The sequence below is a fragment of the Dendronephthya gigantea genome, unplaced genomic scaffold, assembly GCF_004324835.1.
Source record: "Dendronephthya gigantea isolate DGI-Jeju-01 unplaced genomic scaffold, DenGig_1.0 000000F, whole genome shotgun sequence".
In the NCBI taxonomy this organism is placed as follows: domain Eukaryota; kingdom Metazoa; phylum Cnidaria; class Anthozoa; order Malacalcyonacea; family Nephtheidae; genus Dendronephthya; species Dendronephthya gigantea.
This window is the reverse complement of record NW_021163010.1, coordinates 7,195,155-7,311,918: the sequence shown is the minus strand read 5'-3', so window position 1 is coordinate 7,311,918 and position 116,764 is coordinate 7,195,155. Positions and strand designations below refer to the sequence as shown.

Below are 116,764 nucleotides of genomic sequence, written 5' to 3'. Positions count from 1 at the left end.
CACTCAGAAGTGTGGTATTTACCACTCGATTTACCAATTTATCGATTTACCACTCGGAAGTGTTGTGCTGAATAGCCATGGTTATTTCGTTTACTTTATCCTTCACACGAAATTCAGTCACGATGAAAACATTTTTTCCATGCAAGACTCGAACCATCAAGTTGCGAGACCACTGTGGTCTCCCCAAGACTAATTGTTCTTGGGGTAACTGACGGTGTTTTTATTTTACTTAAACCTCTTTTCAAAAGGTCATTATGAAACACATTTGACCAGTGAAATCAGAGCTTATTAAGACGGGGGCGAAGACAAAATTCACAGCGCCGCGTTTAAAGTTGCAAGATAGACATGGAGCCCAAAGACGCAGGGAGTACAACGCCGACAGCGGAAGTCTTCGTATATATGATATTGCTCAATGTAGTGATTGTGGGATTACTACGTACTCGTTCACTGCGACTGCGCAGAGTTTCTTAATACTTAATTAAATATAGTACACGTACATGCACCTCGCATGTCTGTAAATTTCTAGTTAGCATAATAAAATAAAATTTTCCGCGGATTTGAACCATAATCTCTTTAGTTGCGAGACCATACGTTGAATTTTCTTCACCAATACGCCATCAGCGATTGATGTTAAGAACTACATTTATTTATTTTAAGTAAACCCTTTTTAAATGTTATAATGAAAGAATGTCGTTTTCCTGACCTCATTCGATCAAGCGGGAAATTATTTTAATTCTTTGCTCAGTGAACATGATATCTCGTTCAATGAAAATTGCTTTCCTAACTCCACAAGTGGCTCATTTTTCAACTATAGTAAGATTTACCACGATGTACCAATATTCGTATGAGGAAAGCCAAAGCTTTTTTGGAATAACTTTCTATGTCATAAAAAATTCACGGAAATAAGCATTCAAAAAAATTGCAGCCACAAGAGGAATTTGCGGGTTTTTCAATGTGCTCTTCGAACGCTTCAGTGAACAAATGTAACATGCATGAAATGAGATCATGACAGTAATCGTACTCTAGAAGAGCAAGCATATTGGAACCGATATTTTAGGGACATAGTCGATTTTCCGGCTGTCATTGAAGAACGAAAGAATTAATTAAAAGTTCTTTAAAAAATGAAATTCGTTGGAATAATGTTCTTTGGTGTCATACTACATTACTTTTTGGCAACTGTTGTTGGCGAATTTCATTCCATCGAAGCAGGGGATCCTGAAATAAGGGATGCGGCAAGGCCACGTGGGATTCTTGCTCCACAACAGGCAGCCGAAGTAATTTACCGAAATATCCTAAGCGGTATAACCGACCGTCCAGAGATTGGTCAGATAGCTTTCCTCTATCTCCATGGCGTTGACCCAAATATCATTTACGGAAACGGTAACGTGAAAAACGCAATCAAGGAGAAAAAACTGGGTGCTAAACTTATTCCCGCAAGGCCGAATGAACGACCCGGCTTTTGGCCAATTAACCCTAAGAAGTCTAACATTTTGAATGCTGTGCCGAATCGAAGTGATCAAAGAGGAGAACGCAATTTTGGTCACGCTGAGCACAAAATTCTTGCCCAGCTAGAAAGTCTGCGAGAAGGATTTGCGCAGAACTCGAATAACCGAGCCGTTTGTCCGGAGTATGTAATTCTCGCAACTCACTATCGTCCCTGTTATGAATGCGCTAACGACTATGTTCTAGCCAAGGAAAACTTCGCCCAAGGGAAATGCCCGACTACAGCTTTCTATCTTTATATTACAGGGACATATGCTCCCGGTACCGATTTCAGTTGGGCATGGCCGAATATTGAGAATTTAATAACGTCAAATCGTATCCATTTATTGCCCTATCCCACGGTCCCCCCACAACCGGTATAGAGGCAAAACCACTTGCTATTTAGTTTGACAATTAGAAGTTTTATGCGGTTTTTCATTATATCAGTTATAGACATTGACTTAAATTGGTTGCCTACCAGGGACGATCCATGTCGCTGACGCTCGATAGTTTGATACCCCTAACTTTATACCACCTAAAATTGGCGGGACATTTACTAAGACTTTCTTTGTGTATATAGCCAGAAAATATAGGTATAAAAATTAACCGGCAATCAGAAGCCGGATCATCGACAAAACTTCCAGTTATCACTTTCTTCATTTCCAATGACTTTGGCACTGAAAAGCTTATGTAAAACATAACTGTTTTTTATTATATCTATGAAAAGTAATTCTTTTTTTTCCGCAGACACACGTTTTTCCATCAACTGTTTAAATTACAATTTAAATTTTTTCGCTTTTTTATACCATTATTTTTGGAAGAGAAGGAACAAATGATTCGAGACGCATGATAACTTCGTTTTGTCCATGCGCCTCATAACGTCTCAGATGAGCTGAAGGCGTGTGAGGTGGTGTAAAATCCCAGCATTCAATAGTGACTCGATTCGATTCGAATATGATTCGATTCAGGCAGCTTTAAACTCTTCTCCAGACCTCTTTTCAGATGTGTGCGGATTAGCGAAAGGAAACTTGGATTATTTGTCGGATCTGTGGTCGGATGACGTATACATTTTTATGACGTATTTCCGTATTTTTATTCAACAACAGGAACTATTATTCTAGGAGCAACAACAATCTCACCAACCTCGAATGCTAATTAACCCGCCTTATAGATTTATTGCACAGATTAGAACAGATTAATCTTGGATTAACTAAATGAGAACTGGCTTAATGAGGAGTAATAATAAGGAAATATATATGTATATATAATATGATTAATGGAAGAGCAACAAGGATGCAATAGCTACTTCTGGGATGCATAATTTATTTCTCATCTTTTGGGCATTGACTCTTGCTGTAAAATAACTCATTTGATATACCCATTGGTGCAATAGAAGTGGAATTAAAGTAGGTTTATCACTTTTTACTTTTTATTAATGTTTGTAAGTATATGTAAATTCTGATTCATCTATTTTTGAAAGCCTTGCAAAATATTTCCAGATGAGTTATACGTATGTGTATTGAAATTTATTGTATTTAAAGGTAATATAATTAAACAATTTCTATTAGGGAAGTCATATAATAATCTTTCAATTGTTGCTGACATAATTTTGCCCGTAAAATTACCTCCAATTTGCCCTCCCTTTGAGGCAGCACTTCACTGCGATAGAAACTTCTAGTAAGCCAACAGTCAATATTATAGAACCATATTATAGAACCATGTAAGCAAACAGTCAATATTATCGAACCATGTAAGCAAACAGTCAATATTATCGAACCATGTAAGCAAACAGTCAATATTATAGAACCATGTAAGCAAACAGTCAATATTATAGAACCATGTAAGCAAACAGTCAATATTATAGAATCATGTAAGCAAACAGTCAATATTATCGAACCATGTAAGCAAACAGTCAATATTATAGAACCATGTAAGCAAACAATCAATATTATAGAACCATGTAAACAAACAATCAATATTATAGAACCATGTAAGCCAACAGTCAATATTATAGAACCATGTAAGCAAACAGTCAATATTATAGAATCATGTAAGCAAACAGTCAATATTATAGAACCATGTAAGCAAACAGTCAATATTATAGAACCATGTAAGCAAACAATCAATATTATAGAATCATGTAAGCAAACAGTCAATACTATAGAATCATGTAAGCAAACAGTCAATATTATAGAATCATGTAAGCAAACAATCAATATTATAGAATCATGTAAGCAAACAGTCAATACTATAGAATCATGTAAGCAAACAGTCAATATTATAGAATCATGTAAGCAAACAATCAATATTATAGAATCATGTAAGCAAACAATCAATATTATAGAATCATATAAGCAAACAGTCAATATTATAGAACCATGTAAGCAAACAGTCAATATTATAGAACCATGTCAGCAAACAATCAAAATTATAGAACCATGTAAGCAAACAGTCAATACTATAGAATCATGTAAGCAAACAGTCAATATTATAGAAGCATGTAGGCAAACAGTCAATATAAGATAGAACCATGTAAGCAAACAGTCAGTATTATAAAATCATGTGTCAATATTATGAAATCATGCAAACAAACAGTCATTATTATAGAATCATGTAAGCAAACAGTCAATATTATAGAACCATGTAAGCAAACAGTCAATATTATAGAAACATGTGTCAATATTATGAAATCATGCAAACAAACGGTCATTATTATAGAGTCATGTAAGCCGTATGAAGTTCATTTAAAACATCAAGCGATTCGGTCAAAAGATCCTTTATAGCTGGCAGACTATGAGAATTGTCCACCAATTCCCTTTCGGCCAGTTTCGGCCTATGTTTGCCTTTCTCCCATTGTTTAACGTAAGCAGTGCTTCCCAAACAAATTTTTAGTTTCCTTTGGAAAAGGGCAAAATTCCTTGCATTTTAATAAAATTCCTTACACTTGTGAACTACAATTATGAATTATTACTGTCGGATTTTTTTCAAGAAAATAAAACTGTTTGAAAAAAATTGATTACAAGAGTTACAAATTGTAACTTTCCAGGGCTAATTAACGGGAGACGTTTTCCAGGGCTAATTAACGGGAGAAGATTGAAAAGATCCTAAAAACTCTTCAGAATTCCTATTTCTTAGGAATTATCCTCAAAAATGTGTTGGCCATGTAGCTCAGTTGGCAGAGCATCGGACTAGTATACCGAGGGCCGCTGGTTCGAATCCTGCCGTGGTCAAGTAGAATTTACTGTTTGCCATGGCAGGCCGCATATATATATATATATATATATATATATATATATATATATATATATATATACACCCATTTGAAAAAACGTTGGGCGCAGATAGATAGATAGACACTCTAAGTCTAATTAGAATTGCATGGGATTTCAATCATATTACACAAAATATGCAATTCGATAATTAGATTTCGAATATATATCTATCTGCGGCCAACGTTTTTGCAAATGGGTGTATATATATATATATATATATATATATATATATATATATATATATATATATAAATATAAGCACCCTGTAAATAACTAACTTTATTTTACAAGACTATGTCTAAAAAAAGGTCATATATATATAACAATTTCAACCGCCCATTGAAATAATCCTCGTATATTATCATTATGATATATTACAATTAGTTGCGCGCATCACTGACCGCGATATGAAACTGGACGCAAATCTAAGACAATACAAAAATATGGGAGATTTTTCTTTCTATTGTTGCCGTTTTCAGTTGACAAACTCTCTGATATTAAACCAAAGTCTTTGATTTGACTATTCATTAATAATACGTATTTTGTCATTCGCACCTGTCATATCAACATTCAGTCTCCAGGTGTTGTTCTTCGGAATATGGATGTGAAATTCATGACCACTGGGCAAATGTAGCGACATTTTATCTGCGTCAAAATCTAGGATTAACTTAACCTCGTCACCTTGTTTGGTCAGATTTACTAAAGTATTGTAATAAGTACGTGAACCTTCTTCCCATGCTCCTTGATAACCATCAGACCCGAGTGCCCAGCCATATGAACCACGCCATATATATGAACTTCTATCAGGTGGTACGAAATCTCCTTTAACTATTCCAATGAACATCCAATCATTATCTTTAAACGACTCCAACTTCAACTTGAGATTCACAATTCCTTGTTGGTAAATATTTTCACCAAGAACATATTTGTGTTCCCGTGCTCCACAATGAACTGCGACTTTCCCGTCTTCCTGAAGAGTCAATCCTGGGCAGTGCAAGTTGAATTTCTCGTCAGACACAATCTCAGTTGGAAAGATTTCATCACTCAACCCAAGATAATCGACCAAACTGGAAAACCACTTCATTTGACTTTCTGGGAAGTCAGGTAACGATGCGGGTTTTTTGCCGCTTGTAATTTTCTTTTCCCTTAAATAATCCAAAATATAAGCAAAATGTTGTGGATTAAAATCAAAGAATACAGCGCCATCTTGATCACGCTCGACACCATCTTCCCAGCGACCGCTAAACATTGCAGCGAGCAAGGAACCTTCAATCTGACAGAGAGTTGATCTTTTTGTTTTAAACTTTTGTCCACCAACGTTCAGATGAATGATATCATCGTCTCTGACTACGAAGGCTTGCATTCGTTTCTTCTCTTCGTTAAACGCTTCGACTTCCGCGTTCATCTTGACTCTCTCAGCTTCGATAATTTCGTCAAATTCATTCTTAAATCGCTTCACTAACCCGTCAAATTTCGTCAATAAATCTTCGTTGCTCATTTTGACACGTTGTCAGCGGAATAGAAATGACTTTCAGTTTAGTTTAAACACAGTATTTGTAAAGAATAATCGTACTATGTGAACTAGTATTTACTAGTAAGACTACCAGGCCTTCTTCTTTACCTTCAGGGTGTTTCCACTTCAAAACGTCAAAAACCTACTAGGGAACAGGCCCCCAACAGGCCTTTTACTGTTTTACAGTGCACTCCACCCGAAGCCCGATGTCCAATGGTGTGCTTGTTATAAACTCCCAAGGGCAATGTCGGTTGTAAACTCGATATTTCGTGCTAATCTTTTTAAAGGCAAAGTGGCAATTGTGACTGGAGGTGGTACTGGAATTGGGAAAGCAATCACACAAGAGCTTCTTCATTTAGGAGCGAAAGTTATCATTGCATCTAGAAATGAAGAAGTACTTTGTGCTTCTGCTAAAACGATGACAATTGATATACCAGATAGTGTGGTAAAGGCAGTACGATGTAATATTAGAGAGGAATCACAGGTTAATGTTGTATTATATTAATATGCTTCTATACGTTATGATGAGTTATTACTATGCTTCAGGCAACAATTTAAGAATGATAACATACTGTAAGGATAAGGGTGTTTGATCTTTCATTAATTAACATATTAGCTCTACCGCCACCCCCCCCCCCAGGGATGATCTAGAAGCTTAATTGGGGGGGGGTGCATATTCATATATTCGTCCTATGCCCGATTGATTTCTTTTGATAGCGATTGTTTTTAGTTTTTACCCTCTTTTAAACTTGAATATTTGAATATGCACCCCCCCAATTAAGCTTCTAGGTCCGTGCCTGCCCCCCTTGCCCTACCTTGTTTCTAGGTCTGGTTGGAAAGTTTACAATAGACTGAATAGAGCTAAAATTGATTTCATTCATCACCTGCTAACATGCATGCCCAAGAATGAATACTATCAAACCACTGCTCTCTCATGCAACTTAATTGCTATGCATTGCAATAATAATGCACATGTATTGATGCGGAAGCCTGCTTTTTACTTAATGAACAAGCTCACTAAGAGGCTGCAAAAATCTGCAAAGGACACTTGTCTGAGAGAATTCTATACATCCTCTCCTGAGAAAATTATTAAAAAGTGAATCATTGTTATGTAGCTTTATACAAATTTTTTCTTCACTCAGACCAACCACCTAGCCCAAAGGTTTTCTTTGCATGGCCCCCTTTCCCCAAAATCCTGTCATTATCAATATCATCAGCACTTTTACTGTTAATGCCTTCTCTAGTGGTGGCCAAGATAGCTAGGTAATTTGGTTTATAAGACTATAAATTTAACATTTTAAGCAATACCTTATCATATGTACATAACAATATGAGGCATGAATAATGACATTGACACATTATATTATCCGCCATACATGCAACCTTTCTTTTATATGAAAATCACGTCCCAGCAAGTTGGTGCCTCTGTTTGCTAATAAACACTTCAAAATATGCAAAAACCACTAAGTATCCTCAGTATCAATTCTTGTATAATTTGTGTTTGATTAATTTCAAACTGTATCTCCAGCTTAATTGAACACACAATCGGCCAAGTCTACAACCCACTTAACAATTTTGACCTGACATAGTAGGCACAACAGATGCAGCATAACCTTTTGGTAATTAAATTGCTTACTAACTTGTCAGAGGTACATTCCATACTGTTTAAGACTAGATAATTGCTTTGTTGATAGATTTTGTTTTGTCCCAACCAAGAGAACTGTACATAGTAATTCAACAACACTAAAGAATTCACTCACCTGATTAATAATTATTACAAACAAATAAATTTACCATGTTTGTATGCAGAGCTCTCCTAGCTAGGTCTTGCTTTACATGATCATTAAAGCGTCTGATCAACTCGAGTTTTATTTTCTTCTATATATCACTGTACAATTACGTCAATCTTGCGCAAGTACATGAACACCAGCATACATGTTTTTTCATTCAGCTATTGCAATTTTATTTGCATCAGCTCGAATTTGTGTTAATGCATTAATACCAGATATTTAACAATATGGCCGTGTCACGTGTATACTATTTGCATTTCACCATACAAATTGGCTTCAACGTTTAACCATAAAACACGCGGGAAAAATATGAAACTTGGCACCGTTTGCCGACCTTTAGATGATTACATCCATCACAGTTAATAGAATTTTAACCGTGCATCCATAGAGCAACTGTTCTAGCTTAACTGCCTAACATCTCCGCTGTAAATCGATTTATTTGCATTGGGTCTTCCTCAAAAAGGCAAATGAATCGATTACCAAACTCTGTCAGAAAACTGTACCCAATGCCTTTTCTCAACGTATTTTAGGGTAAAAATCCCAGGGAATTAGGTATAGCAATAATGCCAATATGCGTGGCTGGAAGGCAAATTAGTATACTTGCGACAGTGATCTTGTCACTAATTTCTGGTAATGAATGGTTAGGTCGAAAATTTAATGAAGATAGCATTGAAAGAATTTGGGAGAATAGACTATCTTGTGAACAATGGTGGTGGTCAGTTTGTTTGTGATGTTGCAGACATGAAGTCTAAAGGTTGGAAAGCAGTTATTGACACGAACCTAAATGGGACATTTAACTGTTGCCAGCAAGGTTAGTTAACTTATAAGTCTCAAACGACTACTTTCGTGCAGTGGCGGATCCATGCAGGATAAGTCATAATAAATTAGCAAAGCTATAACACGCAATCGCATTGGTAGATTTTTATGTAAATATATTTTTAAAAAATGAGTAACCAATAGACTTTTTCGATAATTAGCTACGTCACAACATTATCATTTTAAATTTAGAACCACCTTAAATAAAATGGATTTCATTATCAAAGCGTAATTATCGAAAAGGTCTATGCGTTGGTATTAAAGTATTCTGAATTGGAAATGACGACTTGCATAATAGACCAACTTTTGATTTAGGCGACAAAAAGGAAATTTCTGAAAAGAGCATACCATACTAGCCAAGCGAAGATAGCGAATTTTGTATACTTTTATATTATGGTCGGAGATTGTAACTAAATTAGTTACACATTTTCGCCTGTAATACAAAAGTATACAAAAATTGCCAACATCGCATTGCTATATTTTCCGTACTACTTCAGACTTTGCAGCTAAACTTGGCAATTATATTAATTTCAGTATGCTCTTTTTAGCTGTGGTGATTTATTTCCTTTTTGTTAACTAAATCATAAGTTGGTCTATTATGCAAGTGGTCCATTACAGGGTAGTTGCCAGATTACTGAATAAATTAACCAAATACTATCACCATAATCGTTGATTTCTTTGTTTCAAACAAAGCAATCCGGTAAAGAGCCGACTATAACAATGTTTGGCTTCTTTTTTCAGTAATCTGGCAACACTGACCATTAGGGCGTGTAATTTATTCTGACTTACCCTGAATCCGCCACTGCTTTCGTGAATGAGCTAAATATAATATGATGAATGATATAACGTATTGTACATGCTAAAGTATATAGATATATAAATAACTAAAGCCATAAAATAAATGTATGTTAACCTGTAGTGTACCAACAATGGATGAAAGATCATGGTGGAAGTATTGTCAATATTATTGCTACCGTTAGGAATGGTTTTCCCAGATTTGCGTATGTATATGATATATTAATTATATTGAATTATTTACATTTAAGTAACTTAGCTAAGTTAGCTTGTAGGTACACCACGTAAGTATTTAATACTGCAAAGCTTTCGGTCCATTAACCCGGGCCTTCATCAGTCCAATAAAGTCGATTGTCACCATGCAAGAATATTATTTACATTTAAATGCTATTATTATATGGCAAGCGTCACTTCCCGTGAAATGGAGCTCAGTGATTGGGTGAAAAGAATTAACTAAAAATGAAAACATAGTTAATGAAAACATTACTTTCCCGTAATGGATCGGCACTTTCTCGTAATGGACCGGCGTTACCGGCGATCCATTACGAGATGAAAAAGAGAGAAATTCTGAATGAAAAAGGCACAAATAAATGGTCAAGAGAAGATTTAATTGCTTTTGAAATTAATAAGACGTCTCCAGACAGTTTAGGTAAAGTAAATAATTCAATATTTTGTTTTTGTTTTTATCAAATGCTTAGCAGGCTACTAATATGAATTCATGCATTTCTTGTTTGTTTCAAGTGCCTTACATGCCTTATGCCATAAAATAAACATTTTATTAACCTCGCTTGCTCGGTCTTTACCGAAAAATATCGGACCTCGATCTTTTTGCACAAACCTCGCTCTACGAGCTCGGTCTGTTCAAAAAGACCTCGGTCCGATATTTCTCGGTAAAGACCTCGCGCTCGGTTAATAAGAAGTTATTAAAGGACGCATATAATATCCGTTAACTTTGCAAATTTAGGGAAAAACTAAAAAAAACTTGACCAAAGTTGAATTTTCGCGCGATTTTACGTTCCAAAGAGAATTCCACGAGAATCACGGAGGAGATTCTATGAAACGGGGGAATTCGAAAATGTTGCAATTATCCGACAAACCAACCATCCGACATGACCAGCTCCCTGACTTGACCACAGATAGACAACCATGCACTGCATGATAGAAATGCACTATATGATAAAAATAGTTTCCGCGCATCGGCTCTGCTTCTAACAATGGGGCCCCATTATAACATAAAAAGCCTAAGTTTCTCAAACATATAAAAACCTCATAAACCACAAAAAGCTCATATTCGTAAAGAAGTAAAGTGTTGTGAGACAGACAAACTAGAAGTAGAACGGAAGTGAGACAGCGCATTTTCATTTTATCAGGATCTCATAATTATGTATACAAGACAAGATAATACAATTATATACTCACGACGATTACATGTGTTTTTTAAACCACAACGGCTTTTACAAGCGCGCATTTTTTTGTGCTAGCGTCTTTAACACCCAAGCCTCACTTTGGTGTAAAGAGAGTATAATTATTGCTTTGAAGTGAGGGGTCTTGGTGATAAAGCAACAACATAAGGAAAACCCCCATAAGTGCTATTACTGCATTGATCCTAAATATGGTTAAGAGTTTTATACTAAGTCCTAACTATCCCTAGTTGCCAAGGAGTGATATATAAGTAACTGAATATATATATAAAGCAACTGAATTGGCTCCCCGTCGAGGATGTCTTGTATCTACGGGACTGCGTTATGACGTACAAATGTATGAACAAGTTAGCACCTGATTATTTATGTCAAAAGTTTGTTACTCGTTCTGAGATTAGCAATCGTGTAACACGGCAGAGTAAACAATTACATAAACCTCTTTGTAGAACTTCTAAAGCTCAAAGGTCCTTCTTATATAGGGCTTCATCAATTTGGAATAGCCTTGAGGACTCACTAAAATCTAGAATGACAGTCCAAAGTTTTAAACTTAATATGAAGAAAAACCTTCTCACGAATTTCTTAAATAAGTAATTCCTGTTAATGTAAATTTCAACCAATGTTTTAAATTGGAGTTTTTAAAATATTACCATGACATATTTGTAAATTAATTCAAACCCTTGTAAATATATCGATATATAGTATATTACTAAGAAGTGTAAATTAGAGCTGAAAAGCCTTTCGAGGAGCTTCTAATAAATGATGTATGTATGTAAGTGTTGGAATCAGAGAACATTACTGACCAAGCTTTTACTTAACTCCCACAATTGTTTGTCCAAATCTATATCTTGCGTTTCAACTTGAGTAACAATTTCCTGGCATCCAATAAAACATCGACCGCTTACACGACTCAGCTCACCATCCGTCGCGAGAAAAACAACAGCATTCGCTGCATTAGCAACCTTCGTCTGAGAACACAAACAAAAACAGGGGAAAATGTGCTTTCTGAAACAATTCTGACTAGAAGAAAGACTTGTCGGTGGGGCGTATCTTCCAGGATTGACAACATTGCAGGTTACTCCTGTACCTTCCAAACGTCGGTGTAATTCTTGGCAGAATAGAACTCTGGCCATTTGGGAATTATTGTATGCAGTACGGCCCGTATACGAGCCAGATTTTACTAGCTGAATATCGTCCACGTCAAGTGTGTGGAATTTACGGACTTGTTTTGTAATTGCCGAAGACGGCACCACAATTCTCGCTTCCAGATCGAACTTTGCTGTCGACTTGAGGACGTCTAAAAGCAAAAACGTCAGCAGGAAATGGCCTAAATAGTTCAAAGCAAACGTCTTTTCAAATCCGTCTTCCGTATAGATAGGTACTCTACTGCTTTCCCTATCCTTCCATTCCGCAGTATTAATTAACACGTTCAACTTTTTGCCTGAATCGTGAAAATTCTTCGAGAATTTTTCGATGGAACTTAAACTCGATAGGTCTAAAGGCATGTGAATAAGCTTAGCGTCGGGCGAATCCTGTTCAATCCTTGTGATAGCCAGTTTCGTATTTGTTTTATCTGGACTCGCCAACACAACTTCATATCCGAGAGCTGCCATTTTCCTGCTCGTCTCAAAGCCAAGTCCAGAGCTAGCCCCTGTGATGATACATACTTTGTGTATTCTTGCCATTTTTTAATTTTTTGTCACACGAAATCACTGCTTCTGTAATAACGCAATATATTTTGATTCTACAATAACAAAATATATCGGTGTATAGTTCGCTTGCTTGCCTTTTGTCAGTCTTGATATTGTGGTTTATGCGTGTTTACAGGTACTTTACATTTAATACGGAAGTGTTTGTTTTTTGAGAGAAGTGTCTTTGATATGACTTGCACGTTTTCACATGCATGCCAATAGGGATTTAGGACGGCGACACGATGACAACAGCTAAAATAAACTCCTTCAAATAAATAGTTGAAAAGAGAACTTGCCGTATATTTGAGACCTATGGATTCAGTACAATCAATCAGCGATTATTATCCGTCCTTTGATATCTAAAAAATACGACTCGAAATTTTAAATTTTCAAAACAGCTACAGTGTCGGTTTGGCCGCACTAGTTTTTTCTTTTTACTTTATGCACCATCTTCGAGAACCAGAATGCTTTTGAATTATATAATAGAATTAGATATCGTATTTTTTTACATGTGTCAATTTATTACGACATAATCAATTCAGTCTTACAATATATACCTCATTATACCTTACCGTATATATCAGAATTTAATATGAATAGACCATAATATCATTCCTGTACCATATATGGGTGGCCTGCCAAATATAGCATATCACACGCGGATACACATAAACCACGTCACCATGTACAAAAAGGAGCTTATTTACCGCATCACGAAAACCACATCATAATACCATATTCGGCCAGCACACTACACCGCATTCTGCCTTTTTTTAGGTATCTTTATGTAAATTTAGGTTATGTTCATCCGGAATCTGTCCGGTTCAGGTGTTCACACGGTAAAAATCACACAGCCCTCCTCCCCGAAAAAAAATGTAGCTAGAAAATCGTACACATCCAAACACGCGGTATGAAATTAGTCTGGCCCTGTGTGAATCAATGTAGCCTTTTGCATAATTTTAGACACACGGGAGCAGCAAGAGCTGGTGTTAACAATTTAACAAAGACTTTGGCACTTGAATGGGCAAAGGACGGTATAAGAATAAATTGTGTAGCCCCAGTAAGTACCCGGTCAATGTTTTGTTCCCTTGTATTTTCGAAGTATCAAGTGCGGGTCTTTTGTCCTGAAATGCCTAGCTTAAAGTATATTCGTATTTTAAAGACAGTCCCGGTGAATAATACTATACCAGCTTATGGTTATTTAAGCGGTAGTGATTAATTAACGTGCAAGGAAATCAGGGAATTGCCTCCGGAAATGTTACACGCTAGTGATACGTGCTCTCTTACTGTATAGGGCCCGATTTATTCTCAACAGCAGCTGCGAACTATGAAAGATATAATTTGAAGGTATTTGAAGAAGCAAAGAAATATATCCCCGCAAAACGCTGTGGTACTCCCGAAGAGGTTAGTGGGAAAGGATGATTACTCTAGGTTAGGAATTAGCGTTAATGGTATATGTAAAATATATCCTGACGATTTGAAATCCTTATTTTTTTGAAATTTCAGGTATCTTCTGCTGTGTGTTTTCTACTCTCCCCAGCAGCGGCATTTATAAACGGTAGTACGATGATATTGGACGGCGCTTTACGGTTTTACGGTGTTATGTTTGAGATACCAGGTAAGTGGAATCGTGATTAACCTCTCCAACTAACAGGTTCGAAAGGATCCTAGAGGACGTGCCGCTGACATGCATATACTTTTTGACGTTATCCAACACTGACGCAAGTACATGCAAGCCAGTTGGTCTAATTATGCATCTTTCCGATTTCTTTCTTTACAAAAGTTACAGTTTCTGCCTACACCAGTTATTATGAATTAGTGTTAAGGAACAAAGACCGGGGCATGTACTATCGAAATGATCCAAAAAAGTTTCAGACAGCGAAACTTTCTTTAGCTCTAAATTTTTGTTATCCATTTTTGGCTTTAAATTTTAAGGAAGATAAATAAAAGTAACCCACTCTGAATGCGCTTTCCTCCTCCAATCACCCCGAAGAGCGAAAAGGAACGGTCATCAATGATTACTAACATGTTACTAAAAAGCAACGTTGGTAATCTGCTTCCCGCTCAGAAGAAGGCACTACGACTCATCATCGTGGCTGCGAATGTTGTCTATGTTAGAGAACAAAGACGGGACACGTACTATAGAAATGATCCTAAAAAGTACGGTCTTAATGCCCCAGTTGCTAATTAGATATTAAATACTCGTAACCTCTATACAGCGCATGTGGTGCATAATAAACGTAACAACGCAACGGCGCGTGCCTTAACATAAAAATATGAAAGATTGCAGGATACATTTCCATCAAGCCAGAATATTGACTGCCGGACAAAAAATTAAATTTATTTAAAATGTCCCAGTACCTTCAAGCATGGCTATTTATGGATATTTTTATAAGAGAAATATTTTTATTTTCATTCATGTGCACGGCTGCACTATACGACACACGAAAGTCAAGTTTTTATTACTTCAAATTTTTTAAAATGAACATTAAAGGGGGGTTACAGTCGCTTCGATTCTGCGCATCGGTTCTGCTCGCAACAATGAGTAGTCTACTTGTTTCTAAATTGCTCAAATTTGGCATGATTCATATAAGCTTATAGCTCTGAAAATAAAATCTCTCTCTGTCATATTCATTTAAAAGTATAGCGAACTAAAAGCGTGTCAAATATTTTGAAAATGCTTGATATTTTAGAAAACATACGGATTCAAAATGTAAAGAAAGCGTTTGTGTACATATACCACCTTCGAAGGTAAACTCCCTAATATGAAGGGGAAGTTAATGTTAGTTTGGAGCGATTCGGACAATGAACTCATATGCCCTTATTCAGCCCAGAAATAGTTTTTTATTTTTTAATGAAGTAAATGGACCACTCTGAATGCGCTTTCCTCCTCCTATCACTCCAAGGAGCGAAAAGGAACGGTCATCAATGATCACTAACATGTTACTAAAAAGCAACGTTAGTAATCTGCTTCCCGCTCAGAAGAAGGCACTACGACTCATCATCGTGGTTGCGAATGTTGTCTATGTTAGAGAACAAAGACGGGACACGTACTATAGAAATGATCCTAAAAAGTACGGTCTTAAATTGTCAAGTAACAAATTAGATGTTAAATCCCCGCAGCCACTACATAGCGCATGTGGTGCATGATAAGCCTAACAACGCAACGTCGTGCCCTAACCAGAGTACGAAGTTTACGATTACGGCATACATTTTCTATCAAGCGAGAATATTCACTGCCGAACAAAGAATATAATTTTTTAAAATTTACAATGTAATGCTTCGAATTGCGTCTCAAGGTAATGCGCATGCGCAGTATATATCTGGACTAGTTCGGAGCCAGTTCGAATGACGGGGGGGGGGGGGGTGAGTGCCCGGCCAATCGAAATGATTTAAAGACACTAAAAGAAGTAAAACAATCTACTCAGATCACGAAACTGAGGGCATAATTAATGATCATTTATTTTTATGCTTGCTTGTATAGTTAACATTCCCAACGGCAACGGATATTCGTGTCCGGGATGCTGCTTAGAGGTTCTTGTGAGAGTTTTTCGTGTACTCCATTGCCAAGTACTGTTAGGCTATTTCTACTGAAAATGACGAGTCACAGTTTAAAATAAGATTCTGCAGCTTTATTCCACTCAGTTTTGAGTCGAAGTGGCTCATATGAACAACTCTGAGTAGGCTAAGCGTTATGTGAATAGGTCCAAAGTGTCGACGTTTCAAGCGAAACCCATTCGTCCAGAAGAAAGGCCCTAGCATGCTCGAAACGTTTTCGGGTAATCTAATCACTAACTCTTTTATTCCGCAGCAGAATCTTCCTAATCAGACATTCCTATACTTAACGCTGCTTTCCACTTACGCGTTTTTTATACGCACGTACACGTACGGAAAATTTTAAATGCTTTTAACTTTTTATTATTTAACATCTAGGTCAACTAATGCATACTAAAATATGCAGAAAACTAAGTTCCTTCGATTTATTCACTTAGTTTTTTCAAAGGTAACTTGTATAAGGATTTCGACTTTTACGTGCGTGTACGTGCGTATGAAAAGCGCGTAAGTGGAAAACAGCCTTTATACATATTAGGAGCTAGTGCATTGAACTTGTGTGTGGGCGTGTGGAATTAATACTAAGAATTCACGCCAACAGGAAGGACCGTGCTTAGCTAAACGGTGACACAAACTTAATAGCGTGCTTACGATGTTTAAGTCAACTTTGACCGAATGTTAAGTAAAATGCTTCTGTGTCCTTGCCCTTGATTATTTGATCGCCTTTTAAACTTAAAGCTTCGCGTGCCGTCTGGCGTAAAAACTTCGACAGCCTATGTTTTTATAAATAGGTAACCACTGCACTGGGCGACTAGGTTCCCCAAAACTCATCATTTTCAATTGCTGGTGCATGAGCATTTGATTTTATACTATTTCTTCCATTCACTTTATTGACAACTGTTCTGGTCAAAGCTATACGCCATTTACAGATTGCATGCCATTTTGTCGCGGGACAATGTTATTGTTAGTGTTTGTTATATGTCATAAAGGAATCGTAAAATATAGTTTCCATTTTGAAACTGTAGTGTAGAAGTACTGGATTTTCATCGGCAATGCCCATGCATACTAGCTATAGCAATACAATAGCAAACATTCTAGCTGATATAAATCTCTCACTGCATGTCTCTCTTTTCTAGAGCATAAGAACAGTGAACCGTTTACATGGTCGAAATCGCATTTATAAAGTCGCGTGATGATCTTGGCACAATCAAAGAAATTCATTGGCATTGGCATTGCACGAGACTTCCCAATTCTGTTTTGACGGATTTATTCAATATCAGACAGCGGTTGAGTCAAATCAGTGAGATATTGTGTGTGGACTACTCTTGTCTTGATCTCTGGCCCTGCACTTATGTTTTAACATAACTACAAGTTAGAAAATGATGTTTGATTTTCTCCAGTTTGAAATTTAAAAAAAATCGAATCAAGAAAACATCATCGATATGGGATAAAAATAGCAATAAATATATTCAAAACTGACAAAAAAGCTTTTTCCATCAAGCTTTTATAACTTTATTTTATTAGTATTACTATTAGGCTAACAGTCGAATTTGTGCTGTATGGCAGGCAACCACTTGATTCTGCGTTTTGTTTGGTTTAAAAGTATCTGCTTTAAAGAGATCTTCATGCAGCTCATAGCTATTCATGCACTATAGTATAGGTCAGGCTGTCCTAACTTTTAGTAATATCTCGGCTGGCCTGCATACGGTTGTTGCACGTTCGATTATATTCTTCTTTCTCCTGGTACCTGCATGAAGCATGAAACAATCGTGGGACGCCTTTCAAATAACAATAATAAAGTGTCCGTTGTAATGTTATGGAGACGTCTTCAAACTCGTGCGGGTTCTTGTCAGGAAAAATGAAATTGTAAGGAGTTCAACGTTTCATAGCCTGACTCCATTATCACGTTTTTATTATTGCCTGCTGTAGCGGAACGGTGAATTAGAAGTTTGAGTCGTTCCCGATGTAATGATGAATCGCCGACGTAGCCCTTTCGTTATTGACAATTATGATCTTTCGTTTTCGTCGTGTCTATCACACGATTGTGCTCTGCACTGCGATATGGTTTATGTGCAGCGTTCTGATTCTGATTTATGACGGACTCGCATTTTATATCTCGGCGGACCACGTCGAAGTCATGAAAGAAAATCATGTGAATGACTTACGAAGGAGGACGTGGTCGGCGAACTACGAAGATTTGCCAAAATCGCATAACCGCAACGGTCTCGGCGAGTACGGTGTTCCGGTGAATCTCAACAGCACATTTTCAGAGGCGATTCGGGCAGGTTACAAAAAACATGAAATAAATATTGTGGTCAGCGATATGATCTCCTTACATAGAAAGATTCCAGAGTTGAGAAGCAAAGCGTAAGTCCGATTATATTGCATGGCAATATTGATTATCTATTAGTGTGTCTCATTCCCTTGTGCAAACAAGGAGCTCGTGCATGTGTATATATTATAGTTGCTTTGTAGTACAAGTCCATTTCGACCGAAAAATTACACGTGTGGGTGATAAAACGGGATAGACATGAACGCGGAGCTTTAGTCGGCTGCCATACTAGTTCTGTGTGAAGCCGTGGAGACTGAGAACGACTTAAACTGTGGATGCAAATACTGAAATGCCAGTCTTCTTTCCTTCACTCATTTTTGTTAACTCAGCTTTGTGTTCAGTTTCCCACGTTTTGTTTGACTTGATGACATTTTTTAACAATTTGCCTATGAAAGCTGTCGCCAAGCTTTTGCAAAATTAATGGTAAAAAACAAATGCTGAAATGTGTTTGTTGTGTTGCTCTCGCGTAGAGGCTTAAGTTGCATTAAGCTTAAGCCCGCTATAAATGTGGTTCAGCAACTGATAAAAATATAAAACGTCAGTAAACATCTTGACGTTCGACCTAATGGCCCTCTTCAGGAGAATTAGTATACTTAGGCTTCTGTGTCAAGGCCCTTATAAATCAAAATGTCGAGAAGTTCGGTTCTTTGATATATTTTAGGCAGTTGTTCACTGTTACAAGCGCAATTGATTGAAAATTATTTGAAGAAGCTGCAGTAACTGGTTTAAATTTTTTATAAGAGGAAACGAAATGGCAAAAAAAATTTGACTGCGAGGCACAAGCATCATACTTAGCTAGCAGATGGAGGTCTAAATATTGGTATGTCTTAAGTAAAATATGTTACTGATAACTGATAGCATATCTATAAGATGTTAATATGGACTATAGAGTCCATTAAAAATGGTCAATAAACCAGGTCGCGTTTGCATTGTCAGGCTCACTGACGAGATATGCTTGCAAATATGCAAACAATTCGGGTTTATAATACCCTGAAGGCTATAAAATAGGAAGGCTATATGAAATGACATATATATATAAAACGGCAAAGTGCGAAGCCGAAATGACTGAAACATATCACACTATTACTCGCTACTAGGTTCAGCGTAAACGGGGACACAATCCAGTGATCGCTAAATGCACTGAATTAGATGCGGAATCATGCACTGAATTTTGGCTCAAAATCATTTTTTTGAAATATTTGTCAAAGGCGGTCTCCTTCAAAAGGTGTTTCAACCTAGCAACAACGTAAAAACGACAGAGCTTTTTGTATTTCGTTATATTGATTGTTGAAATTTTAATCTTGTTTCGATGGAGATGTCTGTGACTGATTAGCATTAAAAGGCCGTGTCACGCTTTGACACGTGTCCTAAGACTCGTCACTATACAAACAGCTTAGTTTAGCAGCAAAATTGCAGCAAATCTGAAGATAGTATTAAATCAGTGTTTTTTTAAATTTAAATTTCATCTTCAAAACATAGCTTGATAAAGTTTATAGGTTGTGTGCATATAATTTACCCTGTAGTTTTCGGCAAAAATATTATAGCTTTATGTGATATTAATTATTAGATGGATAGTTTATGTTGCTATAATATATCGGTACTTATATCCCAATTGCAAACTTTCGAAATATGTTTGACTTTGTCGATAGGATCGATGACAGTCAAGATTCATCTTACAGTACAGGCGTGCATTAATGACTTTGCTTTATAGTTTCAGCTGTATGCCGGCTTGTAAGGTGTATTTATCTGATGTAACTAACGAGACCGCCGCATATCGTCGACTCGCAAAACAGTACCTGCGAATTGCCACAGCATTGTCACATATAAAAATGATAATTACAGCCCAAGTCAATAAAAATTTGCTAATGCGGTGAAATCAGCCAATCACGGTTCACTTTGGCCAGTTCTCAAATGTTGCAAAAGTAAAAAGCCGCTGACGGTGTGCAGCGTGGGCTTCGAAATTGTAGAATATGGTGGCCAGAGAACGCTTGTATTTTGTTTATTGTTAATTTTTTCTTCTCTTGTGGATTTTTAATATGTACTTACATGGCTTATTAGAAGCTGATTTATAACTGTCCCAAGCGGAAGCATTTGTCGCCGTGTTTAAAGTGCCTTTCGTCTCAAAACAGGCGAACTATCGCGTAATAACATTTGTTCGGCATGGCCTTAGTATCAAGACGGCGTACCATATTTTACGGCATTATTTTTGCCACTGCACTGTGGTTTTTGTTCACAGTGGCGTTTTTCGTGAACGAACGTAATAGCAAGTCGTACTACGACAATATAGACTTCAATTCAGTGGAACTTGATAGAAAATTACGAGATAAGCGCGGACTCGCGAAGCACCCAGGCAACACAGCTCATTATGTGTATGCGGACTATGACAAGACACCTCATCGCAATCCTAACCAACCTGGCGAGCTCGGCGTAGCTGTGTACGCTGAATCTTGGGAAAAGGAGAAGGAGAACGAGGGCTATACGCAGCATTCTTTTAACCGTTTTGTTAGTGACAAGATTTCGTTGGAACGAAATTTACGAGATTTCAGGAATTCAAAGTAGGTTGAAATAATCCATAATTATGACGACTACTTAGCTTTCGTTCTATTATGTTCTATGAAAGATTAGTGTGTAGTTTGACAACGAACGATATCTATGCCATATCATATGATATTTATGCAATATCATGTGATCTGTTGTAATGACTAGTCAGTGTTTGATCAATTTGGCATTAGAAATTCCATTTTAGTATTGGATTTTGCAATTTTAGATATGTTTAACATTCTCACCCAAAATATTAGGTCTCTAGTGTCCTAAAATAGAGAGCATTACACCCAAATACCCATTTAGGTATTTTATTCTGTCTTTGCCTATATAACCTAATGCATTGTACCCAGCTCATCAGTTAATTGTCTACTCTATCCCATTTTATGCCTGAAGAGTGAAGAATTTGGGTATCCCATAATCAGTATTCTAATATCAAAGTGCATAAAAAAACATTTCTTTCAAATAACTTTTTTTTCATCATGTGGTTTAAGAGGTCACTACAAACAGTTTACACTCCTTTTCACCTAACCTTGCCAACTTTCTACACTAAAGGGATGCTTTAAGCGGCCAAATAGTCAAACTGGTCATATTTCAGATTGAAATAAAGTATTCCATTAAAAAAATGAAATGGTGAAACTGCATTTCCTGTGCTAGGCAGATATAAATAAGGATATATTTGAATGCAGAGTTCTTGAGACACTGTAAAAATAGTACCAATACTCTGTCTATATTGAAATTCATCAGGAATGGTTTTTATCTATTTATTTACAAATATTTATACACGGTAGCATCTCAACCATCAGATAAAAGCCTAATTATACATTAACTATAGTGAAATTTAGAAATGCATGGTCTGACCGTTTTTACCATATAAAGGAAAGTGCCCTAGTATTCATCTAGCAGGTCTTATTTCTAGACAGCATTAGGATCTCTCATTGTTTTAAACCTAAACTAATTTGAAGTTTGGCTTTGACATGGTTTCCTATTTTTCAAATTGGGTCTGCAGAGTGCAGACTACACACTAGCCTGAATATGTGTACAACTTAAAACTGAAATCCAGCATTTACGTATCTTGTTGTTTCTTTTCATTAAATTGTTAAAGGTATTATGGAATAGGCCAATAGGGTAAGGTTTGCTATCTGGATTTTGAATCTTGTTTCCTTAATAGGCAACTAACATTAGGAGGTCACATGACCTTTTTTTTCAAATCTGATTAACCTGATAAAAATGATATGACTGCACTTTTTATATTGGCCAGAGGGTCAATACAATGAATTCTTCTGCCTGTATTGTAAATGCCCCAATATAATATACACTTAATGTATGCTCCTGAGGGAGATAGTGAGTTTTGTTTTCCCAGGAGTCTGAAACTCACTATTTCCCTCGGGAGCATACATTAAGTGTTTTGTTATGAAAACGAAAACATACATGTTACATGTTACACAACAATTTCATTACAAAAATCACTTTGTTATAACAATATGCAGGCAACAATTTTTCCCTTGTGTCCTTGGCGGGAAACATTGCATTTATTTAAAGTCATGTGACTACGAAGGAGCCAATCACATTTAAAATACACAGCACCTATATAACAACACTTGCTATTCAACATGGGGCTATCATACCACTGAAATGCTCTGTTTTCACTGCTGACTTTAATTATTAATACCGAACGGTATAACTTTGCTACAGTTTAGAAAAGCAAAAAGTAATCAAAATGTTGTAGTATTCAACAATTATTAATGGTTTCCTTGTTTGGATGGACTGATCCAAACATGCAGGAGTGTTGCACACTTTTCTTAACTCAAGCAACATTCCCTAACTCTTGTCTCCACTGATTCAGCTGGTCCTTATAGTTTCTCAGAAATTTAATTCTTTACCGCAAATCGTTGTCTTCTTCGCGATAAAATTCCATTTCTGGTATATGGTTGGATCTTTGGAATAGGAAACTCGACGAGGTTATCAGCGGTAACTCTACGTCATCTTCAACATAGCTCAAAGGACGTCGGTTTATTTGAGTTTCTATGTCAAGTAAAACCTGGGCAAGCTCGTTCTAGTACAATTTCGAGTTTAACGCCGCTTCCGTTTGACTGAGACAACGCAATTCGTTCCATCCTCGAGGATGCAATCCTCTCCATCTCTCTCTGCGTCGTAAACAGTGTTTCCCTCGATATCTTCGCTTCGGCCTTTGATCCTGTCGATGGTTGAATGAACGGACTTTCAGGTCAATCCCCTCCCTTTTTCTCAACCATTTTGGACCGTTGCACTAAAACTTTGTCAACTGACCACCTCTACTTCCTTGATCCGCTGGATTTTGGCACGTTTGAACGTAATGCCACTTGACTGAATTATGAGAACGGATCATTGCAACACGATTTGACGATATTCTCCAGCTCTTTCAATCATGCAAATACTGGGCGGCGGTACTGTTCAACCAGCAATGTTGTTCGCTAATCCTATTTCTCCAAATAGCCCTCGCAACATTTGTTATCAAATTCACCGGTCGTATATGACCAACGATAAGTTCTAATCTAGAAATAACGAAGCCCCTCTTGGCTAGGCGTGATTTGATTGCGATACGAATATGCGTCTCACCCGACTCGTGTTTGGCTAGGCCATAAACAGCGGCTGAAACGCCTTTCCTAGTCGCGTCTGCGAGGGATATAATGGAGGTGAACTTCCTTGATGGTTTATTCCTTCCTTGAGGGGTTGATGGTTTAAAATCTTTCCGCGAAACCCATCGTTTTCGCAGTTTACTGCCGAGTTCTGAATCCCACATTGATGTAGCGTCGCATATCTCTCGGTGGACACTCCTTCCTTCGACGGTAATTGGAGACGCCAGTCCCAATGGGTCGTAGATCTTAGCGGGGTTACTCAGCCTGTCTCGTTTCGTCCGTATATTTACTTAGTTCTATGGCAATCGAAGAATCTTACTCTTGTAACTTCACCCATCACCATCACCCCCCTCCCTTGTCGACCGTTTGATCTTCAGTGGTTTTGGAACCATGGCTGTTTGTCTTCAAGCAAACTCACGTTTGATGTCCACTTGTGGGGTTTGGAGAGGGTGTCTTCGAAATTGATAATCACTGCCTCTTTTGTGTTGTTTCGCTTGCTCCACGGTCTCTTCGCCACTGATGGGATGATATCGTCCACAAACAGGGATTTTTCTAGCTCCTCCAAATCATCTTGTTTCCATTGTTCTAGATGTGAGGCGATGACTCCCTCAAGACGAAATAGCGACGAAACAAGGCCAAACAGCTCTGTTGTAAACAAAAAAAACGATGTGTTATCCTGATATGTGGATAGGTTCACTTTCCATGATAGTGCCGTCTCGTACCAACCTTCTGGTGACCTTGTCAGTTGCTCTTTAAACTCCTCGTAAACGCTAGCTTGATCATGTTCCGTCGTGTTTTTAGATCCGAGGACATCCAGACGGCAAAGGGCTTCATAATTTGCGAGGTTCAATCAATCAAATTTATTTAAAACATGGTAAAATCTTCAGTATAACATTTTACGAGAACAATAACGAGTAACTAATTACATATAATTACAATGTCACTAATTTACAAGATTTTCCAGTTAACATCAGATGGAACTCGCTTCCGGGGCTCATTATCAACCAACCCAACTTTGTCAACTGTGCTATTGTTTCTCTCCTAATTCTCGGTCTCTCTTCACTTTTGCATATTCCCTATATCCCCAGAACGATGTGGATCGGTAGGGATTCGACTCCGCATCGTCCAGCTTGACATCCGTTGACAGATCCTCGTACCAGAAGATCCTTGTTCACTTTTGCCCAGTTTTGTCTCACGTTTTACTTTGTAGATTTTGAGATGAACAACTTGCGACGTCATCAGCATGTCGATTAGGGTGGTTTTGGTCTCGGTAGATTTTATCACCAGGGTGTTTAGCGTAAGCATATAGAAAATACCCGCGCTACATTTTATACATGGTGGCTACATTTTATGCCGTTAATATTCACAACGACAACCGTTATCTGTTTTGCTGCTCATTCCCAACAAGCAATATTTTGAATAGATGCGTGGTGGCGTTTTCCGCCGAGTAAACATGGGCGCTTGCTCGAACAGTCCGCGCATTCGAGGGCATTTGTGTTAAGATTTCTCTACGATCGCTGACCTTAGTTATATCTTAATTGTCGCACGAACCAGGCTTGTCAGCTCCCCCTTCGCAGTCTACCCACATCTGCTCAGGACGGTTAGATAATAGCAGCCTTTGCGATTATTTGCTTTCTTCCTTTTCATTGTTATCGATAATCGGCTTTCGTCGCGTCCAAAATCGGAGAGCTTCGGATAGTTTCAAAAAGTACCATTCCTCCCAGTCTGGGTCTGTGCCCACCAAATTCTCCCTTATGGCTTGGAGTTTATTCAAGGTCATTGGCACCTGCCCATTTACCATCTCTAGTTTCTTCAAAGTGCGAAGAGCTTGGACAGCATGCGTCAACTGGTCATTAAACTGACGGATTATAGATATTCCATAATCAATTTTACGCAGGCTTTCATTATCTATGCATTCTTGCCATACTCAAGACCAGATTCCGACAATTTGCACTTCTTCGACTGCTCGTTTGAATTGGTCAGCTGTCCCTGTGATGGGGAGTACAATTCGGGATTAATGGTTCTTGCCCCAGTGGCTGGTCCAATTTTGGTAAAATTTTGAAACATCACGAGCTGTACGAGCAACACATGAATTAATTTTAGCACGAAAGATTAAAAGGAAATCATTCCGCAGCCAAACAAAAAATCAATGTTGATTTGCTAATGTTGATTTGCCAACATTTTTGTATTTTTATGTTCTCACAATGAACGCACGTTTGCCAATTTAGATTTAGTTATTTAAAAATTGCTCCAAATTTACACTTCGATATTACGTTAATCATGTGGTATTCTTTTAGATGTCGATGGAAGAAATATCCTTTACACTTACCCAAAACAAGCGTGATAATATGTTTTCATAACGAAGCTTGGTCAACGTTACTTCGAACCGTACACAGCGTAATAAATAGATCCCCACCTCATTTACTCAAAGAAATTATTTTAGTTGATGATGCAAGCACAAGAGGTATGAACTGTTATGTATACATCTAAATTGATCTTTATCTATCACCACGCATCTTGAATTTTAAGTTCCACAAATGCATTATATTCTCTTAAACTGGAATTTATGATCACTTTTTTCATTAACAAAAACTAAAGAAATACGTGCAAATGCATGCCTAACATTTATTGTGAGAAGATTATTGTATACTTCATTTATAGTGAGAAGATATATAGGTGTACCACATTTCGTCGTCAGGGGCTACTTTTTTAACCACCGGCTGTATAGTTAAAAATCTAATTGTAGTTAAATCCTTCAAAGATCCAGTCATTTGTTGTGCCATAACATCATCTACACTTTACTTTAAAAAGAGAAAGCGTTTCACGAGCTGCGAAAAATTCCCCTAAAATACGCGCACGCTATATCGAGCTCTACGGGTGCATGCCACAAAACAGCAATGACCATATCATGCAAATAATCCGATATTCCACTATAGAATACAATTAACCAACGACTAAAACGAAATATCAATAAGATACCCTAGCTTATAGTAAAAAAAATGTGTTTACCCCTTTTCCCCTTAATGGTGCATTAATGACAAAACAATAAAAAGTTCCAAAATAGGCACAATAAGATATCGAGCACGGTGGACACTTTAAAATAATCCCTTGTACTTTAGATGAAGTAAAAGATAAATTAGACGAATACGTGAAAACCCTCGCTACGCCGGTGAAAATTATAAGATTGCAAAAACGGGAAGGACTTATTAGAGCAAGGTTAACAGGAGCTGCCGCAGCGAAGGCAGAGGTACTTACGTTCCTTGATGCACATTGCGAGTGCACTATTGGCTGGTTAGAACCGTTACTGACTCGCATTGCCGAGAACAAGTCTAATGTGGTAATGCCAGTCATTGATGCTATTGGCGATAAGGATTTTAAGTATAATAGTGTGAGTGAGCCATTTCAACGCGGAATATTTCGGTGGAGGCTAGAATTTGGTTGGAAACCAATACCTGCTTATGAAATGAAAAGGAGGAAAGATGAAACCGATGGAATAAGGTACATGGTTTTAGTTGTCTATTTGTGATATATGTTACCAGTATACCATGTATTAAAGGTTTTAAAGACTTTATATGGGAAAATTTCAAACGGTTTGAATTAAAATTTCTTGCAACATTGAATTTTATTGCAAAAAAGGTTTATATATTATCACATGCTTGCTTAAATAGGCTGCCATTGAAAAGTTATCAGCAAAAAGTACTACGAATCTTCAATATTTTTTGCCCTATTGCATTGGCGAAGTAATTCTCTGCGAGAGTACACGAGGTAAAAGAGGTGTAGTGAGCTTCCTAAAACACGTCGCTCAATTTTCTCCGTTTATAGGACCCCTGTTATGGCAGGCGGCTTATTCTCTATCAGCAAGGAGTATTTCGAAGAAATGGGAACATATGATACAGGAATGGATGTCTGGGGCGGAGAAAATTTAGAGATATCTTTTAGGGTGAGATACCGATAAATTTTTCATACTGTATATAATTGCCACGAGCTTTACGCATGCTGTGTATTTTGAGAAATTTAGAATATATAGGTATAGAATCTAACATCGTTGATGAAACAAGGCATTGTGCATGTACGAACATACCTTATTTTCTGTTTGTACAATTACTTCATGTATTGGAGTAAAAAGTCTTGGTTTATGAATAATGGCGACATGCAGTAGCTGTGAATTTCTTTATTACTCCGGCGTGAGCGACGAAGTTGAATATTCATCTTGGTTTGGTTTTGTTTCTGTTTTTTCGCCGTTTAATGATGTGGTCGTGTATGCATGGCGCGTTGACACGTCGCACACGATTGACGAATACGGATCAAACACAACACGAACCATTTTCATCAATTCGTGAACATATTACACGCTAATATAAACTCTAAGGTTATCATATGTATGCTTATTAATATAAGCGGGAGTCCCAAAGACAAAGTGAAAGTCGTGTCCCTATATATAAACATATCTTGTAGACATGCATTTTTGAACTTCTACACTTTTTAAAGTACGACGTGCTTCTGAATGTCGAACAACATTTAGGTTCACAACCTAAATAGTCTTCCAACTATACTTTTAAAGCACGATGTGCTGTCTGAATACCGAACAACATTCAGGTTCGTAAGGCTTCTAAATCAATGAGTATGAACTGTAGTGTTTATGTTCAGAAGCTTTATGTAGGAGACTGACACGTGCGCGGCATGCCGGAGTTAACGCCAGAGCCGGCGTCTTTACTTTGTGCTGGTTTGTTTATATGTAATTGGTTTGCCGCTATATAGTGAGAATGATTAGCTTGATTTCTTTTGTTTTCAAACGAGAGAGAAAGATTTGAGGAGATAGAAAAATCGGTCTTTTTATCCGTCTGCATGACGACGTCAAATTTGTTAGTGCTTTTGAAAACATAAAAAACTAAGTACCAGTCTTAAATATAATGACGTAAACTTAGGATAAACCCTCACCTGGGAATTTCGAAGTAACTGACATCCAAACATCTGTTTCTTATTGCGCCTTTTTAGATCTGGATGTGTGGTGGTGTTATTGAAATGTTACCCTGCTCACGTGTTGGACACGTGTTCCGTCCCAAGTTCCCCTACTCGTTTCCAGCTCGCCCCGGGTCAAACATTGATCCTGTGAGCAAGAACTTGATGCGCGTTGCCGACGTATGGATGGACGAGTACAGCAAACATTTCTATAATATAAGATATGACCTTAATTCGAAACAACACGACGATGTCAGTGAAAGAGTGAATTTACGCAAGAGACTTAAATGTAAAAGCTTTAAATGGTATCTAGATAACGTTTTTAAAGAATTGTCAGTACCGGATTCAAATTTCCTTTTCTCTGGGGAGGTAAGCAATCTGCACCGCCTAATACTGTTGCCTGCAAGTTTAACTTTATAGCGCCTGTTTTCGAAGTTGAAAAAACTAAATTAGTTCAAATGTTTCCATGCAGCACTATATAATTTATAATAATAATTTGAAAACACTTTTGTCTGTATTCTAAAAGCTCACTCACTCAGTGGGAGATCTTAATAATCTTCTCATAACGTTTCCATGGCGGTTCCAGTCGTTCCAAGTCTATTTAGAAAGAACTTTCTCATTGACCAGTGACCAGCATTAATAATTGACCAAATTTATGTCACATTCATTGCGAGTGTGAGTGAGCTTTTGGAATACGGGCGTTTGTCTTTGTTTTTCGATGACTAATGCCTCACTTTCTGAGGAAAACCTCCAAAGCTTATTTTCACATAGAATTGGAGCTACAAAGAATTTGTAATAAATTATATCATTTTCAAAGGCACTATAATGGCACTATTATTAGAACAAAATACTTTTTTAATCAAATGCCTTTTACGGCTTTTACCAATCAAATATATATTTGCAGGGCACGCGCTGTACGTGTGCATAAACCATGTGAGAAATGGAGGAAACGGGAATTTTTGCAAATTATATGTCGTTTCGTTTGTCGTTTCGTATTACATATGTCTCTATATACATTATGAAAACGATTAATTTCTTTATCAATCAACTGTTTATTTTTTACGTGACCCAAGCAAAAGGAAAGCGTGACTCGAGTTTAATTTTAAACATAATTTTAGTTCATTTCCATGTCGTCCATACGTGCAGCATGGTCTTATGAATGAATTATTCCTTCCACTTTATTAGGTGCGTAATCCACAAAGCGGTATGTGTTTTGATACCCTCGGTAAGCGCGACGATCATCCTTTAGGCCTTTACCAATGTCATGGCCAGGGAGGAAATCAGGTAACATATTTTTGTGAGTTTAGTTCGAATACATGCATGTTGGTCTTGTCTTCAAAATACTAGAACCGTGCATGGCCTTTATGAAACGTTTATGCATGGGTCATGCACAGTTAAAGCAGTATAGTAAATACAGAGAGACCAACCTCGACATGCAATAATGTATCGACGAATATTTTACCTCCCAGTAATGGATTAAAATTTTTTTTGTTAATTTTTAGCGTTATTTCATGCTGAATCCATCGTTGGTTTTTCTTTTCTCTTTCAGTACTTCACTTTAAACAGCAAAGGAGAACTCAAGTCTGAGGACAATTGCCTGGATTTCAATGGCTACGATTTATATCTTAGAGAATGTGATGACTTAGGACAAAATCAAAAATGGGAATACAAAGTAAACAAACTTTCTTTTTACCGTTTAAAAATGATTTTATGGAAGAATTTGTCCACGTTCGTGGTATGGTCAAATGACTTATGGTCAAGCGATAAGAAAATTATTAATATTTTCGTCCACTAGTTTTTACATTGCCACTTGCCACTCAAAAAACGGCGAGCTTGTGTCTGAATGCTCAACTTAATAATAATACTTATAAGAAGTAGGACAACGTTCACTGAACCGCCCTTGAAGTTGCACCTTCCATGACTTTGACATAAGATGCGGAAATTTTGCCGCCTCATAACAGCGAGGGCGCCTTCCGAAATCCAGTGATTTTACTGATCGCTTGGGCGAGCAATACTTTAGAATAATTTGCATTATGATGCCATAAGCAGGCGAATTTTGTTCAAATTATTTTGATCGAAATATCCCCTTTACGAAATTTCTTTTACGGCGTATATAATCGACTTTTTTTCCTCTTTTACAGGATTCTAAAGTCCACAATATACGTCGCAATGTATGTCTTGATCGTGGAGATAGTAATAGTGAGTATGTGAAAGCTGTCGCATGCAGTGGACAAGAATCCCAGGTGTGGATGTTTGGAAAATCAAAGTGAATGATGATGTATCCGTCTATATATAATTCGTTACTGTTGGCTAATGTTTCCTGGTTACTATTAGCTTTCACTATATCGTAAGAATAATTTCTATAAAAGGTTAAATGTAAATGGTCATGGTTAACTGCTTGCCACCTTGACATGTTCACAGTGAAATTGAAACTAGGCTTGACCGAGAATACGATCTCTGATGCGACCTCATGCAGTTTTATAGTAGCCCAACAGCCAGGCGCTTTAATTTCTATTATTTTACTTTTTATTACTTATTATTTTTTATTACAATAATTGATATTTGCATGTATTTTGTTGAAGAGATGTTTATATTTTGGTCATATTTAAACTATGAATGTTTAAAATATAGGCTTTTCTTGCCAACCTTACATAATTATATACTATATGATGACATCATACCACAGTAGAGCGCCTATCTATTGGGCTACCTATGATATGGCGCGAAATGACTCTGAACGTTGGCTAGCGAATTTTAAATTAATATCGATTAATACCCATTGAATGAACTGAAATAGGAGGATAAATTGATAAACAGGATTTAAACTTGAGACTGTTGTTGTGATGATCTCAATCGCGCATTGATTATGTATATATATATATATATATATATATATATATATATATATATATATATATATATATATATATATATATATATATATATATACACCCATTTGCAAAAACGTTGGCCGCAGATAGATAGATAGATAGATACTCGAAGTCTAATTAGAATTGCATATGAATACATTTGCATGGGATTTCAATCATATTACACAACATATGCAATTCTAATTAGATTTCGGGTATCTATCTATATATCTATCTGCGGCCAACGTTTTTGCAAACGGGTGTATATATATATATATATATATATATATATATATATATATATATATATATATATATATATATATATATATATATATATATATATACAACAAAGAGTAGGAATCGAGACCATTAAGAAAATTAGCATGTTTTCATTTTTGGTTACCCAATCAGAATACCGCGGTCACACTACCATTTTACAAGAGGCATAAAAAATTTAGGCATTCTGAATTGGCTTTGCCTGTAAAATTTTAACAAATTTGCGGATTAGTTTAAAACGAAATTCCTCCTTGTTATTTGTTAAAAACCACCGTAATCATGCATCGCCTGAAAGATAGTCTTCTGTTAACCCGCTTTTACAAGAGTTTACTGCTCGAAACAACATCTCGTCTTGTTAACGCGTAATTTGCAAATGTTGTACCTTTTCTCGGTCGAAGTGAAATTCTTGCCGACGCCAGGACCATTTCGCGCCTTTTTTCATTCCGCTGAGAACATGCATGGAGGCTGTATTCAGCTCGACAGAATACATCGTGCAAAAGAAATCCGGAATTTTTTACGGATTCTCGGTCGACGGTAGAATATCTGGTTTCGACATGGGGGCTGCTGTGTAACATACAGTCTGTATATTAGCGAGCTTAAGATTTAAGACGGTGACGTGACAACGACGGCTAAAAAATTCTTATATAATACAATAATAGATGCGCGAAAATAAAAATTTAAGACATTGCTTAGGAAGTTGGAAGACGTTCACCTTCCAAGGCTTAAAATGCTGGTTTCTACATAAGACGCGGGAATCTGTGATTTGCGCCTCGTAAACAGCAAGGGCGCCTTCTAAAATTCCCAAGAGACTTTAATATTCGATTTGGTCATTAGCCGGCGGCGTTACGTCGTGGCTCTTAAACTCGCTAGGAACCCCGAAACATTCGTATGATATTTCTTTGAAAGTGGTTGGTATCGTCAGTGTATCGTGATAAAGGAGCATCCAGGTTCCGCAGATGAATTCTGCATATCGGCGTGGTACTGATCCTTAACATACAAGTTCCTGCTAACCTTCTCAATCTTCTATTCTTGTAAATATATACATTGAATCTTTTTTGCTCGTTTTTGACCTGGACACTTTTTGTAGCCAATTATTTCTGGGGAGAAACTCTCCAATTCAAAACAATAAAAAGTAGTTAACATCATTTTTGAACAGACAAAGGAACCAACATCAACAAGAAATCTTTTATTTTTTATACTGTTATACTTCATTTACTACTATGTATTCTTGGAATCTCATTTTCTGGGTCATGTTAACTCAGAATTAATTCAAGATTCCTTTTAGTTTCCAAATCTGTGGTGTGAAAACTGGAAATGGAAATGTGAAGCGCCATCTCGATTCCTTGCGAACTGCTAAGAAATTAATGTTTTCCTTTATGGAAACACCAATTTCCTTTGTGTTGTTTCCATGTTGACTGTAAAAATGTACGTTTATTGAGTTCGTTTGTGATTTTGAACTGTTTTCAAGGCAATTTTATGTTTTGTCATATATTATGGCCGTCATATAATGTAAGAATGTGTTAAGCAATTTAGATTGTTTGAAATATGGGCGATACTTTGTGGGAAGACCGCGATGTACGCTTTGACATCACTTTGCAGTAAGTCTTGTTGTGTTGTGTTGTGTACCGTAATTTTGTGTAGGATTTTTAACTCACTTTCAACGATGCAACTCACTTTCAACGATGCAAGTGTGTAAATTCGATAGTTATTAGCCTGAATTTATTTTCTTTACACTCATCAAATCATTCAAATGGGGCGCCGGGGGGGTGGGGGCATGCAAATGTAGGTAACAATCCCAACTCCCAAGGCATTCCTGGCTGACCTGGCAGCATATTTTCCCGAGCAATTTGGAAAAACAAGTGTTGGGAATGTAATGCAAATGCTGGGAATTGATAAGTATAACACATATATTATATTGCACATAATGGCCCTCCCTCTACTGCTGTGGTTTTGATTATAAATAGTTATATAAACAACAAATGTTAATCATGCAAGCTAGGGGTGTGAGGTTAAATCATATTTCATATGTATTTGTCAAATGCATTTAATTGTCAATATCAATTTGTCAAATGCATCAATTGTTTTTACTAATCTAATTTTTCCCCTTAATAGTAAACATTTTCTGTGTTTCTGTATAGTTATGGAAACATTAGGGGAGTTTGGGCGAATTATCATTTCCAGTTCTCCAAAACTCCCACAAGTGCTTCTATTTAACAATTAAACAATGAGTCTGAGTTGTCTATGAGTGAATAGTCATGCAGCGAAGGCGAAGCCTGAGTTGACAATTCTCTCATAGACAACGAAGGCGAGTACACCCTGTACCTAGATATATTAATTTCGAGAAAATAATCGATACACCGCAATTACACCGAAAAATAATTTAATTAATTCAATCTTATACGGTCGCGCAAGAGAATTTTCCCCAAATGTTCACCATCACGAATAGACAATGGTTGAGTAGCCAATCAGAATGTATGATTTGTGATAGATAGTAGTCGGATGTATACTAAAACTGTATAGAAACACAGGAAAAAACATGTTTTATTTTTTTTTATAACTCAGTAAAGAGATTTTGTACAAATATTTAATTCAATTCAATTACAAATTCTCATTACATTACTTCGCTTGTCAGTTTCGGCGACAATATCCCTGTGTTTCTATACAGTTATAGAAATACACTTCTCGACCAATCAACATGTGCATAGTATGCATAAATTTTATATTATAATATGTAATGTAATAAGGGTGATTCTCTGGTTACCAATGTGACATGTTTGGTACTCCATTTTCTTACACCATAGACAATTGTGAAAACATGTCTTCTGGATTGTCTATGGTTACATACAATATATGAATCCAGAAGAAACGCTCAGTGTAATGTGTGCGACCATAGGTAGCCCAGAAATGTTTTCGTTCTTGTGGCGCTCACATGTGTACGCTAGTCTACTTTGTCTATTAATTATCATAACATATGATTATCATAATAATAGATCAGACTGTGACCCGAGTAGACTTGCATACATGCGCGAGCGCCACAAGAACGAAAACATTTCTGGTCTGTTTTTGGTGCAACTGGGAAGCGCCTATAAAACTGCTTTTTTTTTTTCAGACAAATGAAAATGAGAAATGGAGAGGTATGGTTTTGAAATTTTGGACATAATTTCAGCTCTGTTTGGTGACTCGAGTGTTTACCTATTGCCTATTGCCTATAACTATGTTATTTCATTTTTCATTTGCTCATACATTTTTGTAGCTAAAATTTTTAGACAGTTTTATTGGGAGCCCCCTTTACTTGAAACCTGGAATCATGATGCCCACCAGGTGTCTCATTGACTATGTACTTTGCTACTGTGGAGTAATTTGCCTTACCTTTTAAAGGGAAGAACAAGCATAAAATAAAGATCACGGAAAGGCATGCATCTGCACTGAGAAAAAGTTAAATATTTTATAATTGTAACAATAAATACACATATTTTCACTGTTATTTAATTGCTTTTCATATTGTATTGATATGGGGACACAGCCTATTGGAAGATTTCAATGAACTCTCATGTATACATACCTTAGACAATGCACCACTAATATAGGTTTGAACAGCTAGAAGGATGCAACAAGGGCATATTTAGATTTTTAGAAAGTGTCCCAGAAAACATCTTCAAATTTTTCATTATAATGTAGAATGTTTAATTCCAGGTGCAAATTGACAAGCTAGATTCAGTAGAGGACACAAAGGGAAATAATGGTGACAGAGGTATTGTCTATACTATATATGATCATTCCAGAATAAACACTTCACATCATATTTCAAATAGTATTTGCAAATTGGAATTGCGACAAGTAAATATGGCAAATTGTAACCAAAATTTTAGACTAATTTTAGACTAACGGAAAACGTTTTATAAATCCATGTCTTGGCTTAATACCGTTTAATAACATTCTATTTATTACATGGACTTGCTTTTAGCGACAAAAATACAATATTTTAATAAAATATTTTAATAAAAGAAAAGAGTACAGCGTCTGACACTCAGACTAAATCCTTACCGTTGTTTGTTGGAGAAATATCCTTTAGTTTATAAATCGGCATTTTGTTAGGTTTTCGCATTCGGTTTCCCGCGACAGAGTTATCTGATATTTGTTGAAGAAATATCCCTTATAAATCGACATTTAGTTGTGTTTTCGCCTTGTTTTCCGCGACAGAGTTATTAACATCGTGCAAATCTTATTTCGAAAATAATATCAACTCATTTAAGTTAGTTTCCCGCCATTTTTCGTTATGTCACTCTACGCGTGGCATGGCATAGGTAGCCCAATGGCGAATGGTTTATTAGAAATAAAAATGCACTAAAGCCACTGTGACTAAAACATTAAAAATTTGAATAAAGCCATCGTAACTTTCATGAAAATTGTGAAATTGACAGATGTCTTTATTAACTTGGCAATGATAGTTGTTGCCTACAACGAGCGACGTGTGTTTCCGACAACTACAAACAATTAACAATGTAGTTAATAATACTTGCAAAAGCCGACTCCAATAATTCTTTTATTGTACATTTAAAAACATTAAAAAATAAACATGTCCAGGCACTCATTAGTCATTAGTCCTGCATATGGTTACAGTAACTGGAAATAGCTTCGTAATTTTTGACCTAGACATGCATCAAGCAAGCACTGTAGTAAACTACTTGCAATTTGCAAATCGTTTCTGTACTTTTTGTATTTTAATGTGTTTAGGACGGTTGATTGTTACAAACCTACGAATTATATGGCACTCTCAAACAATGCAACGTGTCAATCTTTGTGAGTATAAAGAAGCAGAAGCTACCAACTGCTACCAACTGCTCGTCATTATTCTTCATTGTCTTCAGACTTCACCATCATGTATCCGTGTTTTTCTTGATATGCTATCTTGTATCCGTGTTTTTCTGAATATGCTATATACATTGATTATATTTTACCTGTGATGAATATAATACCTGTGATGTATGTTTTACCATTTCTGTTGATATGAGAATTAACCCAGAGACACTGCAAAAAAATACGTCTGATAATTCCGTACAGTTATCAGATGTTTAAAAGAGAGCACTTTTTCAGTTGTATTATACAGTAAACCCGTTCCAATTTCCCATGTACGGTAACAAAACTCATTTGAATTTATAATCTAATATGCTGAAGGAAAATGTCGTTTATATATTTGAAATATGCTGTGCTTTGCACTTTATTTTGTAGCTGTTGGATTTGGATGTATCGTTAATCTCTCAACAAGAGTTGCAACATCAGTAAGTTTATTTGAACTATCAGAAACTAATGATACTATAATGTTTCTTGTATAATTTAAGCTTGGAAATAATGAAACATTTTGTGATTTACTCTATTCAAGTTGTCGCACGGTATGAAAAGCCTTGTTTATCTTTCCCTTCCAATTTTTCTTTTAAATAATGCTCAACCTTATATATATTCCAAAGTTATTTAAGTCCATTTTGGGCGAATGTCATCCACAAGTCGCTCAAATTTCTGCAGATACTGCATGTGGGTAATTTTGAATGGATAATGAAGATACTCAAGTTTATTATATTTGTCCAGAATTGGAGAAGAATGCTCCAGTGGGTCGAAAACGTTTTAAAGTCTGTCTTTAGCAAACGTCAGTTCAAATTATTGTCTAGCCTATATCGTTTATAAACTATGTTGCACATAACCCCGCCTGCCTTTTGGAATATAAAAGCTGTTTCACACGTTTTCGAAGGCTCGTAATGGCAGTGAAATGGAGCGACTTCGTTAATTGTATGTGCGTTCAAACAGGAAGCTCAAGAAGTTACATACTATACAAGAACCTGAGCTATATAAAAATATGTACCAGTTAACAAATGTATCTCAAATCCTGGTTCATCAAGTAGCCAATTCCATATGCTTTAAATACTCAACGATTGTTTTGTCTGCCAACTTTGTATATTTTTGGGTCTGTTTTAATTTATGTATTTACTCAAATAATGTGGTGACAGTACGTTGTTGCATGTAGAGAGCCAATTAAACCGATAGGTATAACATTAAGGGTTTGTATATAAACCTTAAAGGGGTTTTCCACTATGCGAAATTTTTCGATCGAACGAAATTTTTCGCTCGATTTTCTTTTCAATTGTGACCGGTGAAGGGAATCCGCTACGGTCGAATTCTGGGAATTAAAAAGAATATCAGGCGAAAAATTTAGGGATATTCTTAAATTGCTTATACATTTATTTAGAAACTTCGCGGCCAAACGGAATCTCTGTACCTTTTGACGAGGTGTAATCACACAAGATTTGAATTTATTTTTACTAACCTGGTGAGAATTGCTTCTATGTCATGTGTAGACGACTAGACCTATCCAGGCGTGGGTTAGTGCGGAGTTTGCTAAATAGAATTCTGAACTGTAAGATGCATACATGCACAGTATTCTAAAATTGATATGATCCAAACGTCATCCCAACTATAACTGTATTTGTGCATTTATTTCAGTTCAGTTTATAAAACAGTACAATGCAATTAAGCTCTTTGAATTAAAAAAAATTCTAGCCACAGTGAAAGGTCTATTCTCTTTTGATTCTGTTTCCTCTTCCTATTTTTTACGCATAGTAGGATTGCACGCCTTGGATGTTGCAGGAATAATCATTACGAAATGGTTCACAGCTAATTTGAACATGGTTTTCGTAGCGCTTATATAGTTCTCCTATTTATGTATACGTTGGTTACCGAAAACTGTCCAACGAATCGGATTTAGGCGTTTACGAGGAAGTCTATACTGTTCATATAATATAGCTATACTATATTGCTGTAACAGATTGTCTTTTATTAGGTGTCAGGAAGCCCAAGATTATTTTCGACTGTGATGTCAGTTTTTAGGTTAGTATTATATACGTTGTTCCAATAGTTATATTTATCATCACATTTTTATGGACATGCAGCTTTTTAATGGCCCGCAGTTTAGAAATTTTAGAAAATGCAAGTATAAATTAAATCATTTTGTAAACGCATGCACAAAGCGTGTTAGTATAAAATCGCTATATTATTAGCGTACTATATAGCATACTCATTATATACAATGCGTATCCATTTTGATTGGACTACATAGGGACTTCTAAAATATTATTCGGCATTTAGCTCAAGATGATAAGTAATGAAAAATGAAGTTTAAAAAAGAATCTGTATATGCATGGAAATGAAGATTTGCTGTTATATCTATGATAATATTCGATAAATTTAGTAAGAGGATGCATTTTTTCCTACCATTTTTCACAATTATTTTCCAGTGACAACAACGTAAGTAAACATGCATGGAATGCCACTGTTTGATATAATGTGGAATAAAATCGATAAACGAAAAACGAGACACAAATATTAACTTGGAGTCAAACTATTTAAGGAGCGCCGGGCTTTATAAATATTCAATATAGCCTATATTTTCCACTCTTCAGAGCTTATGAATCATCGAAACTATATCGTGACTTAAAGCTGCGGGGTGCTTTGATTGAAAACAAACAACTTCGTATTCTTCCTCTGGAACAAGTCTATGACAAGGTAAACTGAAGAAAAATAGCTCAATATATAGTAACTCGGACGTGCGGGGCTATATCATTGTAAGCAACGTTTATTCGCCATTTTTTACGCCACGTTCATACGCCGTCTCTAGCTGCATGACCTCGTTCTCAAGCTAAATCCGTCTATCATGCATGCGCACCAAAGAGTTGGAAGTAGTTCGAAATAGCTACTAACCACTTACAGAGATAGGCACCACGCATGATAAACAGACTTTTAAATAGACTAGGGGGTTTCAAGGTTGGCAGGATGTGTGTTTGAGCAAATTTTCTCGTCCACATCTCTTTGTTATACGCTTATCTATATATTGATGCATCCGTCTCATGCATGCATATATATATTTCCTGTTCTTTCCTCCGTCGTTTAAATTGAAAACAACAAAGATTGATTTTAATATTTTCTTAGATCAATGGTGTATGGAATTTATCAAGTGACCAGGTTTGTGACATCGCTCGTAATCATGTTCTATAAGCCTGTTGAGAAAGTTTGCACTTCAATTATTTCACTATGTAAAAGTGGAACATTAAGGTGCATGCGACAGTCTTTTCAAAAGAACTATTTGAGTCCGGCAGTTAAGGTTTGCTTTCTAAAAAACACCCTTTTGACTCGTACCAGATGAAACGCATCTAATTAACAGTTATTCTGCGAACTGGAGTCGTATATGAGCTGATAGCCGACGAGAGTGAGCAGAATAACTGTTTTATTATACACACAAACTTTAATTGTCGCCCTTTCGGTGCATTTTGGTGTGCTATTATCAACTAGGCTTGGATTTCTATTTCACTCAACTCCCCAAATCTTTCCGCCATTTTGTTTACTTTCTCTATACTAGACAGATATGAGCTAATATCTGTCTAGTAGCCAACCAATGAAATTGCAGCATACCTCATATCTGGCGCTTGTGTATATAATAATATGTACACTGTTATTTGTACTGGTGCATGTGGTTGTACATTTTGTTATGAATACTATACGGCATGGTTACGCGAATTTTTTTTCAGGGAATCTTGTGTTATTTTTATTTCAGGGTAATCTTGGCACATTTTACATAACTAACGTACGCTTGGTCTGGCATGCAAACATGAATGACAGTTTCAATGTCAGCATTCCTTATTTGCAAATGGTAAGTGCATGATATTTCTATTTACGAACAAAACCTTTCGATGGCGAATTTTCAATAATGTGAGAGTAATTTGAAATCTGAAAGATACACATATTATTATACGCAGTCGTTTAAAGAATATTTCATGTACGCAAAGAGAAACCCCAATCGCGATTTGGATTCTCGTTCCACAAATTATTAACATGCATGTGCCATTATGTTTTAGTGAGCAATAACTTCTGCACCTTTCTTACTTGTTATAATTATACTGTATTTGGAAATCTAACTTTAAGCAAAGGAAACAATTTTATCGCTAGTGATAACTTTTTCTTCCCGTAATAATATCGATATTGGAAGGTATAAATTAGTATATAATTCTTTTAGAAATCTGTTCGTATTCGGGATTCAAAATTTGGGCTGGCGTTGGTCCTGGAGACATCGCAACAGGTATTAAAATGGTTGATAAAGACAATATGCCTTAATTAAGATTTTGCAGTCAAACCTATTGCAATTTTATAGCTACCTGATTTTTCTAGTACTGCAAACACTATTTGTCTATAAATGACGTGAATACTTCATTGTAACTATTCTAAACCTAGGCTATAGTGCATTTGGAATAGATGGAACTCTTTTCGATTCTTATATAATGCATATACCTTGATATTTGCCTCTAACGAGGCGATATTTCCGTAAAAATCCCTTGATTGGAAGAGATATATCTAGGGTAGACAAATTAGGTATTCTTCAAACATTTTCCTGACTTTCTTATGCACATGAGGGCTGAGGCATTCTTATGGATGTAAGGTCCTAAATTTATGATGGAAGAAATAAAAAAGGCAGTTTAAAAGTAAGCACCTGGGTGTGAGGCTGCGTGCATGGCTTTTTGTTCATTATATATTCGATGTACTGTGGCTCCTTTGTTTAAGGATTCGCTTTAGCTTATCCCTAATCCTGCGGTCAACAGATTGACATTAAACTTGAGATTAAGGTTATCCATCTTCAAACCATGCATATCTAGAGCGGCGGGTACGTCCTTGGTTTCCGTATTGATCCTGCAGAAAAGTTACAAGATGCTGTCAAAGAAATTCAGAGTCTTCAACGGGTATGTATGCATGCTATAATAAATAGTATGTATGCAAGATTAATATATTAATCTGATCTGAAATCAATCACCTCGTTTATCTTAAGGTTTATAGCGCTAGTCCTATATTTGGAGTGGAATTCGAGGCAGAAGAGAGGGTAATTATGTCATACGTTTCTTGTCAAATAGTTGGAATTAGATCGCGATTTTACACATGCGTGATAGCCGTAAATAATAAGGCTTTTGTAAGTAATCGCAGTACATGACGGACCTTTCAGAGCGAGAAACAAATTTTGGCAGTTTTTAACTTTAACAGTTTTCAAACTTTAAAGTTTGGCGGTATAACATATTACTAGCGACCTTTTGAAGAGTTCTGCATGCATATGATTCCTGCATGTGATGTGGCTAACTGTAGGATATGACTAAGTAACATTTTTATAATTTAAATTTTTTGCCATATCTCTTGTCTCTCCATATGACCCTGGATTCACAAATAAACATCTGTTTTAACATGTCAAATTACATATTTTCAAGTACTATAAATATTTGATGAATTAGTCATGTTTTATAGCATTTCAAAAATTCTCATTCCTGGTAGAGACACTGTGTGAAAACCCTAAACACGATATTGTAGACTATTTTTTAGAATTTATAAAATTTTGCAGGGTATATAACCAATATTTCTTCTTACACCCATTTGTTTGTAGCCACATACTCTACAAGAAGCAACAGTTGACCCAGTACTCGATGATATTGAGATAACCAGTGAAGGCGAAGGAACTGATGCATTTGCAGTAAGTCTTATATATGAATGAATAATATAACTCTTAAAACTTAACTGAAGTTACTCGCGTTGAAAGGGCATAACCTACTTTTTTATTTTTTTTCCAGGCGTATTTTGCAGACGGAGACAAGGTGAGTTCCATGCATGTTGTGTGGTGATATTTTCTGAATGTACTTGAATTTCGCTACACGTGGATTTGAACAGGGAAGTATGCACAATAATTTGCTAATTGTGATGCCGATTTTCTCCGAACGAAAAGCTCTATAAACATACGATAATTACGATTTTTCATCAATTCCGAGATATCCTTTAACCATAATGTCAATGGTTTTCTAGTCTAAAGACCGCGAGCCTGAATATAATGCCGAACTTGGGTTGGCAATAGAGAAATTGAAAGATGGATTTACATTACAGGGCCTTTGGGAGGTTGTGCCAAGTTGATTTTCATGTTTTTCTGCCAAAAAATGTAAATTGTCCCATGATGTAAATATGGATGTTTTCCTATTAATATATTAAATAATTTAATTATAAGTGCATGGACAGTGCATGTTTACATAAAACAACAAAACATGTAGTAGCATCTTCGCTATAAGTTGGTTTAGCTGCAACTGTGCATCTACAGGGGCGTTCTAAAGATATATAAAAGCACATGCATGTTTTGTATATGCAAGCAAAACATGCGATAAGGAATGGGAAGTAAAACATAATAACAAAACACCTGCTTTCGTTGCCAAAACAATCAAGAGGAACTTAGGCATGGGAATTTCTGAATAAATGAAGATGTTAACATTAAAATAGAAATTTAAATTTCAAATATTAACCAAGTTAACGGATGCATGCATTGGTAACTATATAATAAGGAATTGGGATGTTAAATGTCATTGACATTTAATTATGTCATATATAAGAAGAGGAGAAAACGGCGCGCCTCAGAAAAGAACAGACGGCTCAAATTTCCTGATGAGTACCAAGGGTGAAATATTTCGTAACAGCCTCTGTGTTGTGGTTAACCACTGCCCACAAAGTAAAATTATCTGTTCTTCTTCTTTGGTGAATTTCCGTCTTTTCTATCGTTTTTTTATTGGTATTCGTATACGTAACACACAAAATACAGTACTGTGCATAGGCCCCCAGTCAAATTGTCACTTGTTAGTAAAATTCATTGTATTGCAAGACATGCTAGGTAGAAAGACTTGTAGTGGTCTTGCACTTGGTACAGCCACCATGAGAGCTAGACCATTATTGCGGCACAATGTCCAGTCATTGACCTAACAAGCTTGTTTGTTACATCTGGATCAACAGCCTCCAGAAAATGGGCTCTTTGATTCTTCCACATGTCGAGATGGTCTTCTATCTGACCTCTTGCTCACTTATTCCCAAAAATGTTCAATGAGGTTTACGTCAGCGATATCTTATAGCCCTGGGCTGGTCAAGTTCTTTCAGGCTCTTTTCTGTATGACATGGTGCCCCATCTTACTGGAAGATATAATCTCCACCACAAAGCCATCTCATCTATTAAGAAAGTTCTAGATACAAGCCAAACATGCCATTTTCTGTACCTAGTCGAAAATTTACGATCTTGGGACTTTCTAAAAGGTGGAGAGAGCTTTGCGGTTGAGACTTTATCTTTGAACAAGATAGGGTACCATGTGACAGAGAAAAAAGCCCCAGAGAAAGAAATATCAATCAGTACAGTGCAATGAAAGAATTCTGACCTTAATCTGTTTGAATATCTCTGGGAATAAGTGAGGGAGAGGTTAGATAGAAGACCATCTCGACATCTGGAAGAATCAAAGAGACCATTTTCGCATCACGCGAGTCTGTTGATCCAGATGTACTTATTAAACAAGCTTGTTGGGTCAATGACTGGGCATTTTGCCGCAATAATGGTCTCTCATGGTGGCTGTACCAAGTGCAAGACCACTACAAGTCTTTCTACCTATAGCATGTCTTGCAATACAATGAATTTTACTAACAAGTGACAATTGAACTGGGGGCCTAGAACTTTTGCACAGTACTGTATATAATCAAATTTTCGCACAATACTATATATGTATTTATAGGTGTAAGCTCTAACAGCATAAAAAACAAACAGGGATCCCAATTTTGGTATAAGGCTTGAAGAAAACGGTTAAGCACAATTGAGGCGAAGAAACTCACGAAAACGGGTGAATACACCTTTGCCAATGCAACGAAAGTAGTAGCTCATAAAATCTCATAATCCGTATATATTTAAATCGAATGGAGGACATAAAACGCGAAATGTGAAACATGATTCGAATATAGGTAGAGCAAATACATAAACCTTAATATAGCGTACCAAACCAAACTCTACAATACTAAATACAAGGGGATGACTAGTAGAGATGTCTCCTTAGTATCTCAACGTTACTTTATAAAACACCTTATTCTTCACTCGTACATCTTTTAGCTCTTTACCATGTTGATACCTCTAGAGTGTACCAAACTCTACAATACTAAATACAAGGGGATGACTAGTAGAGATGTCTCCTTAGTATCACAACGTTACTTTATAAAACACCTTATTCTTCACTCGTACATCTTTTAGCTCTTTACCATGTTGATACCTCTAGAGTGTACCAAACTCTACAATAACTAAATACAAGGGGATGACTAGTAGAGATGTCTCCTTAGTATCTCAACGTTACTTTATAAAACACCTTATTCTTCACTCGTAGATCTTTTAGCTCTTTACCATGTTAATACCTCAACCATACTTCCCAGTTCTGGCGGCTACAGCATGCCTTACACATGCATAATCTAATAAACTAAAGTTCCTGTGGTACTTATAAAATAAGGGTTATAAAACGTAAGTTTCCTGTGATAAGCACAGTTATCAATAACATAATAACCAGACTAGCAGTTCCAAACCTTCAAAAGGGCTCCTGCTATATTTCGTAGAGTAATCGTGGACACTACATCACTGTTTCACCATTAGATATGCCTAATTCGTCGTTCTTGTCATTCTGTTCTTCTTTGTCATCGGAGGTTTCTTCAGGATTATATACGTGCCACGAAAGCACGAAAAGCATTGATGACACACCTATACAATGAGTAAAAGAATACAAATTTACATAGATAGAATTTCTGAAAATAATAAGCTCGTTTTCGTATGGTAAAAACGAACAAAGCTAAAGTCTTAGGAAAGGATTAACAAAAAGTTATAATCATGTTAATCTATTAGTTTAAATTCATTCATGCATGACAGCATTTCACTTGAACGACTATCAAAAGCCATGCATTATTGATGATTAGGTTGCGATTGTTGGAGACATAATGAAAGGATGTGAACTTGTCATGTTAGAACAGGCCAACATGGAAGCAAAGGCATCATCGTGTTCCACACTACGATTTCGGGTACTGCCTTTTTGAAACAGTATAACTGTACACACTAAAAAAAGGTGTGTTAAATTTACACACCTTTTTTGTCCAAATTTTAACACACCTAAAGGTGGGTTTTGAAACACACCTAAAGGTGTGTTTAACACACCATAAGGTGTGCAAAAAGCATCTTCAAAGGTGTGTTAACACATAGCAAGGTGTGTTTTTGTGCACACCAAAAGATGTGTAGAACACACTAAAAGGTGTGTCAAAAAACACACCAAAAGATGTGTTTTTGGCTTGTCCAAATTTTAACACGTTCTAAGGTGTGTTTTCAAAGAAGGTGTGTTTTCATACACACCATGGTGTGTTTCATTACACAGCTAAAGCTGTGCTGAAAAACACACAAATTGTTTAAGTAAAAAGTTGCACATCTTTCTTAAAAGTAACATATAAACAGGGCTAGAAAACACACAAACACAATATTAATTTATAAATATATTTTAAGTTCCAATACTATTAAGAATTAACATGAAGTCACAGTAATGAATTATATAAATATCTTGAAGCATGCAGTTTAGTTTAAAATAATGTCTTACTCTATAAACAGTTTATTGACTTGATGTCGTCTCGACTTGACACTTGGTGGTGTTTTCTTGTCTTGTTGGTCACCCTTGTTCTTGTTTGTTGGAGTGTATGGTGCCTGCTCAACTGTTGCAATAACATCATCGCCTTAATTCATGATCTTCATAATCAACAAAGGTCACCTGAAAATATAAAATAAATGCATAAGAGGATCTGGTATTTAGAATTTTCCAATTTAAGATGTGCACAAGCATCTGTTAATTAATAGAACATGCTAAATGATACCCAATTTATGAGTTAAGATTTATTTTTGGTAAAAGAATTTAGGATGTATTGTCAGGTATAGGCAGGTATAATTACATGAATTATAACCTTCTGTTGAAATTTGAAAAATTGGGGTCTGGGCACATTTCCTATAGTTTCTTTAAAATGGGAAAGTTTTATTTTAATATGTATATATAGCTATCTTTCAGGATAAGTAGTCAAGTCTATAGTATTAAAAATCATAAACCATTCTAGAACACTCAAGTCAAATCAACTATCTAATATTTACAACATTTAGAAAGCAAATGCAGTATAGTGAGGACAAAAATTGGTCCTTTGGAATGTTACTAACCCCCAAAAGGAATACAAAATATTAAACATATAAAATTAAGACACAAAACAATTCATCAAGATTACACCTAGCGAATATTATATGCTTTCTTTATACCAAGCATAAACTATGGCATAAACAGCCTTATGTATACACCGATATACGTGTAAATCTCCTTCTAAAAGCACCTAGAACAATTAAATTTTGAAAGATAAAACGTAACACTCACCAAGTCTCTCTTGTGATGTCGAATCTGTTCGCGTCGCCATGCGCTTCGGTGGTCTCTGAATTATTAGGATGAAGCAGACTTTTCACTTTCAAGCTATTCGGGACCCTTGAAGTCTTGAATTTCTTTGCATCGTTTGTAACGGAACCATCAATTTATTCGCTACAAATAGATAGAGACAAACATATTGATTACACTCGTTGGCCATATTGAAATTGATACAAATGTTTGACACAAACGATTCGAAAAGCACTGCAATACAACTTACCCTCTTATAATTTCTTCTTTATACAACATCATAAGCTCTCGTGTGTTCATCTCCAAAAAAATCTTAAAATCGCCTTCACAATAAACATAATTTAAACTTGTAACAGACTCGAAGCACAGTTGTCACAGTAGAGAAGGAAATGTAAACACTAAACAGTGGTTTGTATTTCGTGCGCGTGGGTTTCACACCTCGCGACATTCTTATTGGTTAAAAGCGTATGACGTATCAGATCACTGACCTGTATGGCAGATATTCAAGTCTGTATGGCAGATATTCAAGTCTGTATGGCAGATATTCAAAAACAACCCACGTTAATCATTCTTATTACAAAAGTAAACCACAACGATCTGTAAATTCCCTTAAATCTATGTCTTATATAATGTTTAGAGTTTTTAATACTGATCAAAGCTGAAACGCAGGCCAAAGATAACAGGAATTTAAAGCAAAAAGTTAAATTTAAATGCAATGGAACAGCGTGAAATTTCCTGTGACTTGTGTAATTCCTCGTAAGGCTGACGCTTTTATCGACGCACTAAAATACTATAGGTAATAAATAAGGCCAATCAAGCATATTGTTAATAATTTAAAGGTGTGTTTTATAACACATCAAAAGATGTGTTTCTTGGATGGGTCAAGGTGTGCTGTCAAACACACAGGTGTGTTTTCAGTGAAAAGGTGTGTTACTTTACACACCTTAATGAGTAAAAGAAAAGGTGTGCAAAAGGAGGTGTTTTCGCTAACACACAAAGGTGTGTTTTCGAACACACGAAGATTTGTTTGCGTACACACAAAGGTGTGTTTCCTTACACACCAAGGTGTGCTTTCTAAAAGCGCGTAGAAAGGTGTGCAGAAATTACACACCATGGCGTGCAATTGAGCACACCTTGGTATGTAGTCAAACACACCTTGGTGTGTAATTCTACACGCCTGTTTTTTGTGTGTACTACTTCTTTTTAATTTACATCGGGTTTTTGCCCAAACGTGCCCCAGAAGGGCGAAACTGTCATGTGCCTCACCGATTATTACTGCTCCAAAGATACAGATATTCCTTTCAAGAAGATGAATATTGTAGTCGAAACACCTTCCTCTCTTACCACAGAGATCTTGCCACAATCGGCAACAAAGGTCGAATAGATGGCCCATAATGATAGGACCTGGAAGTAACCCGATTGTCTTCAGCATCAAATACTGTATTCCCGTTGCGAACGCTCTTTTGTCGTCCGGAACGCATCTGGAAGAGAATAAGTGAATGAAGAAATAATACTGGGCGGCTAAAATAATTGTTTCCTCTCCTTGATTCTTTTCAATAAAGTTTACCAAACACCTTGACTTATAAATTCTGTATAAAAGGCCTAAATTGCGAATAACGCTTTTCCACACGTCCAGGATCCGGCTGCACGGTTTCCTGTGCGGAAAATTATCAATATAAACTTTGAAGAAATAAAAATGTAGTATATAAAAGTAGTAGTCGAATAATGCGTCAAAATTGCATGCATGGATATATGTTAAGCATTACATCGCATATCAATGTAATAAAAATTGAAATCGAAAAATTTTTTTAAAAAATCCGAAATGGGCATATATACACTAAACTTATACCACTTTCATTCATGTATGACACGAATTTGCACTCTCGTCAAACACCGTGTGAAAAAAAAATTATCCTTACCTCAGAACAACAGTTTGTGTTGGAACGATCGACGCAAAGCGTGAAAATAGGGCAAAGCCAAGGAGGAAAAAAAAGATGGCCAGATTTTTACAATCTCTATCGCAGTAACCTTGCGTTGCTGTATCTGCATTGGTAGGACCAGTAAGGATACAAGAACAACTTCCAAACGTCTAGTGAAATATATAAACGGTGAAAAGCGGTGAAAGTGTGTTATTTAGCCCTGTATATCTATAATGCCGTGATCAATCTTGATTATAGAAAGTTCGAAACATCACCAGACAGGGTTTTTTGTATTTAGCGGTAGTTAAATAATTCCTCCTTGTTATCCCACCTACGTATAGGGCTCGGCTTCTAATGGAACATTTTCGACATGCAGTTTATCAATTTCCAAATATTTAAAGCCCTCTTTCTTCATGCATTGTCGCGGAGATTCACACGCACACGAAAACTGCACCACACAATTTTACAAACATTAGAAACGTTGCTAGATACATGGAGCGCTGCTTTGAAATCATATAGAGAATTCAATTTTTGCTGAAGAAGATCAGTGCATCATGTTTACGTACCCGATTCTTGTATTTAGCAGAACAACCAGCATAGCAGGGATTTGCATAGACAATATTGTCAGAGCCACACACGGGTATGAACTTATCTATTCTGCAGCTACAGTTGAAGTTACACTGGGAAATGAGTTTATCGTTGCTGTAACTTGTATTCGTATTTATTCTAAAAGAAATACAGATAGAAAAAGGGGTTATCAAAAAAGACAATTTTGAATTTGCTCTCAACTCAACAATTCGTTTCATGGCATGAAACATTTTTGTTGTATCAAGGCAGCCCAGTATTTATTTTAAAATTATGGTATCTTATTAATGTTTGCGTTTTCGTTCTCGTGGCGCTCGCACGTGTATGCACGAGCCTACTCATGACGTGATAGTCATAGTCTGAGGTTTTGAATTGAAAATTGGAAGTAGTGAATAGAAGATGGCCAATGAGAAGGCTAAGATAGTTATAGAAAAGTGTATATTCAATCTTGAATCAAGTAAATATATAAAGTCAAAAGTTGAATCTCCGTCCTCAGTACTTTAAGAGAAGACACGAGAATCTTCTAGGCGTTTCTTAGTCTTTATACCTGTCTCTATGACTATAGATAGTTGAAACTCCTGCCATGTTAACATTCGTACATCCAGGTATCAGAACTGCGAACGGTGCTACAATTACCAATATCTTTAAGAACACGTTGAAGAGAGCTGCTTTTTTACAGACATTTTTCACTGAAAATTGTCGAACCACAAATGAACCAAACAAAACACCAACTATATATAACAGAAAAAATGTGTTTGAAAATGGTGGCCCTGTGTAAAAACCGACTGCATGTACACTGTACACTATGAATTATGCGCTACATATATACTAAGAAACATATTTCACAGCGCATTTCGTTTGCGAAATTAGATAGTGCTATTTTTAACTATAACTACATTGGATTTATTTGCAATCGGTAAAAAACGAGTAACTTTAATATTGGTTTTGACTTTTGAGTTTTTGAAATTTGTCAGATATCCAGAATCCTTCGTCAGACATTTAACTATAGTCATTTTGGTTGAAATTTTTATAAGATTTTTATAGGATTTTCCGTTTCACAATCGCGTTTATGATAACGCTGCCTTAAGTTTGCTGACTCCCAGTTACATGTTCTAAGTCATTTATGTTAACCAATCACTAGTTATCGCAAGGTAATGGAGTCGGGAAACTCCTCGGTATACCACATTTCAATGCAGGAATTATTTTTGAAACAGGTGGAACGTATCTTTAAATTATAAATTATAAAATTATAATATATAACTTACAATTATTAAAAATTATAGAGAGAATAATACGTGGATGCGCGGAAATATGGAATTTATATGGAGTGTATTTTGTTTAAATATATTTATATGGAGTGTATTCTGTTTATTATATAATTAAAGAACTGTTATTTTTGAAAAGTTTTTATCCCCCTTCCTGATTCCAGATCGGTGGATCAAACACGATAATCGCACAATATGTTATTATCGCTTTTCAAAATGGCGGTTCGTCAATAAAACACTGCATATTATATATAGAATAAATTATCATATTATATTTTATAGACCAAGACATCTAGCCTAGATTTTCTAATAGGAATTATTTTACAAAAGCCATGCACTCTTTCGCGACCTGGGGAACAATTTGCGTTTTTGGACATACCCACTGTTGTTGGCGTAAGAATTGATGATAACACATATCCATTCTTCACAGGATCCAATTCAAACTTTAACTGAACTAATTTCGCCAAAAATGGAAGCAAACCGCCGTTGAAAATGAACGAAACAGATACTCCAAGAGCATTAAACAGGAATGTCAGATTCGAAAGTAACGTTTTCAACTCAGGAATAATTTCTTTAATGCTTGCTTCTTTCGTGCTGCTTTTCTTTTGTAAATTTCCTTCCCGGATGTGCTTTTCACGTCTTTCTTTTGATCCGGGTAACGAGCTGGGATAACCCGATAAAATAATTGCTAGCAACAAGAATAGTAAACCAAAAACGATGTATCCTAACCACCATGCTCCTATCCAACGATGATCTTTTGGAGTGAGGTTTAATCCCTCTGGCTATATAGATTCGCATCAAAAATACACTTTTTTAGATGTCTATACAATTCTTTATAGTTGGTGGATTGGTTGGTGGGTTGGTGGACCTTCGTGGAAAGCTTGACATCATTATATATAGGATATTACACGGTGTTGAGTAGCTATGGATTTTATGTTCGAGTGGCAAAAACAATATCCATATCTTTGGATGGAGATCATATACAGGGTGTCCCCCCCAAAACTCCCCCCCCCCTATTGAAATTGAAGCTTTTTGTTGGAATTTGAATGCATGATCAACGCAGCAGTGTGTAAATGGCATAGTTGAGGCTTCAACAATAAAGCGTCTTGCTTTCAATTGGGTTTATCATAATATTAAGCAATCAGATTCTAACAAAAGCTTGATTTCAATAGAGGGGACTTTTGGGGGGACACCCTGTGTAGCGCAGTCAATGGTGTGTTCAGAGACGTTGGCATGTATTTTGCTTTTTTGTTCTGTTTCCTTCCGCAGCACTGTTTAGCACTGTTTGTTGCTTGGTACGGGTAAATATTGAAATCTAAAAATGAATATAATTACGTGTGGTCTCATTTCATGCCGTGCAATTTTGGTGTAAAAATAAAGCCCAGAAATATTGAAAACGGCTGGTTCGGGTTCCTGCTCTGGGTGGCCGGATGCCGTGCGCTAGTTCATGGTATAGTTTCATTTTGTATATGTATAGTTTTATTTATGTCCCATGAAAACATTAAAGATGTATAGTATATATAGCGCATATCTTTGCCTCAAGACGATTCTTCATTGCGTCCCGCCACGCCCGCGCGGTGAAGCGCGCTTTGTTTTTCAAACCCGTCACGGTCACATGGACAGAATTTTAAAGGCCGCTTCGCCTGCGCGGGTTGAAGCGACCGTTAATGGATGATATTACAACGAACATTCTACTTAACGCATATAAAATTCCTTTCTTGACTCAATTTGATGTGGATAAAGGAAATTGCCTAATGTAGTATATACCTGATCAATGTCAACGTAAATGCTCAGGAATTGCCCACCCAGCAATATTCCAATTCCTGGACCAAGGAACGTACAGAGGTACAAAAGACCAAGACACATAGGCATTTGTTTTGGTTCAACATTTTCATCCAAGAGGGAAGGGACCAGTGAATACAATGGACAGATACCGGCACCAAGGATGAACTGTGCGATAAAAATATCATCATATAGTACCACGTGCTTCCACTACCATCGCTGTCGCACGTGCTCGATGAAGACGTTTTATTGGACAATAAGCACATTCCAGTTTCACTTTCTTCAAAGTCAGGAACATGATATGGTCCAACGATGGCATGAGGTAGAGTAAACAAAAGTACTCCAAAACCTATGTTTAAATTACATTACAGTTCAGTAATGTCTACAAGTATACGAAATCCTTGTTTAGCGGCCGAAAGAATTTTCTTTCAAGATTCGCGTAAATAACGTTTCGATCGCAACGATCGTAGCATGCATATATATATAGTAGCCCAAATAGCAGCATATATATGGCGTGATGATTTGAAAGCGAGAAAATTAAGCAATAATAAAATGTTTTGACGATTCCTATATGAGTGAGAAAAAATGATCGAGAGCCCTCTATAGAGAGGTTCGTTTTTGTGCTTCTGTTAGGTCTTTTAAATGTCAATCAGAATCTGTTTTTTTGTTTTCCAGAATTCCGGCATCGAAAACTTCCACGCAAGAGCTGTGAGCATTGCTAGGTCTGCGTGCAATATTTTTTATTTTGTAACTATGTAATTGAAGAAATCCCATTGGCTAGGGAGCGTTTAACAGCGGGCCGGTGTTTCTGTTGGAAAAAGTGACAAAACGCAAACGACTTGCTAATAAACATGTGATAACCTATCTGGAAAAGGCTAAAAGATTATTTAATGCATGTGAAGACTTTTTGCATCCAGACCTCGCAGCCGGTAAAAAAAAATAACTTGTATGCATCTAACCTGAAACGCCTGCTCCTCCTGCAACCCACTTGATCTTGTTGCCATAGTCACCATAGTAACTGATAAAAACGACACAGAGAAGAGCGGTGACGTCAGTCGCAGCTGTGATAATCCCCAGTTCTTTACCCGATAGACTAAATCTTTTCTCAATACTTGGCAGGATAAGAACAGGTAAACCGATCACTGATATGCCTAGAAAGTGAAAGAACTTTCAATTTCTCTATATACACCATACATTTTGTAAAACTTCTGAGGTTCCTATTGAGCAAAACCGATGCGCATATCCCAGTTCTGTTGCTGTCGTCATGTTACACGCACGAAATATTTTCTTTTTGAACCCAGTCTCTACAACCGCCAATCGACTTTCCTAACTAAAAATCACGAAATCCGTAACATAAATAACCCGTGTTGCTCACTGGATAAATTTATTCTCTTCTCACTTAGTATAGGATCCGGATTTCCTTGGAAGTAATTCGCGTAGTATAGGATTTCCCTCGCGTGAATCGCCCTTCAAGTGCATTATTATGTATCCATTAATATATATGGCCATATAGTAACAATATAGCCGAAATTTTGCACAGTTATCTTTTATTTCTATTCATGGATAGTTGAGGACATTTTGAACAGTTTAAAATATTCTGTTATGCTCGATATTTACATTTTCAATATTTACATGACATCTGTTACTTATAAAAGTCTATTAAACATGGTGATGACAATATTGTATCTTAAAATAGCGTTACACGATACCAATTACGTGCATGTCTGAAACTGTGCTATTCATTGATATTATTTTTTATTTATAGAAGCCCCTAAATTACCCCGAAGTTACTAGTATTACAAGGAGTCCTACTATGTAATATAGCGCAGCAATATTATTGTTTGCATAAATACCTATACCACAAAATACATGCAAACCACTGGTGCAGTTATGGGAACACTGTATGAATGACACCATTTACAATGGTGTAGTGTTTCATCAAGTATCCTATTGCATTCCATGCATGCAGGATTCAACACAGCACGTACAGATTCCAATAATATAGTAAACTATAGAAAACGAAATCGGAAATCTGAAAATTCACCAGAGTCAGAGAATGTACCAGCAATCATCCAAAAAATTAATGAAACCTGCCATTCAGAGCAGAGTTGAGCGCCAACTATATGTAGCAGTATTGCACGCACGTACGTTTAGTGGGTAAAACTCCACTGTCCTGGGTTGCTCTAGATTAAAATATGAATCAAAAGCCACGAATCTATGAAGCTACCTTGACGATCACCTGACATCCACTTTAATGTTTTGCCGGAATGTTATATATATGACACCCTGCATGCATGTTGCGCGTGTATAGTCTACAATAGCTAGGGTATCGAAAATGTGCTATTGACATTGCATATTTCATTTTTCCATTGCCTAGCTTCCAGCTATGGTGCACCCGTAATGCCAAACGTAGACAAACCATTCCGTTTAGGTCTGACACTTATTAAACACTGGTGTAGTGTTTCATAATGTATCTCTTGATTTTTGTATCACGCTCAGTAGTATTTAACTGGTATTTTGATATCTATGATTCTATGAATCAAGTCAAACCTCGATAATAGCCTGCAGGGAAAATATTAGAGAAACCTGTGAGTTAGCAAGCTTGAAAAGCGATGGCTATAACAGGGCTATTACCATAATATTTAATTTGTTCGTGTTGTGTGCTCACATGCCATGATTTGACGAGGAAAAAACATTTTTTTTAATTTATGATCGAAAAGAAATATTTCCCACCTGAGCATGTCGTATATAACATGATAACCAGGATAAAACATTTTGAATTGTACAAAAAACTTAGACATCTTGGTCTAAATCTCCCCCAACCAAATTTCAACGCTGTTCCATGATGACTTTGTAATTGTTCTGCAGGCAAATGCTTAGGCTCCTTTGATGTATCAAGATTACTGCCGCTTAAATCCATGGGTGTTAATATAGGTGAGAGACTGAGAGTATTCTTCAACGGATACTTTATCTTAGGCCCCGAGTCCACAGGATGCCGGAAGAATTTGAGCGCGCAAGAATATTTTTACGGTTACATACGTGCTTCCACCCACACTAATCCGGGCTTTTCGCCCACTGAAACCGGAAGCATTTGAAGACGATCTCCAGGGTGGAATACGATGAGATAAATTGGAAAGCGATGTGAAAACGATGACGAAACGTTTCAAATCCAGTTCAACCACTCGGCTACAACCGTTTTAAGCCCCGTTTACATTTGCAAATTTTGTTGCGATTTTGTGTGCGATTTTCTTCTTTTGACCGATGGAAACGAGCAAAAAGGTTATGAATGCTCTAAAATATAGGTCTCCTTATTTGAATAAGCGGGACTGGGCCTTTAATTAATTAAGCAAAACTTCAAGAGAGCAAGCAAGCTACTATTGTTTTCATATTGATGGATTGTTTTTTGCCCTAGTTAATGTTACTATATATAACGTCAGATGAGTCGTATGTAGGTCATTTCATAATGAGCCGATGATTTTCAACATCATGTTCCCGAAACAAGGATTCTTTGCGATAACCATGTCCAAACTGTCAGGTGATTTGGCGTTATATACCCGACGGTTTTTTGCTGGGTTTTTTTTACTTAATATATACTCAAAAACAACATTTAGAAGGAGCTCAAACTCGTCGTCTGTGCAAACAAAGTTCTCATCTTGTTTTTGCTTTGGATTTGATACATTTCACAACACACGTGGGTGGAAAACAATCAAACATGACGCTTCCTAAAGGTATACTGCAGGATCAAGTCATTTTAGCGTTTTCGAATCGTTTTTCTCTCTATGTGTGGACGCAGTAAAAGATTTTAGCAGAGAAGTATTTTTGCGTTTTCAAATTCTTTCCGGCAACATCAGTATTCGACGTTTTCAATTGGTGGCCGACTCGTGAAATTCTTCTTAATCAAACATCGATGCAGGGTAAGAAATTATAAAATCGATCAACGTACGAGTAATTGCGCTGCATAGGAGCTCGTTCAAGGCTGTCTTTTTAGATTCATAGACAGATTTATAGAAATTTGGGTGATATATATACACACAGAACGTGCTAAAGGTTTAGACAAGGGCAAATGGAATTCAAACTGCGTCTCAAATTACCTTTTTCACACTAAAAACTAATTCTGTACTAAACCCAATTACCATAAATATATTAGCCAAAACAGCGAGAACAACCGGCCAATGTGTGCACTATAAATAAGATTAGAGAGCTTAGCTTTCAAGAATGATCATTATTCAATCCACAAAAAATCAAAATTCTTGCCCAGACATATTTCATCAAAATCGTCAGATAAAATCCGATTTACGTCCCCTAAGAAAAGAATGTTACAGGCATAAGCATTAAGCGCTTTTGCCAAAAACACCCCGCCAGCTTGCTGAATCGCCGCCTGCTACATAACGGTTTCAAAACTTGATATGCCCTTTTCGTTCTTGATATTTAAATTAATAGATTCTGGAGTTTCTTTAGGATTATATAAGAGCCACGAAAACACTAAACACGTCGAGGATAGACCTAAAATGATAATGCAAAATTTTTACTTTCTATCTGCTATAATAATATGATATTGAATATGAATATAAGGAAATACAAGGAGGTTGGTTTTAGTTTTTTTAAGAGTTTTCTACTAGAAACGTTCCAAACAGTTTTTACAACTCTTATATGTAATATTAGTATAAGCGACCCAGAACTGTCTTACAGTACTAGTATATGCAGTAGATTATAGGAAATCTTGCAATCAGTAGCAAGAGACATGGAGACAATTTTCACGTGCGGTAAGACTATAGTCATGACAAGACAGGACGGTCAGTAATAATTTCATGTCCGGCAGAATCAACGAATATAATAATATTGATTCTAATCCTTTTGTATAAGCCGTTGGGTCAGGTTTAGGATTAAAAGTTATATTCGTGGATTCTGGATATGAAATTATTACCATCATGATGACGGAGGAGGGGTTTTTTTTCTTACACCGCTTGGCACTGCAACACGGTTGGTCGCATAGTCAAGGTCGCTGATACTGGTGTTATAATATTTCTTACCAATTGATATTGCTCCAAAAATACATATATTTCTTCCAGCAAGATCAACATCGTAATCAAAACATCTTCCTGTCTTTCCACAAAGATCTTGCCACAATCGGCAGCAAAGGTCCAATAGATGACCAAAAATTATTGGACCCGGAATTAGGCCGATTGTCTTCAGCATAACATATTGTATTCCCATTGAAAAAGCCCTTTTGTTGTCCGGAACGCATCTGCAAGAAAGTGCATATTAAGTAAATTATTATATATACTATTTAGTTCTGTCAAATGTAAAATATTATACTATCTAGAAAGTTTAAATTTTTTGTATAATGAAACAGAAAGGTGACAAGGCCACCAGCAAGTGTTTTAAAATTTTTAGACGATAAAAATAGGTCATGTGTATTTATCGTCTGAAATATACTGTCTAGTTTCAGACGATAAATATGCTAAATATGTACACATAGAATGCAATTTCATGATTTTTCTAATGGCTGCTTGTTTTTATTATCAATACAGTTGCGAAGACACACAAGGAAGTCGCTCCTTTTCTTCGCCAATCCAGAAATAATAAACACTTCAGTTTAATTGACAGTTGCAATAAGAGTTGACACAGATGAAGTCGTCTTTCGCGAGCGTGAGAACGCACCCCTCCCTCGCATGCAGGTTAGGAAAATTTTGTTAAGGAGAGTCGTCCCCCAATTTATCCTTCCCTAAACACCTGCTTATAACAAATAGAATTTTGCTACTTTTATTGCATAACAGAATTAAGGAAACGAAGAAATATTTTTGTTCATCACTCCGCACACATTCTGCAGAAAGGCAAACTTGATCCTTACCTCAGAATGACAGTTTGCGATGGAACGGCGGCTGCAAATCTTAAAAGCATCGTGAAAGTGATGAGAAATAGAAAGATGGCCAGATTCTTACAATCACGATCGCAGTAACCTTGTCTTGCAGTATTTGTATTGGTAGCATCACCAGCAATGCAAGAGCAACTTCCAAACGTCTATTGCAACATAAAAATACAACAGATTACGAATGCTACCACAATTTTCGCCTATCTATCCTATTATAGCTTGGTCACTGATAATATCTCATTCGTTCCCCAAAAAGTCATGTCGCATCAGAGTTTAACCTAATTATCAAATTCAATAATATCTCGATTTCCTAACTTTTCTTACTGAAAACCTCAAGAATTAAACTATATGATTTACTCACTTTATTGCTATACTTTGCCGAGCAGCCAGCGTAGCATGGGTTGGCATAGACAATGTTGCAGAGCCACACACGGGTATGAATTGATCTATTTTGCAGCTACAGTCAAGGTTACACCGGGAATTAAGATCATTGTTGGTAGAACTTGTGTTCGCTTCAACACGGTACGCACTTATTCTAGAAAAAACATGGAATAAATAAAATTCGCGGACACTTTCATTTTTCATATATATATATTTCATATTTTCACATATACCGCGATAACAATATATTCTCTAATATTAATTCTCTAAAAACAAATCATAAATAAACGACAATTCAAATTTATACTAGGTGATTTTAGAAGAACGAACAAAATTGAAATCACCTCGAAAAAACTAAGCATGGGTATTTTTGTTTTTGTTTGGATTTTTCAGGCACTTTTAATGTAAAGTAAGCCGAAAACAAAACAGATATGCTATTTAAATCCAGAAGGCGAAATTTGTATGTTTTGAATCTCCCTAATATAGGCGGGGACTTGCTCTATTCCAAGTGATAATTATAGGTAGAATAAACAGTTATAGGGCTAATAGTAATACAGTGGGCAAATCGTGTGCAAGATCTGTGTTTAACAATTGCACTTAATTTTATTACCAAGTAAAAAAGCAGAGTTGGGTATACTAAATGTTATTGTGTGATTAAATTTTCCTTAATAAAATATTTTGTTTCATATTAGACTATTCTAATTAAGCTCATTAGTATTCTTTGTATAAAATTGCTCACCCTCATAAGGATTCTTTATATAAAGAATATAAATTTTAAGGGTGAGATGTTTTTATATATAAAGCATCGCTAATGAGGTTGATATAGTATTTGAGCGGTTCTAAAGCAGTGGACTCAAATAAGACTGGAACGCTCACTCTGTCGGACGTTTGAAGCCAAGATAGAGATCACTGAAGCCTTTCTCGTAGGTATGACCCAGGCCTCCACGCAGAAATTTCGTAAGTAAAATGGCGGTAATTTTTATTTCTCCTTTGAAATTTCCGTGCTAGAGGCCTGGATCATACCTATACAAGAAAGACTTCATAATTCGCTATCTTGGCTTTACTCATTAATACGGGAAAGTCAGAGAGTGAGCGTTCCAGTCTTATTTGAAGTTCCGTCACTGTTCTAAAGATCGAGTTTTTGAATCATATGTAGGCTACACAGTACACACAGCTTTATCCTGCACATGCTAAAATTATACGACCAGGGACCGCGAAGGGGGGGGGGGTTTGGGGGGTTTAGCCCCCCCAATAATTTTCTAAATACATGTGATTCCTTTATAGCGATTTTTATATGGCCATAATAATACGAATAAAAACTCCTTATAGTAAGTTGTGTAATCATAATTATGTGTTCACTATCCATGTCGGTGAAAAATGTTTTCATTGAAGTGTTTATAAGAAAAATATAAATAGATAAGTATGGACCCCCCGAGGGTTCACTCTTTCGGCTTCGCTAGCCCCCCCCCCCCAATCCAAAAACTGCTCCGCGGTCCCTGAAAATATTTGACATCATAACCAAAGCATGGTTATACTATTTAATGTTTGTATATGAGAGCCAAACATGCTGGAAACTTTACATAGGACGAACATTTGACCATTAAAACAGCGTGATTATCCATTTCAAAATATTTGACATCATAACCAAATTTTATTGTTTAATGTTTGTATATGAGCACCAAACATGCTGGAAACTTAACATAGGACGAGAATTTGAGGATTAAAACAGCGTGGTTATCCATATCAAAATATTTGACATCATAACCAAAGCATGGTTATACTGTTTAATGTTTGTATATGAGCACGAAACATGCTGGAAACTTCACATAGGACGAGAATTTGACGATTAAAACAGCGTGGTTATCATTCAAAATATTTGACATCATAACCAAAGCTTTATCGTTTAATGTTTGTATATGAGCGCCAAACATGCTGGAACTTTACATAGGACAAGCATTGACCATTAAAACAGCGTGGTTATCCATTCAAAATATTTGACATCATAACCAAAGTATGGTTATATTGTTTAATGTTTGTATATGAGCACCAAACATGCTGGAAACTTACATAGGACAAGCATTTGACCATAAAACAGCGTGGTTATCCATTCAAAATATTTGACATCAACCAAAGCATGGTTATACTATTTAATGTTTGTATATGAGCGCCAAACATGCTGGAGACTTTACATAGGACAAGCATTCGACCATTAAAACAGCGTGGTTATCCATTTCAAATATTTGACATCATAACCAAAATATGGTTATATTGTTTAATGTTTGTATATGAGCACCAAACATGCTGGAAACTTTACATAGGACAAGCATTTGACCATTAAAACAGCGTGGCTACCCATATCAAAATATTTGATATAGCTTTTATATAGCTTTTTGTATATATATATATTTACCTATCTGTATAGGAAGTTGAAACTCCTGCCATATTAACATTCCTACATCCTGGTATAAGTAGTGCGAACGGTGCTATCATACAGAATATCTGGGTGGTGGCCATAAAGAAGGCCGATTTTTTACAAACACTTTTCAATGGAAATTTTCGAACCACAAATGAGCCAAACAAAACACCCACTATATAATACAAAAAATATCATTAGTCATTAGAGATGCAAAGGCTGTCCAACGGAACACAAAGAGGCCTACCAACAAACTATAACAACACTTAATATTTATTATTATTATCCTGATTTTTGGTGTGTGCATGCATGCATTGTATGATTTTTTGGCAGAGGTATATACATATAAGCAACTATCTGCATGATATAAATTATTCAACGAAGGTTCTAGGAAGTAGTTTGATCAGACTATACCCCATGCAGCAATGGTCTTAATGTCAAAAAGGTGAACTCAAGTATAGAATTCAATCACATTACATTCATCTGGGGCTAATAAAAAAGTGAGTTATTGTTATTGTTATTATAATCTTTGTAATACTAGAGTCACTTCAACATCATAAACAGGTTAACAATATAGAAGTAGACGTTTGAAAGAACTGCCGGGAATACTAGACACAATGGCAAAACATATATCTTTACATACATTTAAACATTGTACATTACTATGGTTAGTGACAGTGATTGACAACTATATTATTATTGATCACCTTAACTTCAATAAGCGTGTTTAACATACCCACTGTTGTTGGGATGAATGTTGCTGATATCAGATATCCACTGCTCACAGAATCTAAATCAAATTTTAGTTGAAGTATTTTCCCCAAAAATGGAACCAAACCGCCCATAAAGGTGAATCCTACAGATACCCCAAGGGAATTGAACAGGAATGTCCAATTCAAAATTAGAGATTTTAACTCAGGGATGATTCCTTTCAGGTTTGCTTCTTTTCTTCTGTTTTCTTTTCGTAAATTTCCTTCGCGTATGTGTTTTTCACGTCTTTCTTTTGCCCCGGGTAAAGACCGTGGGAAACCCGATACAACAATTGCTAGGAACAAAAATAGTAAACCAAAGACGAGAAATCCTAACCACCATGCTCCTATCCAACGATGATCTTTTGGTGTAAGATTCAATCCATCTGGCTATATAATTACATCGGTCAAAATAAAATTACACTTATTTGTACGCTGTATATAAAGCATACAAAATTTGCAGGAATTGTTTTCATAAAGAAGAGATTTCTTGCATATATATAACATTGTTTTAAAAGTCATATCGCTGTCGTTGGCTCGTTGCCACTACAGTAACTTGAAAATAATAAGCTTCTGCCTATAACATATCGCTGACGTAACTACGAAATGATGAAAGTGAGGAGGGTCGTAAAAACACTGAGAATTCACGCAGAATCCTTTGTTAAATTTCCCTTTTCCCCGTCATTTCCAAAAGAGAAAATATCTATAGAGTTGCAGTAAGAAGTCCTTGTTTCAATTTACCTGTTGAATGTCAACGTAAACGCTAAGAAATTGCCCGGTTAGCAATACTCCAATTCCGGGTCCAATAAATGAGGAGAGGTACCAAAGACCAAGATACACAGGCATCTGCTTCGGTTCAACGTTTTCATCCAAATACGAAGGGACCAGTGAATACAATGGACAGATACCAGCACCGTGGATGAACTGTGCGATAACAAATATCATCATATAGTACCACATGGTTCCATTATCACCGTCACACGACTGCGATGAAGAGGTTTTATTGGATAATAAGCACATTCCAGTTTTACTTGGCTGAAAGTCAGGAACATGATATGGTCCAATCATGACATGAGGCAAAGTGAAGAAAAGTACTCCAAAGCCTATAGGTTGAAATGGAATAAAAGTTCAGCTGTAGTGAAATCAACTTGCGACGTTGCAACCAAACCTGCACGGTGGGCGCCAATGATCAATGTCGAAATTCTCGAACTGTACTGAAGATGTGAGCTTAAAGTAATAAAGGAAATATCGGTAAAACCTCTCCCTCGACTATTTTATTGATTTAAATAGTATAAGCTACAAGGCTCTTAGCATTAAAGCCCATCTTGACCAATTATATAGACAATGGTTTACACGGTAGGGACCTTAAGATGCACCAAATCTACGACGCGGACGTGACATGAAATCGGCCGCAGAATTGTTAGAAAACCAGTTTTCATTAGTTTTACATACAGCTCTGACCTTGTTTACGAAAAGGATTCCATGATTTTTATTCCTGTTGTTGTGGAAATGAAGACAGTACTACTTCACGTCCGCGTCGTAGATTTGGTGGATCTTAAGGTCCCTAGTATCGAACCTGCAACACCCGCTCCACCGCTCACCCACTTTATTTTGTTGCCATAGTCTCCATAGAAACTGATGAAAGCAACGAAAAGAAGGGCGGCGACGTCATTGGCAGCTGCAATAATCCCCAGTTCTTTACTCGATAAACTGAATCTCTTCTCAATACTTGGTAGGATAAGCACGGGCAAACCGTTCATAGATATGCCTAAAGAGTAAAAGGAGTGTTAATTTCTCTACATCATACATTTTGTAAAACCTTTGCGGGTCGCCATTAAGCAAAACCAATGCGCAGAACGGATTTGACTTCCACTTTCATATTTCTGTTATACATAGTACAGTGCATGGTCCCTCGCTAACTCGAACTCCCAAGGGGAAAGAAAAATTGTTCGAGTTACCGGGGGTTCGAGTTAACCGGAGTTGGTGTCAGATTACGTTTATTATATAAGTAATACAATAAGATATAAAATCCAATCGAATCATTCTTTAAGGGATACCAGGCCTCTCAATATGAATGGTCAGCGAGAGTGGACGACGTTTTAAAATTAAAAAGATCGAAAGAATACAAAGGAACTAAAAAAGTTAGATCAATAACCACCACACAAAATCTTTTAAAATTTATAAACATTTATATACAATTATACACTGATTAACTTGTTGTTATTTTGATAGTTTCCAGTTGTCAAAATTCTATCTTCTCACATTTTAAAGTTTGCTGATCTATGATTCGAAACCAAAGTTCGAGTTAACCGGATATATTTGACCAAGGGGAAACAAAATTTGTTCGAATTAGCGAGGAGTTCGAGTTAAGCGAGTTCGAGTTAAGCGGAGTAAATTACTATAAAAACACTATCAAATTCAAGGGGAATTGGATTTAGTTCGAGTTAGCGAGGAGTTCGAGTTAAGCGAGTTCGAGTTAGCGGGGGACTACTGTATATACATGTTGCGCGTATATGTCTACAACATTGTATTTGGATCGATGACCAGCGGTTTGTCAGTAATTTGAGTAGTTTTTTGATTGACAATTGAACGGAGATATTTTAGAGTGAGAGTCCACATGTAGAGCACGTTTGAAGGAAGAAAGCTGATTTGTTCTGTGTCTGTTATATGCTAACCGGTGAATGTTTGTAATTTGAAAGATATTTAGAGCGCGAAAATCCGGCAAGAAGTAAGTTTAGATAAATATTTATGTTTGATTTACATATGATTTTCATAACATGCGAACGGAAATATTAGCACGTAATTCATTTTATACTTGATTATAATCCTTTATTTCTTATTGTATATAGATCGAATAATTTCATTACCAACTTCAATTTCAGTAAAATCATACAAATTATACGATGCCGTGTACTGCGTTCTGTGGCTGAAACACCAGTATTGATAGTATTGTGTCTTAAGTGTCACATGACACTAATTACATCTTCAACGTGCTATAACTGCTATTGAGATTATTACATTTTTGTATAATGAAGACATTCTTCCCGTATACGTGTGTAGCCATTGTTTAGGTGCATCCGTAATGGCCAAACTTACGCAAACGATGGGGTTCAACTAAGTGGATGGCATGCAGTGACCAGTGGTGGTAACGATTATTCAAGGTTAGTTAGGTTACTGATCTAAACATTTGCACTTACTCACTAGGGTGTAGTGTTTCACAATGTATCATTATGTTCTTCATGATTTGTAGATCACGTTTAGATTCCACTAGGAGTGAATCAGAAATCTATTATCATATTGTTTGGGCCATCTAGGAAGTGTCGACATCAGTATAAGAACAAATCTAGACTCAGAAAGCAATAGGCATAACAGTCCGTATTATTACCAATTACTATGCTATGCAAGTGTATAAAAAAATGGTAACCTAATTTTAGCACGCTTTTATGGGAAAATTACTTTTAAAACAAGTGTAAGTTTTTGATATTATGATAGAAGCTTTTCGCTGTCGAATGATATTTTTTTGTACCGTATGGAAAACAAAATAAGCAAATTATGACCTGGATCATGATGAAAATCGCATATTCTGAATATATCAGAAGATTTTTTTTCTCGATTTGTTACAAAAAGCAAAAAGCAAAAAGCCTGATCTATCTTACCATCACAAATTGCGCTTGCATGCTAATCAAGTAAAAAAGATTTTTCTTATAAATATATATAGATTTGTGCGTAGTAAACTCAACACCAATTAAATAGCAGAGCTTGCAAAGAAATGAATCAACAAATTACGATGTTAAATTTTAATTCGCTACACTGTCTTTCACGTGAACATGATTTTGCTCCAAAATAAATTTGGAGTTGCAAAAAAGGTAATAATATAGACAAAAATGTTCTCCGTGTTTACCTTACTTACCCTTGACGCAGTTGACAGGCATATTCACACCTAAGTGCATTTCAATATTTTATATGTTAAGAATGTACATTCACATTCATAATACAGTAAATCAAATCCGACAATATTTCGTATGCTTTTGGCTCATAACTCCGAAACAAAAAAGAGCCACCATAAACTATATATCAAAATGAATATTTTAAAACATATTTTATCGAAAAAGCAAAAAAAATTCATGTCATAGACACTTTAATGCTTTGGATAAATAAATATAGTATATAGTTGGCACCCGGCTCACTAACTCGAACTAAATCCAATTCTCCTTGGTTTTGGTAATGTTAATTCTTTATAGTAATTTACTCCGCTAATTCGAATAAATTTTGTTTTCCGACTTTTCTTGGTCGAATATATCCGGACAAAACTTTAAAATGTGAGAAGATAACATTTTTGACAACTGGAAACTATCGAAACACACAACAATCAATCGGTATAATTGTATAATGGATTATAAATTTTAAAAGATTATCTGTAGAGCCTCGCGATCGTTACTGATCTGGCCTTTTTGTTTCTTTTTGTAACATCTCTACTCTAGCTACATATTAACTTCAGTTAACTTTATTTTCCAGGAGCCGGTTGCATAAAAACGTAGTTAACTTTTAACCATATTGTTAGTGACAGAATTGACCAATCAGAGTAATTCATTTCTGAGTTAACTACGATTTAACTATGCGCAAAATGCAGTTAAGAGGTTTATACAGGGTGTCTAAAAAAAACGCAACCATGCACTTAAATATGCAAAACATTAATACAGCTCTAAAGCGCGATAGATAAGCACCTCTGAGCATTGAAAATGGCTCATGCATAATCCTTCATTTAAAATGCTAAAGGCATTTTAGCTGAACTATGGTGCAAACCCGAACAATATAAATATTCTTGCATATTTAAGTGGTTGCGTTTTTTTTGAGACACCCTGTACAACCGGCCCCAGTTAACCTTTACGTTGTAGCTGCTTTAATCGGTATTTCATTATAATATAAAGCAGGATTTTTTAGCAAATAAACGCATGAATTAACTGCGGCAATCCAGTTCACGTAAATACATATAAACGTAATCTGACACCAACCCAGGTTAACTCGAGTTTAATTGGGGGGTGTTATTCATATATTCATGTTTATATACCATAGGAAAAGCTATATACAAAAGAAATCATTCGGGCATATGACGAATATATGAATATGCACCCCCCCCCCCAATTAAGCTTCTAGCTACGGCCCTGACGATAAATTTGACTTACCTGCGCCTAACGTATATAATATGATAACCACGAGAAAGCATTTTGGATTGGCAAGAAAATTTAGACATCTTGGTCTAAACCTCCCCCAACCAAATTTCGACGTTATTCTATGATGACTTGGTAGTTGTTCGGCAGGCAAATGGTTTTGCTCTCCTTGTATATCATGATCAAGATGACTGCCGTTTAACTCCATGGTAGACGAGCTTTTTAAAGATCAGGAAACTATTCTAAAAGGGTACTTTATATTAGGGCGACACAGTATTAGTTGTTTCAGGCCAGTGAATCATACATATCAGGCATACGAAAATTACAACATATGGTACTGCTTAATAAATAACAAATTACATTCCATACGTCAGAGGTGAATTGCACCGAGAAAGTTGGATGCTACAATAGCTCATAGCTTGAGTAGATCAAATACAAACGGCTGAGCAAGGGGGGGGGCAGAATTTATAAACACGCGACACCGAGTCTCGTTGTCTTGTTCCACGTCCTCACAATATGGACAGAAAGCAGTCTAAAAGCATATTGTCAGTGTTCGGCTTACCAGTCTCGTTTCTAGGCCTTCCCTGTAACCTAGTCCCTTATTAATATTTTGATCAGTAGATTTCCAGCGTTTAATCCCAGACTCGCGAGTGGCTGCTATTTACTTATGGAGCGGTTTGTTATATAATGTTAAACTGAAACAACTGAACACCTTGACTCAGGATGTGGGAAAACAAGGCAGAATACTCAGGTGATATTTCCACTCTGTTTGAAAGTCATTGTCAAACTTGAAAAACGGTCCTTTGACAATTATGTTGAAATAGGCAGAACAAAATATATGAATATGCACCTCCCCTATAATTATCGCTCTAGTTACGGCTCTGGTTGCCACACAGATACTGCCAGACGGAATATAATACTCTTTCTTGCTCTGCGCACATTGCTGAAATAATCTAACGAATTGATCATTCTTAGCGACCAACGATGCCAACGCTAGGAAATATGCATGGAATATACTTCAGGATAACGAGTTTGCCACAGTAATCTAATGATGGATCAACAATGCGCGGAAATTCGAACAAACCGGGCAATATAACAACGTGCCAATGCGCCAACAAGTTCTACGTTCACGTTCGTCGGCGAACATGGCAACCTCGCAAGGTTGCGAACATAGCTGAAGCAACTTATAGATTACAATCGAATTTTATACCAAAGGCGCAGCACCATGCGTACCCTTAAGAAAAGCATGCACCAAATGAAATGAGATATACTGTACAGCTCAGGCCACACAGCTATTCTCATCACAACATATTTTATATTAGCCGAATTACAAAGTTTTAAACCTATTATAATTATGTATAATTGCGTTCAAAATAGAAAGCAAGTAAAATATAAACAATAGGTTGAGGCTGTTGAACCAAGGAACAATAGACACAATAGGGCTAAGCAGCCTTTGTTAATCGTCACTATAGGTTGAGCTAAAAAGCCTCCGTACAATCGTCCCAACACTTTCACAGCCTATTCGTCAGGCTGATCTCTCTACACGTGCTGCATGGTCGTAATCTCGTTCCTTTGGTGTTACCCATTTTAAAGGTAAATCCTGTTGGAACGAGTCTATTAACTAATTACCTAACTATAGCTTACTAACTAATTACTTATTTTACTTACTCTAGGTTGTGCAGGTGCTCCTAAAAGTACTGTCGAGTGTGTATTGACACGACGAACCTGCAGCCTGCTTGGTTTTAAGATAAATGATATATTGGCTTGGGCTTCGGTTAAAAGTATGTAGACGTTACAGGTACCGATGTTAAAACAAGTACGATTCTAATTTCTAATGCCTTGTTTCCGGCATTAAGTCATGCATTTAAGTGTGAATTTGAATATCTCAAGGTGCAGTGAACAGCGCACATGACCGATTTAAACACAGAAAAAAATGCAAATTTACAAGCGGACTATTTCTCATCGGGCCAATGACTCGTTCACTCGTTATTATTAAATGGCAACCAGCTAAGCTAAGTCTTTACTTAGGCTGTCATGCTTGAAATAGAAAATAATCAGTACTATAATTTCGAATAACTGAAAATTATATTTACCCATGCATTTCTTTGGCAAAAATAAATTATTTATCTGAAGTCATTCGCTGTCATATACCGTATTAACTATTAATCCCTATTCAATTTGTCCGACACTGACTTTTTTATTTTTTACACGCGCCCGCGTTCCTTACTTGTCCGCGGTCTCGTGTATTTCCGTTTATTAGAGTGATAGTATAATATTAATGCGTACGTACACCGGTAAATTGCTTGCACATCGTTATACACATTGAGAGCCTGTTTACATGGAGCGAGTTATCCCGGCTAGGCGAGGTGAAAACTGCATATAATGAACGACTAATCAGGTTAAGCTTTTGATGTGATACGCTTTTTATCTCGCCTAGCCGCAGGATAACTCACTCCGTGTAAACAGGCCCAAATGGTCAACAAAAGTTTATTCATTTATAATGTCGTTTTCAATTCAGACATTGAAGTGCAAAAACTTTGTCGTAAATGAAAATACACTTAAGTATTTTATTTTCGGGTAATTTGGGAAATTGAAAAATATATATCGACCCTCGACCGAAGTTTATATTCAATACCTGTTCGAGCTCAATTGCGATAGGAACATTAAACTTCTGTCGATTTTTTCAACCGTTCTAAAATTGCTCGAAAAGCGATAAAATTTCAGCTTGGAGGCAACAATTATTAAAGAGAATCTTCGATTTAGGAATACTAACTGATTTGATCAAAGTGGTAGCAAATACCGGGCGATTTTGAAGCGATTGAAAAAAACACTATCCGATGGATAGCGCTATCCGGCTTTCATACAACCGGCCCCTGGCTTATCAAATTTCAGTGCATAGAAGTTTGCGACATGGACGGCAAGCAATATCCCGGGCGTACATGCAGTAAACGAAATTGTATGCTCCGGCGTTAAAGCGACATCTATAGAAAAAAATGGCTAACAATCACTGGTATGTTAAATTTTTTAAATTTGATGTTCAAGTTATGCTTCAATTAGCTGTGATCGTATTTTGTTGTGAAAAGTTGTTTTGATACGCGGATATTCGAAGTGGGATTTTATTTACAACATAACTGGTTCTTGTCTTCTTGATAAACTTTATCGTGGTGCAGCGATTTCATACGAGCAACTGTGGTGATGTTATAGACTTTGCTATTAAAGTACGGGGGAACACAGTTAATAGAATATACATGGTTTGGAAATAAAAGTACAATACAACCATTAACTATGTTATTGTCCAGGTTTATGCAAAAATGGTTCCTTTCTCGTCACGTGTCTATTGTATTTTAGCCCAACTTACCAATGGCATTCATCTTGCTAAGCTCCTCTATGTTGACTGGAAAAATATGTGAATTATATAAGATTGCTATTGTTTTATCTGTGCAAAATACAATAGACATGAGATGAGAAAGGAACTTTTTTTGCATAAATCTGCCTCAACATATAGTTAATGAGTTGTATTGTAGTTTTATGTGGTCCGGCTCCAAACCATGTGGAGGAAATTAATCACGATGTCTCTGCTGAACACGAAAACCGAGATCGTGTTGGTAAGAGAAACGTTTAATCAAGATAATATGGATATAATATAACAAATATAGCAATATACCTAAAAATATAATGATTTAGGAGTGTTCCATGTGACAAGTTCGCCGGTTTGATTTCATGCCGCTTTGTTGTGTAACCTGATCAATTATATCAATATACTGATATCACAATCTTCATATGCTCAATATATTATGGTTATAAAACTAGCGAAAAATGCACTAGAATGAATAAACCTTCTCATTCAGGACTCGTTAGATTGTTTGATAATTGGTTTAGGAAACTGCGCAACAATATCTTCGAGCCAATTGAGCGGGTTTTGGAAGTTTTGTTTTGGAAGTTCAGTTGAGATTCGGTCGTATACTCATTTTATCAAAGCTCATATTGTCGTAAGATATACTCGACATAGCATCAAATGTGGTATAAGTGTATAACAACTGCCTAAAATAGACAAAACACTTCTCGACGTTTGGACCTGAGGGCATAACTCTCCAGACGAAGGCCCTTAGGTCGAAACGTCGAGAAGTGTTTTGTCTATGTTAGGCCGTTGTTATACCACATTTAATGCTAAGTTGTTTGAAGACGCTGCCACGCTGCTCCCTGGTTATATTGGAACGAATACACTGTAAATTCAAAAGAGTCGTTTTGACCAGGGCGAGTCATTTCAACACCTTTATTCAAAAGGTCATTTTTACTCCTCTAATGTGTCGTTTCGACTCTAATAGTCGTTTTAACTCCGACATTGGGTTAAAATGACAATTCGGAGGACTCGTTTAGTTCCTTTGAAGGGTCACAAGACTCTCGCAAGAGTCAATAGACTCTTAAGTAGAGTTCACATGGAGTCATGTGACTCGTTTTTGGAGCCATATGACTCTTTGTTGGAGTGGTGGAACTCTTTCTTAGAGTCATTCTGGCTTTTATAACAGCCACTTATATACAAAACAAATAATTTGCATGTTTAAAATATTAAATTGAAGTCATTAGGCATGTTACATGTATTACAAATCCTTTGTATTTGAAGCAAATAACCAGTCAACACATTAAAAAAATACTCAATTATTATGACACAAATAACTTGATATTAGTTGTTATCGTTTCTTCATGTATCGAGAAAGTCTTATAAATTTGTTAAGTTGCTTATATGTGTATGTTTGTGTCTGTCTATTTGTTGTGGAAGACATATCTCTGTGTGGTGATTCCAGCCACTGCATGTGTGTAGTTCATTTGTAGTTTATGTGTAGTTCATTCTAACTTTTTAACATGGCAAATTTATAAAATAAAATAAATATAAAAAAATATATTACGCTGCATGTATATAGGTTTTATATCTCTTGAAAATGTCAGCTGGAACAGGATATGCACACATAAAAATATATTATACATAAATCCATTTTAATAGTTCTGACTCATGCTGGTAAGTATATGCTGATATCAAAAATGACAAATAATCAACAAACGTTCTGATTGGCTAAGACAGAAAGTTTGAATTTCAATGAGAACGTCAGCAATTTAACTGTCATTTCGTAAACCTTAAACCTTTTTGTAAAAGCGTTTCATAAACTTTGTGCAAAGTAAAACGGGAAGAAACAAGATATATGAAGCATGACAGATACCAAAGATGAACAGGGATACAATCAAGACCGAAAGCCGTGTAAGAGAAATAATTCATAATCTGCATGCAAGCTTAATTATAAGTGTTTTCAAAGGGTGCGTGTTTACTTTGTTTCTTTCGTATTTGCTTCGCAATAAGGATGAGCTGTATTGTATAATTTTCAGCTTTGTATGCCGTTTATTTGTTTAATTTTCAGCTTTTTATGCAAACGGATAAACCTGCAAAAGGCTATTACACCTTTGCTATAACTTCAAAAAGTGTTTTTGAAAGTGTAATTTGAATTTTGATATAAAAAATACACACTATGAAGTATAAAACGTTTAGCCGTCGACTATAATTACAGAATAAATAACATTTGAGGCTTTTTCTTTGTCTCTGAAGTTTTGTACTGTTTTAATCGTTTGAAAATTCGATTTTAAACCATTACTTAATTAGTTGCTGCTAACATATGGCCATTTACCATATTTTAATTTTAAAAATGTATACCCAACCCATTTTTTAAAGACACCGGACATTTGACAGATGGCCTGTTGGCCGATATTTTAAAGCCTGCATGCTTATATATAGATATTTATTATATATAATTTCTCTTCAAAGAAACATATTTGCGGGATGCATGTATGGTATGCTGTAATACTCACTGCATATACCCAAACTCTGCTTTTGTATTATATGCAAGCTTCATGAAACTAATATTGGTGTACAGTACTATAGTAAAATTGATGCCACAGAATAGTCGTAATGACCTCAAATAAGAGTAAAATCGATGTCAAAGAGGAGTGGAAATGACTCCAAATAAGAGCAAAAACGATGCTAAAGAAGAGTTCAAATGACCCCAAATAACAGTACATTGATGCCAAGGAAGAGTTGAAATGACTCCAAATGAGAGTAAAATCGATGCTAAAGAAGAGTCGAATGACTCCAAATAAGAGTAATATTGATGCCACAGAATAGTCGTAATGACCCCAAATAAGAGTAAAATCGATGACAAAAAGGAGTCGTAATGACCCCAAATAAGAGTAAAATCGATGCTAAAGAAGAGTCGAATGACTCCAAATAAGAGTAATATTGATGCCACAGAATAGTCGTAATGACCCCAAAGAAGAGTAAAATCGATGACAAAAAGGAGTCGAAATGACTCCAAATAAGAGTAAAATTGATGCCAAAGGAGAGTCAAAAATCAAAATGACTCTTTTAAAACGACACTTTTGAGGAGTTAATTTGCATTTTAACTGTTGCAAGAGTCATTTTGAAACGACTCCATGGGTAGTCAAAATGACTCTAGTTAAAGGGTTAAAATGACTCTTTACAGGTGTCAACCCAAAATGAGTCAAAATGACTCTCTTCAAGGAGTCGTCCTGGGGTCAAGAAAACGACTCCTTTGAAGGAGTCAAAATGACTCTTTTGAATTAACAGTGTATACTCGACATATATATTATCGCAAAACTTGTCAAGAAAAATTTCGTTAATTCCCAAATTTTTCGCGTATGCACACGAGCAAATAAAACTTGGCAAGGAAAACCTGCTCACCATACACACGAGCAAGTGAACTGTTCTAGAAAACGTGTGAAGGAAAACATGTCCGTCTGTACGGGGCTTAAGAAGTTGTGTGTTTTGAAATATGACTCTTGCTCTTTTAAGATATGACACACGAGGCATCTAATACGGTGTTTTTTAGCGGAATCTTTCCTAGGCATAGCGATGAACTCTAACATGAGCCAAAATAATCGAAATTCCGATCTGCCGATTTGAAAAATTTTCTCAATCTGGACTTTTATTGTGATTTGAAAAATCCTAGATCCGCCCTCACTCACTCACTCGTTCAGTGCACAGAAAAATAATGCTCATAACTGAAATGTTTCTTTCAAGGTTATAGTTCTTCAAGCAGAACATGCTGTACGATTTTAATACAATATAGTCCATACAAATTCAATGAATTACAGTTTAGATGCTAAAACATCGACCTTCTATGGCCTATTAATTAATTTAAACTATATCCTAATTTGATCGCCAATTAAAACAACGAAATCGATTATCCAATCATCTAAACATGCAATTATATGAAAATATTAATTTAGAGACAAAAAAATCGTGATTGCATGACTATTTACTAAATTATCTTCATTTCTCTTGGAATGAACTTCATTAGGACAACTCCGTCTGGTTTCATAATCCCTGCATGTACAGTTGGATTAGCCTCGGTTTCCCCCGCGTATTCCAAACGATAACGGAGTAGTATTTTGCTTACCAGAGTATAGATAGTTGACACGGCCATTCTTCGTCCAACGCACATTCTCACTCCATAACCGAATGGTAATGTGGTAAACGGATGAAATTCTTTCTTCTCCCCAGTTTCATCACGCAGCCATCGCTCGGGCACGAACTGCTTCGCGTCTTGCCCATAATAACGCTCGTCGAGGGACAGCAAATATTCGTGCAAGAAAACATTCACACCAGCTGGGATGTTGTAACCGAGAACCTCGAGGTCTTTAGGAAACACGCGAGGAACAATATAACCTGCGACTGGATACATGCGTTGCGACTCCTTCAAAGCTGCTTTGAGAAGCGACGGGACATTGTTCGCTGATACTTCTGCGTTTGGACCAACGGCAGATGCAATTTCTTGATAAACTTTATCCTGGAAGTCTGGATTCCGGGACAGTTCGTACAAGAGCCAGAGACTTGTAATGCTTGTTGTATCAACGCCGGCGGCTAACAATCCTGCCATGGCCGCCAAACTCTTCGGCGTATTCATACCGTTTTCAACAAGATACTCAAACACTGATTGATTGTTGCTAAACTCTTTTTCGCGCTCCTGCTGCTTCGTTGCAAATACCTCGTCTATAATGTCCATACCCAGTGTATGGATTGTGGCAAGATTTTTCTTCAACCGATAGTACGGCGGAGTTCTGATATACTTGTTTAAAGGAAACGTGTAAAAGAGCATCCCAATATTGTATATCATATCCAGAGCTGCGTTTACAAACGCGACGGCTGCAGGTTCTGGCGGATGGTTGTAGAAACCAAGACGCCGATTGAACAGAAACGAAGAAAACGATTCCACCATGAAATACGTTAACTCCTCGTGAATATTGTCTACTACGCCGTCAGACTTTCTAAGTTGATCTAATCGCTTCGTGAAGTCATTCGCTACAGTATTTAGGATTGGAAATGTTTCCATGATTTCCTTTGGGCGCATCAACTTTGGCGATATTCTCGATCTGTCCTGATGCCATATTTCGTAGTCGTTTGATGCAAACCCAAGGCCGTTGTCGCCCTCAATGATTTCAGCGAGGGCATCGAAACCGGGCCGCATCTGAAATTTTTTTTCACTGCTTAAAACCTTCTGTATCGCATCAGCGTCGCAAATATTCACATTTTGTTCGCTTAGTAGTTTTTCGCTGTATATCGGACCAAATCTTTCAAAGCGCTTTGCCGCAACTTCAAGAATCGCACCTTTGTTCGACACGTAGTCGGGAATATTTTGAAATGTTCCCCTGGGGCCTGGAATATCAGCAAACGGCAACACTTTATTGTCGGTTGACGACGTGGAAAAGGATGGTAAACGCTTTTCTTTAATAGTCAACGACCGAGATAATCTGAAGGATCGTCTGAAGTGGAAATTGCGTGTAAAGGATGAATGTAGCAATGCCATTATTAAACTGCTCAACACAGCTCGCGGAATATCCTATCTTGGGAATAATAAGGTTCGTTAATATCGCCTGCTTAATAACATGCACGTTAAGACATATAACTCCTCATTATTAAGGCTTAGACACTTTTGAAATGACGTACATTACAGCGTAAGAAGATTATAACAAGAAATTTTTGGCACGATGATTGCCGCATCTGTACTCAATTTGCAATTATTCATACATAATGTCATCAACTTTTATTGCGAAAATCATGAATAATTAATAAGGTTTATACCCAACCAAATTTCGTTAATTAGGTCACATGTACACCCTGTATAACTCCTCATTCTTGAGGCATTAGAAACTTTTAAAATGACGTACGTTACAGCGTAAGAAGATTATAACAAGAAATTTTTGACACGATGAATGCCGCATCTATACTCGATTTGCATTTATTCATACATAATGCCTTCAACTTTTATTGCGAAAATCGTTTAAAAAGGTTTATAACCAACCAAATTTCGTGAATTAGGTCACATGCACACCTTGTATTCCCCATACAAATAAGATTGATAAATATGCAAATCGATTATAAACACTAGTGGTTGTATTTTTCTAATACAACCACTAGCGTTTGTGAGTAATTTGTATATTTATTATATATCGCGGCCGTGTTGTATTGAATATAAAAGGACCTTAAGATGCACCAAATCTACGACGCGGACGTGACATGGCCCTAGTGTTAGGAACCCACTTTTAATTTGTTTCATGCACATAGGGCTTTTCAGACGGCGTTGGCTTTGTTTACCAAAACGAGTCTTTAATATTTTAGTTCTGTTGTGAAACCCAGTGTCAAAATAACGCGGGACCCACCTCCTCCGCAGGCCCTTTTTGGGGCAAATATGGCGGGCGGTGATATTTTGCGTGTAGGCAGACGCCAGGACAGTATTACTTCACGCCCTCGTCGTAGATTTGGTGCATTGGATTGTATATTTAATATATTACACTGCGGGTCTTGTTGTAAACAAAAACTTACAAAACTGAAAAAATGGCCTTTGCCCTTGACGTAGGCTGTTATTGTCTGGCACAGTACAAACATTTTTCTTTGGTATTGGCATTTTTCCAGTCAGAAGGAAGTGTGTTGTATAATTGAACATGTTATTTAAAGTAGGCCTGGCGCAGAACTTTAAACTTTATGACTGAAATGTTATCATATCCAATTGATGTTAAAGAACCTTCGCCCGCCAACGGAACAACGTAAAAACGTGACACTATACTAAGAGTGTCAGAAATATATCTTCGAACGTTTCGCCACTTGAGTCTCAGAATTCGAATTTTTTTCCAAATGATCCCTCTGGAACATTTTCTTCCCAGTATTTCCAGTAATTTAAAGAACATATATATTTTTGTCTGCACAGTCAGCGTACCTATTTATAAAGCGATCCGAAAAGTTCAAAGCCATTTTATACCTGGCTGCATGTCGTCGAAGCAATTCCGAAAGTTTTCACCCCAAACTCTGTCTCTTTCTCTAGGTTGTGACCTACGATAATTTCTATGTAATGATGGCCTGGGCGTTTTTTATCACGCCACCTTTTCTGTGCTGTACTAAAATATACGAACGTTGTAACAATTAGCTATATATAATTCGTTAAATCGGCATGTGCTCTAGTACATTACCATTATTTTATCCAAAAAGTGTCATTTTCTATTTCAGTTGCATGCCTCTAATTTCAGTGCTAAGAAAACAGAGCTGGTGATCACCAGTCTCTGAGATTGCCAGCACCTCCTTATAGGGCTTGTAGTTGAAACGGAAGCGATAAATGAAATTTAATTTTTCTAACGTTACTTCTATTATGATCAGTATTAACATACTGTTCTACAAGGCTAGATGAATCTCCTAACTTAATTAGGGATATATAAAAGTTCTTTCAGAAAAGGACATATATCATTAAAACCCGTTAAAACAAATTTCTCATCATTTAGAGACAAATTTCTTACCATAAAAAAGGGACGAATCAGAACACGCGGGTTCTCAGGCGGCCACTAATCAGGTCTCTTCTTCAGTCAATTGGTTTACCAAATATAGACAGTGCTGTAGTGTATTTTAAGCAAATAGGAAAATCGTTGATATAAGTTCGGTAAAATAGATATAATTTAAACAGATCAAGATACGTCGTATTCCTGATACCGTATATTTTCAGTTCAGCCAATAGGTATCCTGGAGGGTCAACTGCGTTTTGAAATCAAAAAGACGTAATATAAGCAGGTCAGTCGGAAACAAAGTGACTATACGTTTCAAGAGTTTCGTGGTGATTAAGGCGGAATGTTAAATTTTCCCGAAAATGCGACCTCATGCAGCGAGCTGTCTACTGCTCTTGGCTAACGTTAACGCAAAGACTAAATATTAAAATAAAGATTTATCAGGTAAAGCATATTTATTTATAGCATCATCACGCTACATCACAGTGTCAAAACTTGATATGCCTTCTTCGTTGGTGTTTCCATGAACAGTGCTGTCGGGAGTTTCCTGAGGATGATAAAGAAGCCAAGAAAGCACAAGACACGCTGATGATATACCTAAAAATAAAAATTATTGCCATTCATATGTGACGTGGTAAACATAAAAAATCTTGGCTTTTGTAACTGCGGTTGTTAAATGTTTCTGACGATTCACAAGCAAAGATCTCTCGAATCCCAGAAAGCAGTGCAATAATTTGTAGAAACATGTAATTTTCTGAAACAATATCGTTTCGTCATCGTATCGTTTGTGAGAAAACAGTGCACTAATCACGTTGCAGCCAAGCATGCAAATAAGTTTTAAGTAAACTTAAATAAGTTTTAAGTGATAAAAAATTGCAGGGATAAAAAAACACATGACCTTGCAAGTTTTTTTATTGTTTCTCATTTATAACAATATGGTGAAATGTATTTTATCATATTGCATGTCATACAATTTGATAAATTGTACAATTTTATCAAAACACAATTTTATCAAAATGTGTCTCAAAAAGCGCGACTTCTAACGTTCTTACCAATTGTTATTACTCCAAAGATACATATATTTCTTCCAGCAAGATCAACATCGTAATCAAAACACCTTCCTCTCTTTCCACATAGATCTTGCCATAGTCGGCAGCAAATGTCCAATAGATAACCAATAATTATTGGACCTGGAATTAAGCCGATTGTCTTCACCAAAACATATTGTATTCCCATTGCAAAAGCTCTTTTGTCTTCCGGAACGCACCTGCAATTAAGAGAGTACGTAGCTACGGAGACTGGATATATTACACATAGTCACAGTGTACCCGTGCATTTAAATATGTATATAGTGAAGGAGGAGTAGACAAAATCTATATAAATCAATATACAATCTCGTTTAACTTGTTACTCAGCCTCTTTGCTCTTATATTAGTGAATATATATATATACAGTAGGAGGCAAAAGTTTGAGTCCAGTGACTGTATTTCATTGTTTTAGCAGCATATATTAATATTCTACAGAAAACCTTACCGATAAGTGAACTAGAAAAAAGTAAATAAGTAAACAGAAAAATACATGCTGTACAACAACTATGAGATGTTATAATATTCATTTTTACGTATGTTAATGTGCAAACATGCATTTACATGTCATTGCTTAGTATCCCTCTTTTTTGCTCTTGAAATGACCTTTATTCTTGCTCGCATAGATTCCATAGGTTTTTTAATGTCGCACGTTCAATACCTTGCCAGCATTCGTTGACCACTTGCCTCAAGTCATCCTGGCTGGCGGGTCTGTGCCTCGTCCTCTTCCGGTTAAAACGGTTCTACAAGTGCTCCATAAGTTTTAGATCTGGAATTTGAGGTGGAAAGCCATGAGAACGAGATCACCCAAATGAGTTTGCTTCTAAAAGATTTCTGGCACATAGAAGATGTGCATGTGCTTAGGGTGATTATCATGTAGTTAGACGTGCGATCATCTTTGAACCAAATGAAATTCCATGTCCTTGAAGAATTGGATGATACTTTTCTTTAATTAGGATCCTATTATATCTTTCAATATTGCCAAACCGAGCATGACCAAAGCAGCTAAAAGTTTGCTTGAGTAGGATTTAGTTTCTTCGAACCTCTCCAAGGTTAGTTGCATACCACCTTTTTAAATTCTCACTATTTCTGCGATCTTACGAGGAAAGAATCCTTCAATACTTAATGCAACTATTTGTCCTTGTGCACCATCACTTTGCCCTTTTTCCCACCCATCTTGGGCAGTGTAAAGGAATGAGAACTTTATTTTCTGATAATTTAGATCATTAGGCCAAAACAGTGTGCAATTAATATAGTTTACAGTACAGAAACATTAGCACGCATGTCTTAACTCGAATACGCTGCCAGGATTTAATACTGGAATTCTACAACTACTGGACTCAAACTTTTGCCTCCTACTGTATATATATACATATATATATATATATATATATATATATATATATATATATATATATATATATATATATATATATATATATATATATATATATATATATATATATCTTTAATATATAAGTTAAATTTGACTGTTTAAAAAATGATTGTAAATTACAAATTATTTAATAATTTTATTTTCAAAATGTACTTTTATTATCAGCACCCATGCAGATAAATTTTTTACATCGATCCGGGATATGGAACGTGGTCGCCCTGGTTGCCTATTACCTGAGAACAACAGTTTGCGATGGAACGGCGGCTGTGAAGCGTAAAAACATCGTCAGAGCGATGAGAAATAGAAAAATGGCCAGATTTTCACAATTCCGATCACAGTAACCTTGTATTGCAGTATCTGTTTTGGTAGGACCAGGATGGATGCAAGAACAACTCCCAAACGTCTATTAAAACACAAAACGTTCGAAAATATTTACTCCATATAGTACTGAAAACAATAATCCGTATACCACGATAATCGTAAAAGCTGAACCAATTTCCATCTACTGACCACAAGTAACGTTCTAATTCTTCTTTTTCCTTAACTTCGGTAGAAAATTATAAGAAACCATGTGATTCACTCACCTTATTGTTATATTTAACAGAACAACCTGCATAGCATGGGTTTGCATAGACAATATTGTCAGAGCCGCACACGGGTATGAAATGGTCTATTTTGCAGCTACAGTTAAGATTACACTGAGAGACAAGTCCATCGTTGCCGTAACTTGTAAATGCATGAAAACGGGACACGTTTATTCTAGAAGTAAATAAAAATTTGTACACATGTATAGAGTGATATAGCTTTCCATGAGTTTGGAAAGCTAGTTTTGAGTTTGGAAAGAATGCTACTAACGTGTGTGGAATATCTTTAAATAACATGCATAGTTTTGCCATTTTCAATGAACACAAATTTACTATTTCTTTTTGTCAAGCCTGCAAGAATTGTGGGTAAGGACGGGCAAACTGCACTGTGACTTAAAATACATTATCTACGCCATATTACGTCTTCAACTCGACCTAAGTTTTTACGCGAAAGAGCACGCTTTAGTCTCGAAAAAAATAAAACAAAAACGTACAGTACTGTCCAGTTAAAGCTAAAAAAACCCCGGTTAACCTAGGTCACACTCGGTCTTATCGCGGTTGAACCGATCGAGGTCATCAGACCGAGGTCGAACGGAGGTTTAACCACCGCGGTGAGACGGAGGTTTAACTTGGGCCTAATTATTGTGTTGTCGTTTCTCAGCTGTTCATAACATTCCGTTCGGAAGCGAACGGTAACCGCGATCGTATTTTTTCCCTTGCAGTCGTCTGGGGTTTCTATCGGTCGATCACAACCGAACCGCGATCGAACCGCAGCCGAATCGCAACCGCGTTGTTAGGTTATTTCCGGACAGTACTGTAGCTATCAAGTCTTCCAGCGATATCTTACCTATCTGTGTAGACAGTTGAAACTCCGGCCATGTCAACATTCAAACAACCTGGTATCAGTATTGCAAATGGTGCTATGATTGTGGCTATCTGAGAAACGGCTGTGTAGAGAGCTGATTTTTTACAGACACTTTTCACTGAAAACTTCCGAACCACAAAGGAACCTAACAAAACACCAGCTAAATAATAGAAAGAAAATTCTTATTAAAGAAGCCAGAGACGCACATTTACTTTACGCAAAATACGTTATGTTGTAATTTTTATACTCAAATTTAGTTTATTATTTGTGGGCAGTGTGCGTTATATAGAATTATAGAATGTTAATTTAGTCTAAACCTCGATATTAAAACTGTATTATTTTGTACTTCCCTGCATGCAAGATAGACGCATAAGAAATTTAATTTTACATGTAATTTATGGGAGTCCAAATTCCTCTAAGAAGCATGTTCTTCAAGTAAGATGCAGAAAAACCCGAAAGTAGTTTTAGCCTCTGATTATATAGTATACGTGATCATCTATAAGACTTGATACCTCAAAAAAATTATGGATGATTCCCTGTAGGCTATAGTAAAAACTCCGCCAGTTTTACTCCCCCAGTATTTTACTCATTCAAGTCCTCACCTCCTAAGGATTGTTTCATTAACTAAGTTGTTGTTTCATTATTCATTGACGTGTTAAAACATACCCACTGTTGTTGGCGTAAGAATTGCTGATATCAGAAATCCATTGCTTACAGGATCTAAGTCAAACTTTAATTGAACTATTTTTCCCAGAAAGGGAACCAAAGCGCCGATGAAAGTGAAGGAGACGGACAGTCCAAAAGAATTGAAAGTGAACGTCCAATTTAAAATTAGAGATTTCATAGCGGGAATTATTTCTTTAAGCCTTGCTTCATTTCTGCTGCTTTTTCTTCGCAAATTTCCTTCGCGTATGTGTTTTTCACGTCTTTCTTTTGCTCCGGGTAACGAGCTGGGAAAACCCGATATAATAATCGCTAGCAACCAAAATAGTAAACCAAAGACAAGGAATCCTAACCACCATGCTCCTATCCAACGATGATCTTTTGGTGTAAGATTCAATCCATCTGGCTATATAGATTCACAAAAAATACACCTTTTCAATATTTGAAATTCTATCAAGAAAAGGTTCAGATGGGAATTTCAGCAGAACATTTTTTCCAATATTGTATCAATTTGCACGGTTATAAACAGAGGTTATTTTATAAAACTGCCCATTTTATAGTTGCTTTAAGATCCAACATGAGTTGTTGGAGCACGAAAACTCAATTTTTAGAATTGCCCATCATAGGTTTTAGAACTACCCATTTTAGGTTTTAGAACTACCCATTTTCCAATTAGAACTACCCATTTTGGAAAATGGGAGATCTTAGGATGCCCCTGCGGTTTTAAGCAAAATATTGGAAATGGTATAAAAATGACATTTTCATTTATTGTTAAAAATGTTTCAAAACAATATCCATTGTATTGTGTATGATTTATGCCCTAACAATAGCAACTCATGGCTTTAATATCTGTTCCTGGTCCATAGTCTTATATTAGTGATACGATGTATTACAAAAATCCTAAGAAGACCTAAGGAATTATCTGCTGGTAATGATTTAGTAAATAAAGAATATGTAAGGAATGCCATTGCTATTCAACTCAGCGATGATGGAAATTAGGTGTTTCAATAGGCGTAATAATTATTTACCTGTTTAATATCAACATAAACGCTAAGGAATTGTCCGCCTAGCAATATTCCAATTCCTGGTCCAATGAATGCGCTGAGGTACCAAAGACCAAGATACACAGGCATCTGCTTCGGTTCAACGTTCTCATCCAAATAAGAAGGGACCAGTGAATACAATGGACAGATACCAGCACCATGGATAAACTGTGCGATGATAAATATCAACATATAATACCACATGGCTCCACCAGTATTATCGTCACAAGGCTCCGATTGAGACGTTTTGTTGGACAATAAGCACAATCCAGTTTTACTTTCTCGAAAGTCAGGGACGTGATATGGTCCAATCATGAGATGAGGAACAGTGAATAAAAGTACGCCAAAACCTAGGTTAAAATGGAATAATCGTTCACCCAGCCCAGGAATAGATAAAAGATAGACAGATGTCCATCTGAGTTATAAAATTTCTCAAAGCAGTCATCTTGCTGGCAATTGTTGATTGCGTGATATTCGTCATTTTCATTACACCATTGCTTTTATGCTCTCCAATTTATATCAATTAAAAGCCAACAAATTACAACTAAAACGGCAGAATTAGTAAATTAATTTACAGGCAGCCATCAATTAATCTAAATGTTTGAGCGTTCGAGCAAACGTTTTCAAAAAAATAAATAGTCAACCGCAGGAAACCTATAATGATTATAAATCCTTCATAGGTACACCTGTAATCCCCTATTGCGTTCTCAATTATATTATTCGTATTCAGAAAATATTCAGGGTCTCAATAAGTTAGCCTATCTTGACAATTTTATAATTTTTCCAAGCAGTGGTGTCTCACCTGCAACGACCGCCCCTCCCCCAACCCACTTGATCTTGTTGCCATAGTCACCATAGAAACTGATAAAAACGACAAAGAGAAGGGCGGCGATGTCATTAGCGGCTGCAATAATCCCCAGTCCTTTACTGGATAGGCTAAATCTCTTCTCAATACTTGGTAGGATAAGAACAGGTAAACCGTTCATCGATATTGCTGAAATAAACGGTTAAAGTTATTTCCCAAATTCCTGTGTAACAGATTCCGTTGTTGGTTAACTCGAAATCGGCACTCGGTGATTGCACAGAGGCCAAGAAGCATTTAACGACCAAATGATTCAATATACATAGCTTTATCTGAATTTCAAAAATTAGTGGACTTTTTCGGTCACCTTGTGCTGACTGTATACTGTATACCGGTATTTTCATTACGAAGGTTGACCATAGCATATACTGGTGTATTCGACCTTAACTGATTTTTTTTCACTACCAAGGACGAATATACCATATTCCCGTATATACTCGAGCTTCGGAATATTTTTACTACCAAAGGTCGAGTATACAATATTCTGGTATATTCGACCTCAACTTTTTTTCATTGCCATGGTCGATTGTACCATAATCCGGTATATTCGACCTTCACTATTTTTATTACCAAGGTCGAGTATGCCACATACGGACTACAGGGTGAAGAAACTGACATTATAGTAATGATCTCGTTGTTAAGGTGCTCTTAAACGGGCGTGACTACACGAAAAGGAATATAATGGCATCTTTATATTGTTTTTTTTTCACATGGGAATAAATCTAAAGACATACAAAATTGGTAAATTAGCCCACAACTTTCTCATTTCGTCAGTGTTGAAAAAAGGTTTTTAAGAAGTAGTTTAAATGAACTAAAAGCTGTACCTCTTTGACTGGCAGGGGCGTAATTCGGGGTGAATATATTCATATATTCAGTTCTGCCCGACGGATTTCTATTGTAAGCTATTGCACTTACAAAAGAAATCCGTCGGGCAGAACTGTACTTATGAATCCCTCCCCAATCATCGTTCTAGTTACGCCACTGTTGATTGGTGGACAATCTATCCAAAGGCGCCGCAAGAACCAGCCGCTAGGCCTCTTATAAGTTCCTTAGTACACGCGGCGAGGAGGGAACTGACTGGCCCAGAGCAAAATGTTTGATTTAAAGTGGGGACTTTTTGTTCAGCTACGGGAAATTAATTATTCTGTCAGGACTTTGACATATTCATACAAACGTTGCAATGTCATTCGCTGTTAATGCTATCTAGTATCGACCATTGATTAAACTCGAGTCCGTACGTACATGTTTATGATTATGATAAGCTTCTATCCGCCAATTTTAATTATTCTTGCTTCCTTTGTAACGGTTCTTGTTGTAAATTGCAAGCATATACTTTGTATAAACAATTTTTAATAAAAGTTCACAACATCAGTCATCAAATTGGCTGTTAACATTTGAAAACATTTTGTGCTAGGCCTCTCGCGCGTGTTTCATTCGGTGACGTCCCGGATTTTTAAACCTGCGCAATGAGGCCTAGGGACTAGGCTGCGCAAGAACGGGGAAGGAAGTATATTCATATATTCTTGTTCACAGAAAAGGACATTTTGATTAATTTGACGTTACGCGTATTTGGCTTACATGTCACCTGATACGTGTATGTTTACATCGTGCCATTAACAATAATCTAAAGCCGCGTTGATATTACGCTATGGTCGAGGAACAATACAATTATACTTTATACTTTATGCTGCATATTGTATCCGAATAACATGGTTGTAATGCATGAAATTCTAGTAATCATAATGTTTTTTCAAGCATCAGTGCAAACCTTTACTACGGCATAATTTACTACGGTGTAGTGTTTCATCATCGTATTCACTGTTTCTATATATAAAACGTTGGTCGTTATAGACTCGATAGGCGTTGCATTCGAAACGAGGCGCTATGTATGCCCAAAATTGGTATTAATTCTTCCGAGCTGGTAACACATGGTTGCAACTTCGCACCATTAGTTCACTCTTTCATTTTAAAAGGGGTTGACACCCCGACATTCAATTTAAGTGCTTGGAATGTTCGAAATGCTTGCACTTATGAGAACTCTTTACTTTAGATTTGATATGAGAAATCTTCAAGGTTCCAATCGTGTTCCAATAATATCAGACATAAGGTCGTACGGAAATTGCCAATTAACTACATTAACATCCGACTGTACATGTAAGAGCTAGCTACATAGGCTATTTAATGCATATATACTCTTTGTATGCGATTGCAATTCTATGTCGAATGATTGAACCTGTCCATATGTTGCCCATACATTACACGACAATTTTGCAAGATTACTGATTAAATCGTCGTAACTCACCTGCGCCTAACGTATATAACATGATGACGACAAGAAAGCATTTTGAATTGGCCAAGAAATTTAGGCATCCTGGTCTAAATTTCCCCCAGCCAAATTTTGACGTTATTCCGTGATGACTTGGTTGCTGTTCTTGCTGGGAAATGGTTTTGCGCATTTGATATGCCATGATCAAGACACTGCAGCTCACATGAATGTAATATTAAAGATCAAGTCTATCACACAAGGGCATTAATACATTCCCTTTATTTTTATCGCAGTATTTGTTTTCCCAGTGACCAAGGAAACACCTGGAACGATTCAGGTGAATGACTGAATGTAACCCGAGAACGTTTTTGGTGCTTCCGCTTGTTGGATACAAAAAAGCATTTCAGCAGCCGATTGTCCAGTAGACGATCGGTGAAGGTGAGGTTGACAAGAGATTGCTTGGGGAACATAAACAAAAAGCTTGTTTGCGAATTCCCAAGTAAACGCGCTCTCAGCTCTATATCGATACGACAGGTATAGCACTAGCAGTAAACTGCATTCTTCGGTCTGCACTGGCAAATATTCTATTTCATTTTCCCCACCTCATACAATGAGCTTAAGCATGTGACGTTTTTGACAACACAAACGGCATGAGTAACTTGAAAAGACTGGGTCAAGGATTGTGATTGGTGAAAAACAAAAACTTTATTTCCGGTTAACGTACGTGTTGTCAAAATAGTCACTTGCTTGAGCTCACTAATACAAAATTTAGTCTATTAATTATAGCGGAGATAATTTAACATAGCGTGAGATGACTTTTAGGTATTGAAAGGACTATATAAAACGAAACTCCTAGAAGTCATGTAGTCATGCATCCTTACAATAATAGCGTGTGCTTTATATATAGCTCCTTACAAGAATAGCAGTTTTGTTTCAGAAGGACTTATTTTAATACCTCAAAATCATGTCATGTTTCGTGAATCTCGGGTTCATCCCTAATCATTTTTGACATTTTTGAAAAGCTTCTTATCAGCTGTATATATATATACGTGTTATGATTTAGCTGACCTATATATAATTTGTTCTCAAAAGAAAAATTAAAGTATAGAGTATAATTACACTACATTATAGTTTCACAACTTGATTTGCCTTCTGCTTTCTTGTTTTCTATAACAGTGCTATCGAGACTTTCTTTAGGATGATATAAGAGCCACGAAAGCACAAAGAACACTGACGATATACCTTGAAGTAGAAATTATTGCTTAAATACTTGTTTGAGAATTTCTAAACTTAAAAAAGATCAGAAATGTAAGTTGTATTTTTTGCTAGAAAACAGTGTTCCTATAAACATGACGATGGAACACTAATAGAGGTAAAGTTCGCAAAGTATGCAATTTCGCATAATTATTCAGAGGTTATATAGGGATAGGACTGTCAAAAGAAGTAGACAACCAACTAAATTTTGAAAAAAATTATAATTTATGCACTTTAAGCCCTTGCAGTGGTGTGAATTGTTTTAATTTCGCTATATTTTTCAGGTTAATGTACCCTAAAATAACGGTTGGTAATTGTTTCCTACCCATTGATATTGCTCCAAAGATACAAATATTTCTTCCAGCAAGATCAACATCGTAGTCAAAACATCTTCCTCTCTGATCACATAGATCTTGCCACAAGCGGCAGCAAAGGTCCAATAGATGACCAAAGATTATTGGACCTGGAATTAATGCAATTGCCTTCGCCATAATATATTGTATTCCCATTGCAAAAGCTCTTTTGTCTTCCGGAACGCACCTTCAAGGAAGTGATGCAGGGGAAATAACATTAGAATTAACATGCTTTAAACGCGCATTGAAATGACAAGGAAGACAATTTAACAGAATTTACATGAATCCAAATGTATAAAATCTTGTTTGTGAAATATTTTATATGGAAATATTAGTATATCTACTAGTATTCTGTGTTTTTTTTTTGCCACACTACTATCTCATTGTGTAAAATAGGTCGGCGTTTCAAAGTATTTGTTTTGAAATGAAATGAAATGAAGAGAAGTTAAGTTTTAGTTTCGATCGATGTATATATATATATCTGATTTTTTCGTGTATAGAAATGTTATCCCTCGATATTTATTGTACCTGCTTTAAGTAACATTAATTTTCAGAAAACCAGTGACATTTATCAATATTTTTTAAATTGAATTATTGCTCAAAAGCAAAGTTTGGACTGAAATTTAACCTTTTCGAGTCTTTATTAGCACGTCAGGATAATTTTTGGGGTTTTTTTATCAAGCCAAAAAAATCTGAAAATACAAAAGTCTAGCTCTCTATGATCTTGATCTAAAATAGAAATTTTCAAAATAAGTATTTTGCTCTATGAGGCCTGCTTGCATAACACAGGAAGGGTTAATTTGCACTTTTAACTCAAAAGGGTCATAACTCTGGGCACCTGTTCGGGAGTGGTATCGACCTATCTGAATTTACAGAACGATCTATTACCTAAGAACAACAGTTTGCATTGGAATAAAGGACGAAAACCGTATTAATGAAGTGACAGCGATGACCAATAGAAAGATGGCCAGATTCTTACAATCACGATCGCAGTAACCTTGTATTGCTGTATCCGTATTGGTAGGACCAGCAAATATACACGAGCAACTGCCAAATGTCTATTGAAACACAAAGAATAACGTGTCATATAGCCGTGAAAAAAAGTTTGAAAAAGTCTCATGCCGATGTCGTCATATCGGTAGGTAGTGAAATTATGAGAATGGAAGAGACTGGAAGGGATGAAATGGAGGTACGAATAAGCTGGAAATGTCGCACCTAAAAGTGCCTGAGGCGATATTCTTCATCTTCGTATTTATCTACACATATTTCAGAGGAGAGAGGCTAGAGGAATGAAATAATCACAAGCATGCATACATGATATCCTTATAATTATGACTCCGCCCTGGACATTATTACCAAGCGAACAAACAACGTTCTCCGTCAGTTTAACTTAATTGCATTAGAGAGTTGAGGATATCCTGGTTATTCATAATATTACTTAAAGTTGACATGAAATCTGTTTGTGATTCCCTTCATGCAATCCGCTATCGTACCCACACTTTAGAAAAATGTAGATTTTTACTTTTCAAACAACGTTTAGAGTAGAGCTAAGTGTGATCTTGGTAATGTTCTTCCTTCTTTTTTAACTACTACATAAAATTTTAACACTATAATTATGTGATCTACCCACCTTATTGTTGTATTTAGCGGAACAACCAGCATAGCAGGGATTTGCATAAACAATATTGTCAGAGCCACACACGGGTATGAACTTATCTATTCTGCAGCTACAGTTGAAGTTACACTGAGAAATGAGTTTATCGCCCCTGTGACCTGTCAATGCTGAGCCACGGGAGATATTCGTTCTAGATGAAATGAGAATAGATTAATTAAAACTCGAAAAAATCATAGAGATGTTTGGTTGTATAACGTATCCTATCCTGACGTATCCCATAACGCTTACCTATCTCGATAGACAGTTGAAACTCCTGCCATGTTGACATTTAAACATCCTGGGATTAGTATAGCAAATGGCATTGCGATTGTGAATATCTGTGAGATTGCTGTGTAGAGCGGATTTTTTACATACACTTTTCACTGAAAACTGTCGAGCAATGAATGAACCAATCAAAACACCAACTATTTGTAGTAAGAAAAGAAGGTCGCATTGAAGAAACACAGCAGAAGTTTCGCATTCAGGGGAACCGGGGGGTTGGAAATTATTTACAACACAAATACGCGAACATCGCAAAGTTATAACGAATCCGCAGGAATAATATTCATTTTTTCTTTACGATCGGAAAGATAGATCAGACATATAAGTCCATCTACTGGCAGAAATACTTATCGTGTAAGATGCAAGCATTTAGGCTCTTATCTCGGCCTTTATTACAATTAGTGTTTTCATTCATACCCACTGTTGTCGGCGTGAGAATCGCTGATATCAGATATCCATTGGTCACTGGATCTAAGTCAAACTTTAGCTGCATTATTTTCCCCAAAAATGGAGTTAAAGCGGTGACGAAAGTGGCCGCAAAACATAATCCGAAAGAATTAAAAAGGAATGTCCGATTTAAAATTAGAGACTTCAGCTCAGGAATTAATTCTTTAAACTTTGCTTCCTTTTTACCGCCCTTTTTCTGCAAATTCCCTTCCCGTATGTGTCTTTCGCGTCTTTCCCTTGCTCCAGGTAACGAGATGGGAAAACCGGATATAATTATTGCCAGAAGAAGAAATAGTAAACCAAAGACAATGAATCCCAACCACCACGCTCCTATCCAGCGATGATCCTTTGGCGTGAGATTTGATCCACTTGGCTATGGATTAACATAAAATTAAAATTTACGATGGTGCATTAAAGCCCCCCTAACGTTTAGAAAAAATTTAGATTGAATAAATCCCCTAAAAAATTCCTTTGGTGGGCCTTTAGTAAAGTAGTAAAATATTCTTCGGAAAAACGTAAGCAACAAAATTAACAGAACTTGCTTTGGTTTGGTGCATGTTTTCCTGGGTAAAAGCGACCATTTCACCCATAAATGGTGGAAATTTGTTTCCAAAATTCATTGATGTAATGTGATTTGATTACGCATAGATATATATATAATGCCAGCCATGATAACAAATTACTCTATCAATCACCTGTTTGACGTCAACATAGATGCTGAGAAATTGCCCGCCTAGAAATATTCCAATTCCTGGTCCAATGAATGCGCAGAGATACCAAAGACCAAGATACACAGGCATTTGTTTTAGTTCAACATTCTCATCCAAATAAGAAGGGACCAGCGAATACAATGGACAGATACCAGCACCATGGATAAATTGTGCGATAAGGAATATCAACATATAGTACCACATCGCTTCACCACTATTCTGGTCACAAGACTCCGATAAAGACGTTTTGTTGCTCAATAAACACATTCCAGATTTACTTCCTTGAAAATCAGGAACGTTATATGGTCCAATGATGAGATGAGGGAGAGTGAATAAAAGTACTCCGAAACCTATAGATTGAGATGGAACAAACGTACACTACACTTAAATTTTTTTCACGCCACAGCCAAAAATGGGTACCCGTACCGAATTTCATTCGTGCTCGGCCTTTGTATTATATTGCATGAGCATGCACGGATAAAATTCGGTACGGATATATCTGTTTCTGCCGTGCCACATGAATTTTAATAGTTAACAGATTTAATCTAGAAAAGGGAAGTTAAAAAATTTGCATATCACTATTGCCGTGCCAAAAGATTGAGTTTGGTGTAAACGAGGCTTCTGATAAGTATGCCAGTAAATAGCTTTATATTGAACTCGTATAGTGGCTGTCGAAGATTTAAAATCCGACACCAACTAGTAAACTACTAACCATTCAAAATGAGAGTAACCGAACTTATTTTCGAGTAAAATGCGTGAATAGGTAAAATATCGGCAATATTGAATCGCCATTGGTACCATAACAACGGCAATGACGTCATGCTTATGGACAATCTCTGACTGTTAGACTGCTTGTGAACATATCTGGAAAATTTCATTTTCTTCAGCAAGAAATCCCTGCCAAAATTTTGAAACCTAAATCATTAGCTTAAAATTTTCCTAAAATTGTGGGGAGCCACCTTAATTATGCCAGGGCGTTTATATATATATACAAAAGCATATAAGGGCGCTTATATACGTATATAAAGGCGCTATATTTTGCTTCCAGAAATCAATTTATGCTCTTCTGAAAACTGAAAATTCGCGTCGCGTTGCCGCATCGCGTCCCGTCTGCGTCGATCTATACGATACCTGCAACACATGCTCCTCCTCCAACCCACTTGATCTTGTTGCCATAGTCACCATAAAAACTGATAAAAGCAACGAAGAGAAGGGCGGCGATGTCATTGGCAGCCGAAATCATCCCCAGTTCTTTACTCGATAAACTGAATCTCTTTTCAATACTTGGTAAGATTAGGACAGGCAAACCGTTCATCGATACACCTAAAAATGTGTTTATTTTTCAAAGGTGTCCACTTTTCTGGGTCACCGAAGAGCAATTATACTGCCAAGCTATTCAAAATGAAACAATAGATGAACTCTATAGCGTCCGGTCTTTTTGTTACGGTTGATGTAGCGTAAAAATTCGGCAAAGGCTAAAGATTATTTCGCAGGAGCAAGAGAGGCCACAAACTGTGTGATTTTGTGCCTTGAGATTGGCCTTGATTTGGTGGTAGAGCTATTTTTACATACAACTAACACGCTTCGCGAGGTAGTCACATGGGATAGAGAAAAAGAATCAAGGTATATGTAGTGCTGATGTTTCTTCTTGGTGTTGTATTGTTGAGCAATTCTTCAATGTATTGTTCTTATGGTATTAAATGCTGTAGTGAACTGAATTTCAGTATAGGGATCATGTTGAATTGACTTATATATAATGTATGCTTCTTTGCAGATTGGTTGATCAGTACTGGCATGGTATTGATTACTTGGCGTTAATTTGGAAACGGAAAGCGGAAAGTACGTATGCATTCTTCTGTTATATTTCTAGCAAATATTGTTCGGCGGCTCTCTTGTCACCTGGGCTGTATTAGCCTTGACATGCATAGCCTATCGTTGCGTTATGCGGGTTCACCAAACCATGTCATATCCATGTCAAACATTTCAATTGCTAACTTAGTTGATTTAATAACAACTGAGATATTTAATAAAAAGTACGTTCTGTGCATGGGGAAAATTCGTTTCAAGGAAAAACAAAATCGAAAATATTGCTTCATATAGCGTCGAAACCACGTGTTCCGCGCATGGCTTTGCATGATGACATAACTATAACACTGCATAAATTACAATCTCGCAAACTACGCACTTGTGCTGGTAAATCTAATCAAGGCCGTAGCTAGATTGGGGGGTGTATATTCATATATTCATGTTTATATACTGTAGGAGCAAAAGCGTACATACGAAATCAGTCGGGCATAAGACGAATAGTTATATGAATATACACCCCCCCGAATTAAGCTTCTAGCTACGGCCCTGAACCTAATGTAGGTTCGGAACTGCTAGTCATGTTTATATGCTTATCATAAGAAACTTACGGTACTGAGTACCACGGGAAATTTAGGTAATTAGATTATGCATGGTAAAGGCTGCTTTCCACTTACGCGTTTTTTATACGCACGTACACGTACGGAAAATTTTAAATGCTATTAAATTTTTAAAATTTAACATCCAGGTCAAATAATGCATACTAAAATATGCAGAAAACTATGTTCCTTCGATTTATTCACAGAAATTATAGTCTCAGAAATACAAATGGCAAACTATTCGTTCCTAAACCTAAAACTGACTATCTTAAACGCTCCTTCAGTTTTAGTGGAGCTTCAATATGGAATAGCTTGCCTGAGCCCTTGCGTCTCTCTGAATCTCTTTCTTCATTTAAAAGATCTCTAAGAATTAATTGTAATTCTATTTAGCTTAATCCGACCCCCACACGGCAACCTGGTAGAACAGTAGTTTTTATATATCGTTACATAATTTATATACTATAGTTTAGAGTAATTTATCATCTTTACATGTATTTTACTGAATGGTTTACCGTGTTTTAAATAAAGGCGATGTATGTATGTATGTATCAGGATTTAGACTCTACGTGCGTGTACGTGCGTATATGAAAAACGCGTAAGTGGAAAACAGCCTAAAGCATGTTTAAAAAACACACCTTTAAAAAAGACTAAGTGAATGAATCGAGGTAACTTAGTTTTCTGCATATTTTAGTATGCATTAGTTGACCTAGATGTTAAATAATAAAAATTTAAAAGCATTTAAAATTTTCCGTACGTTTACGTGCGTATAAAAGACGTGTAAGTGGAAAGCAGCCTTTAAGTATGCTGTAGCACCCTGGGGAGGATAGTTGAGGTATACTGACACGGTAAAGAGCTAAAGACCTACGAGCGAAGAATAAGGCAAGACTAAGGAGTTGAGTAAAGTTACGGAAAAACATCTGTATGATAGTTCCATTCTATATTCGTATTTGTAGTGCGCTTTTCGCATATTGTTAGTCTCTTTTGGGTTTGGTACAGTTTAAGTTCGGTTTAGGACAGTCACGCTATATTGATTTAGGTTTATGTATTTGTTCTATTTAGTTGAACCATGTTTCACGTTTCACGTTTTATGTCTTTATGTTTTATGGGTTAAATATATATACGGATTATAAACGTTTATGATCTATCATTGTCGTAGCCGTTGGCAGAGGTGCATGTATATATCTACCCATTCTACGTGCGTTTGAACTATTTCCTCACCTCAATTGTGCCCACACCCACACATAACTTTATATATAGCTATATACAATATCTGGACCATTGTTTGCGTTTAATAGTGCATATTAGAGCCCACATCCAATATTGCGCATGATTTGTATAAAACTTGGTTTAGCGAAACTATAGCACTAGACTATGCCAGAGTTGGTTGATTGTTATTAGCGGGCCTTTGATTTTTTATTTCAGACAAAAAAAATTATTATAATATTTATAGATAATCCGGCAATCAAGTTCAGTTTCAGTTTTTTTTCAGTTCAATAACATACAAGTGATATGTAAGACTTTTTAGTCTATTGCTGTTAAAACATGCAGTCACAATTATAATCTAAAGTACCTCAATTAAGAAAGTAAACGGCTAATGATAACGATTGATTATACACGGTAAGTTCGACTTTATTTATCGCCAAGTTAAGCGCATATCTGTGCACTCAGAGGTCACGCACACGCGGCACTTGTGAACTGAATTATCTTGTCTGCGGAGACCAAATTGAAATATTCTGTCAGCCTCGTGTTTAAAATCCAATTATCGAAGTTATTGGGTATTATTTTTTTTATCACACGTGACAAGTATATATGCCATGTGTGCGCTGAAGAAATAAATCATCTGGCATGAAATATCTAATGACACTTCGAAAAATGGAACGATTGAAAGCAGGGCAAATTTGTAAGACTAACTTGTAGATAAGTGGCGGGAATACCCGCGCATTTAACCTCACGCAAGACTCGTAATTTGAAAGGCCATTTGAAATCTTCTCGAAAACCTTCGTTTCATCCGTTGTACCGATGAAAAAGAACAAAGAAAAGCAAAATTAGTTCGCCTCAGACAAATAATCCTCAATTTCGTTCTCCACGTTTAGTTTTTTTATTTGATTCAAGATATCATTTGAATATTTCTTGTAGCATTATTAGTTAACATTTTTTCAACGACTGCTCGCGTTTATCACGAAAGATAAAACGTGTTTGATAATTGCGTTTTCGATACGATGTGACGGAATGTCAAAATTAGATCCCGCAGTCTAGCAATGCGTGTAGATCAAAATTTTCATATGCGTGCGCGCGCAAAGTGCACCAGTGTGCAGTAGTTAGGCTTAATACAACACTCTTCAAGTCGCATTTGAAGGAAGATTTTGGGCTCTTTTGTTTAAACATAATACAGTTAATACATGCAGTTAGAGCTGTGTCGTGAACGTCAAGATAAAGGTCTAATAGTCTCTAAAGCCGGGCGTATACAGTCGTACACTGGTGAACTTAGCACGCACACATGTCACTCGTGGGAATTGTCAACTTCACATATTCCTAGTCTGGTGAGAAAAATTTGGGGTATTCTGTCATTCGTGTCGTTAGATTGAGCTTGAATGATAAAATATTTAATTTGGTCCCTGTAGACTAGGAGGTGACAATTGTCACGAGTGACATCTGTGCCTGCAATACGTTAACCAGTTTGCGCCAGACTAAACATAATTATAGGTGCTACTTCTCCACTTCATGTATGTGACCTTAATTCAATTAATTCCACTTAAATTCCATAGATCATCACGTATTTAGCGAATACCTCCAAAAAAATGAACATAGGTAAAAAAATATTCAAAACCTATATTAGTATACAAGTTTTAATCAGTACAAGTACTTGGCGTGTATATATATACAAGGTTTTTGGATATTTTCGATATTTGAATTATAGTGATTTCTGCAAACCGACAGGCTAAAATAATGCGACTAATGTTTACAAAATACTACTTTTTCAAGCTTTAATTCCATAAGTTGTTTGCATGTTGCGCGGCACCATGCAACAACTTAAAAGACTTTCAATTTTGAAAATATATGATAAAAAATTGTCTAAACCGTAATAGCATTTTTGACATTACAGCGGAAAAGAAAAAAATAGATTGTGTAATGTAAAATGACTGAAACATCATCATGATTGTATAAACTCTGCCAACCAAAACTCAAAAATATGCCAAAACGCAAAAGTCTGGATCATGATTTTAATACCTGTTCTGAACTATACCAAAAAATGTCCCCTCTCATTGAAATCAAGCCTTTGTTAGAATCTGATTACCTGTATTATGATAAACCTAATTAGAAAGACGCTTTATTTGAATGCCTCAACCTGATACCTATGCTATTTACACACTACTGCGTTCATCGTGCATTCAAATTCCAACAAAAGCTTCAGTAGGGTGGACTTTTTTAGGACACCCTGTATATTAACCATTTGTTGGCACTTGATTTGGTGTCGGTATAGCTTGGCTTGTGAAAGTATGTTTGTACCTGCGCTACCCTGTGTAACATATTAGATAATTTTGCAAAACGTAACAGATTTCTTAATTTCTTAAGGAACACAGCTGAGTGAAACTATATAAGTAGTAACTTTGATCGCGATCAGTATCATTATTATGCGTATTTTTTTGCTATGATTTTCTTTTCTCGTGTATTACGAATTCCAGAAGCGGTAGCAAGAATCGGGGCGCGGAAATCACAGTATATAATGATATATGCATGTTCATGCGCTGTATGTGCACCACATGAAAGAATCTGCGTAATATATTATACTTGCTCACTTCCCTACATGAGTGGCCACCCTGCTGTTCACAATAGAAATTCTTTTGGTATACTTGTATTCGGGAAATTCTTTTAGATTGAATAACAGAAATTTAATTTCTTTCATTGAATAAAATTGGATAATTATGGCGTGAGATTAAATATTAAATTGTACTGTAAATACGTAAATTTACCAAGTACATTATAAACTCGGTAAGCGCATGCAAGAATAAACGCAAAATATTCATTATCATGGCCATGTTAGCTAATTGCATACTAAACTTATTCAAATTTTTATTTTTGATCTAAAGCGAAATAAAAATCAATGATCGATTGTTTACACTAACCTGCGCCTATGGTGTATAACATGATAACAACAAGGAAGCATTTTGAATCGGCTAAAAAATTTAAACACCTTGGTCTAAATTTTCCCCAGCCAAACGTCGAGGACATTCCATGATCACTTGGTTGCTGTTCTGCAGGCATTTGCTTTTGCTCGTTTGATAGATCATGATCAGTATAACCGCCGTTTGAGTCCATGGGAGAATTATTAGGAAATGGTACTTTATATTAGGACGTCCTATTTGCGTATCATCGCAGTATCTACCGTTTGTCGTTCAGTGAACTCATAAATAGCTGGAACGATTGGCAGATTGTAACCGGAGAACTTTTAAATCGTGTTTCCACATGCTTTTTGGCACTTCACTAGATGCAGGTAAATTCTAGAGGTTTAAAGGGGCTTAATTTCGAGTGGAATCATACACACTTCAAACTGAAGCCAGGAACAGTGAGTCAACTATAGGTCCCCGGCAGGAATCGAGCCTAGGTTTTTGCGATGCGGGTGTAATGCTCTTGCCCCAGAGCTACAGAGGTAGCTGACAAGAGTAAGCGTGGTTAATGTATATATGATGGTAATTCCGTGTTTCCACATGTTCGATTAAACCCGATAAAAACAGAAATCCATGAGTTTAGATTGGGGAAGAAAAAAAAATAAATTGCTGTATGTGCATTTGCATAAAGTGCGATGAGATATTTATTTAGAAATTGTATAGCCCATTCGCCTAAATTCTCTTATGCATTGGATTTATACCTGATGATATCATACGGGGATGCAGAATTGGGTTCAACAAGGTTAATCATGCATATGCCCAAAACAATGAAAATCACAGAAAATATCGTGTTAATTTTTCTTATTTAATTGTCATCATTTTTACTGATTAAGTCTCGCGAAATTAGCGGTGTATTCGCCCTCAGAGTGTGAAATGGTTGTCATTTTGCTTCATCAGAAATCCAAAGATAAGAAGATTTTTAAATTTGATTTGACGTGATGAAGGTGCTTTTTCAACCTGCTTCCCGCGTTTTCTTTCCGGCCTGTATTTTGGTCAGAGGTTTGTCCGCATTTGAACCAATCAAAGTCGCACACTATTATTACATGTCATCCTATTAGTACATATTATTAGCACAGAGAACGGAGCGAAGTAATAATGAATATGTCAAAATATGAATCACGCCAATTTCATCTAATTGACGCAATTTCCGCTTATATCGTTATGTTACGGATTTCGTGATTTCCAGTTAGGAAAGGGTGGCGCCCATGGCGGTTAAGGGTTGGGTTCAAAGAAAAAAATTTTCGTGCGCGTACCATAACGACAGTACCCAATTTCATGCAGGTGGAATCGTTGATTAACGTGTTCAATTGCGATTGCGTTCAATTGAGAATCTATAGACTTCGACTTAAATATTTTGTATTAATTAACTGTCCTAGCTAAGTCACACAACTAGTTACATCACATTCCACAAATAGTTACATCAACGCAGTATGTTGTAATGTGTAACCATATGGTGTAACTCAATTATATACCCGTTAACATTGCAGGCTTGCATGTATTTGGAAATTGGATGGCCTGATCACTTCTGACGCATGGAATGTAGTTTGTTGTTGATAAACCAGTACTGCACGCATTGGCTTTAGTTCACTGTCCATGTTCACGGCTAGTCAACAGACCATAAAATATCCATCAAAAATTGTGTTAATTTAATTGGATCCGACAAAATTGGATCGTGCGTGTAAACAAACCTACAGAATAAAAATAGCATAAATTGGCAGTCAGTCACGCACACCGGAAGATCTACTGTGTAGCTTATTGTAGAGATTTTTTTTGAGAATTTGCTGTGTATTATTAGCAGATTTCTGTCATTCGTGTCTTAAAATCCAATCATCAGATATATAATATAAAAGATTTTTAATCACGTTTGACAATTGTACCTAATGTGCGCTGAAGCAATTGCAAATGCGGATAAATAATTATTCGGTTTGAATTATGTAAATGTATCTCGAAGTATGGAAGAGGTGGAAAATGTTTCAAAAAAAGATTTTGTACAAATATTATAATTCGAGTCAATTACAAATTTTCATTACATCGCTTCGCTTGTTAATTTCGGCGGGAAAAGTCCCGTTTTCTATACAATTTTGGTATAAATTTCGAGGTGACTGGTCAAAATTCTCTGTTTCTGAAGCGATAGTTACTGGTGATACTCGCAAGTAATTATAAAAGATGCAATCATGTCGATTCAAATAAATTTAATTCGAATAAGTTCAATTCAATGAATTCAAATCAATTCAATTCAAATCAATATTTAATCAGTTCAATTCAACTCAATATGAATCAACTCATATCAAATCGATTCAATTCAGATTGAATCAACAGAAATCAATTCGAATTAACTCAAATCAGTTCAATTCAAGTCAAAACAATTGAATTTAAATCAATTCAAATCAATTCAAATCCAGTCCCTTACGAATACAATCATTCCATGTGAATAAAATTCAATACGGATCAATTCAATTCAATCAATATAATTCGATATCATCCGCAATTTAATTGAATACAATTCAATCGAGTACAAATCAATTTAATTTTGTACGAATTACTTTCGAATCATTTAATTAAATTCGAATTAGCTCAATTTAAAGAGATTGAAATACAATAAGTCCATTTCGAATCAATTCAATTCGGTATCGATTCGATTCAAATAAATTCGATTTGAATCAATTCAAAACAACTCGGATGAAAATCAATTCAATTCAAAAAAATTCGATCCTAATTAATTCAGTTCCATACATATCAATTCAATTCGTTTATCGGCTCATTTCTGATCAATTCAGTTCGAATGAAATCAAATCGAATCAATTCAATACAATATATTTTTAATTTATATCGGATCAATTCAAATAAATTGAAATACAATCATTCCATTTCTAATCAACTCAAGCCTATATCAAATCAGGAATTCGAATTAAATCGAGTCAATTCTATTCAAATCAATTCGAATCAACTCAATTTAAAACAATTCAAGTGATCAAGTCAAATCCATCCAATGCATTTCAATTGTATATCAATTCTATTAAAGTCAATTCAAATAAATTCAATTTGAATAATTCCAATTCGAATAAACTCAATAATTTGAATGAATTCATATCAATTTCAAATAAATCCAATTTAAGTCAATTCAGTCCAATATCTTTTCAATTCTATTTGATTCACAACAATCCAAATGAGTTCAAGTTGAATCGATTCATATCAATTCAATTGGAATCAATAGAAGTAGATTGAAATATATTCGATTTAATTCAGTTCAAATATATTCAGTTTGAGCCAATTCATTTCGAATCAATTTAGGTCCATTCAATTTGAATCAATTTAATTTCAATTCAAATCAAATTCAATTCCAATCAATTTAATTGTATCTGAATTCAAATCAATATCAATATGTAATCTCGTTCCCAGGCAACGAAGACCCTGACGTAACATTTTGCCCGAATAGATATGAGAAAACTGTCACTTTACTCTTTATATTTGTGGTATTTGAGCATTCGTATAATTCATTAATATAAATGATTACACATGATGAAACCGAATTCCTGGACCCGGAGCGGTGTATACAGAAGACCCTGAGAACCAGGTTGTGAATTTAATTGCACTGAATCCAATTAGAAATATTTCAATTCCAATGAATTCAATTCGAATAAATTCAATTCGGATAAATTCAATTCGAAATAATTCAATTTGAATCAGTTAAATTAAATTAAATTCAAATCACTCAATCCAATTCAAATCAGTTGACTCTGTATCAATTAAGCTCTACTGATATTGATTAGATTCAAACCAATTAAATCTAAATTAATTGAATTTGAATCAATCAGCTCAGACTTTCATATGGTTTGCTAGGGGAAGAAACTATAAAACTATGACATATTTCCCCTACGCAATACAGCGTGAATAATTTCAATTTAATTCAATAACAATTGAAATTGAATCAATTAAATTCATATTAATTATTCCTTTTCGATTCAATTCAATTCAGTATCCATTTAATTCAAATCAATTCATTTCGAATATAGTCAAATCGGTTAAATTTGATTTAATTAATGCAATTAAATTCAATTCAATGTTGTATACCAGTTATTTTGAATGTTTCCAATTTGAATCCCATTCAAATTCGTATCAATTCAATTCGCTTCAGGCAATTCAATTAATTTAAATCAATTAAATGCAAACTAGTTCAATTCGAATGAAATTGGAATCAGTTCAATACCTAAAAGTTCTATAATTATTTTTCGGTATACAAAATTAAATATGAGTATTGCTATTTTCTTGTCGTAATTGGCGCTAAACAAACGAAAAAAAAAGAGTAAAAGTAAGAAATTAATGAACGCAGAATGTATGAGCGATAATCAATTCATTTTAAGGATCCGTTACCGGCTGTTATTAGATACCGTAATATCATGTAATTATAATATTATATATTCAATGAACCTGTTAACCTTACATGCATGAGTAAGGAAATAGTTGCGGAGAACCTCTTTCCGCAAACCAACAACGTAACCGACATAGCTTGGTTTGGGGATAACCATTGTTATTATTTATTGAAAATGAGTCAAGAGTTTTGATTGGCCAGCAGCTGTTGGCGAAATCGTCATATCCGCTCGGCAGCTGCCCAAATTTGGACAGTGACGTCACTTCGTCGGATATGAAAAAAATTATTGCACGTTTGACGTCACTTCGTCAGATATGAAAAAAATTATTGCACGGTATGACGTCACGCTAATTTATGCGGCTTGTGCCAAAACCTAAAAGCGGGAAAATACGAATGGCTAAATCAAAGGAAAGGTAAATTTTTGCAAATAAATAATAAAACAATTATTGAATTCGGTTCTCGCAGGATATGAGGAATTATCAAGGCCTCGGTTTGTGTTATCCGCCTCAGCCTTCGGCTTCGGCAGATAACACAAACCTCGGCCTTAATAATTCCTCATATCCTGCTCAACTTCATTCAATAATTGTTTATTGTTGTTTACTTGCTTATTCACCCTGTATTGCGTAGCGGAAATATGTCATAGTTTTTCTCCTTGCAAGCGATATAAAAGTCTGAGTACAACTCGACAATTCATGCATTATTCAAAAGGAGCTAGCCTGAAAAACATCATTGCTTTAAAAACGAAATTAAAGAAGTTACATGAAAAGAAACACAAATCAAAAGAAAAGAGAACCGTTACGATAGAAAGAATAAAGAATTGTCAAGATATTCAGAGTTGTGCTCAGACAGACAAGTTGAACGGTATAAGTCATTTTAATTAAGTAGTATTACATATCAAAAGTTAAAAAGACGGTAATTGTTTAACTATAAGTATAGTATCAAAGAATAAATAATTGAAAAGTAATAGGTTTCACAAACTTTGTTGCGAGCGAATTGAGCCAAAAGCGCAGCCAAAAGTATTAAGCCGGACCCGATCGTAACCCGGCCTTTTATCAAAATTGCCTATCTTTATTCGTTAATATGCCTAAAATATGTATATCGTGTATATTTGTGAAAGAATGGAGTTTATCTGTCTCATGATTAATTTTCTGAAATAAAAATCGACTCGTGACTTGACATAAAGGAAAACTTGTGAAGCAGTGGTTATTGCCAACCGCAGTTATCCTTCGGCATCCACCCCTATGGCGTTTCCTGTTTTTCTGATATCTGCGATAGCGATATCCACCCAAATTCTTTGCATGTTTATTACTAATAATGGGACTTCCTTCTTTGCTGGAATTGATAAGTATATCTTTATAAATATGAAAACTCTGGAGCTGGGCTCCTTCTCAAAGAAACATCACTGGAGGCTGGCCTAGACCGCCTAGTCTTTTTACGTTGTCAACCCTGAAACCTGTTTGATATTTCCTATAAGCGACTACAAACAACACACATAGAGCAAATAAAAAATACACCGTCTTCATATACTTCTGTTTTTGATGCGATTTGGCAGAACTTCACTTTGTCAACGTCGTTTGACGTTTAAGGCTTACCCAAACGCAAGTCATGGCTATATTTTTATGCAAAGATCGCGCCAATTTTGTTATGCGTAATACTGAAACGCTTTCAATTACTATACATGGTCACTATACAAGAATGACCAATGATATAAAATCATTCTTGATTTTATATGGATTAAATCGCTTAAGAGGGATTTGCCTCATAACTTGACATATAATTTTACTCAGTTGCTTACCCCTTTCCCTCCTTTCAATGCATTCCTGGTTCACAAGAATTATGGCTTGCCATGCATTCTAAGTTTCACAGGCTCTGCGAGAAAACCCCTATTTTTTGCTCACCATCTACAATAAACGCTTTGCAAAGAGTCACCAAAGAATGAATTGGGATAATTGTCTCAGTTCTCATACAAGTCATCGACATTCGGCTACCGGCTACGTACAGTTAGTACCCAGCGATGGAAAATAACTTTGGAAAACAAAAACGCACTTTATGAGTCAGGAATCAGGGAAAATGGCCACGTACCAAATCAGTTAATTGCTGGGTTTCATGTTAATCCGGTTACCGTTGGTGCAATCTAAATATAGCTATAAGTTACCCGACTTAAAAATTTGAGTAGATTTCATGCCGATTCGAATAGCTTCTATCTTGAAATTCAATTCCAGAGACGAAAATATTGTATTTATGGCATGTAGTTTTTGGCGTTTTAAGTAATTTTGACAAGATCGTGTTTCTTATTTGCCAAAAGCAATTTTGAGCAATAATGAAGTGATGAGAAATATATGTATCTAAATTCATTTGGCCATTTTTTTGCCTTCAGGTGCAATCGCTAGCTATACTGAACTGGAAAATTTATGGTACCGTGTGACGTCGACCACTTCAGTAACGCTGTCAACACCGCCACTTTCAGGAGAAACGTTCATCTTTTGCATGGCAGATAAAACTATGATGGTGATACCTGGGTTGAACGATGAAAGAAAATGAGGTATAGCAACTCGTACTATGACTGATCTAACAAGAGCTGGTCAGATAAAACAAAAAAACAGCTGTTTGTTCATATAGAAAACTACAGGGTTTTTAGTCAAGATCTTGCGTATAGCATTTATCGCCAGCGAGAGTACTAATTCCGCTAGGATATTAGAAATAACACCTGGGTATAGTGAGAGAACATAGCGGAATCCAAAGTTCCCCAAATTCTATGTCATGGACGTTGGACATTTAGTGGTTGCGCATACTTTTACCTGCATTCTATAGGGCAATGTTTTCACTTTATGACTATTTTGACCGGATTATGGAAATATAAGCTATAAGAATAATATACTCAATAATTTAGACTGATTTGAGTTTTTAGTCATTTCATATTATAAGTTTTCATATTGTAAGTTTTATTCACTTTGCAAAATTTCAATGTAACGGCTGTCTCGTAAATTCCAAAAACATTGAAACGACGGCAAAAGCTTACATTGCAAGTGAGAAAACAAGGCTATATTCTACAGAAAGAAATTAACTACTCTTCGACAAAATGGTATTAATTATATTATAAATGTTCTCAATCGTTCGATAATTAACAAAACAATATATTTCTTGCATTCCTATTCTTTAACATATCACAGAGAAAAAGAATCTCATTCATGCAAGTAAAACTTATACTAAAAAGTACGTCATTAAACGTTCTAAACAATGCAATCAATCTATAATAACTACTAACATAAAATTACTCAATATATTATTATGAGTAGCTATATAACAACGAAGGATTTCGTTTTAGACCAATCAGAAAATTTGTTTACATTTTCATCAAGCCAATCAGAATGCATAATTAAATCTTGATTACTTCGGATAAAAAGTTAAATCATCTGGCATATGGTAAAACATGGACTGGACTGGTGGACATGTAGAGTACAACCGTGGTAGGTTGTTGACTACAGCGTTTAACAAACGAAACTAGTACTACAGAACTAACTAAGTAACTGTTGTAAAGCGGAAACTTACGTAAAAGTCCCGTTTTGTCGCTCAAACCACGATATATCATACATATTTATGTTTATATGACTACAAAATTCCTCGAAACATGTACTTTTCCAAGTACTTCAGGATACAAATACTAAGTCTAAAGTCTGCCTCCCAAATGTAAAAATCCAACTGAGCAAAAACATGATCTACCCAAAGTTTATAGCATCTTCAAATCGGAACTGGTTCTTGCGTCATATATAAATCGCCAATTAAGTAAAATGTTGCTGCTATTGTTTTTCTTTCTTAATCATCTTGAATGCTGCTATAGTTGTAAAATTTATAATCAACTTGGTCAGGATCCTATATCAGCAACGTAATAAAGAGTAAAATGTTTCTGCTATTGTTTTTCTTTCTTAATCATCTTGAATGCTTCTATAGTTGTGAAATTTATAATCAACTCGGTCAGGATCCTATACCAGCAACTTAATTCACAATAAATAACTGTCAATTTTTAGAGGCAGCAATTCTATTATATACCAGATGTTTGGAATATCTTTAATAAAATATTCCTGTAACCACAATGACTCCGTCGAGACATGAATAATTGAAGAATAAAAACATATGAAAGTTACAAAATATTAATGATCAATGCTGGGATCATCATCATTGCCAGTATGATTTTAAGTTGTTAAATTTTTTGGAAAACCACTGTAACACCTTGAATTCACCAGTTTGCACTCCTGGCCCTTTTTTGCTGTAATCTTGAACCGAACGTTGGGGCATTAAGGCTACAGTCTCACGAAATTGCAAGCTTCGAGATGATTGATCTATTGAAATTTCATCAAAAATTTTCTTCAATGATTTTCCGAAATGCTTGAGATTAAAAAGTTCATTTTGAAGTTGAATTACTTGTTCGGACGTAGTGCTAATACCTGTAGCCATAGCCTCGTCCAAGATTTGTTTTTCCTTCTCGTATGCAGACCGAAGCTTTTTTAGTCGTTCCAAAAGCTCGGCGTCACGCGAAATTTTTGGTGATTCTTTTGCTTCTTTGATAGCCAAGTCAAGGTAATCTCCAACGGCGTCGTTATACGGGATAAGAGCGTTGTCTTTAAGAAATGCTCCATACTTCGCGCTGACCTGCATGATTAATTTCTCCTCGTTTTGAAGCTCATTCAACATGCCGTCAATAAACGCCTGGTATTCCTCTTTTCGTTCTTTCTCTGTCTTCTTTGCCAGGATTTTCTTTTGGACATCCTTTGAAATGAACTGTTTGGAAACTTTTTCCAAGGTGTATGTCAAATGCATGTGATCATTATAGTGATGACGGCATTTAAGGCAGTATATCCCACTGATGCATTTACAACCTTGAAGCCTTGGATCATTCCTGGTCTCTGTGGGAACCCCGGAAATATTGCAATGATCGTGACAAATCTGCGTGAAATTCTTCCTGTTGACGATCTCATCACCACCAACAGCTACTATTTCGGTACAGGCGGAATTAGTACATACTGTCATAGGATACGGAAGCTTCTTTCGTTCCAAATCTACCCCAGTGATATTTAACTTTTCTTCCAACGCCTCCATATTAAGCGTATCATTCTTTATCTCAACCATTGCATTGTTTGCTTCTTGGACGTTCTCTTGTATTGTCTTCGCAACTGCGGCCATTGGTTTGCTCATAGCTACGACCACTCTGCGTGCTTCATTCATACTGATTGTTTTTTTAGTCTCATGTGGAGGTATTTTTTTGATATGACCAAACAATTTATTCGTCTCGTTTACTGCTTTTTCCCAACTTGCGGCGTATATCTTGACGTCCTCGTCACTGAAAGTGATCTCATTGTGGAGACACGCCAAAAATCGGAAAGCCTCGTTGTCAAAGCAGAAATAATTTTTGGGATTGGCTGTTATTCCGATTCTTTTTTCTTTCAACATTTTGTTTAAGGAAGGTAGGGTATCACCAGGCTGGTAAAATGTCCCTCTCGAGTTCGTGAAGCAGAATACGATATTATTCTTTGCGGAAGTGTGCAGCCTTACGAGAAGCTCTTGAATGCAGAACCGGAACATTGCATTTAGTCTTGAATTGTTGGGTTTTAACAAGATGCAAACCGCGTGGATCTCATCATAGTGGTTCAAGTAGGAAAGGATATTGTCAAAGTTCTTTCGATCTTGTTCAATCCCCCGGCTATCACCTATACCTGGCGTATCAATGAGACGAATCTTCAAATCACCAACATGGAAAAGATAGGATCTTGTTTCTTGGGTGGCAGAATGTCCAGGCTGCAGCACCTCATTTTCAGAAATCTCACCGATCTTTACCTCGACGGATTTGCCATCTTTTGTAAACAAGAACTGGGAAGGAATGAGGACAAGGAGATTGTCTGCTTCTCTAGCCTCGTTCAAATCAGCAAACGACAGGTAATTTACTATTCCATTAATCCATGTGGATTTTCCGACACCAGTTTCACCAAGAATCAGAATATTCATCTCTTGAATCTCTCGTAGGACGCTCAATTTTTCACGCAGGAGCTCTTCTGGATATGAGATGAAATCAACGCCATGACTGCTTTCATTGCAGCGAAAAAGGGACTCGGTAGGCTTCGATTCACCACACTGGCAGTAAAACAGAGAGGTTGTCAATCCATATTCTATCAATTCTTTACATTTACTGCAATGCCAGGTTATGGGACCACTGGAACACTCTTTTGTGCCGCTGACGGAGTTTGGACACATAATCTTAACATTCGCTCTTTTAATTGGCCTGCAGTTACAAGTTCCTGGTTTACCTTGCTTCACCAGGCACATTTGGGTTAATTTGCCCTCTTTTTCGTAAAAGTTGTCACAAGTCTTGAGACCATTCTTGTACTCTTCGATGATCTCTTTATTCTTTCTTTTCCCCCAGAGGTCCGGTCGAATATTTTCGTCAATGACTTTGAACATCGTTCCTTGTTTTTGAGAATAGATTTTCTGATATCGCAGGAAAAATTCTTCGTTTTTCCGGTCAGTGTTGGAATTCGGCTTATAAAGAATATACATCACGTCTGCATCATCAACAGTAAATTGATCTCTCTTCCCCAAGTAGATTATACCTCTCCTTTTCCAAGCTTTGATGGTATTAACTCTATTCAAGTCTCCCTGGAACTGTCGTATATGTTCGTCATACTTTGCAAAAAGGGAAGATTCGCCAGAACTTTCACTTACAAATTGATCAAGTGATGAAACGTCAGCTTCCTGTCGACGAACTTTTTTCACCAGTTCTTGCAGCTTGTGCTTAAATGTTGATTCATCTAGCGTGATAGAATCCATATACTTGTCGATGTCAGAAAGTGAACTTTCAGCGACAAATTCCTCAAAGGTATGTAAATCTTTTTGCACGTCAAATAACTTCTGTCTTTTGCTGATGACACTCTCCATGAACTGTGCGACTCGCTTGATGCTGTCTTCTTGTACGCTTGAAAAATGCAGCTCTAAGGTTATTGGCAATCGGAAAATCTTCGTCACTGCTTCAAGAGGCATTAACATGTACAATATCGGAACTCCCTTTCCCTTATTAGTTTGCTTAACAATCTTAGGGAGATTTTTAGCAAGTTCAAGTGCGCCTTCGAATGTTGTAGGGAGATCTTTATCTGTTGTTGAAACGTCACTTTTGCACTTGAATGTGAAATTTTCGAGCTTCTCTTTCTGAATGTCTTTGATATCAACTTTTGCGGAGCCTTCGACGTTAACGATTGCCTTTAGTTTCTCGAGATGGACACCTAAAGCTCCCTTGACAGTAGACTCGTCTTTGCCATCGCTGTTCTCAGACTGACAAGTGATCGAACATACAGCGCCCCAGTCAATACCAACAACGACGTGAGTTGCAAGAAGATCTTCACCAGCTTTCAGAATTTCCAAATCAATCTTGTCTCTATTTTGGCGCAACATAAATTCTTCGTTGATCGTCCTAATTTTGTACACTAAGGACATACTTTGCGCTCGAGCACTCTTCTTTTCTTCATTAAAGTAAGCGCCAGAGCCGTTCAACTTCACTAGACCTGCTAGAAGACTAACCTGCAGCTCAGCCTCAATGTTTAACTTGTTAAACTTATCTTGAATGCTGTCCGACATGACCAGTTCGACCGATGTATCGCCCAGTTCCATTGTGTACACGGAATCTTCATCTATTTTTGACACAAATAACGAATCATGCTGCAAGGTAGAATGATAGAACTTAATCAATGTACATATGATGGCGGCATGAACGCAGTTGTACAAGATCTAAACGTACAGGGGGAGCGGTCTCCGTGGCTGTAATTTGAATGAGTGGTTGATTGCATGCATTGAAAAAAGTTAGATCTTGAATTAAAGGAGAAATAGATTTAGACTGGGGAACATGGTATTAATACACATATTGCGATATGTGTATTGATAACTTACCTGTCGTTTTTTATTAATTTTAGTGTTCTAAAAGTCATTGTTATATACCTAGTTTTAAAAAAATTATTTTCTAAATTGCCATTGGGCAACGACCACCTTGAAGATGACTATAAACAGAGGAGTTCAGTGGCGAGATGCGATATCATTTTGATGAGAGAAATGAAGCGCTTCAAAAGAACTTGCGAACCCCGGAAACTATCTTCAAAGCTCTTATGCATCCCTGCTGCTGCTATGTTTTACTAAATTGATACATGCAAGCGCGAGTTGTAGCGCGTGAAAGCTCGCAGCAGGCTAGAACTCGCGAGCTAGGAAAGACCAGGGATAGAAAAGACCGTACGGAATTGCAAAGATGTTTATATAGGAAAAGGAAAATTGCCAGCGCCAAAGGCGCCTATCGGCCGCGAGGCGCAGCGCGCTTTATTTTCAGGCCCGTCACGGTCGTATATATATACATGCGCATATTTTCAAAAACCGCTTCCTCCGCGCGGGTAATTTTTCATTACGTCTTTCATAAGTTCGTCACAGCTGTATGAGCAGATTTTCAAAGGCGACTTCGCAAGCGCTAGCAAAGCGCTTTGTTTTTAGGCCCGTCACGGTCGCGTGGGCTGTCCCCATTGCGCTTGAGGTACTGTCCAGAAATATTGGAACACTGCGGTTGCCGTTCGGTTGCGGTCGACCGATAGAAACCGGAGACGACCGCAAGGGAAAAATACGATCGCGGTCGCCGTTTGCCTCCGAACATCTTAAGAAATGTCTGTCAGAGAGAGTTAGGCCGAGGTTCAACCTCCGTCTCGCTGCAGTTCGACCTAGGTCGTCTCAACCGCGATCAGACCGAGGTTTGACCTTGGATAACCGCGGTTTTTGTTAGGTTATTCTGGACAGTATACTGTATATGTAATGAGAAAACTCAAAACTTGTGCAACAGTGCATTCATTCTTTAAAATTTGCAGAGAAATTCAGAGATATTCATTGTGAATTATCTTAAGAGCTATAAAAATTTCCTACCCGCTAAAAGCGATGCTCTATTACGCCAAGATGCGATTCTCTATATTACGGTCGCATGCATGGGCAGATTTTCAGCCTTAAGTCGCCGTAAAAACAGATGAAACCATAGGCAGCCCAGTCAATGCCGGTATGCCATACTATCTTATGCATATAAGTTTCTTAAGCCTGGCAACTCTCTGACAAACAATATAATGCATACATTAATATAATACCATGCATGGCTTGAAACACAAAAATTGCGTTGGTTTCTTCAAAAGAAAACTAGATACAAAACACCTTGCCATATATTTGCTAAATTTATCTGACTTGAAAACAACTTAAAAATGCTTACATTTTGCAAATAAAAAGTGTATTTTTATCGAAATTTCGTTAAACAGAGGTGGGATCCATTTAATACTCGATCGACAACGCCATCATCGGAAAAATCGTCGGCAAATTTCTGATTGGCTGTTGAAAGTTCGGAAAATTAATGAAGGCCAACTCATTGAAGATAAAATGAAAAACTTTCAAAAGCCAATCAGAAATTTGCCAACGAATTTTTCCGACGATGACGTTTGTCGAGTAAATTGCATCCCGCCTCTGTTTTAACAAAATTTCGATAAAAATACATTTATATTTGCAATTTTTTGTGTTTCAACAAGCCATATGGTATTAATGTATGCATTATTTTACAAACGTAATTTTTGTGTTTCAACAAGCCATGGTATAGTGCCTCGAGAAAGTCCAGTTCTGTTCGGCAGTGCATGGGATTATATATGCAAATGCTCATATGCAAAATAGCTCAAATCTAGTTAGAATGCTCCCTATACTGGTATAACTTGCCAAAAATTACCAAATCTGCATACCAGAGTTTGGATAAAAACGTGTATCTTTATATTATAGGAATTAACCACATTTAGAGGCTTTGCATGTCATCCGCGACAATATTTTTTGTTAAAACCTAAATCCTGTACATCATGAATTAGGCGCTATTTCTTAAATAAAAATTATATAACGCAATTGTGCGCGAACCAGAAATTATGCATATATTTTTAAAAATTTAGTTTTAGTTTTAATTCCATGCACTAACTTTTAACTGCAGGTCTAGGCTTCCTTGCATGCATGCATGTGTTCTATATATCTTACCAAAAATTGCTCTGTTCTGACGTCATAAAGTGCACCAATGCTCGCAGCCCTTCCGAGCGCAGCTCTGTTGATTACCGACTGCAACATCTTGACCAAAACTATTCTTGTTCAGTTATGAAGTGATGAAGAATATGTAGTCTATGATTAAAATATAAAAATTATTTTGTGGGCAGCTATTGTATATAAGCCCCATCGTATATTTACGCCAAATGCATGCAGGACTGGAGTTTCCTAGAACTCCGCTTCCCGTACCACCGGTTTCACATGTTCTAAAACGCTTGAAGCATGGGTTCTAAATTTTAGAACGACGCAATTAAGCGTCGCCAGATTATAATCTAAATAATCTAAGCGACGCTTTCGTTAGTTCAGTGTTAGTTACCAGGACCGGCGGGAAAGTAAATAACAACATGGCGGCTCGTCGAAGTGCTATGTTATCCACATCACAGCGTCCAAAGCGCTTTAAAGCGGCGAAAATCAGTGTTTTGAGTGTTTCAACGTCGGGAAAAAAATCAAGAAAAAGCTTTTCTTTAAAAGTTCGGAAAAATACAATTAGTGACAGAAGTGTTGATAGACAATATGGCCAAGGAGAGTTAGATTCAGCGGTGGATAATATAAATCAAGGCACATTTGAACAGGAAATATTTGACGAGTCAGATCAGGAGGGCCCTGTAACGTCTCAACACAATAAACGGAGATTTAAAGAGTTCAGTAGCTGGGGAAATATTCGGGAAGAACTGTTAAACGGCCGAATTGAGACAGAGGCCGAGGGGTTCTTTAATAGCAGCCAGAAATGTTGTGAATGTGGGCAAAATCAGGTTGATGTTCGTTGTAACGAATGTGGCATTGAGCAGTATTTCTGCCTATTATGTGCTGAAAATATTCACGGGCGACGAAATTATTTCCATGTTTTGGAAAAGCTTCAGGTAAATGCAATTCATACTTTATTTTCATGTAGAAAATAAGTAAATGTTAGCAAAACACCATGCAATCCAGAAAAAGAGGATAGAGTGTCATTTTTGTTTTCTTTTATATGTAGGATGAAAACATTGTGCCATTCTTTGTCAATCATGTTGTCATTGGAAGAGAGCATCAACAAAACTGTCCATCAGCCCAACCTAGAAATGTTGTTTGCATTGATCAGTTTGGTAATTAATTTCCTTTGTATAAACACATATATACTTGTAAGAGTTGTTGTTATTGTTAATGGAGTTTCCAATACATCTCAGGATAGAGTTTATCCATGAAATTCAAACATGATTTAGATTGAATAATTAGTTGCCAATTCTGTATGATATTTAGGTCGCCAACATCATAAACAGATACTGTTTTGTGATTGTGAGAAGGATGCTGTAACATTGATGAAAATGAAGTTATGGCCAGGAAGTGCAACAAGACCAACTCTTGCTTTCCATGTTCAATTAATGGAGCTGGCTCGAACTCTTCTATTGGAGTGTCATGTTTCCCTGAAAAAGTTTTGTGATGCGCTAGGAATTTTTTCCAAAAAATCAACTCTTCCAAAATGGGTATAGTATTGTTTGTTTAAACATGCATTATCATTGCTACTAGAGGCTCACATTAGACTTCCACCACTGTGACCATTATATTAAAAAACATAACATACACATATCTTATTAATGGCTCACCAGATCACAATTTTTTGGCAGGTTAACAATATCTACTCCACACTAAATACTGATTCATTTGATGAATATCGGTAGAGTAACTATATAATTATTTTTGATATGTGGTACTGGTAAATTCAGAAATGTAGAATGCTTATATGTTTGCATATCATATAATGCTGTATATATATTTAAAATCTAGCTATCATCAGTATTTGCTTGGAGCTGGCTTTCCCATTAGAGAACAAACCATCACAAAGCACTCATGTCCTCTTTGTCCTAAGGTACAGTGGTAGTATTTATTAATTAACTGCCACATTAAATTTCAGGTTTGATTTAGAGCTGTATTACCTGTATATAGACATATAGTAAACATTGTCTTTGCACAAATGGCGTTGTAAAAAATAGTTTTGCAAGTAACTTGAATTTCTTCTTATAGGAAGGGGAATCTGGTATTCTTATAGAATCTATGGATGCTTGTTTTGGTTTGGTGCGAAAAAAGTCTGCTGCCAAATGTATTCTTCCCCCACGGCATCAACTGACTATGTTCGCAAATCAAACTGATGTTGATGAATTTGTTGAAAATTATACATCCAATGCCAAAAAAGCTGATACAGTAAGTATGCAATTTGAACCAATAATCTTGAACAACTGAAAGTGTTTTTATTAAGTCTTTTTCTATTATTTAGAGCTGCAATGAGTTTAAGGCTGGGGAAGTTAACAGTATGCTTCGGTCCAAAGGAAAAAATAGATTATATGATGAGAAAGGTGTTTTTGGTCGTGTATGCAGACATGATTATCCAAAAGGCTTTATAAATATCAAACATGGTGAAAGGTACAGTAATGTGTGTACAAATTGCCCATATATGTTTCACATGTTAATAGTTAATCATTTTACAGAATTGCATACTCTGTACATGAGCTAGAGCGAGTAATCAGGACTTCAGATGAAAATTGCAAGATTAGAATGACATATGATATTGCTTGCACATTGGTAGCACATTTAAAGGTAAACAAATGTACTAGTAAAACTAATTGAATTCTTATACTGGACTGTTTTTTCAACAAATTCGATTTTATTTAGCAAACAACTAAAAACATTTCAAATTTTCAATGCATTTTTGCTAAGTTGCATTATTGGGACATGTATTTTGGCAAATCAAAAATGTATATGCAGTATGGTATTTCTTTAGAAAAATTCAAGACAAGATATTTTGGACCGCATTGGGTTTGCAATACCTATTTTTCATTGCTATGGCCATAAGTCATCATGCCAGGTGATTTATTTGTTCTTTAACCACTAGTCTCTACTAATGTAGATGGTAAATAGCAAGGCTTTGATTAAATCAACAGCTTTATTACTTCAAAGGTTATAAAGAAGACTGCCACTATATAGTATCGCTGATAATATTGTTAATGTACTTCATGAAGTTCATACTTTACCTACCTGTTGAACTTCAATATTTGAACCTCTCAGGTGAATTTAGTCCAAGACGACAAGAAGGGTATGGCCTGACAGATGGTGAAGGCATTGAAAGGCTGTGGTCTTACCTAAGAGGGTTTTCCTCAATCACCAAAGAAATGAGTGCTGGACGACGAACAGATGTGCTAACTGATGCTTTGTTACATTATGGTGCTCGTCAGCTTCGAAATTTCGGTATAGAATTGTCTTTAGGAAAAATAAGTGTGTAAAATAATTTTAATGTGCAACAATTGTATTGTTCAGGAACTTCATTGCAAGCGAAACTTAAAAGGTGCTCAAGTATAATAGTGCATACATTGTCGCAAATACAAGAACTATTTTCCAAATTGCCAGGTAATTTAAATAAAGCCTTTATATTAGTGTACTGACTATAAAAGAACAAAAATGTACAGAATATACGGTATAATAACTTCGTAATAATTTTAGTTGCATATGATCCGTTCCTTATTAACACTTGGATGGAAGAGGAACGCAAATGTATTCAAGAAAGGAATTCCAAGAAAATGCGTTCGTTGACATGGGAGGAACAATATGTTCAAAATCTTCTCCATCTTTACCAACTGAGGTAATTCTACTTTTGGACATTTGTATATTTAACTTAATTTATAACTAATGATCTTCTTTTTAATGTCTCCTAGAGCTCAGATTGGAAATATTCCAGAAGGAGATCACAGCCAACTTACAGATGTGGTGAAAAAAAGCAAAAAGTATAACAATTTTGTCGAGGGTTATAACTTGATGAATCAGCTTACTAGTGTATTGCATTCTCAACATTGTTACGTTGTCTCATGGATTCTTTTCTAATAGGGTTTTAAAAGCTGTTCAGCGTATAGAAAAACAACAAAAACTCAAAAAGAGATGGAAAACTGGAGAGAGTAAGTTCAACGCCGCCGCCATTTCTCTTGAACAAAGAAGGCAAGAGTCTGTGATGGAATTGACCTACTCTTCAGCGGTTGAAAGAATGTTTCTTATCTCTCTCAAGAACAAGTACGCAGGTAATGTATACGACAG

General features: G+C 36.3%; 11 protein-coding genes, 1 long non-coding RNA gene, 2 other non-coding genes and 1 pseudogene across 15 annotated transcripts in view; 5 read left to right on the top strand and 10 right to left on the bottom strand.

Annotated features, from left to right (window-relative positions):
* Positions 1-5,274: 5,274 nt before the first annotated feature.
* LOC114521475 lies at positions 5,275-6,252 on the bottom strand. The gene has a single exon (XM_028541943.1). The coding sequence runs from the start codon at positions 6,250-6,252 to the stop codon at positions 5,275-5,277; it is 978 nt and encodes a 325-aa protein (XP_028397744.1).
* A 211-nt stretch (positions 6,253-6,463) lies between these two features.
* LOC114521442 (peroxisomal trans-2-enoyl-CoA reductase-like) lies at positions 6,464-14,361 on the top strand (the record flags this gene model as incomplete). Its single annotated transcript, XM_028541899.1, is given in 7 exon segments — positions 6,464-6,751; positions 8,703-8,868; positions 9,793-9,874; positions 13,741-13,837; positions 14,072-14,084; positions 14,087-14,181; positions 14,284-14,361. Coding segments are annotated over 7 exon segments (771 nt in total), but the record flags the coding sequence as incomplete, so codon positions are not given.
* A 369-nt stretch (positions 14,362-14,730) lies between these two features.
* LOC114523346 lies at positions 14,731-14,947 on the bottom strand. The gene has a single exon (XR_003687011.1). It is a non-coding gene; the product is annotated as a small nucleolar RNA U3 (small nucleolar RNA).
* A 697-nt stretch (positions 14,948-15,644) lies between these two features.
* LOC114523341 lies at positions 15,645-15,861 on the bottom strand. Its single transcript, XR_003687010.1, has one exon. It is a non-coding gene; the product is annotated as a small nucleolar RNA U3 (small nucleolar RNA).
* A 2,257-nt stretch (positions 15,862-18,118) lies between these two features.
* LOC114543358 (polypeptide N-acetylgalactosaminyltransferase 13-like) lies at positions 18,119-31,064 on the top strand. 2 transcript variants are annotated; one of them, XM_028562438.1, is made up of 8 exons: positions 18,119-18,696; positions 26,118-26,284; positions 26,940-27,318; positions 27,643-27,760; positions 28,816-29,148; positions 29,965-30,063; positions 30,329-30,451; positions 30,921-31,064. In XM_028562438.1, the coding sequence occupies exons 1-8, from the start codon at positions 18,338-18,340 to the stop codon at positions 31,047-31,049; spliced, it is 1,707 nt and encodes a 568-aa protein (XP_028418239.1). In that variant the 5' UTR covers positions 18,119-18,337; the 3' UTR covers positions 31,050-31,064. The 2 variants fall into 2 exon arrangements, with proteins under 2 accessions (XP_028418239.1, XP_028418193.1); XM_028562392.1 differs by lacking the exon at positions 18,119-18,696 and adding an exon at positions 20,624-21,216.
* Positions 31,065-33,338: 2,274 nt separating this feature from the next.
* LOC114516075 (Bardet-Biedl syndrome 5 protein-like) lies at positions 33,339-43,604 on the top strand. The gene is made up of 16 exons (XM_028535443.1): positions 33,339-33,526; positions 35,038-35,062; positions 35,622-35,679; positions 36,663-36,728; positions 37,158-37,207; positions 38,167-38,247; positions 38,758-38,804; positions 39,377-39,479; positions 39,903-39,935; positions 40,525-40,620; positions 40,984-41,046; positions 41,618-41,701; positions 41,788-41,838; positions 42,388-42,474; positions 42,572-42,595; positions 42,801-43,604. The coding sequence occupies exons 1-16, from the start codon at positions 33,474-33,476 to the stop codon at positions 42,903-42,905; spliced, it is 1,026 nt and encodes a 341-aa protein (XP_028391244.1). The 5' UTR covers positions 33,339-33,473; the 3' UTR covers positions 42,906-43,604.
* A 1,831-nt stretch (positions 43,605-45,435) lies between these two features.
* On the bottom strand, positions 45,436-55,783 carry LOC114523179 (annotated as a pseudogene).
* A 2,116-nt stretch (positions 55,784-57,899) lies between these two features.
* On the bottom strand, positions 57,900-59,072 carry LOC114523189. The gene is made up of 3 exons (XR_003686987.1): positions 59,015-59,072; positions 58,633-58,802; positions 57,900-58,026 (listed from the first exon to the last, which is right to left on the bottom strand). It is a non-coding gene; the product is annotated as an uncharacterized LOC114523189 (long non-coding RNA).
* Positions 59,073-62,115: 3,043 nt separating this feature from the next.
* Positions 62,116-64,031, bottom strand: LOC114521432 (solute carrier organic anion transporter family member 4A1-like). Its single transcript, XM_028541889.1, has 4 exons — positions 64,016-64,031; positions 63,773-63,964; positions 62,938-63,299; positions 62,116-62,586 (listed from the first exon to the last, which is right to left on the bottom strand). Exons 1-4 carry the CDS (start codon positions 64,029-64,031, stop codon positions 62,116-62,118), a joined length of 1,041 nt encoding a protein of 346 aa, XP_028397690.1.
* A 10,293-nt stretch (positions 64,032-74,324) lies between these two features.
* LOC114523169 (cytochrome P450 27C1-like) lies at positions 74,325-76,736 on the bottom strand. Its single transcript, XM_028544035.1, has one exon. The coding sequence runs from the start codon at positions 76,229-76,231 to the stop codon at positions 74,687-74,689; it is 1,545 nt and encodes a 514-aa protein (XP_028399836.1). The 5' UTR covers positions 76,232-76,736; the 3' UTR covers positions 74,325-74,686.
* Positions 76,737-78,514: 1,778 nt separating this feature from the next.
* LOC114523159 (solute carrier organic anion transporter family member 4A1-like) lies at positions 78,515-87,288 on the bottom strand. Its single transcript, XM_028544023.1, has 9 exons — positions 86,992-87,288; positions 84,630-84,821; positions 83,813-84,177; positions 82,788-83,190; positions 82,104-82,281; positions 81,257-81,431; positions 80,906-81,075; positions 79,244-79,458; positions 78,515-78,788 (listed from the first exon to the last, which is right to left on the bottom strand). Exons 1-9 carry the CDS (start codon positions 87,155-87,157, stop codon positions 78,667-78,669), a joined length of 1,986 nt encoding a protein of 661 aa, XP_028399824.1. The 5' UTR covers positions 87,158-87,288; the 3' UTR covers positions 78,515-78,666.
* Positions 87,289-88,075: 787 nt separating this feature from the next.
* Positions 88,076-98,374, bottom strand: LOC114521422 (solute carrier organic anion transporter family member 4A1-like). The gene is made up of 9 exons (XM_028541876.1): positions 98,182-98,374; positions 92,787-92,978; positions 91,641-92,005; positions 90,916-91,318; positions 90,466-90,565; positions 90,193-90,367; positions 89,451-89,620; positions 88,535-88,749; positions 88,076-88,197 (listed from the first exon to the last, which is right to left on the bottom strand). The coding sequence occupies exons 1-9, from the start codon at positions 98,372-98,374 to the stop codon at positions 88,076-88,078; spliced, it is 1,935 nt and encodes a 644-aa protein (XP_028397677.1).
* An 8,391-nt stretch (positions 98,375-106,765) lies between these two features.
* Positions 106,766-110,242, bottom strand: LOC114521398. Its single transcript, XM_028541841.1, has one exon. It carries the CDS (start codon positions 110,240-110,242, stop codon positions 106,766-106,768), a length of 3,477 nt encoding a protein of 1,158 aa, XP_028397642.1.
* A 2,672-nt stretch (positions 110,243-112,914) lies between these two features.
* LOC114517161 lies at positions 112,915-115,660 on the top strand. Its single transcript, XM_028536821.1, has 9 exons — positions 112,915-113,571; positions 113,685-113,793; positions 113,948-114,171; positions 114,313-114,362; positions 114,473-114,554; positions 114,710-114,886; positions 114,960-115,105; positions 115,171-115,279; positions 115,464-115,660. Exons 1-9 carry the CDS (start codon positions 113,056-113,058, stop codon positions 115,572-115,574), a joined length of 1,524 nt encoding a protein of 507 aa, XP_028392622.1. The 5' UTR covers positions 112,915-113,055; the 3' UTR covers positions 115,575-115,660.
* Positions 115,661-115,695: 35 nt separating this feature from the next.
* LOC114521392 overlaps positions 115,696-116,764 on the top strand; it is a 1,924-nt gene continuing 855 nt past the window's right edge. Inside the window, exons 1-5 of the mRNA XM_028541828.1 lie at positions 115,696-115,927; positions 115,997-116,086; positions 116,180-116,318; positions 116,392-116,460; positions 116,561-116,748. Of these exons, the coding sequence (XP_028397629.1) occupies positions 115,696-115,927; positions 115,997-116,086; positions 116,180-116,318; positions 116,392-116,460; positions 116,561-116,748 (718 nt within the window). The remainder of the gene's footprint in view (positions 115,928-115,996; positions 116,087-116,179; positions 116,319-116,391; positions 116,461-116,560; positions 116,749-116,764) is intronic.

Coding starts and splice junctions, on each gene's coding strand:
- LOC114523169 (XM_028544035.1), bottom strand. CDS start 76,231: ATGGCATTGCTACATTCATCCTTTACACGCAATTTCCACTTCAGACGA.
- LOC114521432 (XM_028541889.1), bottom strand. Junction 63,300..63,772: donor CGGTGGAGCGGGTGTTGCAG/GTTCGATACTAG, acceptor TTCAACCTATAG/GCTTTGGAGTACTTTTCTTC. Junction 62,587..62,937: donor TTTACGTTGACATTCAACAG/GTAAATTGAAAC, acceptor GTAATTATATAG/CCAGATGGATTGAATCTTAC.
- LOC114543358 (XM_028562392.1), top strand. CDS start 20,822: ATGGCCTTAGTATCAAGACGGCGTACCATATTTTACGGCATTATTTTT. Junction 21,217..26,117: donor CGAGATTTCAGGAATTCAAA/GTAGGTTGAAAT, acceptor GTATTCTTTTAG/ATGTCGATGGAAGAAATATC. Junction 30,452..30,920: donor ATCAAAAATGGGAATACAAA/GTAAACAAACTT, acceptor CCTCTTTTACAG/GATTCTAAAGTCCACAATAT.
- LOC114521422 (XM_028541876.1), bottom strand. CDS start 98,374: ATGGACTCAAACGGCGGTTATACTGATCATGATCTATCAAACGAGCAA. Junction 90,368..90,465: donor TCAACTGTCTATCGAGATAG/GTAAGCGTTATG, acceptor CATTTCATCTAG/AACGAATATCTCCCGTGGCT. Junction 89,621..90,192: donor CCGCTAAATACAACAATAAG/GTGGGTAGATCA, acceptor GTGTTTCAATAG/ACATTTGGCAGTTGCTCGTG.
- LOC114517161 (XM_028536821.1), top strand. CDS start 113,056: ATGGCGGCTCGTCGAAGTGCTATGTTATCCACATCACAGCGTCCAAAG. Junction 114,363..114,472: donor GATTCATTTGATGAATATCG/GTAGAGTAACTA, acceptor TTTAAAATCTAG/CTATCATCAGTATTTGCTTG. Junction 115,106..115,170: donor AATATCAAACATGGTGAAAG/GTACAGTAATGT, acceptor ATCATTTTACAG/AATTGCATACTCTGTACATG.
- LOC114523159 (XM_028544023.1), bottom strand. CDS start 87,157: ATGGCATATCAAATGCGCAAAACCATTTCCCAGCAAGAACAGCAACCA. Junction 84,822..86,991: donor GTTATATACGTTAGGCGCAG/GTGAGTTACGAC, acceptor CGTTTATTTCAG/CAATATCGATGAACGGTTTA. Junction 78,789..79,243: donor CTTTGGAGTAATAACAATTG/GTAAGAACGTTA, acceptor TTTTATTTTTAG/GTATATCATCAGCGTGTCTT.
- LOC114521398 (XM_028541841.1), bottom strand. CDS start 110,242: ATGGAACTGGGCGATACATCGGTCGAACTGGTCATGTCGGACAGCATT.
- LOC114516075 (XM_028535443.1), top strand. CDS start 33,474: ATGGGCGATACTTTGTGGGAAGACCGCGATGTACGCTTTGACATCACT. Junction 33,527..35,037: donor CGCTTTGACATCACTTTGCA/GTAAGTCTTGTT, acceptor TTTTTTTTTCAG/ACAAATGAAAATGAGAAATG. Junction 42,475..42,571: donor AAGGAACTGATGCATTTGCA/GTAAGTCTTATA, acceptor TTTTTTTTCCAG/GCGTATTTTGCAGACGGAGA.
- LOC114521475 (XM_028541943.1), bottom strand. CDS start 6,252: ATGAGCAACGAAGATTTATTGACGAAATTTGACGGGTTAGTGAAGCGA.